General features: G+C 37.4%; 4 protein-coding genes across 9 annotated transcripts in view; 3 read left to right on the forward strand and 1 right to left on the reverse strand.

The window, feature by feature from the left end:
• Positions 1 to 11,188: 11,188 nt before the first annotated feature.
• On the forward strand, positions 11,189 to 33,246 carry gatad2ab (GATA zinc finger domain containing 2Ab). Of its 4 annotated transcripts, none has more exons than XM_060880280.1 (11): positions 11,189 to 11,362; positions 21,108 to 21,333; positions 26,851 to 26,977; positions 27,328 to 27,456; positions 27,557 to 27,628; positions 27,720 to 27,833; positions 27,925 to 28,119; positions 28,312 to 28,585; positions 28,689 to 29,119; positions 29,694 to 29,940; positions 31,332 to 33,246. In XM_060880280.1, the coding sequence occupies exons 1-11, from the start codon at positions 11,272 to 11,274 to the stop codon at positions 31,463 to 31,465; spliced, it is 2,040 nt and encodes a 679-aa protein (XP_060736263.1). In that variant the 5' UTR covers positions 11,189 to 11,271; the 3' UTR covers positions 31,466 to 33,246. The 4 variants fall into 4 exon arrangements, with proteins under 4 accessions (XP_060736263.1, XP_060736254.1, XP_060736273.1 ...); XM_060880271.1 differs by having other exon boundaries at positions 11,190 to 11,362; positions 27,325 to 27,456; XM_060880290.1 differs by having other exon boundaries at positions 11,236 to 11,430; positions 27,325 to 27,456.
• Positions 31,715 to 71,243, forward strand: yjefn3 (YjeF N-terminal domain containing 3). Its single transcript, XM_060880313.1, has 7 exons — positions 31,715 to 31,855; positions 37,337 to 37,683; positions 61,171 to 61,279; positions 67,008 to 67,118; positions 69,264 to 69,377; positions 69,502 to 69,652; positions 70,435 to 71,243. The coding sequence occupies exons 2-7, from the start codon at positions 37,625 to 37,627 to the stop codon at positions 70,629 to 70,631; spliced, it is 741 nt and encodes a 246-aa protein (XP_060736296.1). The 5' UTR covers positions 31,715 to 31,855; positions 37,337 to 37,624; the 3' UTR covers positions 70,632 to 71,243.
• Positions 71,244 to 73,375: 2,132 nt separating this feature from the next.
• On the forward strand, positions 73,376 to 85,836 carry cilp2 (cartilage intermediate layer protein 2). Of its 2 annotated transcripts, XR_009647980.1 has the most exons (11): positions 73,376 to 73,565; positions 77,116 to 77,211; positions 77,642 to 77,911; positions 78,040 to 78,222; positions 78,854 to 79,009; positions 79,109 to 79,426; positions 80,349 to 80,457; positions 80,540 to 80,697; positions 82,210 to 84,638; positions 84,729 to 84,786; positions 84,872 to 85,836. XR_009647980.1 is itself a non-coding variant. In XM_060864632.1 (10 exons), the coding sequence occupies exons 1-9, from the start codon at positions 73,502 to 73,504 to the stop codon at positions 84,624 to 84,626; spliced, it is 3,771 nt and encodes a 1,256-aa protein (XP_060720615.1). In that variant the 5' UTR covers positions 73,376 to 73,501; the 3' UTR covers positions 84,627 to 84,638; positions 84,729 to 85,836. The 2 variants fall into 2 exon arrangements, 1 of the variants encoding a protein (XP_060720615.1); XM_060864632.1 differs by having other exon boundaries at positions 84,729 to 85,836.
• A 26,516-nt stretch (positions 85,837 to 112,352) lies between these two features.
• cirbpb (cold inducible RNA binding protein b) overlaps positions 112,353 to 117,500 on the reverse strand; it is a 5,532-nt gene continuing 384 nt past the window's right edge. Inside the window, exons 2-8 of one of the 2 annotated variants that reach the window (XM_060880216.1) lie at positions 116,407 to 116,506; positions 116,216 to 116,322; positions 116,020 to 116,131; positions 115,719 to 115,938; positions 115,154 to 115,215; positions 113,032 to 113,117; positions 112,353 to 112,813 (exon numbers count right to left, since the gene is read on the reverse strand). In XM_060880216.1, the coding sequence (XP_060736199.1) occupies positions 113,113 to 113,117; positions 115,154 to 115,215; positions 115,719 to 115,938; positions 116,020 to 116,131; positions 116,216 to 116,322; positions 116,407 to 116,506 (606 nt within the window). In that variant the 3' untranslated portion in view covers positions 112,353 to 112,813; positions 113,032 to 113,112. Of the gene's footprint in view, positions 112,814 to 113,031; positions 113,118 to 113,952; positions 114,830 to 115,153; positions 115,216 to 115,718; positions 115,939 to 116,019; positions 116,132 to 116,215; positions 116,323 to 116,406; positions 116,507 to 117,500 lie in introns of those variants that run through there. The other variant, XM_060880206.1, reaches the window with a different exon arrangement.

The raw sequence follows: 117,500 nt of genomic DNA on the forward strand, positions 1-117,500 counted from the left end.
CATTTAAATACATGCAAATGGCTTTTCATACCTCTCTGGCACGATGCCAGGTACCTATGGCAACCGTCCCTCCTCTATCAGCCTCCAGTCACACAGTGACTAAGGATGCAGCCCTAGAAAGCAACATAAGCTTCACGTCACTATTTAGAAAAATGTTGCTTTTAAATAAGTGTAAAATGCATTTCAGAAAAGCCATATATTTGTATCATATATTCATTTGTTATCAACAATACAAAAATGAACACTGTATAAAAAACAGACACAGATTCATCCCATGCTGCAGCAGGAGTGTGTGAAAACGTCGGAGTAAAAACAAAAGATACTTGATATGAATTATTTTAAGATCTTCAAACACACTTCATTATTGCAAGTGTTTATTTTCAGGTAGTCACGGTCAGGTCGAAATAATAATAATAATAATAATAATAATAATAATAATAATAATAATAATAATAATAATAATAACTGGGATTAGTAAGAATTTTACATTTCTACTTAGTAAAATAAATAAATAAAATATATATATATATATATATATATATATATATATATATATATATATATATATATATAAGGTAGTCATACTCGCTATCTTTAAAACACAAGCTCGTGCAGATCCTATTCACTTAAATATTTGCTACACCACACTGAGCCATGGTTACAGTTTCATTCTGGTTTTCCTGTTCAGTCTGGATTAAAAGACGCCAGAACAGAACATTAATAAGGTTTAAAGAACGTTCAAAGGCAAATAATCTCCTTTATGATCTCCTTAAATATGTATACGTGTAATAACAACAACAACAACAATAACAATAATAATAATAATAATAATAATAATAATAATAATAATAATAATAATAATAATATTTTATAATAATGTTTCTATTATTAGGGCAACATAGGCAACATATTTTTTACAAATAAGAACAAATAATTGTGCTGATTTGAAAAACTGTTTCTGAGACACCGTGGAATGATTTCCAGAGTCTTTAACCAAGAGAAAATTCTGGTATTACAGATCACCAAAGGACGATTAGCAGCAGAGACACTGGTTGTGTGTGAGTGTGAGTTAATGTAAATTGTGAGATTTGTGTACATTTTGAAGGGAAGTTTATATGAAGATTAACAAATAATATTTTAATGTGTTACTGGAGATAACACATTAGAATATTTGATACTGATTGGTGTAACACGCAATTCCCATCACACAGCATGGCTGCATTGTTCTTACAAGGTCAAGTTCAGGGCAAAGTGAGATGGGAATGAAGTGGTCATTAAACACACAGCACTGCCCCCTAGCGAAACTAACAACGTATACACTTTATTGTCTGTTATAGTGTATTGTTATAGTGTGATTTAAAAAAAAATCTGGGTTAATTTACTGCCACTGAAATCATTCAACAGCTGAATGAACTTTATGTTTAACAGTTAATACACAATAACAAGCAGGTTAGTCAGATTTGCTATGTTAAATTGCCCCTAGGTGTAAATAAGTGTGTGAATGTGTGTTCAAAGTGTCCTAAGCTTCATCTGAATTTTACTGCCATGTTACCAGTGTTCCCAAATCCACCATAACCCAAACAGTGTATAAGACAATATATGTTAATAAAAATCTCGGTACGAACGAATGATTGAATGAATAAAAGAATGAATGAATGAATGAATGAATGAACACCACCAACTACATAAAAACCGGTGATAGCAGTACAAACACCCTTAAAGTGCCAAATTAAAGAACAACTTTCAAATTCTATTCTTTTTGGGAAAACTAAGAATTAAAATGCCTGTAATATTTATAAATCAATGAAAGAGCACTGACTGCACCAGCATCCACACTAAAACACATTTATCCTGTACCCTACTGCTCTGGAAAAAAGACAAAGTGTAAAGCCATGGGTTGTGCTTCCATAATGGACTGAACACACACACACACACACACACACACACACCTCTCTCTCTCTGCACATTTTATCAGGATTGAGGAAACAGAGGATCTATCTCAAAAGATACACAACTCAAAGTTACAGTACTTGGCCATTTCATCACTGTTCATTTTCCGAACATAGTTTAAATTCAGATTTATGCTAAATTTGCTGCAAAAAAGAAATAAGAGACATAATAATTCTACCTGCAATTCTTAAAGATTTGTTTGTTTGCATGTTTCAGGTAACATATAATTTGTAAATTCACTCATTCATTTATTTTCTATTTTAGAGTATATTTTGTAGGTAATTTCAAATTTTTTAAAAATTTTAAAGTTTTCCTTGTGGGGGCAAGCCAAACATTCCCATTAGTTCAGACTGTCAGAGATCTATGTCACTGGACAGAAATTTCCTCAAAGATATAAAAATATAATCTCTGTTAAAGGACTTATTAGTTTCTAGAGAATCTTTAAGAGAAGACCGTAAGTTACTGTAAGCCTTTTAGTATTCACTGGAAGACAGATATATGTTGTGTATCAGTGCTAAACTAGAGTTACACAAAATAAAAAGTCACATGTCTCAGTTCATGTATAACTATTTAATAAAAATTTGCTCTGTTTAAAAAAACACACCCACTCTAAGCCAAGAGATCCTTCTAAAATAGGCATGGATTGTTGGCATGGCATCCATCTGAGACGGTGGAAGGAAATTGCGTTTACCTAAATTAACCGGCAGATGGCAGCAGAGTCACATATTGTATCGTCACAACCTCAATGTCTGCTTCTGTGCTACATATTGAGTTTTTTGTGAGATACATCAAGTTTGTAGAAGAAGGAAAAATACCAGTGTAACATCATGTCATCTCATCTCATCTCATCTCATCTCATCTCATCTCATCTCATCTCATCTCTCATATGTCTTGACAGTCACCTTTATAATAATTTAAAATGTATTGGAATAGTTTATTGTGTTTTTATATAAATAAATTTCATATATATATATATATATATATATATATATATATATATATATATATATATATATATATATATATATATATATATATATATATATATATATATATATATATATAATACTTTTATATGGGGTAACCAGTTATAAGAAAAAAATAAAAGCATGGTAATGGAGTATAATAACAATAACAATAATAATAATAATAACAATAATAATAATAATAATAATAATAATAATAATAATAATAATGATGATGATGATGATGATGATGATGATGATGATGATGATGATGATGATGATGATGATGATGATGATACAAAGTGACATCGGGGATCTATTTCACTGGGTTTGGGTTTATTATCACACTATGTGGAATTCACCCTAAATGGGACACCAGTCCGTGGCAGGGCAACTCATACCCTTATTCACACCTAGAAGAGATCTACTGTTACCAATCTAGCTATAGACCTGTTTTTAGGAAGATAGGAGTAAACTGGAAAACCTGGAGGAAACCCATGTGAACACAAAGAGAACATGGGAAACTCCAGACAGACAGCAATCCCCTCCGCTCAGGATCAAACCAAGACAAACCAAGAACCCCAACAATGAATTAGGCAATCCAAAAAATATAAACATTAGATGTATAAAGGAAATATCCTGCAGTAATCATGCTGCTATCCTTTAGAAGCACTTTTACTTTTGTGTTGCAATCACATACAGTATAATCAAGGTCTAATTGTTGGAAAGAGAATAAGCGTAAAGTAAAATGCAGTGTTAAAGGGCTCATTCCCTATAACAGCATGCTACATTCAGCACAGGTGTTAAATGACTGCTTTTCTCAAATGCTTACAAGGCACAGCAATGCACAGTCCCAGAAGAGAATGCAATACAATATCCTTTTCTCTTTTTTCACAGTGTATAATGATCAATGTAAGAGGTGTGCTGACATTACAGGAGCAAGACACATCTCAGGCAGAGAGAGTAAAAAAGTTATGACTCACGATTGCGCTGTTGATGGAAGATGTTAATAATCAAAGTGCAGTAATGTGCCAATTTATCAAACATCATCAGACAGGATGGCACTTTGAAAGCAGTGTTTATTGTTGCTGTGCACAGTTTATCAGCTCCCCAGGACCACCTCTGTCCAGATGTTATCATGAGGCATTCTCAGCACAACAGTGACACAGGTATGAAGTCACCTATTTAGGAGAGTTGTACAATATGTCTGTGGATCAACAGCTGAGATTAACAGCTGTTTCAGTTTTACTGGGAGTTCAACACCCACACACATACACACCCACACACATACACACACACACATACACACACACACACAAACGTTAATAAGTGAAGTGAAACAGGTAATTGTTTCTCAGCACAGCAGTGATATTAAAGTGTTTATAAACCCCATGCTATTCACTGGTACTTTTAACTGGTACACTTGGACTCATCTGTGCTTACTATTGCCCATCCACAAGCCCAGCACTGCGGTCTGGCAACTCATCCATATTCAGACACACACATAACTGGGTGCTATGGTTTACTCACTCACTCACTCACTCACTCACTCATTTCTACCGCATATCCGAACTACCTCGGGTCACGGGGAGCCTGTGCCTATCTCAGGCGTCATCGGGCATCAAGGCAGGATACACCCTGTACGGAGTGCCAACCCATCGCAGGGCACACACACACTCTCATTCACTCACGCAATCACACACTACGGACAATTTTCCAGAGATGCCAATCAACCTACCATGCATGTCTTTAGACCGGGGGAGGAAACCGGAGTACCCGGAGGAAACCCCCGAGGCACGGGGAGAACATGCAAACTCCACACACACACAAGGAGGAGGCGGGAATCAAACCCCCAACCCTGGAGATGTGAGGCAAACGTGCTAACCACTAAGCCACCGTGCCCCCCTGCTATTGTTTATTTAACAGGAATTTAAATACATAGGACTTATTTTTCATATATTAAGTAATCCAGAAGCAGCCTTTACATCTATTTGATACTGGTATCCATCCACTATTAAGAAAATAATATGTTTACTATTTGTGATGCACACAGGGACACACAGACAGGGTGTATTTTGAAGCTAATAATCATGGGAGTAATTGGTAAGTGCAAGAGGATGATCTAATCATGATCCTCTCAATCCTGCTCCGGTTCCCTTCTGTACAGTGGACTGAAAACCTCAGCAATACCCCTGATTATCTGAACATACATAAGGCAGCTAATTACATGCTGAATTTTGTCATTGACTGTGAAACAGGGAGAGGTGAAAACATGCACTGCAGCACAGGGTGACTCTGGCAGCAGGTCTGAAAAGCTGCAAGTGTAATATTTAAAAGTGTACATTTTGTGGATGTAGTGGAGCTGTGGATGAACTCTGTACTGCTGGAGAGTTGTGTTTAAAAAAGTATCTATTGCTCCATAGCTCATTTCATCAGCTCAAGTGATCTATTATTGTAATCTTTTTACCTCTAAAGGAAAAATGAAAGATCAGCCAAAAAATCTCAGTTAAACATTTTATGTTTGGTAAAGTTAACTAATTCATTCATTATGCAAACTAAATTGCTAAAATAGATAGGTTTGGTTTTAGATTTAGCATTACGTTATAGATTCGTTTATTCAGTTAGATCAATAGTTAAGTGTTTTGTTTTTGTTAAGTATTTGCATTCATTGTTTTAGCTATTAAACATCAGCTAACCAGAAAGCCAAATTCGAGTGTTTTATCAGTTATTATTTGCCATGTGATTACTTAGCGATTCTTTTTGCTGTCATAAATGTTTACATTTTTTCTCAGGTTAAATTCTCTAGACTGTTAGACATGCACACTAGACACACTAGACATGTCTATTCAAAAATAGGGACACATCAATAACACGTTTTACAGACTGGCTACGAGCACGAGTATGTTTCATCAATAGTGATCTCCATACTTAAACAGAAATATTTAGTATTATGTTTGGTTTATGTCGGTTGGTGTATTGTGCTACTTGTGGTGAGTTTTATGTTTAAGACGTTATGGTGTTTACACAGTATCTTTAATCGGGAGCATGAAGACAGTTGGTCTGAGTGCAGAGAAGTTATCAGTGAGTGTGGTCTGGACCAATGAAAGCTAGGTGCTGTAAATTACACCATAACTCATCTAACTCAGAAGTGTGTGGTCAGTGCTGGCAGAACTGAAGTGCCTTCACTTGTAACAGTGTCTCTCAGTGACTCCTACATGCTCATGAATACCTTTGGGATTGCAATGTATGACACTTTGCACTCATTTTAAGGACCACTATCACCGATTCTGTTCTGTGTGCTGTTGTCCATATCGTGTTCCACTTTGCAAACCATTAACATGTATCTAAGTGTGGTTATTAAATCCAGTTCATTGTGCACACAGATATCACATCCATTGATCTGCCCTGACTTTCTCTACAAACCAATAATGAAAACCATAAGCTTTTCAGATAAATCAAGCAACTGTGAGTACAGGTCATTTTCATACACTGAAATTTTCAATGTGAACATCAGAATAATCTTAAATAAAAAAATAAATAGATGATAGATAGATAGATAGATAGATAGATAGATAGATAGATAGATAGATAGATAGATAGACAGACAGACAGACAGACAGATACATACATACATACATACATACATACATACATACATACATACATACATACATACATACATACATACATACATACATACATAAAATACTTTATTCATCCCAGTGGGAAATTTACAAGTTTTAGGCAATAATGCATACAATAAATTCTAAAAAATCTAAATTTAAAAAGTCTGCAAAAACCTTAGTGTTAAGGTACGTTGTGCACATTGTGTAGAATGATTCATAACAGTAAGGAATGTCAGCAATTAAGCAATTAGAAAATCAGTATATAAAAAAAGGTCAATTAAAAATCTATTTTTAACTTTTCTTATAGGTATATAAGGTATAGGGATATTTTATTGTTATTATGAGTCTTTAATTCAAAGGCATAACCGGTTTAATCTCCAAATGAACTTGCCTTTAATAAATCACACATCATCTTGAATCACATTCGGATCTGAGAGTGGCCACTTAATAAGTTATTTAACACAACAGTATTTAGTGTTTTTCTAATTACTTAGTAACTTTCCATTCTGTATATTTTTGCTAATGTACAAAATGTCTATATTTTGTTTAGGCATTTTTTTTTTTACATCAAAATGTATGTATGATGTTTTCAAGTTTGAAGTTTCTCTGTCTCAGTTTCCAGGTGCTTTGCATGAGTTTCAGTTTGGTCTCAACTCCAAAAAAGAAAAAAAAAACAGTATTGTTAGTAATATTAAGGTATGTGAATTGGCTAAGCTAAATTTCACCTAGGTGTAAATATGCATATGCATGGCGCACTGATCTGGCATCCCATCCGAATAACTGAATGTGCATAACTTTTTATGGATACAAGCTATAAATGCATGAAAGTATAATACACTGAAAGTTTTGCAGTTTCCCCAATTTTCTCCACAATTTGGTCACTTGCTTATTCCCACACACCAGCCAGCTTTTCCCATTACAGGTAAGATGAAGGCTCTCGTGTGTCCTTTGGGACACATTTATTTATGTGAATATATCTTTTCTTTATTTTATATCTGCTTGTTGTCATTAAAGTACTACCTGCCCTCTATCGCATAAATTTACTCACAGACGCTTGTGTTGGTGTTTCCATGATTGTCAGGGGAGAGACTATGACCCTCCCACCCAGAGACCACATCGACTGTGGCATCATCAGCTGCGTCAATTTCCGGATTCAAATCAAGATTTCCAGATGATAATGAATTCATTATAATAATTAAAAATGCATGAGCTCTGTGTAAGTACAAACACTGAAAATTATTTATTCATATTGCAGGTTAGGATTGGGAGTTTGGATTATATGTACAAATTCGGTAAAGCACATGGCTTCAGGTTAAATCTCAGTGAACCTGACCCAAATGAAAAGGCAGAATAACAAAACAATAGGACACTAACTTGTAGTTACAGGGTGTAGAAATACAGTGTCTTGTATCAGCATCTCATGCTGCATTGCCCTATTTCCTCTACTCTGATGCTGGATGTGTATATACTGTGCCATGACAGTGACTTATAGGCTTTCTGCACTGCACTGTAATATTGTATGTCCTTTGATTTTTCAAAGACACAGTAGCAGCAGCCCTAGATGAATGACTCACAAGAGAACAGTGACAGTTATGATGTTATTGCTGCTGGGGTGATGAGCACCTTTCACAATGCTGATGATGATCATGAAAGGTATCATCATCTTTGGTGGCGGCGAAGCGGAGAATGGTATCCAAATTGACACCTATTGTGGACAATGTCTCCCATCCCGTCTATAGCATATGTGTCAAGCCGACGAATAGCTTTAACAGTAAGGTGATCCAAGCACAGGGAAAGAGTGCTTCAGAGTGTTTTAGGAAATCCAGTGAAAGGCTGTGACTTGTGAAATCAATTCATCACACACTACATCGCATTATCATCTTGGAAAAATGTATAGCTTCTGAGTCTGTATGTATAGGATCTTCTACCACTACCACTGAATTACTGCTCAAAGTTAAAGACTTTAAACATCTTTCTATTGTATTTCTAAATTTATAGAATTTTATTATGTCTGGAATGAAATAGGGTGTTGTGTTATGGGGAAACAAATCAACATACAAAGTGTTTTATGCCACTTACACCACAGAATCTTTTTTCTAAAGAACTAAAGAACAAATCATGGTTTAAGCCTCGCAGTGATTAATAAAGTGCATTATTGTACATTACTTCATTACTGGTGGATTTAGAGATTTAGAGTTTAAAGGAGTTTATTCTATAGATAAAATGCCTAATTATAGTGAACAAGATTTTGCAGTTACCTATATATTGTTTCCAATAAAATGCTTTTTTTAGTTAAAATGATACCAAAATCATACCTATTCCTTACTATTTTGTAAAATTATTGTTGTTCTTCTTATTATTGTTTATTCTAAAGGTTTTTCATTCATTCATTCATTCATCTTCTACCGCTTATCCGAACTACCTCGGGTCACGGGGAGCCTGTGCCTATCTCAGGCATCATCGGGCACCAAGGCAGGATACACACTGGACGGAGTGCCAACCCATCACAGGGCACACACACACACACACTCATTCACTCATGCAATCACACACTAGGGACAATTTTCCAGAGATGCCAATCAACCTACCATGCATGTCTTTGGACCGGGGGAGGAAACCGGAGTACCCGGAGGAAACCCCCGAGGCACGGGGAGAACATGCAAACTCCACACACACAAGGTGGAGGCGGAAATCGAACCCCGACCCTGGAGGTGTGAGGCGAACGTGCTAACCACTAAGCCACCGTGCCCCCCATCTAAAGGTTTTTTTTAAAAAGCTAATTTTTTAATCCCACTTGTTTCCAAGGAAACTGGTTCTGAGAAGATCATCATATAGCATGTTTAATATCAGATATATTTCTACAAGGCGAATTATATGTAAAGTGAAATCGATTTTAAATATACAGCTGAATAAGCAAGAGTGATCAGCTTTATTCAAGAGCCCTCTTAAGTTTAGACAGAACTGTTTTCAGGGAGACGCTGCTACCCCTTGCTTTCCACCCTGACCTACTAAATGATCTTGGCTGGCCAAACCTGTTCCAGCAAGATTTAGCTTAAACAAAGCTGAAGTTAATTTTAATGAAAGTGTTGATTAACTGGATCAGGTGTGTTAGAAGGCAGGAACTGGCTCACCATAAGCAGGTTAGGCAAGCTACAGTCTTAAGGAAATACAGGTATATTCATCACAGAGACCATAATGCCATCATCTGCAGTGAGACTGTGATCTAATTGACCTAGTTGACAAATAATGTTTACAAATTGGAAATATGACCATTACCATGTTTCTGAATGCTAGATATTGTGTATTAGCATGAGACTAGCATTAGTATTAACATGAGACTCATCTGACTTGGCCTAGCTCCCAGATACAATCTGTTCAACTGCTATGCTTTTTTTGCAATGTCTGTGGACAGTTAGCTTCTTTTTATTCATATAAGTCATATAGAAGTCATATAACCGAGTAAGGATACTTATTTCCAGGTAAATTGTGGCAGATACAAGAGTGTGAAATAGCTTCTGTAATTGATCAAATTAAGATATTGGCTGACGTTCAGATCAGAAGTCACATTAACAAAAATATTGATAAACACATACTGTATATTTAACACAATCTTCTTCCTCTTGGTTAAGACACTGCTGTAGAAATAGAGGTTTGCTCTGAATACAGAATAATTACATAATATTCAGGCAGATCGCATAGTATTTTCTGACAAAAGTAAATTTGAAGAATGTCATAAAATGAAATCATCAGCACCCTGTGAATCTTCCAGACTTCAAACAAGTTTTCAAATTTTCCATATAAAGGTAATTGTTATATTCCTGTTAAAGGTTAAAGCAAAAGTCCATACTGGAAGACATTAAAAATGTTTATATAGGAATGTTTGGGATGTGCTTACTAATTCTAGTTCTGGTTTGTTAATGCTGTATTTTCTTTATTCCTGTGAGAAGTCAGGGGTTATGTGCCTCTCTGACGTCACAAGGTGTCATTGCTGGCAAAGTCACAATGGAACAAAAAGCTCAGCAATCTCAACCATAAGGAATAAGGAATGAGCTGAGTTTTGACAGAGACCTGGCACTGGTGAGAAGCGATGATAGTGTTGACTGCAGAATTCACATGAGGGTTGAAGCTTTGGATCCTTGTCTGTTTGAGCAGAGTGTGCAGATGAGGAGCTGATAGAGCTAGACACACTAAAGGGTTACAGCTCTGCCTCATTATTGCTTTAGGGAAAGATACATTCCCACTTGCACCACTATGAGCACTTAGTGGAAAGGCATTGTGGGTTTGCACCAAAAAACTTTTCTACCAAAAAAAGTCAACCTGGAATTAGATGATAAAATTGATCTGTAACATATATTGATCTGCAAGTAGGCTGGATTTTTTTCTTTTAAGGTTTTGCTCTTAATAATAAAAAGAAAACAATCCATCAAAGTAATCATATAAGCATGAGATTTATATTTACAGAATCTCATTCAGTCTGATTGTTTTTTTTTCTTCAAACGTCAGGAGTTTATCATTTTCATAACGACCAAAGTTGTCAGTGGTAAGAAATTTAGTGGTTCAATGTTATCCAACACGCATGCTCAGTACCATGACGCCGCTATTCCGTGGCTGAAATTCAAACAGCTTCCTATTGGACATATAGTGCACTAGATGGGGTGCACAATCTATTATCTCGTGCACTTTGTAGTGCTCCTGCATAGAAAGTAAGGAAGCCGTTTGGGATTCAATCTATGTCTAAGCAGCGACCAGCTTATTTGGCAACCGGAGAGGCAGCGGGCAGGGCTGCGAAGGGATCTCCGGGAATCCTTAAAGACTTACAGGGTAAATAAACTAAACCTCAACGTGCGGGGGTTCCAGGAAAGGCGGCTAGTGAGCATCTCTCCTTCTCAGTAAGTTGATGAAATGAGGAATTTAGAGATGAAAGTATGTTTTTCGTGAGTTTCATTATACCGAAGTTGTTCCCAAGTTGGTCATTGAGCTCGCTGGCTAACAAACACCTAGACGGCTAACGAGACTAGAGACTGCAAAGATTAGTTAGCATACTAGCTAACCGGAATAGCTCAGCTAGCTGTGAGTCGGTTTTCTTTAATTAGCCGTGTACCTTAGCATGTTGGTAATTACCGATAAAAAAATGAAGGTAACTTTAGGCACTGTTGTAGAGTAACTAGTTATTTAGTTTTAAGGTGACCCGACTGGGGTAATTTATTCAGTAGTTGTTCAGAGTATTCAGCAGAGGGTTTAATCTGTCTCATTAGAGAACTGCGTGGCTAAGCTGTGTTAGCTAGCCGCTGTCTTTAACGAACATTGTCCGTCCGTCGGTCTGTCCGCTCATTGGTAGCTGATTGCTAAAGCTAACCGTTCAAATGAGTTATTTTAGCCTTTCATTAAGTAATTAAGTTAACCTACACCGGGGTACATGTTATGTTGAAGTATGAGAGTAGAAGATGTGTGTGTGTGTATGTGTGTATATATGTATATGTATGTATATGTATGTATGTATATATATATATATATACATATATATATATATATATATATATATATATATATATATATATATATTAAAAGGTTTAATATTACAGCGAGTGTCTTTTTCTTTTAACAAAAAAGTTGTGTATTCAATACGATGAACAAATTTGAATAGCTAGTATTAGCTATTAGTCAGCTATGCTAGTTAGTTATGTACCTGACTAGTGATTAAGGAAGCAAGGAAGCAGTTTCAGAAGAGCTTTTACTTCATACGTCTATGGAAAAGTTATACTAGATATAGTCAGACATCTAGTAAGATCCAAAGGAACACAGCATTGATCACTAGGACCAAAAAAAGATTTGCTTTAAACCGCATTTTGTTTTTGTCATGTGATTGAGCAAAGGTCCAAGGACTCAGTAACTGAACTAATCACTGTAGTAATGAGTCATTTTAATTTGAATATAGTCATTACATAGTATCCTTGAACACATAACATTGTTTATTACTGTTTGTGTGTGTGTGTGTGTGTAGTTTAGGACGCATTCATGTTTCGAGGTTGAATTAAGGCACTTCTGATTTTATGCCTAAATGTGACCCAGACCAGATTCTTCAGTAGGAGAGCAGCAATAGTGACTATATTCTCTGGAATGATGGGGATAAGCAAAAAATTGTAAAAAAAAAATTGGAAGGTATTAGTATTTCCAAATAACCACTGAAGAAATCAATGTGTGCATGCTGGGAGTTTAAGGGGAAAAGTGTGTGTTCATTAGACATGCATCACTCCAGGTTGTGAACGTGAACCCGAAGACGGATAGTCAATCTGAGTAAAAAGTTAAAATGTTGAACATAAGGATGGAACATAGTATTGGCGTCATTGTAAGACAGATTTTTGATTTGATTTGTCCTTAACTAATGAACCGAATGATCTTTTCCCTTGCATTAGGATAATTTAACTAAGAAGTGAATTTAACATTGTAGGTGTGCTTAAAATGAGAAATCCACAAAGAACCTAACGGCTATCGATTTTTTGAGAGTATTTGATTGACACATGATTTGTTAGGGTTCTGAAAGTTTGGCACATTTGCATTTTAATGATCCACTCAGATTCATTTTGTGGTGTTTATATTGATGATTCATCTCCGTAAGCTTTTAAAAACACAATTTTCAAAGCTTTTTAAAATTGGTATAAGGTGTAGACAAGCTTGAACAGCTTCCACTGTCCTGTTAATGTCATGAGTTGTATTACAACACAGATGTACTTTCTTTTTAGATTAATTACTTCCGTGTGCTTGGGTATCATTGTTTTGTAAGTTTCCTATTTTTGTGATAAATCTAACAGGTGGTGATGATTCCTGGCAGTCCATGTGCTGCCAGTTCAAACACCAGCAGAGTTATATATTAGTCCTTGATGCATAGTAATTATAAGGGGACATGTATGATTGAATCTCATGTCCTGTGTTACCAGTCCTGCTGAGTAGTCTATGAGGGAGCCATCGAGGAATAATGAAGTTAGACAGGCATGACTTTGCTGACTAAAGATGTACTACATGGCAGTAGAGCTAGTGCTGATGTAGGATTCATGTTCGATGCTTGTGGTGTTCTCTTAAATTTTGGTGCACTTTTGCTTGGAGTGCTTAATGTGGAGCTTAACAGTAAAAGTGTTTAAACTGAGGAGATTATAGATGTTCATCTCGCATGTTTTGTTGAAAGTTGGTCTGGTTTTTAGATAGTAGTCAGTATTCACACTTATTCTGACATTCAGAGGGAAGAAAAAACTTAATTTGTATTTGAGCTAGTTAGGAAGCTGCTGCTGCTGCTTTAAATGGCTGCTTTATTATTTGCTTTGGAAAAAGCACAGCTATAATCAGGTGTGAGAGAGTGAATTGAGGCTTTAAAAATGGAGCCCTATAACAAACATGAAATACTATTGGCAAACTTTGTCATCAATTACAACACATAAGTGTTTGCATATGTAGAGAATATTGGGATAAGCTTCCTGTACTGTAGTAGATCCTTAAGCACAATGTGAAATTAAAGATGGACCATTTTTAACCTCTAGTTCATGTCCGTAGTCATATTGGTAACCTCAGTAACAGTCAATTAAAAGGCAAAAAGCTTGTTCACTCTGGGTAATCAGATCTCGTACATAAATAACTGTGCTAGGTATAAAAACAGGAGGAAGTTAATTAGTTTTAAGCACTAATTTCCCAGCCCTAGCAGTCATAGAAAAAAAAACATGTCATGATTCTGTGTCAAGCTACTTGAATTCACTTGACTGTTTTACGCTGTTTTAAGGACTGATCTTTTAAGGAAGGCTGCTCCTGTCACTCAGTGAGAGGCCCTTCATGTGGTCCAAAGTACAATCTGATCAAATGTTAAGTAAATGGTTGAAAGTGGTGAATGAGGCTTCTTCTAATGTGGACTATATGAAGGGATTTATCCGCACATGCTTTTATCCAAGTCCAAATTTAAAAACAGTTAAAGAATAGAGTTAATCATAGGGCTTAAGTGCTCAACAGTGAGCCTTTAGCTGTCTCCTCTTGTGAACTTGCAACAGCTACAAACTGATTGGAAGAAGCTGATGTTTAAAACTTGTTTTAAATTGGTTTGATGTAAAGTTTGGTGAAAACAAAAACCACATATATAAATCAAAAAATAAGTTAAACACAGTTTACCTGGCAGTTTTAGCCAAATTGTACATCTTGATGTAAATTGTGTCATAGAAATGCTTCCGTGTGTGTTGTATAGACTGACTACAACCTTTTATTTGGAAAAAGAGCAGCTGTGGAAGATTCCCATGCCTGAGAAATTCTGGAAAGAACATGACAACAGCTCAGCCCTGTGTCATACAATAGGGTTTTGCTGATGGAGCAACTCTAGAACTCTCCATGTGCTGCACTGAGATGAATGCAGCACCAAGGTATTCATCAGGAGGGAGACAGTTTGAGACAGTCATGTTTATGGGGGCTATACAGAAGGGTGCTTCAGCGCCCATTGGGGTTGAATTATCATGGAAAGCTCTGGCATTGTTTTTGTTGAATAATGGAGGTGATGGCAACCATTTTAGATTTTGATTGGCTATTGGTTAGCCGTGTGCTTCTGATTTGGTTTAATTTGCCTTAACTTGGATAAATCTTTTCTTGCAGTAACCATGATAATCATTAAACTAATATTAATTGCTGTTTTAAGTAGGTAACATCAAAATTAGAGTTGTTACCAATGTTATCCTTCTAGATTGTTGCCAAGCCTCTAGCAGATTGGGTCCAAATTGTTACATCAGTGTTTGTAATAGAACAGTTCAAGTAGCCTCTCAGGAGCCTTTCTGTAACTGTAAAAACCCTAGGTGGGATATGGGAAATGACAACGTTACATCTTGCTAATTGCCTCTTATAAGGCATCATGAGCAAAGTATTAGGATTTCCTTTAGTCATAACTGTAGATTAGCTGCAATTAGCAGCTAGTCAAATAAATCGTCACTGCAGTAAAACAGCTGACCCAAATAATCATCTGATAATCTTCTGTTTGATTCTCAGTTTTTGTGTGTATAGCAGTCACACAGCTGAAGAGACCAGATGTATACAATGTTTTATAGCTAGAAAACCAAATATGGAAGTGCATTTGTTACAGAAAATATTTTCTTCAAATATTACATAAATACTGTGTTTTTCTCAGAAAAATCAATTCGGATTATCACCAATGACTTTTGAGGCAGCAGTACAGGATCTGTGCTGCGAAGGATTTGAAGTGAAATGAATTGATTTGAAATGATTTCAAAATGAGTTGTTAAATATTGCATTTATTCATTTTATGCAAGATTCAAGATTTTTATTGTCATGCACCATGGTACAGTGAAATTGTACCAAGTTTTGTTTTTACCACAGGAATCAAATATTAACACTACAATAAAAAGTAAAAAAAAAAAAAGTGTTTTTTTGTGGGGATCAAACAAAGACGTCATGCCATGGGTGACGTAATCATTTCAAGCATTTCAATTTAGGAATTGCTCTAATCTCTTAAAGGGAAGCCTTAACCATGAGCAGTTGAAATGTGGATCTGTTGCACTCCTGGAATTTGAAGTCGTGACAAAATCACCTTAGCCTATACAAATAATCTAAAAACAAATTCTGAAAGATATTTGCCTATGTCTATGTTCCTTTACAAAGCTCCTGAAATGAACTCTAGGGTTTACATATCTGGTCACTTCTTTATATAGCATGAAACTAATGAATGTAAAGTTTCTGCTTTTTCCACGATTTTACTTGCTCTGAAAAACTTTTTAGACATGTTGATGATCAGAAACTCAGTGATGCAGAGTGCCAGTTAATTTGAAGCGGATTTTTAGTATAATTATGCTTCCTAATCATATCCTTTAAAATCCGCGTCTATACCAAGTGGACGCAAAAAATCAACTGAAAAGTTCTTAAAAGTAGAATCATTAAATTTGACTTGGGTTTTGAGGGTCAACTCTTCCCTTTGTTCAGGATACTGGAGGTTTGGTAAAAACCCTTAGGTACAGAAATCCTTATCTCAATCAATTAGGAGTAGTTTCATGCTCGAAGGCTGCATAGAGTTAAAAAAATTTTCTTATACTGCACAGAGTAACCTTTTGATCTTATCTACAAATTTGCTTGCGGGTCCAAGGGAAGCACTGTTGTGCATGTGTGCGTGCGTACACACGTAGTTTACACTGTAGCCCATTTGAGATCTCTGTGAATGTGGGGGATGGGTAGATGACTTTTCTCTGTGTGTGTGTGTTCTCGTTCGTTTGTTGGGGGGGGAGACTGAGGCTACGTTCTTTGAATGTGAGCATTCTTTTGTGCCCACATGAAGAGGCGTAGGCTTCACTTCCTGCCTCAGCACTCGCTGCCCTGTCGCTAGGGGCAATACCAGGTAGAGCCAGCGGCAGATACAGGGTTAAAGACGTCCATTTTGTTAGGTAACACCCTCGTGGCCTGATCTGTCAGTGGTGTTAAAATGGCAGGGCTTAACCCTTGATGTGCAGGAGTAACTCAGCAAGGGGTGCCCTCACTTACACTGCCAGCTTACTGCAAGACAAGAAGACACATTAAAGATACAACGAGCATGTAAGCATGCCAGATTGTTTCGGTGATTCTCTTTTGTACTTGTCAGGTCTTATTTATATTTAGGGGGAAAAGCCATAAATACTCTTATGACAGATAACAGAGGTTCATTATCTGTCCAGTGTCGAGAGAAAGTGTTGAATGTTCAATGCATGTACTTTATGTACTGTGTATGTACTTTTTCTGTGTGTAAGTCCTGTAAGTTTGTTTTTGTGTAGTTGTGCTGAGTCATACACAGTGCTGTTGTTTAGCCTGTTCCCTATAGACGGTCATTACATCTTCTTCAGGCCTCATGAGGAAATAGTCCCTATGTTCACAGTCCACCTTACTGCAACATGCAGAGACTTGTTTTTTTGTGCATCATGTAGAGTGATGTAACTGAAGCAGATGTTCAGATTGATGTCATTTGAATTCAGATTGTTCTTCAGTAAGTTTATCCTGGTTTAACCTGTTTTTTTTTTTTTTTTTTTTGCTGCTGCTTTCAGTTTTCAAATAAAGAGAAACCTGCATTTCTTATCTGCCCAAACAACATTTGAAAGAGTTCTGTGGCTATGTTTATGTTTAGATTTAGATACAGCATGAAACATGGGTTATGTCTCTTATGTAATTTAGTTGAAAATCCTGTTTCCATTGTGACATTTTTGCAATATAGGCTTTGCCATTGTGTTTTTGGGTATGTACGCAGTAGGGTTAAAAGAAACTGAAAAGCCAATGTTTATAACAGTGGATGTTTTATTAGTGACTGTGTATTGGCTGTAATCTTAATTTGGGTGGAGTTTATTTTTTGTTATTCCGAGATGCTCCCCGGATCACTTCATGTATACTACAGGAGTGATGCTGTAGGTTAAGTATAATGTATTTCTCACTTTGGATGGCACTAAACACTTTACTTTACTCAGATGCTCTTCAGGTTGTTTTTAGTATGTTAAATCAACATCTGTTACATCCGAATGTTGCGCTGTAGTGACATCATCTTAGTGCATACTTACAGTATCGCATTATTTGTTCAAATATTGTTTTTTCACATGCACTTTGCAGCAATGGACAAATCCACTAATTTCGTGGAAATTTTCTTTTTTTGGAATAAGTCACTTCAACTAAAGGTAGGTTGTGATTTCCACCACTGTACCACCATGTACTAGAAAAAAATGGTGGTCCCCACTTTGAGAAGTAGTGTGCTTGCTGGAGTAAGAACAGTGCCTGTAAGGTTGCAGAGCTCCCTAGTCTTTACTGTTTTGCTTATTCTTTTTTAGTGATTATACTGGGTTGAGCAGCATGGTGAGGGAAGTCACCCAATTCCTGCTGTTTGTACTGCAGCAAACATTGCGCCTGCCTGTGTGCGCGCGCCTGCCTGTGTGCGCGCGTGCACCTGCATGTGTGTGAGTGCACGCACACCCTTGTGTGTGTATACATGTGATGCTGTGACCGAACAGTTTGATTATAAATTATTACCATGTCCAGGTGTCAGACAGTAGAGATAAACAGTATTGTGTGTGGATGTTCAGTACGTGTATATTGTTATATGAGTATATTGAATCCATGTGAAATTGTGAAAAAGTGAATCACTGTTTTTGGGAAGTGGAATCTTTAGTGTAATCCATGCAAGTCATAGGGTCACAGTATTTAGACTGGTGTGGGTTGTGTAACCAAGTCCTGTATAGTACAGTCATTTATTGATTGGTGATCACTAGTTATCTGGTATCAGGTGTCAAGAGATCATGTCTGTTGACATACTTTCTCGAGCTTTGTCCTCTGTTCCTTGATAAACGTCAGTTTCACCACATTGAAAATTTACTTTATGCATTTCAAGAATGTTGCATGAACAACCTGTCATAAGTATTGAGATCATCTCTCTCGCTCTCTCTCTCTCTCGCTCTCAACCATTACGTTCCTGTATGTATGTCATCATATATATCATTTATCATATCATGTTACCAGAATGGCTGCCTTTTTGTGTTTTTTCTTTCATAATTTGTGCTTATATAAATGAAATGTGATTGTAGTAGTGCAGTTGTAATGCACATACAGTAAGTAAGTAATGCCCAGTAAGGCATTGCAATATTTTGTGTTTGTATGCAGATGTTCATTAATTTATGACCAGAAGGAAGATGCGATTTAGTCGCTTGCAAACTACTTTGAGTACTAGTTTTGGAATGTTAAAAGCCTCTTCCCCTCTGGCATGTACTTTGCATGTGTGCGTACGTGTGTGTGTGTGTGTGAGAGAGAGAGAGAGAGAGAGAGAGAGAGAGAGAGAGCTGCCAGTCAGCCTCTCAAGGGGTTAAAATTCAGTCTGTTTCTTGGCTGCATCTGCAAACCGGTTTAAACTGGTTTTCAGGGAAGTGCTTTGTGTCCCATGGAATCATGGGAAGGGTCATGTGGAGCCCTAGTGATGTCACAGACGAGATGAGCGAAGGTGTTTAGTCAGCTCATGCTCTGGCTATTACACACGCACAGGTTATGTATAACTCATGCAACCCTAAAGGGAACATTGTTCACAGAAATTATTCTATTAATAATGTTTGGAAGATATGTGTTGTCTGTGTAAAACATTTTTTTTAACTTGTACAAGAGAAGGCCTTGAAGCTGTATGCATGTGCTATAAGGTTTTACTGATACAAACCAATATCCGTTTTTACCATTGGAGGTCTATTAGAGATTGACTACATTGAAATGCGAGCTCTAGTATCAATCTAAATATACCTTGAACTGGTCAATGGTCCGATTCTACAGTTGCAAATTGGTGGGCTGAAGATTTGCTGTTAATTTTATAATTTGTTTAGTATCTTAATCTTTTTAGTAATTAGATTTAGTATTTTAATGTAATCCAAGGCAATAACAATAACTATTGCCCACATCATGGCTAAGGACTTACGACCTTAAATTGTAGTAAAGTGTGATGGTTTTCGTGACATGATAAATACACTGGAGTCGAGGTACAAAATACCAAGTAGACAGCATTTCGAAGATAAATGCCTGTTGGAAATGTAGGTGAAGGTTAAGAACATTCAAGAAGAATTATCTAACGTGGAGAGAGCGGCAAATAACAATCGATGCCTAGACCTCATGTGCAGCAAATTCGTATGTGACTATCACAGTACACTACATGTCTGTGGAACTTTTAATATTAAGATTGTTGCCACTTCTTTAAAAAAATAAATAAATTCTAAAAAATAAATGTAGATGGAAATTTGAGTTGGTGAATCATTGCTCTGTTATATTTGTCAAAATGTGTTCATTAATCAAGTCTTTTTTTTTTTTTTTATCTTATCAAACGAACAATAACAATGACGTCATACGCAGCACGCCGTTGCGCTAAAGTTGGCGAGGTTATGGAGGAAGTAAGCATTTTCGCTTTTCTATCTAGATGTTTGTGTAATGGCAGCACAGAGACGCAGTGTTTTGAAAATTTTCGGATGTCGAGGGCAACTTTTGATTATTTGATCCATTTTGTAGGCGTAGTCACGTTTGTGTGCGTACTCGCTGGCGCATGATTGTGACGAATGTCGATTGACGTAAAAGTTGCATCAAATCCGCCTTGGTTGTTCACACTGCAGCCACATTGGAAAAAATCAGATTTGGGTCGGATTCAGGACCACATATGGAAGTGGTCTGAATCTGATTTGAAAAAATCAGATCTGGGCTAGATTTGAGTGTTCACACTACTCCTGAAGAAGTCTGACCTGCTCACTTGACCCCCCCCCAAAAAATCGTATTTGGAGCACTTTTACCTGCAGTGTGAACAGGGCTTAATTGAATTGCACCTAATCATTTAATTAAAATATATCTTCCATGAACCGTATCGTAGCTCATTTATCAAGATGCATATCACATGGTCTTCTGAAGCATAAATGTATACCTGTAATGTGCTGTTTTATTTGTGGCACTGAAAGATTATCAATAAACTAAAAAAAATTGATTTGAGGAATTTCAAATGTCTGAGATTTAATCAGTTTTTGAAGTAGTGTGATTTTCTTTGCAGTTTGTTGTTTAAACTTAACCCATGTTACTCACACAGGAGCAAAGATGTCTGAGGAGGTGGTGCGCCAGACACGAAGCCAGAAGAGGGCACTGGAGCGGGAAGTGCCAGCCCTCGATGGAGACACGAAACGAGTGAAGCTAGAAAGGGGAGAGCTCGGTTCTAGCAAAGTGGCGAATATCCTAAAGGCCGGTGAGGTGAAAGCTACCATCAAAGTGGAAGTGGAGGCAGATGATGAGCCTGTGGACATGAGGACGCCCCGCAGGTAGGCCATGTAGCAGCATAGACATGACATGAATTGAGAAGACTTTTTGCTACTCACCTGAGGAGCTTCATACACAAAACATGGATAGATAAAATGTTTACTCACTGTAATTAGCTTGGTAAATTAAGGGATACTCTTGGGGTCTTTTTCTGACTTCTGGCTGTTTGTCCTGATGGTTCAGTAAGTTTGGTCAAATATGAAAGCTGTTTCGAGTCCAGGAGTTGTCCAGAGAACCAGTCCTCTGGTACTCTTTTAAACAGTGGTCTTAGGTCACCTAAACCCTGTAATGGACTGCATCGGTTTGTAGTTCTGTTCTGTGCACTGCATTATTAATGGCACAATTAGGTTCAGACTGTTGTATTACTGCCTGATTTAAGTTTTGTGAAAAGGTTGGTAATGGTCATTGGAGCAGACAGAATACCTTAATGAGTTGGTAGGTAGGTAGGTCTATTTTTTTTTTTTTTTTTCCTTCAAGTTTCAAGTGTAAAAAAAAAAAAGTACAATTTTGGTGATGATTACGTAGGTATGGATTTAAACAAATTGGCATATCGTGACGTCACTGACTGGGTCTTCAACCTGTGCCTTCGGTCAAACACACCATTCACATTTCTGTTGTAAAAAGAGCAACATTGTGCAGAAGTATTATTTGCTGTTATGCGTGTGTGTCCGAAGCTGCAGTTGCTGTGTGACGCGTTCCAAAAAAAACTGGACGCGCTCCGAGAGAAGGCCGTTAAAATCAATTTCCTATTTTTGTTTTCGAAACTTGTGTTGGTTGGTCCAATCGATTCGTGCAATAGATTTTCGAACAATAGAATTTGTATTAGTTGTTTGAAGAGTAAAAAAAAAATTGGTCGGTCCTAATGCAAATTTACAACCGGCAAGTTGGTCGGACTTAAAGCAAAAAAAAAAATTTGAGTCGGTCCTAAATTGACAGGGTCGGTCGGGTTACGGCAAACAATTATTTTTAAGGATGGCCTCATGAGCCCAGAATCCGTCCTCAGTCTGACTCAAGTCTTGGGGTCAGGTTTGAGAATGCTCTCGTATACTGTAAGTGCCTCTACATTAAGTTCTGGCCAGTGAGAACAAGTCAGTTTTGTTCAGTTTGGTTAAGAGTTTAAAAGACTGCAGAATTTTAGTAGCTCTGTAATTTAAATTAAAATTGATTTACTCTAGTATTTTAATCTTAAGTCATGAAACTTCAGTGCTGCAGTGAGGTTACTTATAATGTTTACATATCACAGTCTCACCTGTACAATGTCTTCTTGCAGAAACTTTATTTTTTGTTTTCGTTTCTATTGTTTTTTTTCTTAGTTAATCACAAAAAGGTATGGTAAGTCAGAATTTGTCAGATAACAGTTAAATAGCTGGCAAAAGAAAAACGAAGAATGCGTGTGATTGTCTATAGGCATTGTAGTTTTTCTGTTGGGCTCAAACCCTGGTGCATTTGTCCTCAGGGTGCAAATCGTTGGGGCAGGTGTGAAAACAGCAAACACTTAGGGTGTGGACTAAAACAGCCACTCATCAACAGTGCTCACATGTTTTCTTTTTCCATTCGCACTAAATCCACACCGCATTTGTCAGATACAAATTTGCTAAATGAACTAAATATCTCTGAAGAACATGGAGATCTAGACAGCTCTTTGCCTTTCATGAATGTCATGTGAGCTTCACAAGTCCAAGATGACACAACCCATTGTGGTGATGTTTTCAGCTTTGCATAATATACAAGTGATGACATGAAATGCAAGAATGTGTGTATGTTCATTGTTGCAGCTGAACATTACACATAAAAACACCCTAAATGACAGAAAATGGCCCAGTGTACAGGTCTCGCATTATTATTCAGTTGGCAACATCTTGGGAACCTGACTGAAAGCAATAGCATGGTCAAAAACATTACAAAAATAAACAGCTTTCACCCAATTCAGACTAAAAGGGTGTTCTTGGTTTGCTTCCAACAAAAACAGTAATGCAGTTGAGTTGCAGTGAAAACACGGGTCTTATTTGAGCCAGATGCAGGAAGTGAAGCAAGTGGGCCTTTTGTAACATGCATGATGATGATGAGTGTCTGAGGATAGCTGGAATGCTGCAGAGCCCAGATTTTACATACACCTGACAAATCTACAGATGTGTTTAAATTATTTATTCACATCATCTAGTTATCTCAACATTGCAGGATAGAGTTTCTACCTCATTCTATACAAATATTTATTTATTTATTTTTTTCTTTGGGAAAACTTTTTTCAGTGAGACTTCAGACTACGTTAACGGACAGCATGGATGTCATCAACGTTTTAGATGAGGGACTGTAGCAATGCTTAGCAACGTGTTCCCTCAATACTAAACTTCTTTAGATTTTTTGCTGGTTGAAATTTGGTTCATCATAAACGGTTCCTTGCAGTCCATGACACTGACTGAGGGTTTCTCAAAGTATTTAACTGCAAGGTGCACTTCAAACCTCATTTATTTTTATCAACAAAACCAAACCATTAAAATGGCAGGCTCATCATTAAAATGTTTGTTTATTTATTGGAGTCTTGAGGGTTCCTCGGACCCCACTTTGAGACCCACAGGTTTGGGGAACTGAAAATGCCTTTTTAATGCTGTGGCTTTAAAGGAAGAGGACAAAGGGATGACTTACTACTTTTGTATTGTGGGGGGAGGGGTGAAAGGTTAACGGAGATTAAACAACGTGGAGAAACAGTTCCAAAAATTTTGGCGTGCAAACTCTGCCTGTCGATTTTGAGGAAACAAACTCTTACTCATGAACCTTTTAAGTGTTCGGACAGCTCTGTTTTCTGCTGCACCTGATCACTTCCTGCCTTCGCAAAATGAAGCTGACGTGTCACAAACTGGTTCCAGCCAGCTGTTGCTATGGTTTCCATGCAGGAGGGAACCACTGAAGAAAAGGGAGAGTGTGAATCATGTGATCTGAGAGACATTCTCATGTCATGTGATCTTGGGTACTCCTTAATAACGAGGAAGTTGTGATGATGGAGAGAAGGTTATTGTTTGGTTTTGGGCATACTTTGGCAACTGCATCATGAAGTTCCTGTCCTTTTGGGGACTTTTTTTTTTTGACTTTTGTGTGTATTATGAGTCCTGAGTATTGGAAGAAAAGTGACATGATTGTCATGCTATAAACTTGTATTGGCTGAGTGCTGTTCATGAGCATCCACCGTGATTTTATGTGTTGAATCGAGAATATTTTGAAAGAATACCCATGGTGAAAAATGGTGTTGACACAAGCTTCTTGATGTTTACATCAGGGGTTTTTTGAGACTTTTTAGAAATCACCACCTTGGATTTTGAATTGCTTCTTGGATCATGCTTTGAGAAACAGGACTATAAAGTCTATAATATAGATCTATAGATTTTCTCGAACTTTGATTAACAAAAATGCAGAATTTATTTTGCTATTGGGCATAACACACAATTTAGGCTAAACAAATTCACACTTAAGACCTTTGGTCTCTGGCATGTTGCACAGACCTTAGGAAATCAGCAGCTCACTCTTTAGTTAACATTTAAATTTCTTTGGAAGACATTCAGTAGGTGTGCTAATCAACAAATCTGTTTAGTTTTTAAAGTTAGACAGCTATCAGTGTTCTCCCCTTGACTGTCCATGTCCCTCTCGTACGGTCCTCTGACGCCAGGCTGTGTGTCCTTGAAACAAACATCGTGCCGTTATTGATGGCCGAAGATGAAGAGGAAACACAATAGCCTGGACATTGGCCATCCCCCTCCCCCACCTCCTCCACTGACAGTTTGGCTCTGGGAGGAGCCGCAAACCCACACTGAGCCTGGAGAAATGTCCTTACAAAGAGTCAACATGCAAAGCAGCTCCTGCATCCTGCTGTGAAAAGGGAAGGCAGATGGGTTCTGAGCAGATTTTTAAAGAAGGTCTCTTTTGGTGTGAGATTTTATTACAATCAGTTTGGAATTTATGTGGATACAAAATGTCCTTCAACTAAATCCTGTGTTAACTTGTGGATTTACATTTCTTGCTAGTTTCAGGCAATCTTATTTTTAGTTTGTTAAAAAAAACCTTCAAAGCAATTATATTTTGCTGCCCTCTTGTGGACAGTCCATATTCCTTTGTTGTTCTTTAGCCAGACATGCACTTTCAAAAAAATAAATAAATAAATAATTAAAAAAAAAACAAAATATATGTATACATATACACATATACACATATACACATACACACAACTCACCGGCCACTTTATTACACCTTACTAGTACCGGGATGGACCCCCTTTTGCCTTCAGAACTGCCTTAATTCTTCATGGCATAGATTCAACAAGGTACTGGAAACATTCCTCAGAGATTTTGGTCCTATTGGTCCCATGATCATATTGACATGATAGCATCACACAGTTGCTGCAGATTTGTCGGCTGCACATCCATGATGCGAATCTCCCGTTCCACCACATCCCAAAGGTGCTCAATTGGACTGAGATCTGGTGACTGTGGAGGCCATTTGAGTACAGTGAACTCATTGTCATGTTCAAGAAACCAGTCTGAGATGATTCACGCTTTATGACATGGCACATTATCCTGCTGGAAGTAGCCATCAGAAGATGGGTACACTGTGGTCATAAAGGGATGGACATGGTCAGCATCAATACTCAGGTAGGCTGTGGTGTTGACACGATGCTCAATTGGTACTAATGGGCCCAAAGTGTGCCAAGAAAATATCCCCCACACCATTACACCACCACCACCACCAGCCTGAACCGGTGAGAGGCAAGGCAAGATGGATCCATGCTTTCATGTTGTTGACGCCAAATCCTGACCCTACCATCCGAATGTTGCAGCAGAAATCGAGACTCCTCAGACCAGGCAACATTTTTCCAATCTTCTATTGTCCAATTTGGGTGAGCCTGTGCGAATTGTAGCCTCAGTTTCCTGTTCTTAGCTGTCAGGAGTGGCACCCGGTGTCATCTTCTGCTGCTGTAGCCCATCCGCCTCAAGGTTCGACATGTCAGAGATGCTCTTCTGCATACCTCGGTTGTAACGAGTGGTTATTTGAGTTACTGTTGCCTCTCTATAAGTTTGAACCCGTCTGGCCATTCTCCTCTGACCTCTGGCATCAACAAGGCATTTGCGGCCACAGAACTGCTGCTCACTGGATATTTTCTCTTTTTTGGACCATTCTCTGTAAACCCTAGAGATGGTTGTGCGTGAAAATCCCAGTAGATCAGCAGTTTCTGAAATACTCAGACCAGCCCGTCTGGCACCAACAACCATGCCACGTTCAAAGTCACTTAAATCACCTTTCTTCCCCATTCTGACGCTCGGTTTGAACTGCAGCAGATCGTCTTGACCATGTCTACATAATTAAATGCATTGAGTTGCTGCCATGTGATTGGCTGATTAGAAATTAGTGTTAACGAGCACTTGGACAGGTGTACCTAATAAAGTGGCCTGTGTGTGTGTGTGTGTATGTATGTATGTATGCGTGCAGTGGCACATTTATATGCATTTATTCTCTCTTTTCTTTTTCTGTCATAGCGAAATAAAAAAAGAAAGGCCTCCGACACCAGATGACATAATAGTTTTATCGGATAACGAGCCCAGCAGTCCTCAAATAAATGGAATCAGCCACAGCTTGAAGAAAACAGATACAGAGATGCTCATGGTAATCTAGTTTTGTTTCCTCTTCTGCTTTTACTGTTTCTAATGATATTAAACAGACTGTATTAGTTCATCTATCATTGTGTTTTGACCTGCATGACTAATAAATGTATAACATGTATAGAAATTAAAGGTTGCCTTTACAGTTTTATTATAGCAGGGAAAGCAATTTCTGATAAATTAATGTAAACCATTGAATAGCTGTTCTTTTTTCCCCCCATTCGCTTCCCCTTCCAGTTAAATTGCTATCATGCTACAATACTTTAATATTACAAACATGTTTAATTTTTACTCTGGAGCATGGAATTAGAACTTTTTGATGAAGATGATTGATTTTATTTTTGTGTGCAGAATATCAGTCCTGAAGAACGGCAGAGGTTTATCAAACAGCTAAAGGAGGAGCTGCGTCTGCAAGAGGCCAAGCTGGTGCTACTCAAGAAACTCCGCCAGAGCCAGATCCAGAAAGAGAGTGTGGTTCAGAAGGCAAGTCAATGCCTAAGTACACTAAAGCTTGTTGTTCTTAAATGTCTTTACTCTTTGTTTAAAATTAAATCATATTTGGGCTTCCTCTCCTTTTAAATAGACCACCAATTCCACATCCAATCCCCCACCTCTTGTAAGAGGCAGCATTTCATCTAGCAAAGCCCCGCTACAGGTAAGTCCCTTTTACAAGTGCCCTGTCTGCACTGTTAGTGTATGTTGGAAAAGGGTTGTAAATACGATTTCCTGTGTGTCTGTCTGTGTAGGTTTCGTCAAGTAGAAGCTCAGGCACGGTCATTCCTCCTCCTCTGGTCCGCGGTGTTGCACAGGTTTCCAAGCATACATCAATATCGATGCCACCCTTAGTCAGAGGCTCACAGGTACACAGTGGGTCTTTAGCTGGAACACACTCATAGCACACCTGTTTGATGCTACTCCCTTAACTGATTGCTTTGTGTATATGTGCTCTAGCCCATTGCTGTGACTCCTCAGCAAATAGCCACTTTGCGTCAGCAGCAACACTCAGGCTCTGGTCCTCCACCTCTGCTGCTAGGTCCTCGCACCTCTGTGCCCAATGTTCAGGTGCAGGGTCAAAGGATCATCCAGCAGGGCCTGATTCGTGTGGCCAATGTGGCCAACACCAATGTTCTGGTCAACATCCCACAGGTCAGCACTGCTTTTTAGAGCATGAGTTGTTGCTAAAGAGCTCTTTTTTCCATTCCAGATCAGATTTTTTGTTTGTAGATCAAAAACTACTAGGGCGAATGATGGACAGCTTTTCTTTTATATTAGACAAAGTGACACCCAATTTATATTTAGTTAAATAACTGTTTTGTTATTTGTTCAATCTTTAAAAAGGGCTCCCCTACTGGCTTGAAGGGTTCTTCAGTCTCCTCCCAGTCAGGCATTGGCACCAACGCCTCCACAGTCAATGCCAATGACTCCCCTGCCAGCCGACAGGCTGCTGCCAAACTGGCCCTGCGGAAACAGCTGGAAAAAACCCTGCTGGATATCCCTCCTCCAAAACCACCAACACCAGAGCTCAACTTCCTACCCTCAGCTGCCAACAATGAGTTTATCTACCTGGTGGGACTGGAGATGGTGGTGCAGAACCTGCTGGATTTCGCCAAAAGTGAGCATTGCCTTTCACACCTACAAAAAAGTACCGACTCTTCTTCTAAATTAACTCGGATCTTTTCTTAACTTGACCTAAGATTATTTCTTGTTTTATCTAGACAAACAGCAAACTCAACAGGACAGCTCTCCAGAAGCTCCAACAGTAAAGGAGCCATTTACATGTGCACAGTGCCACACAGACTTCACTTCACGTTGGAGGCAGGACAAGAGTAACAGTTCAATCTTGTGTGAGCAGTGTATGAGTTCCAACCAAAAGAAGGTCCTGAAGGCTGAGCACACGACCCGGCTTAAGGCAGCCTTTGTCAAGGCCTTGCAGCAGGAGCAGGAGATTGAGCAGCGCATCCTTCAGCAGTCTTCCTCGTCCTCTCCAAAGAGCTCGGCAGCCTCCTCGTCTTTGTCATCCTCACCTGTGATGAAGTCGGAGCAGCATGTGCTGGTGTCTTCACAGTATAAAACGGGACAATCCTCATTGACTCAGTCAAACAGAGCAACAGCAGTCAATCGCTACCACTCCAGCACCATCAAGCAGGTGTGTTCCCTGTTTCTTTTGTTTTTAGTTGTATTTCAATTTCTTTTTCTTCCTTTTTTTTTTTTATAAATAAAAAGTTCTTTTGTACAGAATTTTTTTTTCCAGTTGAGATGCAAAATCAAAGCCTAAATAGGACCCAAATATGCAATTTGGGTTGCTTTCTGTAGACTGAAGAGATGACTGAAATGGCTACTGCAACGACAGACTAATTACAGTGTGCAGTGGTAGTATTATTGAGTAAGAATTCCTAGCTTTTAATTTTTTTGGTTAACTAGCTCATATTGTCTGATAGTTATTGCAAAAATAGGTTTTTTTCCCAATGGTATGATCTGCACAGTGACAGTGTTGCTAATTTCAACCAGCATTGACAAGACTGAAATAACACAGCATGAAATCGATTATCATGCACAAATTTTTTTGTTAATAGCTTAATATTTGCAACACTATGCGTAACCAGTTCTGCTGAACTATTAGTTCTTTTTGTTTTGCTGTATTATCTTACTTTTAATTTATTTTTGCCTTAAGATCTGTGTTAGAAAGCATGAATCATTCATGTTTTCTCTATTCTGAGCAGAGTCCAGGGCAAGTGGTGCGGAATGTGCCGCAGGCTGTTGTCAGCGTGAATTCACGTGGCATGAGCCGCAACTTCTCCACATCCAGTCAGCTGCAGAATGCAGTCAGGGCCGCCACGCTCGTCAGCAGGCCAGGTAAGCATGCTGGGAGGGCTGGGCCAAATAGCAGCAGCAGCAGCAGAGCCAGCAGCAGCAGCAGCAGTAAGGCCGCCACCAATGTCTGGAGGAGACAGAACAACACTTCCACAGGTAGATAATGCCGTCTGAATCAAGACAGATCCAAAATGTCTGCCCCGTTACACTCTCTCCTCTTCCTATTTGATTCTTTCCCTTGTATGTGTGTGAAGGTGGGTGTTAGAAAAGTGATACTGTGTGTGTCAAATTTCCATGACTTTAACAAACCTTATTTTTCTCTTTTTATTTTCTCATATTCAATTCTAAAAATGTTTGTATTTATGTATTTGTGCAGCACTGTGTTGAGGGTGGGGGATCTTGCTAACTTTTTAGCAGTTAAATAATTATGCATGAAGATATATAGTTCAAACTTAATGTTTTAATTGCATTCTCAGATTTTTTTAAATGTTTTACATCTCCACACTTTATATGCTGATGAACCCAAACATTGGGACCATTCACAGAAGTAACAATGGTTTAGCATTGGGTTGGAACATCTCTAATGTTGAGTCTTGTGGGTTATTTCTGTCAGCTGAGCGTACCTAGAGTGGTCTATGGGTAGGTCAGTGGCGCTCAGTGGTCTGCTGAGCGAGGTCAAAGGCAGCTATCCCAAACGGATTGACGCCTACTGTGGCATAAGTCAAAGTTTTATTGGTGGTTATTGGAGAAATGTCACAACATTGCTATGGGGCTGTGTAAATGATGAGCAATCAGACTAATACTTGTCCGCAATCAAATTGAGCATGTGAGTGTTAGAACTGGACCATGGGGCAACGGAAGATTAACTGGTCCAGTCCTGTACATGTGCTCAGTTTATCTGTGAATATGATGGTTCCAGAACACACTGCAAAAAGATAACGGGTGGTAGGAGAGGGTTTTATGCTCTGGCCAATGTCCTGTTTCAGTTTGGTCATTCATCTTAATGTCAGTTTAACCAAGTTCATGGCAATAATATTCCCTGATGGCAGTGGCATCCTATTAGGATAATGTACCCTGCTATACTGATCACATTGTTCATGAATGGTTTGAGATGCATGACAAGGCATTATAATGTGTTCCCATGGCCTCCAGTTCCATCAGCTTGAGCATCACTAGCCTGGTTGATATGGTATAAGTCAATCCACGGTGTCTCTTAGATGGCATAAAGGCTCTGCTGCTAACATGTTGGTGCCAGATACCACAGGGTACCTTTTGTAGTGTCCAAGCCAGGCCAGACATGTTTTTGTGCATGCAGAGGATCACCACTATGTTGTCGATGTATAAGGCAGGTGGTCATTGTTTTGGCTCATTGGGGTAGACAAGAGAAAACCAATCAATTCCTGTTTAGTTTAGAATATTACAAAGCACTGTAATATGTCTAAATGGCATGTCTCATATGATAGTATTATTTTACTCAGTGCATGTATGGTGGTCATTTTTCATTATTATTCATCCTGTTTTGATTTCTGTGCACTCTCTTCAAACAGGTGTTACTATGGCCTATGTCAACCCAAGTCTGTCCGTGCTCAAGGCGACCTCTCCAGCAGATCGTCAGCGGGAGTACCTCCTTGACATGATCCCGTCCCGCTCCATCTCCCAGACAGCAAATAATTGGAAATAATACCTTCCTCTATCACCAATGCCCCTTCACTGATCTCTTATTACAAAATCCTGGCCACCAGTTGGATAATAATATCAGATAACCAGCTACCAAGCAATAAAAGCATGTCTATGTTTGCTGGAGGACCTCTTGTCCAATCAGGAAAGATCATCTGCGACTGAGAGTGAGTGAGTCCTGAGAGACTGGGTGAAGGATCAGATTTAACAGAGAGGGAGCGAGAGCAGGTCAGAGGTCAGACCTTTGGAACAGGCTTTGTGTGAATCGGGCCTGTTTGTATGCTTCATTGGCTGCAGTGATTCTGCCACATCCACACTGGTGGTGATGCCCGTCACTGGTCTCCATTTTCATGTTTGTGTTTCTGCTGCTGATGGGATGCTTTTGGTATACAAGGTGAATATTAACTTAACTCCTCCATTTTAGCAAACATGTCTACTTCATCTTGACAAACTGGAGGACAAATTAAAAATACCCAATTTTTAACTGTGAGGACCACCTACGATTGCTTCAGCTTTGTAAAACATACATTTTCAGTGTGGTTCACACAAGCCGTCTCAAACTATGGTATGAGAGTCAAAATATGTAATTGGTTTTTTTTTTTTGGACTTACTCTCCCTTCTCCCCCTTTGAGGTGTCCTTTTTTGAGGGCTGACATAAAAGGTATTGTTATACTGTTAAGGTGGTTTTACATCTGCCAGTTTAGTGTGTATTTTTAAATGCTAAAAAGCTTAAAATGAAAAAAAAAATCAAGTTTTTTTGGGGACAGGCATGGTTACTGAACTGCCACAATGGGACTACTATTTGTATTTTGTTTTATTTCGAATATTTGTGTCCCCTTTTCAGCTCTTCTTGAAATTGTGAATACTGTCATGATTTTATAGAGCAAAGGAGAGAAAGGGTTGGGACTTTGAAAGCTTTTGGTTAAGTGTGTGGTGGTGTTTTTTTTTTCTTTCATTATTTCTTTTTAAAGCTTTTAGGTTATGTTTGTAAATGGGGATATTTAATTCTGAACATGGGTGTGCTTCACGTTAAATGAAGGATAATTCAGTGGCCTAGACTGTTTGAACTACTTGATCATTGTATAGTTTTCTGTAAGACGTTTCAAACATTCAGTTGAAGAGTAAATCCAACAACAGGAACGCCTGGAATGTCTGTGTAAACGTGTCGGATTCTAATTTGGCTGTAGTACGGTGTTTAATGCTAGTAGCATTGTGCAGTAAAGCACACATCGTTTTTGGCTTATTAGAGATAATAAGCAATTATCTTATGTAACACTGGTCAAATGTAGGACTGAACGTAAAAAAAAATTATAATATTCAATCCTAAAATTATGGTCATGGGTTTTTTTTGTTTGTTTGTTTGTTTTCCCCCCTCTCCTGTTGCTTTTAAACTGCTTTAGTTGCTGGTAGTGTTTCTGGGATTTCATTTAAGCTGGAGGGATCGGTAGCTCAACCATTTTATCTCCACCCCACTTTTCAAACAAAAGCCTGTAAATAAATACTTACAGCCAAGATCTGGTCAGCTTATAACCCTCATTAGAACATGGAGGTGGAGATCTTATTGTTCCTAAGCTCTTCTCTCAGGGTTTGAGCTGCCTGTGGAGTAAGGAATCCTGGATCAGACTGTTTCTGACTACTGCCTGCTGCTGCTGAGAGCTAACACCATTCCATTGTCCAGGGATGCCATCACTGTATGCATCCCTTTTCTAAATTGTACAAAAAAAATTCCCCATTTTCATTTATTTTTGGTCTGTCAGTTAATGATTATAATAAAACTAAATTTGACGTGTTGTCCTTTTTTTGCATGCAGTACAGAATGGGATGTGCTGATGTCTGAAAACGAACTTGGTGTGAGGCAGCGTATAGTTGCTTGCCCCAAAGCTGATTATTTTAACAGCAGCACAATACAGAGTGTTTAGTTTTTCTCATATGATAGCAATTTGCTGCTAATTGTAATTTATTAATCATAGACACAGTCTCTCTTTGAAAAGGTAGGTCCTGTTATAGATTTACATTGTGACTACAAAGACCCATTTCTTTACCAGCATTTAAATTTTTTTCTCAGTTTGTTGACTGAAAATGCACAGAGCACAACCCAGAAAGATTTACTATAGTGTAAAACCATGTAACAGTGTGAGGTAAAGCGGTAGCAGTGTTGACAATGGAGATTCCTTCCACAAATGTGAAATATCTCCTTACAGAAAGTTACCAGATAAAATAAATAAATAAAAACCAGTATCAACATAACAATTACAGCTTCTTCAATATTATCGGGTGTACTAAATAACATTCCTCCCAGACTAAACATGTTCCTGTTGAACCACAACATGAGTTTTGAATATAGCTATAAATAAGGCACTAAGCACAAGGTGCTATGTATTTCTAAGGATACTTCAATTATTATTTCATATTTTATATTCATATTCACAATTTGTATTATGTACATAAATGCAGTAATTTAGGTGTGGTGATTATCACTGCCTCACCTGAATATAATTGGTACGCCACTAATGGGCAGCTTATTATGGCTGGCTGTCAGGGTTTAGATTGGGCTCTATTATTCCTTTCTCTTTGTATCCAGCTGTAGTAGTCCCACTCTCACTGAAGGGGGCAGTGTTTACTCTGTTACTCTCAGGTTTCATTCTAAGGAAACCCTGCAAACACTGCACGTACACATCATTAAAATTGCAGACCCAGATGACTCCCTGTAGGAGGATTTTATTGTTGTTCTTAAGCAGTGCTAGATTCAATTATTCATGATAAACTCAAGTGTGATTATAGTAGTTTTATGAAGCACTACAATTTTCATCAGTTATTTTGTATTACATGGAATTATACAGAAACTATACATTTAAACTCTATTTTCACCTGCCAGCTACCATTGGCTTTTATCATTAAATTATACTGTTGACCATGATGTTTAAAAAACAAAAAATAGGTGTGACACGTTAATAATAGCACAGAATGTATTCATAAATCTGTATGTTGTATCTGAATAATTAAAAATTCAGCTGTATTCAGATGACGTTGTCTCCTACAAGCTCCAACTTTCTCCAGTCTTCGAGTTTCTTCAACTCTAAAGACCCCGTCATGAATATAAACAATATTTTGAATTTTTTGTACCGTTTTAGGGGGGCACGGTGGCTTAGTGGTTAGCACGTTCGCCTCACACCTCCAGGGTTGGGGGTTCGATTCCCGCCTCCGCCTTGTGTGTGTGGAGTTTGCATGTTCTCCCCGTGCCTCGGGGGTTTTCTCCGGGTACTCCGGTTTCCTCCCCCGGTCCAAAGACATGCATGGTAGGTTGATTGGCATCTCTGGAAAAATTGTCCGTAGTGTGTGATTGCGTGAGTGTGTGAGAGTGTGTGTGTGCCCTGCGATGGGTTGGCACTCCCTCCAGGGTGTATCCTGCCTTGATGCCCGATGATGGCTGAGATAGGCACAGGCTCCCCGTGACCCGAGAATAGTTCGGATAAGCGGTAGAAAATGAATGAATGAATGAATGTACCGTTTTATTTTAACCAGCATTTTTTGTGGTGGTGTTGCTTTTTATGCTTCTGCCATAAGGTAGTGGAGGCTTTATGTTTTCTGTTTGTTCGTGAGTCTGTGTAAGAATCATGATAGCTTAAGAACAAGTGGTTTCATATCATCCAACAAATTAACTGATTTGATTTGAAGCTGCTTCCAATCAGGTCAAAGTAAAAAACATGGTATTTTAGCCATACGGATTATTAGCAGTAAGTAGGACTAGACTTGTTTTAAGTTGACCAGCAGCCCCACAATTAATATATTTTGTTTCACCTTACTTGGGGAAAATAAATTTCTTAAATCTAATGTCTAATGAAATTGACAAAGGATCTTTGTCAGTTGTCAGTAATTGAGATGTCAGTTCTTTATTTATTGCATCTGGATATCCCTTTGCATTCAGACCAGTGTTCAAACCTGAAGCTTTTGTTAAACATGAGTTTTGTGTTGCTTTGGTCTAGGTCTAGTTCTATCCTCTTTGCACAGGCAACCAGATTTTGAGCTGAAATTTCCTGGTGCTTAGCAAAATTCATGACCCCATTAATACTCTCAAAAACCAGTGACAAAAAACTCCATATCTGAGGTTCATGATGTTTTCTGTTTATACAGTCCTCATTTCTGTTCAAGCATACTAATGTTTGACTGTACCTATGATCCATGCATATAACATCTTGTACTGTATTTTTAAACTTGTAAAATTCATCTTTAGGATCCACTTATACATAATGATATTTTATACTGTGCGTGTGTGTGTGTACATACTGTGTAGGCAGCAAGTGAAAATAGAAAAGTTCAAGGATCTGAGAATCTTCTTCATCTCTAAAACAGCAGGTCTTGTGGGATGTTCGTAGTATACAGTGGTTATTATCTAACAAATGTCGTCCAAGGGAGGATACCGATCCCACAGAAGAGCTACTGTAGCTGCTGAAAAAGTTACTTCTGGCTGTGATAGGAAAGACTCAGGACACACAGTGCATTGCAGATGGCTGCGCATGCCACACAATGGTCAGAATCCCTGTGCTGGCCCCTGTCAGCCACCGAAAATGCCTACAATAGGCCATGAGCATCAGTAGTGAACATGGAGGCAGTTATGTTCTGGGCAATGTTCTGCTGGGAAACCTTGGGTCCTGGCATTCATATGGATGCCACTTTCCCTAATAGCAGTGGCCACGTTCAGCAGGGTAATGCTCCCTGACACACTGCAAAAATTATTCAGATTTGAGAAAAATGACAAAGTGTTTGATGTGGACTTGGCCTCCAAATTCGCCAGATCTCATTTTGATTGAACACCTGTTGGATCTATGGAGGCAAAACCTCACAACTTAGAAGACTTAAAGGATCTGCTGCTAATATCTTGGTGCAGAAGACCTTCAGAGGATTCGTGGAATCAGTGTCTTGAAGGGTCAGAGCTCTTTTGCCTGCACAAGTGGGACCTATACAATATTAGGCAGGTGGTTTAAATTGTGTGTGTGTGTGTGTGTGTGTGTGTGTGTGTGTGTGTGTGAAATCACATGGATATTGTTAATGCAACTGATTTTTCTACAGACTGAAAAATAAGGATGGCAGTTTGTTTTGAAATACATTATATGGCCAAAAGTATGTTGACATCTGAACATTACATGATATGTTTTAATAAAAACCTCAACTCTTCTTTGATTGCTTTTAAATTTTCTAATTTAACTAAAAGAGCATATATGACCACAAGGTTGTTTCTTGGTTCCAGTAAAGTGTAATATTTATTATGGCATTCAAAGGCATCCCCGTTGACTCAGGCTTGCTCATTAGGGCTAGATGTAGTAACTTCATTTAAAACTTTCTATACTTCTGTAAAGCTCCTTTAAAACAATGTTCATTGTTAAAAGTGTTATACAAATAATTTCTTAACTTAACTATGGCAACTGTTTGGGGAAGAACCACATATCGGTGTGACTGTTGGGTATCACCACTGTTTAACACCACAACTGTTGCCAATCTTTGCAGTGTTATTGAAGGCAAAATCATTATTTTGGTTTTGAAGACAAACGTGGTTTCTTTATATTTATATTCATTGTATGAAATCATTTTGAAGAGTGTTAATTTAGCATGTGTATCTAACATTACTAATTGGCATGCATTTGAAATTTAGACAGCTGGTGTTTTTACTATTTACTTCAAAAGTGTCATACATCTTGCCATTTTTTTGTAATTTTATTGATTTTTATATCGATATTGATTGCGTCCACAATATTGGAATATTGTTCCTTCTGAAATGCCAAATTTAGATTTCTACTGCTAGTCCCTTGATAAGGTTTTTATGTATATCCAAATGAGTCCGGAAACGTCTGATATTAAAGTGATTTTACGTATTTTCTAGATGCTGCCACACAAAGTGATGCAGCCTCCCCCCGAGTGAGCGAGCAGCACTGGCTACTTCAGCCAATCAGATGCCTCTCTCTGGCACTCTCTGCTTCTTAATTGGCCAACAGCGACTGAAAGAACAGCTGATCCAAGTGTGGAGGCTGATTTATCGTCCACCCAGCCAGCACAGGAGAGGCAGAGACAGAGGACGGGCTTGCATAGAGAGATAGAAAGAGAAAGAAAGGCTTGTGAGTGCGAAAGAATCTGCTGCTGAATCTCATCACCTGTATCTAGCCTGGCAAAGATGAACCACAACTCTGGAGAAAAAGAGCCTGAGACCACAGAGCCACTGCGCTACCTCAGGTAAGCTCAGACTCATGTTTTGTCTGATGTTGTGGTCTGAAACTACAGTGCCGGATCTCTAATTTGAAAAGATCTGCATTCAGTGTGGTACAAAACAGTGTGGCTGAGAGATTTGTGATTTGTGACCTGTATCTGTTCCGCTGTGAAGTAATTCATCTTTAAGGAAGGGATGCTCTAAAAAGGTTTTCTATATATATACATATGCATATATATTCTGTGTGTTTATGCAAAAGTACACAACATATGTACACACACCATATTAGTGTCCTTAAGATTTGATTTCTTTTCCTCAAACTGAAATCAATAAGAAGAATAATTATCTCATATTTTCATATCCACTTTTATGGCCAGCACATTAGAATTTCACTGAGCATTTCAAATGATATCGACTCAGGTCACTGTTCCACTTATCAAAACAGGGATCGTACTCACGTTTACATGCTCATTTATTGATCTAATAGTCTTTTATCCATTAAATCTGCGCAGTTGAGTATTCTGGTAATTTAGCGCTTCAAACCCAGTAATTAGCACTGACTCTCAACCACTGAGCTCAAAAGTGAAGTGACATTTTGCACGCTCTTGTTATGGCAACATCACTGCCAGCAATTTGCCTGGGTAAACAGTATAGACACATTTCAAGCAGTACTCAGGTGTATATTTTCTCCTAAGCTGCTCCATGAAATGCATCTGTAGCCTGTGTGATGATCTCAGACATGAATATGGACACGTTTCCCAGTACTCAGAAAATAACAAGTTTATTCAACATTTAAAATATGCAACTCTGACACAAATAAAAAAACAAAGGAGACGGACAAGCGAGAAACTCGTTACAAAATTGACTTCCTGTAAAAGGTACTCATGCTATTTTAAGGACCATCTCACACACATTTGGGATGTAATACAACACTGCTATCTGTATCTGTTAAGTGCTCCAAATATTCCTATTTAAACCTGAAGTGGGTGTGGCCTAAAATTTACCCCTGGAAAATTTAGAAAATACAAAACATTGGAAAGGAACCCAGTGGCAGAAATGGAAGCCCTGCCGACGTGATCTGTGAATTTTGGATCTGACAGTTCCTCAACCTCAGCTACTTCACTTAATTTCATAATTAGTCTTAACTACACGTGTTGCACTATTATACCTTTGTCACTCACATGCTTTTTGTTTTGTACCTGCCTGCAATTTTAACCAATCAAATAGATTTTATTGGCTCCCCCCTCAACATATTAAGTAGTAGTACAGTATATTAGTAATCTAACGTAAACCAGGCAGCATCTTGATCAGGCAGTTACTAAGGATGGATGTATAAAACTTATATTGTCATTTTGATGAACATGGTCTCAGACTGCTCACTTGTGCCGGAATGAATGTAAATAAAAAACAGTTACACGACACTCTATCCATGACATTTCTCGAATCCTAACCTCATGCTCTGTGAATTTTTCTGTCAAGCTTTTTTTTAAACAAAAAAAAACAACAAACCTGGAATAATGTACCTACTATTTGTTAAACACTATCTCTTCAAAAATGGGGAAAAATAGGGTTACATCCCTAATATGCATGAACTGAGGCCTAAACTTAAAAAGGTTTCCTTTATCCTGTTTTGTTTGTGCTGTTAAAATTGATATTAACATTTTCTATTCTTTCTATCTGTGCCTTTTTCGACATAAATAATTATAAATTATACATTTGCTTTAAATAAATAATTCTTTATGGTTGGTTTGTTTGCAGTATGTTTGCCTTGCAAGCAGAAACAAATAAAATGTGACAGTAGAGAACGAGGCCAAAGGAGAATCTGTGAATCTTTAAATAGAAAGCTCTGAAAAGTCATCATGTGTAGCACATCTGACCCAGGGAGAATTTCTCCCCGCAAATGCCTATCTGCCTTCTTTCCTGTAAATACAGTCAGGATTGTACAACAGTGACAAAGAGAGTTAATTTTTTATAATGACAGCTTTGTTGGGTGAAGATGTCCTCATCCTGTCAGACCACAGATGTTTAAATGCAAGGCAGTCAGTGAGAGTCTTGACAAATTATACGCTTCTTTGAGACCAAAAAGATAGCATTTAAGGGTTTCAGCAGCAGTGTGTTGACATTCAGCCATGTCTTTTTAGCTATTAGTGTGTATCTTTTATACTTGAGTAGCATTTCTGAAATGTAAGAAAACATTTCATTTATTTAAGAAGGAATCCATCAGTTTGTTTTATTTATTTATTTATTTATTTCTTTTTTAAACACTATCTCTTTGTTACATCACATGTCTGTACTGCACGCTTGATTGACACTAATAAGACTTTCAACACATTTCCATGTACAAGAAATGTGTGTACTCAATAACATGATGGTAGCTTAAAGGTGACCACTGCGTCACTTGTTGGCCTTTTTTTATCATTTACTTTAAAAATGTAATGTGTCATAATGTAATCCTCTATTAATTATTGAAATTCAAGGAAATTTTATGTAATCGTTTGCCAGTAACTGTAGCAACAGTGCTGTAGAAATATTTTGCGATGTCTGAAAAATGCACCTTTCTTTAAACTGAACTGAATAATGAGGCACTATTATTGAAGCCAACACTCAAATGCTTAGTTTCCTTGATCTGTCATTATGTCATTATGAGGTTTTATAGGAAAATAACCAGGTGACAGGGTAATGTGATAATGTCCAGCATCAGAGTTACTGTTACCATCCTGAAGACTATTTTTCTCACAGCACATCCCAAAACATTTATTTCCTTTTTAACCACTGCAATTTATCTGTGATTTCTTACAATTAACAGTTATTCTTTTAGAACTATATGCAAAGTATGTATGCAAAGCTAGTATGCAAAACAAATGTGCAACACGAAGCAAAGCATACCTTTTTAAATACATGCTTTTACAACAGAACAGAGGTCAGACAATAATCAGTCCCTGTCCTTTGATTCTTTTTTAAACTCCTTTTTTTATTTCATCTTGTATAGATTAACAATAGTAGCACTTCACTGACTTACGGCTGTGTGTTTTTGTTCAGCTCTGCTGAGTCACCTCTCTAGAGGGCTGTGTTTCTATCAGGTTTTATAGTGTTATAAAGAGAATAAGTTAGCACATTTTTAGATAAGGCTAGTCTCCAATGGCCCAATTGCTGACAGTTTCCTTGGACATTGTTGCTAAGGTTCAGTGCTCAAGAGTACACTAAATAAAATGTGCGTGATTACTGTGCACTAAAGGAAATACACGTGGATTTTAACAGTCTGCAATCTGTGAAAAGTTAATTACAGTTTCATCTAGCAAACCAGATAACCTTCTTATTTCTTTGCTGTGAATTAAAAAACAAGTGGCTTTTATATGCAAAAACATTCTAAAACGGTTTCATTTAAAATAAGAAGGATAGAAAAAAAATTAGCAACTATGTGATTCCTGGTTGGTATTCATGCGTTTTCTGAATCATATATGGATGCACAGAAACCTCACACAATGTACACAAATTATGAGTCAATGCAAATTTTAGTTATCACTTTATCCTATTCAGGGGCACTGGGGATCCAGAGCCTATCTTAGGAAGACTGGGCAGGAGATGAGATTATAACCTAGATGAGGCACTAGTCCATTGCATGGTATCGTACATACACACATTCACAGGGACAATTTAGTGTAACTAGTCAATCTCCCTAGTAGTGGACTGGGAGGTGGGAGGAAACCTAAGAAATCCAATGCAGACCAGGCGAGAACTCAAAATGGACCTGTGAGGCCATATATTTATACCAAGGTGAAGACTAGCTCATGTTTCCTCTGAGACATGTGAAGACAACACCATTTCTCTAACTGATGCTCATGTTATATCATACTTGGAGGAAATCTTTACTTTTCCACATAAAAGGTTTCACAAACATCATTCACAAATGACTAGAGTCACTGTGATTGACAGCGAGGAGATGATGATCGATAAATGGCATTTTGCCGTTTTTTTTTTTGTTTTTTTTTGTTTTTTTTACCAACTAACAAACAGAACAGTGTGTATGTTATCTGTGATGTGTCCTGCTATGCGTAGGAGTTGGAGCCTTTTAAGGAAACGCAACCAAACCAAGCTGCTGGAGCTATTTTCAGGATCAGAAATATATAACTGGAAACCTTAAAATTGAGAAATGCATTACCTCACAAATTGCAGTTGATGTTATTACAGTTATACACAATTAAAATTAAAAACTACACCTTCAATTTAACTTGATCGTGTATTGTATTGTAGTCACAGCCATGTAGTCATTGTTTAACATGTTGAGGGTTTGAAACTGTACAGTAAATGAGTATAAGAGTTCAGATGCCTTTTTTGTGCAGTGTGTACTGTATATGCATCACCATGAAAAACAACACATGCTCTTCTAATGCAAGCTCACTAATTACATTTTCCATCTTCCATGGGTTGAGAGGCTTAAGATGGTAAGAGATGCTGTTTCATTATGATGGCGTTATCTCCTGATGTGTCTAATGTTATTAAGTAGCAGGACTCACAAAGGACTCACAAAAGATGACGTCTGCTTCCAGGGAGACTAGGTGGAAAAGAAGACGGTTCTCGTTTAACAATACGGAATTATTTTTCCTTCACGGAGGCGTTTATTTTTGTAAAATGAGCTTTTTTGTTTCCATATGCTGAACAATCTGGTTTTTTTTTTTCTGTATTTGTATTTTTGAACCCTGCCTTCATTCATCAACCTGCTACCAGATTTATCCATCTAATTACATAAATGTTATTAGGGAAATATTACATACCCACTTGCAAATAAGCCCATGAGCTGTAATGAGCAATGTGTCTGAGTGTTAATGTCTTTAGCATGAATAATATAGTTCTTCCAGTGCTAAATTAAATTTTATTGCTTATTATTGTTCATTAGCATTATGTTATCAATCCATTAAAAATTGTATGTTGTCTTGTATGTGGATTATACCATCTTATTACTGAAACACTCATTTTGTATCATTACAGTTTAAAAACTTAAATACATTAATTCAAATTCAAATTTAATTGTATAGCGCTTTTAACAAGGGGGCACGGTGGCTTAGTGGTTAGCACGTTCGCCTCACACCTCCAGGGTTAGGGGTTCGATTCCCGCCTCCGCCTTGTGTGTGTGGAGTTTGCATGTTCTCCCCGTGCCTCGGGGGTTTCCTCGGGTACTCCGGTTTCCTCCCCTGGTCCAAAGACATGATTGGTAGGTTGATTGGCATCTCTGGAAAATTGTCCGTAGTGTGTGATTGCGTGAGTGAATGAGAGTGTGTGTGTACCCTGCGATGGGTTGGCACTCCGTCCAGGGTGTATCCTGCCTTGATGCCCGATGACGCCTGAGATAGGCACAGGCTCCCCGTGACCCGAGGTAGTTCGGATAAGCGGTAGAAAATGAGAGAGAGAGAGAGAGAGAGAGAGAGAGCGCTTTTAACAATTGACATTGTCTCAAAGCAGCTTTACAGAACATAACCATTAAACAAAAGGTTAATATAAAGATTAATATAATACAAAAATGCATTAATATTAGATATATTTAAATGTGTTTGTATTTATATATTCTCAATTACCTTGAATAGTAAATGAAGAAACCTAGATTGAAGCCAGACTTAACATTAGTGACCATTCTGATAACCTTCTGAACAGGGTAAAGGCTTGTTTTGGCATGTGGACATGTACGCCCAGGCTAAGACGTGTCGTCCTTGCTATCAGTGGTAGTTATGCACAAACTTTAACCGATCCACTCAGCCAAATTTTTTTTTACAAATTACATTACTGATCTTTCTTTTGTAGCTTCAGTAATACTTTAGAAAACATTTATCTCCACAACTTAATATAAATCCATATGCATTTAGAGAAATCCTCAATGCATCAGTGCAGCAGAGAGCAAGCCATTAAGTAAAGAATATAACACGAGGGGCATCCTGTTACAGAAAATAATTCATGCTGGGCCGGTGTATTACCACTCTGGAGTGGACCATATTTCTCTAACTACATGTCACAGATATTAATAATTTATGAATAACACCTCATGATTTTTAATCCATGAGACTTTATTTCACATTATAACCTAGTCATTTCTTCCCATAGCCTATTTTTTCTTTCTTTCTTGAAGTTACTAAAAACATAATTTCATGTCATGTTTTCTTAAGAAAAAACACTTATTACTCTTTGATTATGTGGAGCATCTTATAAATAGATCCCTGTGAAGGAGATGCTTATATAGAAATGGTACCATAATAGAACGACTGTGCCATCATAAACCTATATACATTTTAGCTCTCAGTTTAAAATGAATTATTATTCAGAGAGTTATAATGAATTAACACCTTCTGCCTAAACAGATCTGAGAATTCAACAAAGCTGTTATATAACATTCAAAGTGGTTTGCAGCTAGCGCTGGTATCTGAAGTGAACACAAGTGGTTCTTAAACTCTACCCCTGGTCTCTCCACATTTCTGCTCTGCTGCAGTGTTGTGTGAGCTGGGAAAGAGCAAGAACATAGACTGCCTTAAACTGGCTTGAGAACCACTGATAATAATAGGATAACAGGAGAAATAGAGACAAGGACAGAGCAGTTTTAATCAGAGGGATTGGAAAAACGGTCCTCCTGTACTTTCTCCATCGCCATGACAACAGCCGAGCTACATTCCAGTGGGGGTTGGAGATGCATCGGGGCAGCCTAAGGGTTATTTTAGGATCCTAGAGCGAAGCTCAAACATCTGACACGTTCATTATGTTATTCTAATCCCCTTTTGGATTTATTTGTGACTTTAATTGGATTTTTAAGGTTTATGAATGGATTTGATTGAGGAGCTTTAAAATTTGCACTCAAATCAGTGTGATCAAGGATTAGCATCAGAACTTGGATTAAAAATATTTTATCTTGTTTTTATTTTATGTATATTTCCTTGATTGTTCATTCATTTAATTTTTTTACACAGATTATATTTCTAATCACGTTTCTATTGCCAGGGAAGCCGTATGAACACACATCCATAATCCTCACTGTGCTGTGTGAAGTTGTGTGTATGTATGGAGAAAGGTGTAAGGTCCAGATGGAGGTGGAAACCTTTAATGTGACCTTCTGTGCCCATGAATGTTTTATGTTTAGTGAAAAGATGCTGTCAACACTTAATAAGATCAGGAAGGATTGATGCATAAGTGTGTGTGCTTCAGAGCGTGTGTTAAACGAGGACAGCATCCGTGCACGGCTACGTCACCATAGAAACAGTGGGAGCAAATCCAGCAAAGTCTGTGAGATCACACGTACATTATAGCAAAATCGACATCACTATATATATATATGTTTCTGTATACAATCATGAAATGAGATACCCAAGTGAACTTCCAAGTAATTTTAAAATCACTATAATCATCATTCATATACATTTCACCTGTAGTCATAAGGTTTTAACATGTGCTTGTGAATAATAATTTAAGTTGAATTTAAGTTGAAAGTTGATTTTTTTTTGGATACTGATCTGTTTGAGTATTGGTGAGGACATGGACAGACCAATGGAATAAAGTACTGCTGCACTGATCTCTGTGATGAAGATAAAGATCAAGTGAGGGCTTATAATAGCATTGTGGGTAACATTTAACTACAGTGAAGATAGAGCAGCATGTCATTAAAAACTAAAAGAAATCAAATAAAAAATTGACTGAAGTACACATTTTATTACTTAAGTTTAATATTTAAGTCATTCAGAGTAGATTATTCCATTAACTGCATTTGGTCTGAATTTTTAGCGATTGATTGTGAACTTTTCTTTCTTGCAGCCATGTCGTTTTGTGATGCAGCAGAGAGACAGAATGTAATTGGGTTTTTATTCTGTTACATATTTAAGAAGCTGCCTCTGTGTGATATTTAGTTGTCTCTCACACCTAATGAAACATTTTTTAGATTGGGGACGACAAAGTCTGGGATGGTGATGTTGGTGATTCTTTGTCTCAGAGTGAAATCACAACCACAGAGAGTGCATTTCCCTGTGGCAGTGCCCTCAACTAGGTTTCTGTTATTGCTTTATGCTTTAGATTACCTTTTCAAATTATCTGGTTTTCTCATAATGAAATTGAGAAGCACTGTTTTGTTCTGTGGCTTCAATTTCATGTCTTTATCCCAGGTTTTGTCAGGGAAGTCCAAGGTGTTGGAACTTTTTGATTGTGTGACTGTAATGAATGCTGTTTCTATGCATAGAGTGTAATTTTCTGGTGCTTCTTCACCTCTTTTCTGGGTTAATTATCACATTCTTGTAGTGGCGATTCTCCATTGTCGTGTCTCCTAATTCTGACTGCCAACATTGAAGAGCGCTATCTTTTTCCATGCTTTCCCTTTCTTTCCTTCATCACACTTTCCTTTGAATACCAGGAACAGACAGCGGTGTTTATCAGAACTGGTTTGTTTGCGTGCCTCCTGGAGCATTAAGTGAATGCCTCCAGAGTCATCTGAAGTGAACAGACAAACAGTTTATATAGAAAATAGGCGAACTTTGAAAGGCATTCAGAGCTTGTGTTCACAAATAGTCGGCTAATATCGGCTAAGATCACAGTCTTATGATTTGAAGTGTTGTGTCTCATAGTTCCTTCTGGGTGGAGGGGAAGAGTTGGATAATTAGCTTTCCTGATTATCAAAGTCAGTAGAAATCATGTGATTAAGCAGATTATCCAGTCTTCAAAATCTTTTATCCAAGGTTTCTTTTGTGTACATCTAGTACTTGGTCAGGATTCCCCAGCTTTATTCAAACAACACTGGCTTCATGTTACACTCATATGCCCCTTTTCCACCAAGGCAGTTTGAGTGCTGGTTCAGAGCCAGAACCTAATTTAAATCAGTTCTTTCTTTTTCGACACCCTAAGCACCGGCTCTGAACCAGGAAAAGTGGTTCTTAAGCAGCACCAAAACATTGCTGGTCTAGACTTAAGAACCGTTTGCATCAGCAGCTAGGGGCAGGGTTACTGTGACCAACAAGACAAAAGAGAACGTCGTTGGCACCATTTTTAAATCATTTTAAATGGATTCGCTGTGCTTGGATGCCAATGTAGGTTTGCAAAGCCATGAGTATTAACAGCAAAGCAACATCCACTATTGTTGATGTGTTTGTGTTTGCCGCTGCCTCGCTAATGTTGCTGTATAACGTTGTATACAGTGACGTAAGACGGCCTTGTGATGCTTCTCTAGCCCATGGAAAGGCAAACCGGTTCTTAGAAGGCTCGCCAGTGGATCCAACTTCAAACCAGCACCAGTACTAGCTCTGAACCAGCACCCAGTTCTTTCTGGTGGAAAAGGGGCATTAAATTGTGTTTTTTCTTTTGAAGGTTTGTTAGGTTTTTTGTTGTATACCTTCTTTTTTGTTGTTTTTGTCTTCTTGTCTTCCTAAAAGGGTTCTAGTTTGGAGATTTCTCTTAAAGGGACCCCTAAAAAAAGTAGCCAAAAAAAGTGTGTGTCTGTTCTCTTAAAGTGAAATCTTTACCTTCTAAAGGTAGAACTCCTTTATGAGGCTATAAACCAGATACTTAGAAAAAAGGTTCCTCAGGAGATCTTTGGATGGTTAATGTAAGTTCTTTGCTTTGTCGAGGAATAAGACAGAACCTTTAAGAGTTGCCGTAGGGGGACTGAACAAACCCCTGACTTTTTCCTAGTCATGTGCTTATTCATTCTGGATGTTTCTGTTCTGTAGTTTTGTTATCTAACATTTTTCATAGATTTCTAGTTCTTTCTTTTGGATTCTTTTATCTGCTTTATTAAAAGCTGCTTCGATAATGCTTTTATTTTCCTCATTAAAACACCTGATGTTATTAACACATTCATTTTCAGTAAGCTGTTCTCTGCTTTACAATAGAGCCTCTTGCAGTATCTCTGAGAGATTAAGCTGATGTTAGTTAATTTGCTTGCAATTTAGTGGTAAAGAGCCCACATTGCATTTAGCTCCAATTATAGAGGCTTTTGGACAGCGACAATGTGACACCTGGCACTGTCCACCCACGCAGAGATACACAGTGCACCAGCACACTGACTTCATGGTAATGAGCCAATGATGGTGACTAATAAAATAAAGCATTCAAGAGGTGATGGCGTTCAGCGTTCATGCAGTGGAAATTTGTTTACAATAATTTCATCATAGAACTTTGTAATACATCATAGAATGTATTAAATATTTTGAGAATGAATGTTTGTAAGCAAACATACAGTACAATCTGTATTTACTAACCCAGCACTGTGGCTATGATTCAAACAACGATTAAAAGGTCAAACATGTTTAAGTATTTAATTGTACATATTAACATTATATTGAATTAAGTGTCTTGTTTTGCGTATCCTTTACAGCTGAACACTGCCTGCTGCAGGGTGAAACATCACCCAATGAATCTTTGTTTGATTCTAACAGATGCTTTTGTTCGCTTTAGCCTTCATCCTGCTGCTCACTTTACTGCAGAAGCATGATCAGAGCCTAGTGAGTCAGTCCCACTGGCAGCCACTTGTGCCCATGCCACCACGCTTCACAAATCAGCGTCTATGCTTGCTATAATGAGCTTTTTATTCTGTCCATATTGCGTCTTCCATCATTCTGTTACAGGTTTGGTTTTGTGTATCACCTTGTTCTGGTAGCTACATGTTTTAAATACTTTTGGAAAATAACAAAAAAAAATCAGGGCCTGTATTCATAAAGATTTAGCTTACTAAATAGGAATCTAACTAGGAATCTTGGCTTAAGAGTTATACAGGATCAATCTCAGAGAAACTCTAAGCAAGGAAAATACAACAACTTTTATCTTACAAAGGAGGCGGGGCTTACCCCATTGCTAGGTATGAAAATTTTTTGAAGACTTTGTGATTGGTTGTCCAATTAGAAAAAAAATAGAAGCGCTTTTAAAATATTGGCTATTATGATTTATAAGACTTCACTTTGTCTCTATGTTAAGATATTTTTCATGAATACGGGCCCTGAACTTTTTCTTCTTCATAAGTGACAGTCAATTGAATCTTTTTAGGGATGTGATTTCCTTCCTTTCCTTCCCCGAGACACTGTTTCAGGAAAACGTCTAAAAACTAAAGCATTCCCCTTAAAAGTATACAAAATGTCACTATTTTTTTTACTGAATATTGAACACATTTGGGTTTTGCGATCAAAAGATGAATTGGAGAAAATTGATCAGAATTTCTGGTACATTTTCTGATACTTTAAGTTGGAGACTCATTTACAGGGACCTTGGACAGACTCCCATGAACAAAAGGGGAAGTCTATGATGACTGTATAACACTGATTTTACTTCTGAAAACCATTTATCTATTGATTTGGACGTGCTGCCTTGATTTTGCCTAAAGGTCTATGGCCAATTTGCAAGCTTCTGGCAAAGGCAACCAGGTTTTAGGCTGAAATATTATAGTACTTAGCAAAATTCATGATTTCACTGGTCTGAACAAGATCTTCTGAACCGTCTGACACAAAAGAGTTTCAAAGTGACTGAATGGCATATTTTCCAGTGGACTCTCAGGTGCATTTCCTTGTATTTTTGGGAGTTTTTTTGCTGCCAAACATGCTGATTGAGTACAAAGATTGATTTCAAACTCAACTGACCATAACGCATGATGCTAATTTCAGTTCTAATCACACTAACAGTCATTCATTAAAACTCAGTGCTAATGAAGTCTAATTATCAATGCTAGAGCTAATTTAATTTGACTATAATTTCATTTATTTTGATTTTATTCATATTGAGAATGGTAAATGATTTTACTTGGAGGATGCAACAGCAGGGGGCATCAGAATGTCAGTCTGTGAGAGACTGACAGAAGCCACAGCTTGCCCTCACATCATCTCCCAAAAAAGAGAAGCAAAAAAGAAAAAAAAAAACAACATTTTCATGGAAGAATTTGGATGCATTTTTGTCAGCTTTTCCAGAAATATTCAAAATACATATATTTATATATGAAAAATATACTATATATATATATATATATATATATATATATATATATATATATATATATATATATATATATATATATATATGTGTGTGTGACTGTCTTAATGTAGCTTGTTGGTCAAATAAGCCGTTTCAGTAAATTTTTTTCATTCATTTGGGAAAGTTCTGATCTCATGCTCCTGTTTTGACTTATCACCCATAATGCACAAACCAAGTACAGAAACAATTGTATAATCTTTTGCATACAACCTGATTTAACTCACATTATTTTCCTGACTCAGTAGCTGTACTGTGATGTTCCAGCCTTGTTTTCCTCTCTTTTGGGCAAAATGAGCACTGAACTGGAAAAAATTGTGACAGATGCTTCCAGAGGCCAAAATATTCCCTTTGATTTTTCAGACTTTTGCAACAGGGAACAATTTTGCTGCCTTTGTACATCTGTTATTGTCAGACTTGATAAGGCTTCTTTCATATTTCTGTTGAAGATGTTTAATCGAAGAATAAATTAGAAACCATTTCCGAGCTCCAATAACAGCATCATCTATAACAGTACTGGTAGAAATGCAATGAATTACATTAATTAAACTATTAAAGATCCAACCTGGGGACACATACATTCATTATATTATGTATTATGCAACTAGAGGAGATTTAAGTTATAATGAAATATTGGCTTAGCTTTTTATAATTTGAGAATTATTTCCCAAAAAGGCACTTAAGGAACATAAAGCACATAAGGTTATAAGTTATACCATCAGTCTAACAGTCTTATTGTTCTTGCACAGTCAAATATTATTTTTCTGTCTTTTCTTGGCAGCTGAGATTTATCAGTTTATTCATCTCATGCAAGCTGTCTTTACATTCTGAGCAATTTTCAAAGGATTTTAAGTGTGAAAACTCAATCTTCAGTTTCTTTAACAGTATACCATCATTTACTGCCTGCATCTAAAGATAGCGAGGGGCATCTTATTGGTGACATTAGCATTATACAAATAGCAGTCCACTCTAAAACTAATACAATATTTATTTGGTTATTATGAAGAACATATTTATTAAGATTTAGAATCAAATGACAGGTGTAGAGGACATTAGTGAGAACAGCTACAGTATGCTCTATAGGTAAGAGACTGTAGCATTGAGGAAAAGAAATGAGGCAGAGATGATTGAGGTTCTCTTTAGGAGTGATAAGGATGGACAGGATTATGAACAAACACATCAGAGGGACAGCTCAGGTTGGCTGTTTTTGGGACGAGGTCAGAGATGCTAGATTGAGAAGGTTTGGACATGTACAGAGGAAGGAGATGGTTATATTGGTAGAAGGATGTTTGGAGATGGAGCTGCCAGGTAAGAGGTCAAGAGGAAGGACAAAGAGGAGATACATGGATGTGTTAAAAGAGGACATGAAGGTAGTTGGTACGAGAGTAGAGGATGCTGAGGATAGAGTTATGTGGAAACTCCTAACGGGTAAAGCCGAAAGAAGAAGATGAAGAACACAATTATTCGTAGCTGAGATTTGTTTTTCTTTGCTGCTTGAGAAGATGCAAAAATATTACCACTTTAGCTGCTTGTCACAGGAATCTATACTACCTGCCAAATAAAGTCACCACCTGGATTTAACTGAGCAAATACGTAAGAGCCTTCTATTGGGTAATTACTGCAGTGATTAATATGATTCAGCTGGCAACAAGATATTTAGCCCTAACTGATGCAGTGAGTAGCTTCTCATTTCTTCAACAACCATGTTGGAAAACATATCCTGTGGTAATGGAAAAGATGGTACTCCATTTCAGAAGGTCCGATTATTGGCCTGCATCAGGGAAAGAATACAGATTAATAAAACAACTAAAATTGGGTTATGAACTGTCCAATGCATTATTCAAACCTGGAAGGATAGTGTTGAACCATCATCTTTTGTGGAAGTAATGTCAGAATTCATGCCATAATCAAAGCAATAGTCCAACAAAAAATACCGGTGTTTTTTTGTGTACCTTGTCTATGGACAATTCTGCAATTTTTCCATTTTAGTTAATCAGTACTGGCTAAAGAATTTAGAAAATGTAAATAAATGATGTGCATGTAATTAATTTAATATCAAACATTAATACAAATCTAAAATGAATGAATAAGTATATGTAAAGAAAACATATGCCATCTGGAACCTATTTATGTTTTGTTTAATGTTCTCATTCTCTGAACTTACTGCTTTTTTATTTATGGAAGTGTACATAATAAATATAATACATGAAATCCTACCTGAATATTATTGTATACACACTTTATTTTTTTTCTACCTTTCTTATAAATTTATTTAATTTTTACATCATTATGGCCGTCTTGGTAAAATATTTAAATACTTTTTTCCTGACACAACTAGCAAGTACTTGTTATGTTAATGTTTGCACTGTAATCTCATTGATCTCTGTGAGTTTATTATATTTGTCTGGTCCAATGAATTGACAACCCGGTTAGAGTAAAAAATAAATAAATAAATAAAAAATCAGAATAAAATCTCACAAAATAAAGCATAAATGAGAAGTTAATGTTGCCAAATAAAGGCTGTTTTCACAATTTATACTCTAATTTATATGATAATTTTAAATTTATAAATTTATCACCATCGAACAAGGCGGAGGCAGTGGTGGTGGCGACGCAAATCTCAGTCCAAGATGATTTGAGGAAGAAACTGTTGATAGCATATGAGAAAGACTTAGCAGACTGATTTTATTGTCTTATTCCTTTCAAGATCTGTGAGGCTGCTGAGGGAACAATTGTTTATAGCTGCTATAATAAAAATCATAACAGGAAGTAACCTGATGTTTTAAAAATGTCAGCCTTGCAGTAGTATACAGGGAATAAAACCCTTGAGGAGATCCTGTTATAAGAAACTAATGCTTCAGGCCATAAAGCAGATTATTTTTTCTGGAACAGCATGCTCCGTCATGTTTTATTCTTTACTTTTGCTCCCCCTGTACTGACGTATTATCCTGTCTTTTTCATAACTTTAAACGTTAACATTAAAACAGTTCTTGGTAGTGAATTCAGACTTTTTGGACCATATTATTGGGCTTCATGGTGTGTTTCTGATATTTTCTGTATTCTGGATACTAAAATGCACAATTATACGTTCCATTGGATTTGCACTGGAACATGCTGAAGTAATTACATGCTCAACAAAACAGTGCTGTTGTCCACAGACAGACATATTTTTAAATGCATGAAGCCATTGTCTACACTTACATTACTTAATATTCTGTTATTTCCCTTTCTGAATCTCTTGCTTTCACCTGGAGTTTTTAACTGGACCTGAGGGAATTGTACCTTTCCCCCTTCTATTTTTATCTGTCTCTCTGCAGACAATGTGTGCATCTCTGCTGAAATGCTGTCAGTTACTATGGTTTCCTCTGTTTTCCAGCATGGACTCCTAGTTCTCCAGTCCTCTGTATTACTCCTGTAGTCTCTTGAATCCACACATTAGGCAGGATTTAATTACAGAGTACAGGGCAATTGAAAGGTTGTGTCCCAAATTACTGTGTAATGCAGTCGCACTGAAGTGGGCCTAGCCTATAAAATAAGGCTGTTAATCGCATTTCATGGCCACGCTTTCCTGTTGCTGGCGTGCCGTGACTACTGCAGACACATTTAAAACCAGTCCACTGTCTGGTCTGTTGAAAATCAGTGGACTGTCTAACAATTGGACAGCCCCCTGTGGAACTTTTTTAGAATATACGAGAAGCAGCTCATATTTTATGGCTCTTGGATATGACTGGGCCTGTGGAGTTTGAGGTCTAGATGAAGTCCTTGTGAAGCCCTTCTCCAGAGTCAAGCACAGTTCATCTGCTCACAACCCCACTGTCAAGCAAGTGGGCAGTCGGCCCAGAGCAATGCCTGATCTATGCAGCCAGAGCACAGAGCATCTCTTCGAAAAATTAACATTGATGTATTCCTGTTCCAGTTAACAGAGACGGAGCGAAGGCTGCTTTATCAGCATTTGCTCTGGCCAACCTAGTGAATTTCCAAATTGAGTTAACAAACCTGCTGTGAGGTGTGACTGAGATGGCTTCCTTGGGTCAGAGAGCCTGAAAAATGACCCTTGCATGTATGTCTCTGGTGCTCTCAACAAGCATCTCTAGTCACTATAAAGGGAGAAAAATTATTTACACCCTAATGTAGCTTGCTCTTGTTTACTGTGCTCATCTGTCCAGTTGAAAGTCATTGTCTGGCAAGCAACCTGTTGGCACACTGCCTGATGACATTTACAGGTGCAGTGGGTGGACACAGTTGCACCCAACACTCTACAGCCCTCCAATGAGGCCTCATCATGTCCAGCTCACAGGATTAATCATTCATCAGTAGACAGCTGAGCCACAGTGCCTGCACTTCTGTCTTCCAGCTTGACGTAAATCTTTGATTTGGTCATATGTTTATCATTCTGTTATTTTTCAGATGTTTGATCCATCTGAATTGCATGGATTATCTCTGGACTCTGTTTATGATATCACATTTGGAGGGTTAAGTGAGAGCACCTGTGACATTAAGTGATCAGATATTAAGGGTGATGAGTTTAAGATAAAGGTCAAGAGGTTGAAGGAAATGGAAAAAGTACAGGACATTCATTCAGTACAGAAACATTTTTAATGAATATCTATCTATCGATCGATCGAGTTTTATTTCAAACTGTTTAGAACTATATACTGTATAAAGAGCACATGGAACGCTTCAATTTGCGCAACTCTTCTTGAACTGAAATCTGGAATAAAACCTAACCTATCCGAAGTGATTAATGTCGAAAAGGAAAATGCTAAAATAAGTGAAATACATTCCATGAATGCTTAATTTCTAATATAAACACAAATTACCCAAAGTCAGGTTTTCACTGGTCATTCAGTTCCAGTTCTACCCTTCACCTCTGATACAATTACATCAGCTCTGTCATGAACCTCTGACTCTGGCAACTAATTAGCACTCGTGTCCATTACTCCTTGTTCTCACTATCACTTCTATCACTTATCACTTACTGACATCTCCAGAGTGAGAGCCAAAGGATGTGTCCTCAAAAGACATACAGAGAGCATCACAGGCAAAGTATGCCAAGTTCTCTGTGTTCTTTGAGCTGAGTTTCTCAGTGCTGTAAGTCAACTTGATGGTATCTGGACAAGGATGGTTTTCATGAAATGCTACTAAAAGTACTGATGTTTACAAACCTTTCAAGTCTGTGGAAAAATAGGTCAACTCGCATAAGGCTGAATTTTGCCCCGACATAAAACATTATAGTTGAGACATCTGTGATGTGTTGAGAACTTGTCTACCTTTCTCAGCAAAGAAAAATGTTACAAACAAAAACTGATATTTAAATGTGAATTATATGATATTAGGTTTCTGTATAATTCACCATGAGTTCTGAAAGCCCTGAGCATTTCTGAACAAGGGGTTATAGATGGCACTATTATGTCTTATGCGCTGTAACATGAACCAGCCTGTAATGGTTCAATGCACCAGGGTAATTAATCTACTCTTCATGATTGCACTCACTTTGGGCATTTATTTTTTACTAAGGCTGCTTCTCAGTTTCCCTCCACCTCCACTTAGTCTATTCAGCACTTTTCTTCCAGAAACAGCCGACCATTTCCACTGACTCCGATACCGTTTGCATTTATTTAGCAGATGATTTTTTTTTTAAAAGCAGCTCACTTCTATGAAAATGTTTATCTTGTGGATATCTAGTGATTATGCCTATAATTACCAAATAATTACCAATTATTTGGTAATGTATTAGTGAGCATAACTGGCAAAGAGCTGATCATTTAAACAAGATAGACTTCATGTTTAAAGAAGAATGAATTTCCTGGTTACATAATTGTACTTTTTGACCATGTAATATACAGTTATACAATCGAAATATCCGGTCTCACCCAGATGAGGATGGGTTTGTGTTTGACTTTGTATTTCTGGGAAGCTGCTTCATGGCAATGTCCATTGTTAAAGGCGCAATACAAATTCAAATTGAAAGAGTTGACTCTTATCAGTGACTTGAGCCACTTGATTCTCTGACTTATTAGACTTTCAACAACACTGTTGAAAGTCTAATGTGGATAATAAGTAGCAAGCTTATATCTACATTAGCATGTGCAAATTGTGCCTTATTTCATACACTCATACAAGCAGAGGTACTTGAGTGTGCTGGAAGTGTGGGCTAACAAATCTAAACACACTGCTTGTTTTTTAATGATCTATTCTAGGTATAAAACAGTGATGCAACTAAAGTGGCAAAAAACGAGTTAAAAAAAGTAAGCTTCATGTGTTTTCTCTCTTGTTATAAAATAGGCCAAGTTCAAGTACTCCTCTCTAATGGATCAGAAATCGAAGGCAAAATTACTGTCTTTCATGCCTGTTTTTGGCCCTTTTGACCCTGACATTGTGCTCCTGTAAGAAGAGAGCTGTTTTGAATTCATGTGGAGCTTCACTTTAGGGGGTTGGTGTGAGTGCATGTGTTATTGATGCTGCACTGGTGGGGGTTCTGCAGACGTGCTGGCTGCATGTTGGACTTAATCAACCTCATACATGTGATTACACATCTGTATGATCTGCATGGGGCATGAAGGGCTTCTGGAAAACTTGCAGCTTGATACAGTTGCTCTTAATGGAAAAATCCACACGGAACATCTTGCATATTAATTTCAATAGTTACTACATATACACTGAATGTTCCTTATCATTGGAAAATTATGGTGAAAAGATAGACTACCTTTTTTGTTATTAGGAGCCAATAGTGAAACATGACATTTATCACTAATGTTTAATATTGCACTATAAACATATTTAATTTTTTTCAGGTAGGAGTTTCAACAGAGAAATAACAAAAACGCTTACACGGGTAGATGAGATCACACAAAGCCAGCTCTGAAGTCACTTGTAAGAGATTTTTAAGTCTGTGGCATATTTCTTCTGATATTGGGCGGGAATGAGTTGTGACTCCCCCTGGTGGTGAGATCTGATCAGTGCAGCTTGGTCGTTTTAAACAAAGCTATAACAATTTAGTTTGTGCTAAGATGGGTGACAACATGCTGGATAGTGTGCAGTGTATATGAATCATATAATCATAAAATATAAATAAATTATATATAAATAAAAATACTAGATTATATAAATTTACCTTGGGAAAGCCTTTTGGACAGAGGACCTTTGAATGTGTTCAATACATGACACTACAGTACATTTTTGACTTATTAACATCATGGCTGATATAAGGGACGGCAGTCAGTGTTTTTATACTGTCTTCTCTGTAATGATCATTTCAAGTGAAAAAATGGCCAGGTATGCCCTTTTAGATGATCTTAACTGGAATTAATACTGCTGAATATCTCACCTGTGAAGACTGCATTTGTTAATGATAAACTAACATGAAAACCAGAGAACTTTTTATGGGGAAAAAGCAAGCCATTTGGAGGCTGAGAAAATAAAGATCTTTCAGTGCCACTGCAGAAAATCGCTGGACATAGCTACTTGAAAAATCTGGTATGTCCTTAAAAATAAAAACAACTGGTGTACTAACAACCAGACATTCATGTGGTAGCTAAGGAAAACATCAGCAGTTGATGACAAGCATACAGTATAGTCCGTGGCATCACCAACAACATCCACAGGGCTGGGTTAAAGGAATCACAATCCACCATTTGAAGATTTTGAGAGCAGAAATATCGTGGTCCAACCACTTTGTTCTGAAACCAAGATTAACCTCTATTAAAGTGGTGTGGAAGAAAGGATCTGCTCATGATCCATAACATATGAGCTCACTGATCATACGAAATAGAGGTGGTGTTATGACTTGGGCTTGCATGGCTGTTTCTGGAACAGGCTCAGTAAACTTTATTGATGATATAACTCATGATAATGGAGAATGGAATGCATGCAGTAGAATGAATTCAGACTATTTATACATACTTTCTGCCAGTTTAGAGAGAATTTCATACTGACTCAATGAAAGAAACTTCATCAAGCAGCAAAATAATAACTCAAAACACAATGACATCAAGACAAAGGCCTTCATCCGTAAAAGTGTAAGGTTATAAACTGGCCATGTCAATCACTATACTTTAACTGAAGTGAGCAGCTCTTCATCTCTTAAAGAAGAGACTGAAGGGAAAACCCACTAAAACAAACCAAAGCTGCAGTACAACCTGAAATAAAGCATCACAAAGGTTTGGTGATGCAGTGGGTCATATGGAATGTTATTTAATTAACTGTAAGACTTTCTGTTCCTATACTTTATTGGATGTTGAATGAATAATACCGATTTGGATGGTCTGACAAAAATATGCCATGTTTAAGTTGTTTGTTTATCATATCTAGATGTATACAAAAGCTGAATTTCTGTTCTGTCACCTAATATTTGTCATTTGATCACATACTATTGTCTATAGCAGAAACAACAAATCCTGGCTGTCCCTGTATTTTCAGATAGGACTGTACATATCTCAGCTCTATTTAAGTAATCATTTCATGGAAGTCTACAGGGAGTGCAGAATTATTAGGCAAATGAGTATTTTGACCACATCATCCTCTTTATGCATGTTGTCTTACTCCAAGCTGTATAGGCTCGAAAGCCTACAACCAATTAAGCATATTAGGTGATGTGCATCTCTGTAATGAGAAGGGGTGTGGTCTAATGACATCTACACCCTATATCAGGTGTGCATAATTATTAGGCAACTTCCTTTCCTTTGGCAAAATGGGTCAAAAGAAGGACTTGACAGGCTCCGAAAAGTCAAAAATAGTGAGATATCTTGCAGAGGGATGCAGCACTCTTAAAATTGCCAAGCTTCTGAAGCGTGATCATCGAACAATCAAGCGTTTCATTCAAAATAGTCAACAGGGTCGCAAGAAGCGTGTGGAAAAACCAAGGCGCAAAATAACTGCCCATGAACTGAGAAAAGTCAAGCGTGCAGCTGCCAAGATGCCACTTGCCACCAGTTTTGCCATATTTCAGAGCTGCAACATCACTGGAGTGCCCAAAAGCACAAGGTGTGCAATACTCAGAGACATGGCCAAGGTAAGAAAGGCTGAAAAACGACCACCACTGAACAAGACACACAAGCTGAAACGTCAAGACTGGGCCAAGAAATATCTGAAGACTGATTTTTCTAAGGTTTTATGGACTGATGAAATGAGAGTGAGTCTTGATGGGCCAGATGGATGGGCTCGTGGCTGGATCGGTAAAGGGCAGAGAGCTCCAGTCCGACTGAGACGCCAGCAAGGTGGAGGTGGAGTACTGGTTTGGGCTGGTATCATCAAAGATGAGCTTGTGGGGCCTTTTCGGGTTGAGGATGGGGTCAAGCTCAACTCCCAGTCCTACTGCCAGTTTCTGGAAGACACCTTCTTCAAGCAGTGGTACAGGAAGAAGTCTGCATCCTTCAAGAAAAACATGATTTTCATGCAGGACAATGCTCCATCACACGCGTCCAAGTTCTCCACAGCGTGGCTGGCAAGAAAGGGTCTAAAAGAAGAAAAACTAATGACATGGCCTCCTTGTTCACCTGATCTGAACCCCATAGAGAACCTGTGGTCCATCATCAAATGTGAGATTTACAAGGAGGGAAAACAGTACACCTCTCTGAAGAGTGTCTGGGAGGCTGTGGTTGCTGCTGCACGCAATGTTGACGGTGAACAGATCAAAACACTGACAGAATCCATGGATGGCAGGCTTTTGAGTGTCCTTGCAAAGAAAGGTGGCTATATTGGTCACTGATTTGTTTTTGTTTTGTTTTTGAATGTCAGAAATGTATATTTGTGAATGTTGAGATGTAATATTGGTTTCACTGGTGAAAATAAATAATTGAAATGGGTATATATTTGTTTTTTGTTAAGTTGCCTAATAATTATGCACAGTAATAGTCACCTGCACACACAGATATCCTCCTAAAATAGCTAAAACTACAAACAAACTAAAAACTACTTCCAAAAATATTCAGCTTTGCTATTAATGAGTTTTTTGGGTTCATTGAGAACATGGTTGTTGTTCAATAATAAAATTAATCCTCAAAAATACAACTTCCCTAATAATTCTGCACTCCCTGTATATAGGTGGCATATTTTTCATAGATATTTTTTGAAGGACACAAAAATGACAAGCATGCGTTTAAATTTGGAGGCCAACTATCAGAAAAGTCTAAATACCAGGGTAAATATACAAAATAACCCCACTGCACTGTGTTGAACTTTGCAAATATCATTGTATCACAGTCACCCTCATGACTGTAAGACAGGAAGCAATCACCCTCATGACTGTAAATGCCACGAGGCTGAAACGTCCTCATGCAGTGGGCTAGCACAATGATCAAAGCATCTAACTGATTCAGATAAATGCCTGCTGACCTTTAGCATTTCAGTGATCACAACCTACAGTAAATATGATGGTGTGCTTTATAAAGGGGGTGCCAACGATACTGCTATTGGACTAAATCTTATATTTTGGATTTGTTTTATTTCTTTTTTATTTTCATGTTGAATTTTAATGTTCAACTAGAACAATCTTGAACATTCTGATGGCAAATACTCTGTAATTACACCATATAAACTAATAAACAGAGATACTGGATATAAACCCATGGAACTAGTTGCTCATTCACAGTGGAAAAGTACAGAGATAAATGGCTCTAATTATTGCTGGGTCCATTTGAGACTGCAGGTTCATACAGGCAGATTGTAAACAAACCACTCAATCTGTAATGAGAGAGAGAGATAGAGAGGGAGAGAGCAAAATATGAATGAAGTCACTAATGACATGATAAATAAAGGAGATAATCAGCTCAAAAGCAGTGCAGCATTCTTCTTTGTATGTTGTTGCTCACTTCTTTTTGCTGCTGACTGGTTAAATTTAAAACAAGCAACTCACTGAACCCGTTGTCTTGGAAACTGCGAAAATGTAACTTTGAGAACCAAATAAAGAGCCAAAAATGATTTTCTGCTGTGTTTATATGTTATACATTGAAGGGCAGAAAATGACAAATTAAGTTGTAGTGCTTTAAATGGACATAATTAAAAATACTGGTACCGATGAACTGGGATCAGTAGTCACTCATGTCTATATGAGTCCTGAATGGGGTTGTCAGTATTACTGAAACCTTCCAGCAGGGGTCTTTAATGGAATAAACATTCATTCATTCTCTCTCTCTCTCTCTCTCTCTCTCTCTCTCTCTCTCTAGTTTCTGTCAGTGAGAGTGAGCTGCATCTTGTATATGACTCAAATGGTTATAGTTTGCTGTCTCAATCTATATTCTGATATTAAGCTCCTTGTCAAAGCCTATCAGTTGCAAGATCTCAGGCTAATCAGTTCCAGTCTGTAGAATAAATACACGTTCTGGCTGTATTAGTACACTGGAGCACTTCAATCATGACGTCATGCTGCATGATGCACATAATACACATTATTGCCTTTCAATATGACTTGAATAAAAATTTCTGTTTTATATACATATAAAAGAGAATATATATATATATATATATATATATATATATATATATATATATATATATATATATATATATACACACACACATTTTGATAACTCTCTCCCTCTCTCTCTCTCCAGTAAAACAGAGATGGCTGCCATTGAGACAGAGCTCCTCACAGACTATCGTTTTGGACAACAGCAGCTGATTGAGATTTGGGGACATGCCTGTGCCATTGCCATCACCAAGGTATCAAGAGAGTAAATAAAAAAAATATACACACATAATAAATATTTAATAGTGCATCCTAGTTTAAACATCTAAAGTATTTCTGCAAGAACAACTATGGTGGATAGTGGACTCTCATAAAATATATTAATAGGCATTGATCTATTTTTTTTTCTAAGTTCATATAATGTTATATCTTTACATTTTTTTGATGATAATGGCAGTGCAACCTGAGACACACACAAGCTGAGTTCTGTTAGTTAAGTTGACGACTAGCTATGTTAGCTAGAGTACAGTTATGCAGTTATTTTCTGTGTGAGGAAAGTGCAGGTCCAAAAGTACTTATCAATCTTATGCATCAGTAATTCATGATATAATTCAGAGGGCAAACAGTAGACCTTTTGGACTGAGGATCATTCTGAACTTCATTTGTGACCTCTTGCCTCTTTGTAATATTGTAGCTAATCCCCAAGTCTAACCATGTGTAGAGGTCAGGGCAGCAGGAAGACATATTCATACGCCCTGACGTTTTTATGAGCGTAAAGGTGAAGCGTTGTCTCTGGGTCATTTGCAGTACTTTCTAGGCATTAAAATAGCTAATCAGTATTATTCGACATATTTAGATTTAAATAATATGTTCTTGTGGACTGCTGAGAAAACTGATTTGTCTTTGTTTCATAGTGAAGTGTTGTTACTCACAGAGCCAGAACAGTGCAGAAACCTTTATATGTCCAACAGCAATGGGAATAAATGAAGTAAGTGTTAGATGGCGATGAGGAAGAACCCTCCATTTACTTAAAGCATGTAGTGAATTCAACCATGACCCACTCTGATGCAGTGACCTTCTGACTGCACTCTATTGCTTCAAAGGCTATATATCTTAAAGACCACACACCTACATGGTTTTCTTCCTGTGCTGCAGCCATTTCTGTTTTCATAATCTCCACACAATGGCTTAAAACCTGCTCCCAAAAGAGTGCCATGGTCTGGCCAAGCAGGCATGGAAAGAACTTGTAACTTGTTAGACTCAACAGCTCCGGGGTTCACTTTTAACACTCCTACAGAGAATGGCTGTGTTTTCGAGAGTGTCTCCTCACCCAGGAGAAAATTTGCTTAAACAAAGTTTTTTCATATCTCAGGAGACCTAATCAGGATTCTCACTTGTGCTCCAATTAACTGTATCAACTGTTTTTCCGAAAACTGGGGAAAATAGGACACAAATAGACAAAAAATAATAGACATGGCTTTTTTTTTTTAAAAAAGAGAACACACTTAACACTATCATGATTTGAACACACAACCTCCTAGTAACCAGGTCAATGCTTCAACACTGAACCACCTGGGAAATTGCTAAAGACTAAAAAAAAATATGTTTATTGTTCACTAGTTTGTTTAATCCATTATTATTTTTATGTGTTTGCTAAAGTGCTGTATATTAATATAAAGTGATATTTGGGTAAAACTGAACTGGAATATCTTCTCTAGTTGCAAATTTAAATGCTTTACAAAAAGTAATAGCATATTAGTATATTGATGTGAGAAGTCAGAGGAGCCTGATGGACTGGTTCAAGATGACAGGAAGGCTACAGTAATTCAAATAATCACTCTTTACCACTGTGGTGAGCAGAATACACAACACATACAGTAACATGCTGAAATCTGAGCTGGATGTGCTACAGCAGCAGCAGACCTCATCAGATTCTACTCATGTCAGCCAAAAAAACAGGAATGTGAAGCACAAACTCTCTGAAACTGGACAGCTGTTGATTGGAAAAAGACCAGGTGATGTTTTTCCAAGTTTCAACAGTCCAGCCTTCCTATTAAAGCCTTAATAAGGTAAGATAATTTGCAGATCTCCTTTTAGATTTTGTTTTCCTTATAGGTGGTCAACAGCCAGACTACAGTAAGCAGGGAATATAGTCTTAAATAAGACCAGACAGGAGGTAGACAGAATTATTCCAGTTTGGCCCAAACAGACCACTGTGTGCCCTGTAGCTCCATCTGGATTGAGTCAGGTTCCTCGTGACTTACCTGAGAGCAATGCGAATCCTGTGATTGTTTCCTGATGGATGTTCTCTGTGGGTAAATTTTCTTCCCTCAGTCAGGAGTTTTACTTGCTGCCCATTTTTGCTTCCTCTGAGTGTTTCGACCACAAGCTCCCTGTCACAATTAGCATCAACAAAACCCCTTGCTGGCTTCCATAAATCTTAACCTAGAAAAACATGCTGGTCAGTAGCTCAGAACCTGGAATGACATCAATAATGTTGTTCAAAGAAAAAAACAGTCGTTTGTTTTTACTGCTCTCTGATTTCATAACCCAGCTATTCACCCGGAGAGCAAGCTTCCAAAGCAAACTTCAACCGTCCTGCACCTAACCTACACCCCCCCTCCTCCACCCTTAGAAATAAGCACTTTATGTTCTGAAGTTTTCCAAGACTGGTGTCTGAGGTCAATCCTCATTCCGGGTATCAGGATATTGTTGTCATCATCAGACTGACGGAACATTGTGTGTGTTTTGACTGTGTGAGATCAGGTCTCAGTACTCACAGCAGCCAGGGAAGAACATCAGGTTTTTACATGTTGTAATATTAGTGCATGTGGAGAAATGAGCAACTAACTGAGTTCTCCTGTAGAACAAAGATAAAAAAGCAAGTATTATGAAATCCCAGTGTGCATCTCAGTCCATCAGCAGAATGGGAAAATACAGCCACTGGCTTTTGGTCCAAGGACACCAAACCTTCTTTTTCCTTTGCTTCCAAAACAGAGGATCAGAGCTGTAGTGAAAGACTGTTTTAAATAAACCCACCAATGGACCAATGAGTTTTATACTCCATTACAGAAACACACCCATCACAGAGCTGCGTTTAAATTGAAGGATTGTTCATTTCTGGAAGTAAGAACCTTCAGAGGAACCAGAGAGAAAACATACTGCCAAATTAGAGCTAGCTGTGATTTGCACTGTGTCTCAGACACCTGCCAATGGAGCATCTATACAAGCTGATTAGCCCTAATGGGGCATTTAGTTCAGGTGATTATACTGTTTCCAAGTGCCGTTAGCTTCATTATTGCCTTGGTTCTGCATCTACTTGGAAATGAGCAGCTACACACATTAAAATGCAGGATTGAAAATGATGCTTCACATGCTGTGAGTCATACCCCAGAGGTGATCAGCTGAAAAATTCCTTAATGAAAAAAATTCTAATAACTAACGAAATTAGCTCCTCAAATGAATATACCAGTGCTTTCTAAGCTAATCGGAATTCACCACATCTGTATTGTAGGTGCTGTAGAATGGAAGAACCATTTTTTATACTGTGAAAAGAAATAATGCCCACTTAAAACCTCACTTAAAACTCACTGATTATGAGCTCTAAGAGAAATATACATAAACACAAAATATTGTAAAAGGTGCTGCCCATTCCTATGTTTTTTGTTGCTGTCAGAAACAGATTAGGTTTAAAAGGTTGTAAATAACAATATAACAACATATGTTGAGTTTATGCTAAGTAAGTGCATTTGTTACACACTGTTTGTGTAAAATAATGTTGTTCAAATTATATTCTCTTCATTGGGTTTGGGTTTTTGTGACTTGAACATGACATCAGTAAGTCATTGGCCAAAGATACAGCTAGGAGATTAGGTGTTTAGACCTCACATAGCAAATAAATAAACAAATAAACAACAAACAAACAAACAAATAAATAAATGTGCTACTCAACTTAGTTTGTTCTGTGGCGATAAAGAATGTGAATCCCAGTGATGCTGCAGCCGTCAGTGACTGTGTTAGAACTAGTAATGCTAACTGGATGATGGTGTCTATAAGCTCAAGTATGTGGATGTGTGGCTAGCGCTGTCCTCCAAGTGTTTTATCCAGAGCCGATCAGCCCTATACTGTACACTCACTACGCAAGTTGCGTAGGGCCTCACAAATTACGCAAGGCCCCGCCTCCCCCTGCCTCGTTTTACAGCGCATGTTAATATTTACTGTGTAGATGACAATATGAAGCGGAGCTATCTATCTGGCCATGAAAAGAGAAAAAAGAAACCAAATGAGAGTGAAATGCAAGAACAGCAATCAGGTAAACTTGTGTTCTCTTCAAGTTTGATGTCAGCAAGAGCAAATAACAGTAAAGTTAAGTTGATTGTCTCTAGTCTCTATCTGACTAGCTAAATTAGCTGTGCAGTGCTGCCAGTGCATCTCTTGGCCTGTCTGTCACACAACAATTTATCGCGTGAACATTCGCGTGAATAAACGCCCAAGGGCAACGGTGTTTATAAACGGCACCTCGATAACCGCGCAGCGCGTGAACAAGCGTTCATATGGGTGTGCAATCGTGCACGAAATGACACGCGTGCTTTCCAGCAGCAACATCTGTGCGGGGACCTGTTCGAAAAGTAGCTTGATAGCACTCCTAAATGACAATGTTTATAGTCTCTCAATCAAGGTTACAACAACGTTAATGCAATATGGAAACCAATGGATTTACATTGGAATGGGCATAATGCCAGGTCAATATGAATGCACATCCCTCAGTAAATAATAACCATCAGGGATCAAGGGCCCCTTAGCAGAATTTTGCTTAGGGCCCCAGGGAGGTCAGGATCGGCTCTGGTTTTATCCCATGCCATGACACTACATGAGCAACAGTTGAAACGATGTAGTTCACTGGCTTTACAGAGGTCAGAGGAAACAACCACAGAGCTGTCTTATGACACAGGAGAACTGACCGGTGGGTCGGAATTGGCCAAGGAAGGAAATCAGCAGGGGTTTAAAAATAAATCCTTCACTGACCTCCAGATTGTGCTTGGGCCAATGTGTGTGTTGCAGCAGGTGGTGGGATTCAGAAACATGTGCTACCATAAAGTGAATTGATTGAATTAATGCATTTCTACATACTAAATTAGTCAAGAAGGTGTTTTTTTGGTTGATAAACCTACACGTTTGGGCAACCGTGAATTTAAACAAATAACCAGGACATGAAATCTGCAAGTCCCTCTGGTGGATTACTCATCGGTCCACCCCTGACTCACATAATAGCAAATTCTTACCTCTAAAAAAAGTATTCCCATTCATGAAAGAACCATTTTTAATGTATATAAATAGAGTTTTATGTATAAATATTTTCATGCAGGCAATCTACAGAGTGTTCCATACAGTCTTTCTTATTGACAGTCCAATAAGTGCCCCTGTATTTATATTTATATTTGGGTTTTGAGGAAGCTGATTTCCTTATTTTTCTTCACTACAGTGAAATGTGAAAATTTCTGTCCATAGAAACTTACTATAAATGTGGTGGATAGAGATTGGGTTTAACAAAAAAAAAAACCTTTTCCCTTTAATTGGGTTATTGTTCATGTCAGGCACACTCAGATCCTCGTGTGTTCTGAATAGATGGCAAACCTTGTTTGGTTCCAGCAAATGCGACACAAGAGATTTCAGGATGACGTTTCGGCTGAAGGAACTGCTGTGAGCCAACCAGGAAAATATGAACAGCTCTGAATGCTTGGCTCAGTTTAGGCACCCAATGGAAAGGGCGATATTTAAAGTCTGTATCCTGTTGTCTAAACATTGTTTTTCACATGCTACAACTGCTGTGAGGTTGTTATGGGTTTAACTATGGATACCATCATTCCCTTTTGTTCCACATCTGCTATAGATAGAACTTCTGACAGTGATAAAGTACTTGGCTTATTTGATTTCAAAATGGAGATGTCTCACTGGTGTCTCTCTCTCTTTTTCTCCCTGCAGGCCTATCCTCTGAGCTCTCTGACCAAGAAACAGCCTACAGTCTTGGTTATTTGTGGGCCAGAGCAAAACGGTGCCATTGGCTTGGTTTGTGCTCGTCACCTGCGCATATTTGTGAGTATGAATAATAACCACACGTGGAATTGTAGAAGATACTATCTTTCTACACCAGTATTCCTTTTCTTGGAATTTCTCTACAAGAGAAAAACATACTTAAACTAAGATAATCTGCTTTAGGATATTATGCTCTTATATAACTTCACCATATGTGTTAGAGATGACAAATTTATGGCATATCAGTGTTCAGCCACTGGAAAATATCGATAAAATCTGCTAAAGCAATTTTACAGCTATCAGTGAAGTGCTGTGGTTTGGCTTGAGAACCAAGAGAGTGCTCATTCTTACATTACAGCATTCCTGGAAGGCATAAAGCACATTGACATGGTCTCATCCATAGGACAGAAAAGTTAGTTTCAGGCAATTCCTAGCTGCTGTTGTAGATTTACAGGAAGACTGTACATGTACATGAACAAAAAACAAAACAGATTAGAAGAAATAGCAAGAAAAATATCACCCAAGCACAAAAGGGCATGAATTTGAGTATATTTAATTTAGCAGTAAAACAAAGTTAACAGACAAGGAACTACCGAAGGAACATAGGTTAATAAGGTACAGATTTTCTTTTAGATTTTTTTACAGATAATGAAAACCTGTATGTAAAAATGTAGACATATAAATTTCTGTGTCTATTGCCATGTCTCTTCTCTAATCTAATGTGGTATGCCTATTGTAAAAAAAAAAATAGGCTACCAAATTGAACTGAACTGAAAAGAAAAGTGAATTAAATTGGTCTGTTGCTTATGTATGTGAACCTCTGGGCCAGGCAACATTAATATTATAGCACTGAAACTACATTAGTTCCCATAACTTGTACAAATTGTTATTGTGACTAAAAATATCCTTATTACAGAATGTAAGATGTGAGCCCAATTTTGTCGTCTGTTTTTTCTTCTTGAGACTTCTTGCTCCATCTCTCAACTGCACTCTTAAGTGTTTGATGCTGATTGGGTGTTAATTAATTTTATATATCAGTGGCTCTCAACGAGTGATTTCACTGGTTCTTAATTAATTTGGTTAATTTAATGTTATTGTTTCTATTTGCACAGTGACCAGTATTGTAGACAAAAATAAATTGATTGAAAACACAGATTTATTTAGTCTCCAATGTCAGCACTTTTGGAACAATTTTAGTTTTGCATTGCATTTTAATTCATGCCAATTATTCATTCATTCATTTTCTACCGCTTATCCGAACTACCTCGGGTCACGGGGAGCCTGTGCCTATCTCAGGCGTCATCGGGCATCAAGGCAGGATACACCCTGGACAGAGTGCCAACCCATCGCAGGGCACACACACACACACTCTCATTCACTCACGCAATCACACACTAGGGACAATTTTCCAGAGATGCCAATCAACCTACCATGCATGTCTTTGGACCAGGGGGAGGAAACCGGAGTACCCGGAGGAAACCCCCGAGGCACGGGGAGAACATGCAAACTCCACACACACAAGGCGGAGGCGGGAATCGAACCCCGACCCTGGAGGTGTGAGGCGAACGTGCTAACCACTAAGCCACCGTGCCCCCCTTCATGCCAATTAATTTTATTTATTTATATATACAGTAGCACATGTTCTGTTACAGTGAGCTCATCTGTGATTTTTTTTAAATTAATATTCTTACTGCTATTTTTAAGTGGATTGTTATTGCACACATGTTGTGAAGGCAATTACCATAATCAGATTTGGACATAAATTTGAACAGCACCCATACTTAGAGTAGGATATATTGTGTGTTTTAGATCTTGTTTGTGTTAACTGAATGATGATATTTAGTCCCTTTGAATGCACTTTGAAACATCACTTTATACTACATTTTAAAATTTGTATAAAAAACTTTCACTTGTATAAAACAGTGTGTAAATAATATGATGTATTTATTGACTCATGTTCCTCTTAGCATGTTGGCAGGAGAAACCAAAGAAAGCTGTAAACACTAACTGTGTTTATGGAGGTAGAGCGTTTACTCCACATGTGGTCAAATCTGTCTTCTTTTCCGTTTTTCACTAGTTTCTACAGTATCTAAGCAGCCAGTGCGGTCCAGAGGAGTCTGATCACGTAACTACTAAAAACCATGAATCTCATCATGGTTGTGTTTTGCTGATCAACTCAATATTGTTCTATTTCTGTCCTTCTAGGAGTATGAGCCCACAATTTTTTATCCCAAACGCTCTCCTGATAACTTGCATCAGGACTTTACCATTCAGTGTGAGAAGATGGACATTCCTTTCCTTTCTTATCTTCCAACTGAGGTACAGTAGGTGTTTTTCAAACCACTTGTAACAAATTTTGACCTAGCGAATAGTCTTTAGCAGCTGGAGAGAGATGGAGCTGTCAGCATTCAGTGCAAAGCCTCATTTTGTCTTGTCTGTGCAGGTCCAGCTCATAAACGATGCCTATAATCTGGTGATTGATGCTATTGTGGGGCCAGAAATAGACCTTAAAGATGTAAAAGAGCCCTATTCTGGAATATTGGTCACCCTCAAACAGGTGAAAATCCCCATCGCCAGTTTGGATGTGCCCTCAGGTATCTTCTCTCTAACACTCACTAACACAACATTATTCAGCTCATTTCTAAATCAGAATATGAATGAATTTAATCGGAGTTTGTTCACAGGAACAAAGAAATTCATGAAAATTCCAGTTTGTCTGTTTGTATTCTGCAAGCACTCATGAGTTTGCGTACAAATGTAAATATATCATTTAAAACGAGGTCACGCTAAAATGAAACTTAACTAACCATCTTCAAATTGTATAAGTGCTGTGAGTTACTGCAGAATTTTATAAAAAGTTGTTTGTTTATTTCATTTTCACAAACAAATTTAATTAAACTACATTTTGTCAAATTCAATTATTCCATGTAAACTTACCTGGGGGAAATATCTTAATAGGGTTAATATTGTTTTATTGTTGTTTACTGTTATTTTATTATTGATTAGTTTGAATTTGTATAGTGACCCCAATAAATAAAATATATTATCATAATTATTATTATTATTATTGTTATTAGTGAGACCGATAAGACTAGTCCATGACTTCAAAGAAACGGCACACTATTTGTATAGGGAGAGTTGGTAGTGTGGTTCTGTGGTATCTAACGCAATGCAGTGGCTGAACTACATTACCGGGACATGCAGGAGCCACTCTTTTGCCTTTGTTCATTTTCTAGTTTTCAGCTTTCTTTACCTTTAGTTATGTGGCCATAACTAACTGTAAATTAGTGGTGGGAACATGCTTGGTAATTTACCACCATAAATAAAGTGTTATCAGTGTTACCTTTAGTAAAATATTCTTATTTTGTCTCTAAAGGGTGGGACGTTGATGAAGCAAGTAAAGATGGAATCAATCCAGAGGTTCTCATCTCACTGACAGTCCCCAAAATGTGTGCCTCAAGTTTCTCGGGGAAGCATTTTCTAGCCGGACGTTTCCTTCCGTATGACATGCAGAAAAAATATGAACTCAATCTGCCTGAATTTCCAGGGACTGACTGTTTTATAGAACTGTAACACTGGCAACAATAAAAACATATTTTGCATATGTATTAATTATATAAACACATTCAGATTTTGTACTTTATAGGTGGTTACTGTGTTTAATCGTCTAGAAGTTTGTGCACAGAGACTGTTGTGGTGGCTGGATATGATGTGGGTATGTACTTAGGTAAAAGTGCTTAGCTTAAGTTATTATTATTTGTGTTTGCTTGGGAAAAAAAAGGCAAAACGATTCAATTCTGTATTTTTGTTCATATATTTATGCAATTTCACAAGATACAATTGACAATTGGTAAAGCTTTTTTCCTTGCATTAAAATTTCATTGAATTTTATGGTTAAAAAAACCCTGCAATATTCATTACTAGTGATAGTTTTAGACAGTAACACTGGAGAATGTATTAAATTATTCTATATAATACATACAATTGAACTGTATTTCTGCTGCCATTTTTTTAATCTTATATTTATATGTATTTTTTTTTAAGAACCTTTTTAAATAGCACAGGGTTGACCAAAACACGAACCTGTCATACGGTTAAACAGTGAATAGATTGGTAGTTTCTTAGTTTTAAAAAGGATGTGTTTAACACCAGATCTCGAACTCAAATAAATTCTCTTTGAACCTGTTAATGTCCCATATGTTTTTACATGCTTCTAAGCCACAATGCTGTCTGTAGTTAAGATTAATGGTAATTCTTAGCCACCGCTGAACAGAGTAACAACTGGATGTTACAGACATATAGCCAAGACTTTGGTAAAACTTTAATGTTTTAGGCCATTGAGTATATTATCTTTACTCCACGATTTACTCAAAGTTAGGAAAATGGCATGAGTGCAAGAATGATGGTTTGTTCCCTAACAACAGTTCCAGTATAAATGATCCAGAAAGGAGAAACACACAGGTTGGGACAAAGGTCATTTCAGGACATCCATGTATTACTCTTTTTAAGACATATTTAGAATTAGGTTCACTGAGGTTATCAAAAAGCATACATTGCATACAATATTTGTAAAAGTCTGGTGTGTATATCGGAGTATTTGATTAGAAGTAACATCATAAAAATTCAGACAATAAAAGAAACTTCTTTAATCTCCAAACACCCAAAGAACATGCTGATGATTAATGACTTGAAGTCATGTGCGCTCAATATGTCAACTAAGGAAAATCTGAAAATCTGTTTAGACTGAGGACAGAGGTTAAGAACATATTTTGGTCTGTGCTTTCACAGGAAATTTGGCTGTTTGGTATTGAACAGACTCTTTTCATTCACATCCAGATTACAGCCGCTATCATTTTTTGCGACACCAGTAAATTTGAGTCATCAGTCCAAACTGTGGTGTGGTGTTTTGATTGATTGCCTTTCTGACTTAAATCGCTCCACAACTTCAAACAGACCTTAAAATAATTTTATCTCAGGAAATTATAAATGCTCTGAAATCATCTTGATAAACTACGAAGGCAAGCGGCACTCAGTTTTCCAAACATCATTACCGTTCCTGATGAGGCATGAGATACGAGTCAGTATCTCTACCTGTGAATGTCAGGCTTCAATGCACAATGTTTTCAGACCCGCATGAAACAGGATGCTGTTTGCTCGTTTGGCTGTGGAGAATCATGTGATAGGTGATTATTAAGGTTAAAGAAGACAGACAAAAAAGGACCATCTGCTGCTGATTTACTGTTGAGGAACGTTTCAACAATGCTGCGTGGTTATTGTCAGTCAAAGGCCTTGACAGGGGAAGTCCGCACGTAAGATTCATGAGAGAGATTTCTTACAGTCTGAACAGCTGAGCACCTTATAAAAGAATAGTAATGTTTCTTGCCAGAACACTGACAAATTATTGTAATCCACTGAGTCACTCTTCAGGATAAAACTGTTTAAGCATACAGATTAGTGTCACATCACCAACAGGGTAAATAAAAAGAACTTAACATGAAAAATTAGATCATTCGCAAAAAGTGAAATATATTATACACTATATGTGGTTTTCAGGTACTATACATTCTAGGGCTCATATGATTTTCATATATACAATTTTGTTTTTCACTCAGTCAATTTTCCTCAAATAATTTTTTTTACTTCCACCTTTGCAAAATAATGACAAATGTTCACAATGTTCCTCTAATGCAATTTTCTCACAGCCGAGTTTCTGCATGTTAATTTTGTGTTACACATGAATGAACAAGCTAATGTATTCATTTCACATGGAATTTGTGTGATTTCATTGTTCACATTTCCTCATTCTCCATTTTTGCACATGAAGGGTATTGTTCATGTGATGTCTCTTTTGTTTACTCAAATTCAAACTTGTAGTATTATGACATAATGGTGAAATGCACATGCATATATATGAATATATTTATTTACATATCAAATGTGTATGATAAGTACAAACACACTTCTTGGATGGCAGTGAAATTAGAAATATGAAGCTGTAGTAATAATGCAGTAATATTTACTTGTCCAGCTAATATCTAATGGCACACATATGAAATGAAAGCAATCCACGTCACATAACTGCTGCAAATATACATTCTGAAAAATGGCACACATGACATTCCTAATAAGCAAACAGCTGTTTTAGTGAGGGACCCCACTCTGTTCTCTCTTCCAGTTATCTTCTTTTTTAAACATGGGTTCAGACGTGCTCTGGCCAATGGCAGGCAGGAGGGGGCTGGATTGGACTGCTTTAGCACAGTGCCTGTCTTTTAAAACTCTGTTCTCTGAGAAATGTGCAACAGTCATCAGACTTATTTTGAAGGTCAGAGAAAAGGCACCTGTGTAATTTTCTTGTCAAGTCATTCCGAGGACTTGAGACAAACAACGTTTTCTGGTTTGCAGTGATTTCAGCCGGACAGGCTGCTGAACATAAGATTGGCACAATGAGGAAGTGGACGTGGGTGTCACTGGTACTGTGCACCCTCTTTACTCTGGCCCTGGCACAAGGTACGTTCCCAGTGAAGATTTAATTTAAGCTAATTAAAGTCCTTAAGTGAAACTCAAGTCCTTAAGTCTGTAGAACTGGATTTGTTGATTGCGTATGCTTTATATTCTGATGCTTAAGGCGCATTTACAGGTGAGTGCTTTCAGTGGATACTCTAAGGCATGATGTGAATTTCAAGTCACGCCTGAGATTAATACTAGCATTGCAATAATTGATCAATTTTAACTAATACACAAATACTTTTGTCCTCATGACACTAGTTCAAAGGGTTTTTAAATGTATTTGTACAGTGGAATTGATTATAAGGATGGTGCTATGCAAAATATAATAATAATAATAATAATAATAATAATAATAATAATAATAATAATTGTGTCCTCAAATAACCTCTCACCTCTCTTGCTTAAAGAAATAAAATTAAAATCTGACATTTTGGAAAATCTGTGAGCATCCCAGGTAACTAAGTTATTCTCCAGCTTTCCTCTTGCCTGTCCGCTGCCACTCCTTTTCGTCTCTGCTACACCTCAGCCTCACCAAATTTATTACCTGCTTCCTAAATTGAGGAGACAGCTGCTCTCTCTTGCTCTGCTAGTACAATGGAAAATGGTGGATGACATTGGCACAGGGCTTAAATCAGCTGGGTTTTAAATATCCAGATGTCAATCAGTCTTTCATTAATGAGCTGTTAGCTGCTTTGCCTGTGCCAAGCTTGTCCATGCTGAGATGAGGCCATTTTCTGCACTCCAAAGTAAATATTGCCACTTGATCATCTGCTTCATTTAAATGATTTATTCTCCAGACGCTTGCCTCACGCTTCAGTTTAGCTGCCCAGATTCCCCTGAGAAAGACATATGTCTTAGTCACTTTGATGTTGGAGAAGAAGTGAAGAGCAGGGAGAAAAAGTGAAATCAATGTAAATTCATGACAGGTTAAGTGTTGTGATTTCATGTCAGATACAGAGCCAGTGCCATCTGAATGAACATCTGAAATGTTCTTCAGCAGAAGACAAGATGCATGTATTCCACTGAGGGATGAGAAAACCAGAAACAGCTGCCAAACCGCAGTAGCATTGTGTCTGGATTACTGTCATTATTCAGTAATGCAAGACAGTTTAATTTGAAATAACGTTTCACAGATGCTAAGGAAAAAATATCTCAAGAGACAGTCACTTCTAATCTGATCCTGAACCTAATCCGACAGATGGGACAGACCTCAAGGTCTGAGACCTTAGCCAAGTCACATGCCCAAAAGGCAAAACTACATCCACATGTGGATTGACTATGATTATACACATGCATACACACATGATTTTTGGCCATTTGGAGTGCAATTGCACTCAATCCAGTCTGGAGCCCAGTAGCTGCCTACTGTATACTCCCTGTCTGAAAGGGATGATTATGAACAAATATGTGCTTGTTACTAGGCTCTCATTATATGAAAGACAGGTTTTAAAGAACTTTTCAGTGTCCTCACACCAATTAAATGCCATGGCATAACTTCATCTTCACACCACTCCTAGTTTATGCAGGTGCTTACATAACACATTGGCTGAAATGATTTTTACCCTTCCTTCTTGTAAGCGTCTGGAATATTTTAACAACTTCCAGACCTGTAGAAAAAGGCTGCCAGGTTAATTTTTTGGCACAGATATTTGTCTAATCTTCAGAGCAAAAGAATGCAATATATATATATATTGTTCCTGGCTAATAAAATGCTCCAAAGTAGCCTGAATAATATTCATGAATAGATTATTTGTAATTTGCTTGCAAGTGGGTGTACACTAGACTTTTGTAGTGACGTGAGAAATCTGGAAGGACATTGAATTATTAACTTGGTCCAATAAATCTTGGAAAAGTGCTACAGTGTGACAATGATCATAGGAACAGTTAACTGAACTCATACTGACTCTGTTAAGTGAGCACTGTTTCCCAGAATAAACATCTCTGTTATGAGGGATCAGCATGCAAAACTACATTAGGAAGATTCAGTTGTGCCATTAAAAGATGCTCACATACGTTGGGCTCCACCTAAGCTATTGTTTCCACTACAACATAAATTTTGCCATGCTAAATCCCTCAACACACACCCACACTGAAAAAGCAGTGTCCTATTACATGGCCAGTAAGTTATTACAGAAGGAATGGTGGATCTTAAATGAATTATTGAATGTTGATTCTGGCTCTTCTTTGAGTGTTGACAGGTTTCAGGTTGTCAGGTTATATTAAAGCAAGTAATTGTAAGAACAATGTTTTAAATTATACAGTAATTACAAAAACAGTCAAGCAAGCTATTCAACTACAAGGTGTTCTGAACAACAGCCCAATAGACTCACTGTCACTCCTTTGAAGCAGTAATTTCTCAAGGACTTGACTTCTGTGTGTATATAAGGGATATTCTAAGACTAACCTTGTGAGAAAACTGTCAGCTAACTAATAACCTATGAGGACCATACTCATTTAGAAAGGAGTGTAATCACAGCAAATGACTTCAGGTAGTGCATCACTCCAGCAGAGCTTAAACAGAGACTGACACGTCTCCTGTAGATAAGCACTTCAGCATATGTGCTGAGAATAGAGCCAGTAACAATGAGTTGTCACGGCATCACTCTATTTCTAGTAGGGGGAAGTACAGCTTGGCTAGACAGGTTGCTGCTGAAAGAAAGGCCTGTCTGTACAGATCTTCTCATTACATCCCACCATAACACTAATTATTCATCTTATGTAGCCTATGTTTATATAAACAGATTTGGCTTTAATGACTTTTAATGCCAGTCTTTTACCTGCAGACGACTCATTTAGGTACCTCATTTGAACTATTACTTGGCAATTCCATTTCTTTTCCAAGAAAAAAAACCTGCCTTTTAAGTTTATCCAACTCAGTTAAAGACTTCTAGTTCATTTTCCAGACTTTGCAGAGTAACTCTGCAGATGTAGGAACAGCTTCTTTCTGGCCAAATTCATTTGGATGTGTAAAGCAAACACTAGTTCTACTTCAACACCTTAACCTGAGAAATCTCATTATGTTTGCATTGCTTTTGGGAACAGAAGCCATGAAGGATGGAACATGTGTCATATCCAATTAAGATCCAGTGCTTTTCCATATGTGTGCATGAGTTCCTCGACCATTTTTATGTTCTATTAAAGGCCTGAAGTGCAGAGAGTTAAAAACATCCCTTCTGCTGACCATTATGGAATCATGTATCATGGGCTCATACTGTATATATCTGGCTGGAGATCATCCAGATGGTCAAGTCTGGATCTCAAAGTAGTAGAAATAGGGCAGGACTCTGACTGTTCCAAGAGAAAGAAAACTATAAAATCAGACACCCAAGGGACACAGACTGAAGGTCAGGTATCTTCTATAGATTTCCCTTTGACACTGAAACTTCCTCTTGCATATGCAGACACTAGTGCAATCGTAGGAATGTGCTGTAAAGCGATGGTTTTAATACAGAACTGCAAGGTACTATGTGTCATTGAAAATGAACATACAGGAATGTAGGGTTGAATGTGGCTGGACTGGTAATATCATTTTCTCTTCTATTGCCTGCAGGTTCTAGCTGGAACAGCTCACAGCTACGAAAGTTGAGCCATAGGAACAGGAACACGAAGCTAACATACAACAACATCCTTGAACCTCAGACCACAGGTGTTTATTACTAAAATAAAATGTTTGTTTTGTGGTTAGTTCCTCTTTGTTTCGAATATCTTCAGGATGATGATGAACTGGAGCTAATAAGTGTGCCCCTGTGGATTTGGTGGCCAGCACATAAAAATACATTAAAGTATCAGGCGTGATTTCCTGAAACACTACTAGTCCATGAATGTGAGCTCATATAATACAAGCACAGGGCAATGACAGGGAAACCATTAACAAGAGCTTTAATTTAAAAAACAGGTGCACAAGGTCTAACCAAAAAATATTACAGTCGTTTACAGTTTTCAGTGGTGAAACAAAAAACCTTATGAGAATAAGATACATGTTAAAAAAAACAGACATTCAAAGCTAATGGTTTTTGAAGCATGATGCTTCAATGTATTTGTAACTTAAGTTTTTATATATACACTTTGAAATATAGGAGTGACAGAGTGGACATCCTGGTTCAACATTGACCATCCTGGTGGTAATGGGGACTATGAGAGGCTAGAGGCTATTCGATTTTATTACCGAGAGAGAGTGTGTGTCCGGCCTGTTGCCATGGAGGTCCGTACCACTGACTGGGTATCTGCGTCAGACACCGGGGAGGTGGTACATTCCAGTCTAGAGAAAGGTTTCTGGTGCATTAATAAAGAACAACCATATGGACGCATCTGCTCCAACTACCACGTGCGATTCCAGTGTCCACCAGGTACCATATGCAAGCAAGTCAGTCATGGTAGATTACCACTTGCTATGAGCTGGATAATGAACATAAGAGATGGATCAGTGAATGTTTTTGAAAATGATCTATTGTCTGATATTCTTTCAATTCTTCAGTTCAAACATACTGGACAAACTGGAGTGAGTGGGGTCCTTGTTCAACCACTGCTTGTAATGACGTAGGCATTCAAGTTCGTAGACGGAAATGCATGAGCACACAGCCTCTGTCCAAGCTGGCCACACCAACCTGCCCAGGCCCTCATACTGAGCGGAGAGAGTGCTCTACTCCAGCATGTCAAGGTAACTGAATTTAAATGAGAATGTGCTTCTGCAATGCTGTGTCATAGTTCTAGGGTCCCAGGTTGAGCTTAGGGTTACTGTCTGTGTGGAGTTTGCATGTTCTCCCAGAGACTGGTTTACTGGTTTCATCCCACCTACCTAAACATGTCAGTAGGTTGATTGGATACCGTTAATTGCCTCGGTGTGAACAAGTGGGTGAATGTGTTTGTGTATGGTGTCATGTTATATGCCTAATGTTCCACCAGTGGTGTGTCCCCACCTTGTACCCAGTGTTCCAAGAGAGGAAATTCCCTGCCCTGTCCATCAGTGTGTCAATAACTAATCAGGGTCATATGTGTGTGAGCTCATGTCATGTCTGTGATGAGCAACATGTTGGCTGGTTTCACATGTCTCAGAGGAAACATGTGTGCTAGTCTGAGCTGTCTAATGGGTGGGAATTGGTTAATGACCAAATGTGGAAAAAAAAAACTAAACCCACAGAATTTGTCACACCTCAGGAATTTATCATTAAATAGAATTATTCAAATCATTTAGTCTTCAAAGAGGCTTTCTGAATCCTGTTTAGCTGATTTTATGTCAGAAGGACAGACCTTTAGTATAAATACAAAACTTTTATCTCTTTTCCAACCAGCCAAGTGGAATGAGTGGGGGAAGTGGAGCACTTGCTCAGTGACCTGTGGGAAAGGGCGGAGAACCAGACGGAGAACATGTAACAAATCATCTGACACAATCCGCTGCAAAGGACGACCAGTGGAAGTCCAGAAGTGTGGAAATACCCCATGTCCAGGTGTGGAATAACTTATAACCTATTCTATCCTTCAAAGTATTAAAAAGCAAAATGTGCAATGTTAGATTTTAATGTGCTTTATATTTGTGTAAATTGTAGCGGTGTGTCAACTCGTGTGTCCTGTGGGACACCCAAATAAGGAGTGCAGCCACTGTGTTTGTGAGGGACAGACATTACGGGGGGAAATCCTGAGTGTGACTGGAGTTCCGGTGTCTGGAGCTAGTGTGGCTGTGGCGGACCAGCCAAATGTTACCCGTGCCCAGACAGATGATAACGGTTTGCTCAAGATCTATGGCATGTGCTCAAGCCCCGAGACTCGGCTTCTCATCAGCAAGGAAAAATTTGCTCCAGCCACTGTCCCTGTTTTCAGGAATAGCAGTAGAAACCTCTGGGTACGAGCTTTTCTCAGGTCCTCAGGTAAGCTCTTTGCAGCAGCAACTACTGACCATGACATAGGAAGATGACATTTATAAGACATAAGTTGAGAGGTGTAAAAGAACATTGCACCAGGTCGACAACATACAGTACAGTCATCAACATACAGTGTAACAGATGTTTTGAATGGTTTAAGACATTACCTTTATTCAAAACGTTGTTTGCAAAAGAACTAATAAGGTTTCAATATATTATCCAAATAAGTCAAAAATCACACTAGAGACCTAAAACTAGCCTAAACAACGAGATACATAAGATTTTCTGATGTACAAAGTTACAGTATGCATTATGCTTTGATTTGGACATGATTTTTTTAAACAATCTGAATTTAATGAAGATTTAAAACAAGATCTTCAACCAACCCAATTTGGCAATTCTGCCATTAACTGTCCTATCCAACTTTTCCCCTGAGCATGGGGCAGCACAATTCCTCCCCAGTAGGCCTCACTTACCATTTGTTGCAGTTCTCATTTTTGACCACTATGTGGAAATAATAACTCTATGAATCTAAGTGAGCAGTGAGTAATGTATGATTGTGCATCATCTTGAAAGGTGAGCAAATCAATGGCACTTTGGCTTATATCTGTTATATTGCAACAATTTTTAAATCATTGGTTATTCAAAAGAGTTCATTAGTATTTCAACAGTCTTTAGAATGTATGGAGTTGTGAATAAAGGTTAACATTCAACTGTCATCTGGACAAAGGATCCATGCTCACTCAATATGTCTGGAGAAATCCAGTAACAGAAATATATAAATGGATGTATATATCAATAAATTGATTTATGTGGGTACTCCCAACAATATTTCACTTGTGTTTCTTAACTGTATTAAATGTATTGTTCCTTCTCTAGCATCTGGAAGTTGTTTTCCCTAAAGTTTTTTCCATAAATTTCCTTATAGAGAAGCCATACATTGTTAAACATCCCGAAGACAAAGCACGATATGAAGGACAACGTGTGACTCTTTGCTGCAAAGCAGCAGGAACCCCTATACCTGATAAATATTACTGGTAGGATAATTTGAATTCTTATCTATAATCTTAATATAAATTATAGCATTGGCATATTAAATCACTTTATTTGGTCCCCCAGGTATCACAATGGAACTTTGCTGGACCAGAAACTATACAAGAATGAATTAGACTTGGTTTTGCGTGATCTGAAACCAGAACACACTGGGATGTATTATTGCAAAGCCAACAGCCTTACAGGAACTATTAAGTCCAGTCCTGCATTTCTGACTGTTTTAGGTAAGTGCATAATCAATTAATCTGTCAGAGTTAAAGGTAGGGTCTCTGATTTTTGAGAAATGCTTCAGAAAACTGTTTTCTGAGTTTTCCAAAAACTAAACAAAAATCAAAACAAATGCGTAGCCAATGAGCACAAAGGGGCGTGTCTTGTCAATATGCGGTGGAGAGAGTGTTCAGTGCGCATGTTCTTCCCTTCAGCTATGATAAAGACGCATTTCTTTCCATTAGTTGCCTGGGTTACGTATGTATGTGTGGGCGGAGCTATCAATACAGGGGTGGGACCCATTTGTGTTAGGGACGTGTTTGTTTTGGTGATTTTATATGTGAACATTGGCTTTAAAAAACCGGAGACCCTACCTTTACTCACTGAATAGTATATGAAGCTCTTTACAATATTAATTCACAATGAATTCTAGCAGATGTTTGTGTTGGTACTGATCAGTCATCTCTATGCACTTAACTGATGGTAAAGGAATGGTCATGTCTAAGTGTAAAGCACTGGGCATTTTAATGAAATCACCTCCATGTACATAACCACTCATTGCACATCATTTCCCTTGATGCTAGTCAAAGTGTAGATTTACAGAAACCATCCTGCTATGTGTTTAATTAATCATAATTTTTTTACTACTAATAATAATACTATAATTTTCAAATCATTATTTTAATGCTGCCATTTATTTGGAGACACTAATCTATTGAGTCTGCCATGCATTCATACGCTTTAATCAATATGTGAATATTTTGGCAACTAATTTATTTTTTCATTATTTAATATTTAAGGCTGGCAAAATTACTGTAATTGTGCAATTTAAACATTTGTAATAATATAAATGATATTGCATTTGCATACTTTATTGTGAAACTTTAAAATTACATTTTCAAACAAGATATCAAACAGAAAATACTTAAAAAAACCATACTTAATATAATTATAAACTTTATACTTAAAACAAGGCAATAGGAAATCCTGAAAACTAAACAATCATGGACATATGTTAGCTCAAGTATGTGAAAGATGGCAGTTAGTACTTTTCACTGAGTGTGTTCAGATTTCTTGTGATGTAGCATAAGTAGCACATGCCACATAGCCCTCAACCTCTTTGGTTAGTGAGGGGGAAACTAGCTAAAATCCATTAGCTAATTTATTAAGATATTTGTCCTACATTTGTTCCAGTGAAACCTTTCTACATTTAGTTCATAATAATAAACATTATGGCTCACTTCACCATTTTGTTTCTACATAAACACTTAAACAATTTGTTTTGTTTTTTTAACACATATTCATAGTTTTACTATGGCATTATATAACAACATTTACTCTGGTCTATTGAGAAGATCATTATAAACAAATTATACATGAAACTCGATGATGCCAATATTTTTTATTTGCATGTAGTTTTACAGTGTGAATTTTTGTTATTTCTTTTCTTGGAATGCTGTGCTTGTCAGATGTAGTAGTGTATGTGTTTAACTAAAGAGGTTCATTTTATCCCCTTTCATAATTTACAGCCAAAGGAACTCCAGCATGTAATTCTACACCTGAAAGTCACCTGATTAAACTGCCTGTAGACTGCAAACAGTCAGGCACAAAATCCAAGTGGTATAATGCTGGTCGCTGTGCAAACAACAAATGTCCTGGGTCACTGGACTTTGACCTACGATGCAAAGATTCATCTAGTTTCTGCTGTGGGGTTAAGGAAATGGAAACAAAGGACATTGACTGTGGCAGCTACATTCTTCCAATAAAGGTTGTGACTGAATGCGGCTGTCAAAAATGTGTCCAACCCAAAATTCTGGTACGGGGTAGAGTGGTTGCTGCAGATAATAGTGAGCCCTTAAGATTTGGACATATTTTCATTGGAAAGGAACGAATAGGAATCACTGGTTATCAAGGTGGGTTCACAATTCAGGTATCCAGTGACACTCAGCGGCTGGTAGTGAACTTTGTGGACCCATCCCAAAAGTTCTTAGATACTCTCAAAGTGTTTGTTTTTGATAAGAAGGGTGGTTCAGTTTACCATGATGTAAAAGTAATGCGAAAGCAGGAACCAATTGACATCAACGCGGCAGAAAGCAATACTATTTATCTGGGTGAAATAAAAGGGGAGGATCCCATCGGTCAGCTGGTTATACCTCCAAACTCATTCCACAAAGACACTGGGGAAATGTATGAAGGCACAGTTAAAGCAAGTGTCACTTTCTTTGATCCGCGCAATGTCACAACAGCTGCAGCTATTCCAGGAGACTTGAACTTTGTGGGTGATGAAGGTGATGTGCTTCCTTTGAGGACATATGGGATGTTTTCTCTTGATTTTAGAGATGAGGCAAATCAGGAGATCCTTGGAGCTGGTGAAGTCCAGGTTCTTCTTGACACTGAACATGTCAAAATGCCAGAGCATATACCTACTATGAAACTGTGGTCTCTCAATCCAGTCACAGGTATCTGGGAGGAAGAGAGTAATTTTCAACCTACTCAGGTTACCACTGAAGGAAATGGGAGGAAAAAAAGAGAGGAGCGCACATTCCTGATAGGAAACATGGAAATCAGAGAGCGCAGACTGTTCAACTTAGATGTACCAGAAAATCGCCGCTGCTATGTCAAGGTTCGGGCATACATGAGTGAAAAATTCTTGCCTACTGAGCAACTTGAAGGCGTGGTGATCAATCTTATAAACCTGGAGCCCAGGCCTGGATACTCATCAAATCCTAGAGCTTGGGGACGTTTTGACAGTGTGATAACAGGACCGAATGGAGCTTGTCTTCCAGCCTTCTGTGATGCCCAGAGAACTGATGCATACACAGCCTATGTCACAGCCACAATGGGAGGTGAAGAGCTTGAAGCAGCCCCATCGACACCAAAAATGAATCCTAACATCATTGGCGTATTACAACCGTACTTAGACAAATTAGATTATCAGCGATCAGATCATGATGATCCAGCACTCAAAAAAACTGCTTTTAGAATAAATTTAGCCAAGCCAAATCCAAATAATCTGGATGAAACCAATGGACCAATATATCCTTATCAAAGTCTAATTTCGTGTGAAAACGCACCCATTGATGCAAATCATTTCCGATTCTTCCGTGTGGAGAAAGACAAATATGAGTATAATGTGGTACCTTTTCAGGAGAATGATCTCACAACTTGGACTGGGGACTACCTGTCATGGTGGCCAAACCCACAGGAGTTCAGGGCTTGCTATGTCAAAGTTAAGATACACGGGGAAACAGAAGTAATGGTTAGGTCAAAAAACTTTGGTGGCACACATCCTCAGACCAGGGGTCAGTTGTATGGAATTAGGGACATACGCAGCACTCGTGACTTGAACCATCCTAACACCTCTGCTGCTTGCTTGGAGTTCAAATGCAGTGGAATGCTTTTTGACCAAGGTGCTGTTGACCGGTCTCTAATTACTGTCCTTCCACAAGGGAACTGTCGGCGAATAGGTATTAACAGTCTTCTGCAAGAGTACCTTACAAAGCACCCACCTCTTCTACAAAACAATGAATCTCATGCATTTACCATGTTAGCTCCTGTGGACCCGCTAGGCCATAACTATGGAATATACACTGTTACAGACCAGAACCCCCGCATTGCAAAAGAGATTGCCATAGGACGCTGCTTTGATGGTACCTCGGATGGTTTCTCAAGGGAGATGAAATCAGATTCTGGAGTGGCTCTAACCTTCAGTTGCCCAAAAAGAACTGTAAACCGTGAGAGCCTGTTTCAGCGCTTGCAAACAAATCCTGGACAAACGTTGGCACAAATGGCTCGGGGCATGAGGGAATCACAAGGAACACAGGTCAGAAGAGGGTCAGCACAGGTGGTGGCGTATCCATCTGAGCAACAGGGCAGGATGCAGAGCCGCAGAGTTAGCAGCAGCAGCAGGAGAAGGACTGCTACACGGACTCAACAGAGGCAGTAGACCTGCCTAAATGTAAGTATACGTCAGATAGATAGATAGATAGATAGAGTTATTTTCAATATAAACAGGAATTAACATCTTTTTCCTCTCATCTGTGTATAGTTTTTTGGGAAGATACTGGCTGAAGACACTCACAGAGATGATGGAAATGCCAAACTCGGTCAGTCTGGATATTAGATACTCAGTGTTTTCTGAGCCAAATTCCATTATTTGTTATAAACTCACTCTGGACATGTTCTATCCAGGTTTCTGAAGGGAACCATCATTACCATGCTTCATCATTCCCCCAAAAGTACTTGATATAATAAGAAATGTCTCTAATGTTCAGGCTGTACACTTTTATTTATTACAGTTCTCAAACATTAAAAATGCACGTGCATTGTTTAAAACTTTTTGGATCTTACATATCCAAAAAGTAAATTTCAATCATTTAAGTTTAAGATCAACATAATCATAACTACTTTATGATCTTATATGTACATAAAGAAGGCTCCTGCTATTCTGTTACAGGTATTCACTGTAGGAGTGGTGCATGTGGTTTAGTGGACGAGAGCCTTAATGAAGTAGAGTCAATGCTAGTCTGGCTGCCCCTTTTTCCAAATTAGCAAAATAATACCTCAAATGTAACTCAAGCATACTTCAGTTTGACCAAAGAATGAATAAACTAAGCCAAAGAAAGCAAATCGCACTGGCAGCCTAAACAGAACCTGTGTTGATACTTTGGACAGCATAACTGAATAATACAATAGCCCTTGGTTTGAAATTATGATATTTCCATTTTTAGACTCCAAACTACCTCCTGAATATTTTCAACAGAATTTGAGTCAAAGCAATAAAATTTTAAGTATTGTTTAAAATTCTACATTGCTTTAATCATAACAGTACAGTGTAGCATGGTCAATCCAATAGTTTGTATATAAGTTATAGTATATTATTTCTTATGGGTGTCTGTCTGTCTGTCTGTCTGTCTCTTGACGTGCAATAATTCTGACAATGACTTGAGAGCCCTAACCAAATAAAATCTGCCATGTGTGTTAGGACTGTTAAAAGTTGGGCTGATCTCTATGCAAGTTTAAGTTCTGTTTTACAAAATATGTATTGCCAGCTTTCTAACTATTTCTAAGGAATCTTAACATCCTACAAGACCTAAGCAACTTTTCTTAAGTGTGTTCTTTTGATGGACATTTTGCAAAATCTCAGCTTTGCTCAATTAGAGACTTCACAGTTTATAATGGAAATAAAAACATTTTACCTGAAGTGAGTATCTCATTATGTGTATCTATACTTTTAGTTCAACCTATAAAAAAATCCTGAATCTAGATAATCTATAGAAATTGAGTTATTTTTATCTAAAATAGTTTGCACCACTGATATATAGACCAGTGGACTATTTCCCAACCCATTCCAACTGCAATTCCAAACCATTACTGGCTCTTGGATTTCTGTTACAGAAAAAATAAAGAAAATTGTTTGAAATATTTGCAGGATAACAAGAACTGATATAATGATGATGAAATGATAATCTCTTCTTTCAGCATTAACTTATAATAACACTACAGTTTAAAATCACCCCACTACCTGAAACCAAAGCCCTTGATAGCATTCAATTCCCAGGGACAGTTTAATAAAAAGCATACTAATTGGATATTTTACTTGCAAGTCACATAGCACTTAATGAGGTGAATGTTGTTTGTGTTGACAATTGGTCTGCCTGAACCCCAAGAGTCCAAAGGAACAATAACGAATCAGATTTGAAAAAGCACCGAGAAAAAAAATGGTTCAAATTGTACATGAAATGCAATTAATATATGTTAGTATTACATTCCTGTAATTATTTATAATATAAACATTGATTGTGTGCCTATTAGACTTTCAAATTCTACTTTCAAATTGGGCTAAAAGATCTATATATTGTTCTAAAATCTACATTTCCTGAAAACAAACGTCTAGCATTGTAAAATCTGGTTTCTCCCAAAATTAAATTTCAACTCCACAATAGGACATAAGTTATCACTATGTTTATCAGCAACACTCACAGACTTTGTCTCATCCTCTGAAGTTCAAGGTTATCGTTGAATGTCCCAACATTAAGCTCATCTTTGCGAACCTCTTACCTAGCTAGCTAACCCTTCTTGCTACAGTGGATAACCAAGGAAGTGTAATTCCACAGTAAATTATTTAGTTATCTGGGGCTTAAGGAGTTTGGTACTGTGCCTACCATGAAGTTAATTGATTGTGTCTGGAAAAAATACTAAAATACTGCAGAGTCAAGAGTGTTGACAAGCTGAGCTGTTAATGTGTCCCACTGGCTCAAGTGTTTTCATGGACATTGGGAATTATAGGAAAAATATTCAAGGCATTTGTTAATTTGTACAGATTTTAACAAGGATAGGCAATGCCTGTTTTTAAGTTTAAAATTTGCATCATATGTTTTTCACTATAATATTTAGGATTTATAATATTGCAGCAGTAACATTTTGGTGGTATTATGGCAGTGATGGCTCAAGTGGTTAAACCTCTAGTTTGTTGCTTGGAAGGTCAGGTTTCAAGTCCCAGCACTACCAGGTTGCCACTGTTGGGCAAATAAGCAAGGCCCTTGTCCATCCCTGCTCCTCTGGCACTGCATCATAGCTGCCCCTGTGCTCTGACCCCAACCTCCTCAGATGGGATACGCAAAGAAATGGTTTGCCCCAAAAAGCAAACCGCAAGCTTTAAACAATTTTTCAAGCATTATTTAAAAAAACAAAGGTAACAGCTGAGATTATTTTGTAATGGCCTGGCCAAGCTGCCTAATGTAATATTCTCCATTATATGCATTAGATTTACAGCCTATTGGAATATCAAGATAATAACCAATTACACTGATACAATACAGAAATGGTAACTTGGCCTCCTCTTAACTCTCAAAATCTCCTGTGACATGAGTGCAAGCACATGTCTTTTCTCAAGTGTCTGGCTGGTTTTAGAGAGACTATAACTTATTCAGGAATATCCTTTGGCCAAATGTGCTTCGGGTAATTTCACCGCTGCCAAGTTATATGGCTGCCACTTTAGTCTGGATAGAAATCTCTGGTTGTAATTAAAGCATTTTATAAATCATTCTCTGGAATTTCCTATAAATCTTTGGTAATATATCGCATGGCAATCCCTATCTTTTGATCACATAGTAATGTTTGTTAAGTGATTTGTTAAAGTGTCTGTTAACATTAACTGTAAATAAAGGTTTCTTGTGATCATCATACTTTGAGTTGCAGTACAGACATATAATTAAAATTAGGTGTCAATATATGCAATTTTACAAGTCATACATTATCCTTAAAATAAGAGATTCTGGTGTAAAACCCTGTGTCCTGAAAACTTTCCCATGACGTAAGTTACAGCTTTACCTTCTGACGTTTACAAAAAAACAACACTGAAGGCCAGAAATGCTAAATACACATCACATCTCAACATTCATGAAACCTTTTGATACAAGACCATGTGTTAGATATTACTATAGAAATATAAACATATTAAAACATGCATTAATAAATTATAAAATTCCTTCATATTTCTTGATATTTATTAAGACTTGCACACCACTGCACAATCACATGTATTTTCACTAAATTTCATACCATATAAAATGTGTGGTGTGTAGATGCTTTTCCCTTTTTCTTTTACAGGAAATGAATCTATTATTCAAGTCTAAAACTTGAGGCAATGTTCACAAGTGAAAAATTGTTGCAATAAAACACATTATGTCAGCAGCAATGGCTAAACAGAAGGGTCACGCCTACCCCTTTCTGGGCCTAATATCCAAACTGTAAAATATGTACAAGATTTTGCACCTCTTCTACAGTGTTTGTCTTCATGTTTTACTGATTAATACCACTGGCTTTTACATGGTCAGAATAGGAAGCGACTCCAAAACATGAGCCATAGAGAGATGTACAGAGATACTGTGTGGCCTAAATATTTTTCATTACTTATTTTTGTCTTCATAGTTGTACACTTATCACAACACTTGGGATATTTTTTTTTAGGTTGCTAAGAGTTAAAGAGATAAAAATGAGTACATGGCCAAATTGAAGAGGCAAAATATTTGCCTTAAGACCCAACTAGAGCTTTTGAATCAATGGTTCCCAAAGTTTATTTATTTATATGTAGTCCAAGTAGAATATAATAATAATAATAATAATAATAATAATAATAATAATAATATAAATATATAATAATTTTTATATAATATAATATAATATAATATAATAATAATATAATAATACATATAATAATAAATATATACTTCTATAAATGGATAAACACTACTTATATAAATGGAAACTCAAATAATTAAACGCTCAAATAAACTGGCAAACATTAATTTACATATCTGGAAACTGAACAAAAAATATTAATATATTAATAATTTTCACAATTCTGTCAGATTAATTTTTAAAATAGTTGGTTATAAAACCTAATAAGACGAACATTTATACAAATTGAGCAAGCATTCATGATTGAATTCACTCTTAATCTCTGATTTTAGAAATCCAACTCTTAACCCTAATTTTGTAGTAGAGATAAGTGAATTTTATAAGAGCAAGTTTATGATATTGGTAAGAGATTGGTGGTCTGTGTTTCTCCCCTGGGAGATGTTGAATGCCCTCTGAGATGTTGTAATTAAGATAATCATACTGAGAGCAGTGATTAGAGCCCAGGAGAGAAATGGTTTACATCTTTGCAGAGTAGGTTATGTAATCCTCATTAGTCTAACATTTTCTAATTAGCTTAGCACAATCAGTGCACGGCTGAATTAAAGCAGGTGATTGTAATCAGGTCTGTCAGCTATGTTTTCGAATAAATTGGTGTTTTCTTGTTGTGTATTCTCAATCACTGAGATAATATGCCGAGATACAAAGATACAAGTTAGAGATATTTAACTAGATTTGTCCTGTTGTTGCCATTTTGCAGTTAATTCAGTTTAGTGTATTCGACAAACAAAAGTATCTGTCTAACTCAGGGGTGTCAAACTCAAATTCACAGTGGGCCAAAATATAAAACTGAGATAAAGTCACAGGCCAAACTGAATATTTACTGAAAAATTAACTGCAACTGATGTGCAATGTTCAACTTTTTTCATATGGAAACAAACTTGAACACCAAGCAAATATTAATATCAGCTTGATATTACAAACACATAAGAAATTAAATTTGAAATAAAAGACACATCAGTGGTGTTCATTTCTTATTAAAATAAATAAAATAAATGATGCCTCTCACTGTATCATTTTCAGTTTCTTTTTGAAGTGGATCTTTTTCAAAACCAACAACAAAACAAAAAAAAATAATAATTTCATTCAATGAAAATCCAGCTTTTCGACTAGTGTCTTCTTATGTTATAGTCTTTCGTTACAGACACGTTAGCTCCGTTAGCACACAAGACAAACAGGTCTGTCCTTTATATTCGTGAACAGATAATCTGCCTCCCACCTGTCTTGAAAGCTCCTATTGTCCATCTTTCGTTTGGCCATTTTTGTGGAGGGTGGATTTAACTTGCCCGATGTGACTGTAGCATGGTTGTTAACGCATGTCAACAGAGAATGAGTGGCGCTTGCTGTTCGTGACTACAGTGGCAAGGCATTCTGGGATTTGTAGTATTAGCGGAGCATGCGGCTAGCCAGCTTTAATGCATATATATATATTCAATATAATTACACCGAGTTTGGGTAATTACGGGCCTGAGTTTGACATCCCTGGTCTAACAAATGACTCCAGAATTGGTGGTGCAATTTGGGGCAATTTTACAAATATGGAAAAATGTGGAAAATCTTTTAAACATAAGGTGTGAATATTTCAGAAAAATGCCTTAAGAAGTTAATAAAATCTATATACACAACAGTCTCACAGCTCCAAGGTCAGTGGTTCATTCCTTGGAATGGTTTACCGTCTTTGTGGAGTTTTGTTTGTTTCACCAATAGAGTTCCAGGCTCTCTGGTTTCCTTCTACCTCTCAAAAAACACACTGGTGGGTGGATTAGCAAGACTAAACTGCATATATTAGAGTAAATGAGTGAGTGTTAGTACATGGAGCCCTGAGAGATACTGGAATCCTATCCAGAGTAGTTTCCTGCCTTGCACAAGGTTACACTTTAACCCTGGTTACTGAAGGTGATGAGTGTATCTAATACTATACACGGTGTCCCATTACCGAGCATAACTGGAGATTAAAAACAAAAAAGTCAGTAAACACCTGGTTAATAATTTTCATCTCAACATTATTCAACATTCCTAATTTTCTCAGTATATATACCTCTACATTTAAATTGGCTTTGCATTCCTATGAGTAGATGCATTAGTTGGTGCTCAGATACCTCATATCAATATAAAAATTACAAAATATTCATTAACCTTATGGAGCTGCATTTATAGATCACCCTGTACTTAATATTCCATAACAGGTGTTCTGAAAATAAATATATTAATTAATAAATTAACTTCAGGGGGCACGGTGGTGTTCGCACGTTCGCCTCACACCTCCAGGGTTGGGGGTTTGATTCCCGCCTCTGCCTTGTGTGTGGAGTTTGCATGTTCTCCCCGTGCCTCGGGGGTTTCCTCCGGGTACTCCGGTTTCCTCCCCCGGTCCAAAGACATGCATGGTAGGTTGATTGGCATCTCTGGAAAATTGTCCGTAGTGTGTGATTGCGTGAGTGAATGAGAGTGTGTGTGTGCCTTGCGATGGGTTGGCACTCCGTCCAGGGTGTATCCTGCCTTGATGCCCGATGACCCCTGAGATAGGCACAGGCTCCCCGTGACCCGAGGTACTTCGGATAAGCGGTAGAAAATGAGTGAGAGTGAGAGAATAAATTAACTTCCACAATGCAAATTTCATTTATGACCATGATCATGCTAACCAACTATTCAAATGTATATAATAATATTTAATATTGAAAAATGTTTTTTTAAGCTGTAACAAAAATAATAATGTAAAAAAAATATACCCCTGGATAATATTTACATACTTGACTTTGAGATCTATTGTGCTATTATATTATGACTTGTGTTTCCAGAAGCAGTGACATGTAGACATGCTGACAAATCACTGTACGTTCTCTGCTTGTCGCCTGCATCCATGATTTAACCCACTCAATAGGGCTTCTGTAGTAAGAAAATAAACCGGCTGTGAATTAGCAGTCATGTGTGGCTTGGAATAAGGAAGCGTGTCCCGCCAAGAGCACTTACTCAAGGCAAGACTTCAATATATAACTCCCGGCTAGGAAGCTTGGTGAGGTGAACCACAAGGGTGCCATTTTAGTATAACTCCTTCATTGTTGCTCCTCTTCGTAATGTTTTTTACATGCCAATGGTCTTGATGTAGCCACACAAATTTCTTCCAATTCCATGATTCTTCCATGGTTTTGATTTTGAGAGAAATATTTGTTCTACTAAAAAAACAAAGACATTTACTCAGACCGAGTTGAAATATAAGATGTCTATCTTTTCAGCATTAAAAGATAGTGTGTAATAAAAATAAAATAGTACTACCACTGTTCCGTATTTGTGCTGACCTATCATGACAGTATGTATTATTAAAATAATATTTGCCTTATATAGAAACATTTATTCCAAAAGCAATGGGAGACAGAATTACAGTCCAATACCAAAACTTCCTACAAGCCTGATTGCATGTGAAAAGTTTTATTTATACTGCACACAGATAAGCCGTTATAAATACTGTGACTAATACTTTCACAATTGTAGGTGAGAATTTTACATTTGTTTCCGGGTTCTTGCCCTAAGCCCAATATACAGTATCTGTGAACTCTGACCCATTCCAAAATAACATGTAAAAACATGTAAATAATAAAATGTGCAATAGAACTGAAAATTGGTAAATGTGAAATTACTGAATGTAAGTTAAAACTGTAACGCTCAACATGTGTAAAAATGTTTGTCATTCCCATGTTTGTACTCATGAAATTGGTTGAGAGAATGACAAAAGAGTGTAAAGCTGTAATCAAGCCAATTGACTTAGACTTTGAAGAATCTAAAATATGTTTTTTTTTTCACCGCATAATTTTACTAAATAAAAAAGCCAGTGTATCCAAACTGGTAATTGGTATTTTATAGCTGAACATGAGAGTCGCTCAAGGTCCATCATTGTTTACACTACGCTATATCGCTGTATGCTAGCTTACTTTTAATCATAGTCCTGTGTTGTTTTTTTATAGCACTATTGTCCTGGAGGAGCACTGTTTCATTTCACTATGTACTGCATCATATATATATATATATATATATATATATATATATATATATATATATATATATATATATATATATATATTCTTAAAGAATATAGAGTCTGAGCTAAAGGACAGAGTCTGAGCTGTAACTTTATGCTTTCCTCCATGGAAATGTCTTCAGGACAAAGGGGTTTGTGGCTTTTAGTAACAAGCAACATTGATTCTGTATTTTTAGCTTCAGTAGACCGCTAAAGAATGACTTAGTGACTGTTAAAATGTAATCAATAACCTTTCACAGATGTTTCACAACATTTAAGGTAACTATAAACAGAAAAAAATGACATATAATTCCCAACAACCAACTATCACTGATTATTTTCTATATAGTCAAATATTTTCCATTTATCACCATGTCCAAGTTTTTCTCAACACAAGCCATATTTCTGTAAAATATTTTCATTTTCCTCTATCTTTATAATTGTAAGACTATTACAATACGATATGTTCAGACATCCTGATAATTTTTTAATTATCAAAGCCAAAATCAATTATCTGTCTTTTTCACCACAACAGATGATAGAAATGCAGTAAATCGGGCCTAATTACATGCTTTGAACTTAATTATAGTTCACCATAATTTTCCATCAGACTGTTTGAAATGAACCAGACATAAACTTACATCAGCTTATTGGCAGGGGAACAGTCAAAGACTGATTAAAACACTAACCCGTAATCTTACATAATAAAACTTCCGACATATAACCATGAGATCAGGTAGAAAAGCAAGCAGGAGTGATGGATACGTTTATTAATTGACGACAAAAAGTAAATGGTGCTGTGCCACAATTCAGTATTGTTTAAGGTCTGCAAAACCTAACAATACATCTGACATCTTACCAAGACATAATAAACCAATTAAAAAAGACAACTCAGAAATCACAATATCAAAACATCAATATCAATAGAAAAACAACTGCAAACAAAAAAGACAGCAAAGGCTAAAAAATAATAATAAAAAACAGAAAATAAAAAAAAAATCTAATAAGTGTAAATTGACTGGAATGCAAAACAAGAAGTCTTGATTTGGACATGTAACAAAGTTACATGTCCAAATCAAGACTTCTTGTTTTGCATTCCAGTCAATTTACACTCCAGCAAATTTGTACCTCACCACTATGAGAAAGACTGGACACAATATTTTTCCACCAGTCTCCAGGGAAGCTCATCTATCAAAAACATCCCTTCTCAAAGAAATATGCATCTTTCTGGCAATCACCCTCAAAGACCCCTAACTCACAAGGCAGGAATTAACAATCACACTTTCCAAAAATATGGTTCTTGTTAATTTATCTGTAAGACTGAGACTGAGACTACATTAAACCAAGAAACTCACTCAAGAAAAGGTTTAACTTGTAATTAGCATGCAGTCCAGCTGCTGACAAATGACTGAGAAAGACTAAAACACCTGTTCCGTGTTTGACAAGTTCTCCAAAGCAACTCTGAAGCTTGAGATTTATAGCCACGTCCATTGTCCGCCCACTGCCTCTCATCCAGATACAATCAAGTTGTGGAGGGAATTGAACAGGAAATAAATTCCAGCTTTGAATTCTGTCTCACACTGCATTAAAAACAACAGTTGGCCCTTTGAGAGCTGCCTGATTAGAGTTCAACTTAAGTACATGCATCTTTTTTGTCCAAAAGCTAGCTGTGAGATGAAGGAATGGTCCATCTCAAGGTATCACATCATGATAACGTTATCTATCTGACCTGAATGTTTGCTTATAACACAATCAAAACACGAATGTTTACGTCACTTCACCCGCAACCTTGTCTGAAAACAGACATTTTACTTTAAAGAAGTAAATGTAGTCACAGGAAAGTTTATCAAATGTGCTTTTCTTCATTAGCTTTATTACCACAGGTCACTAACTTAGCTTGCAGCCTCACAAGTGATATTGCCGTATTTTTGTTGCCATACGTTTGGTAGATCAATTTACTAGCACAGCTATCACTATGTAAGCAAACTAAGATGCCAGCAAGTCTTATACAGTATTAGCGTTGTTAGTAACAATAATCTGGTTAGTTAGCAAGTTTGTTTGCTAACTTTGTATTTACAGCTTTTTACAGAATAACCTGCTCTTATTTTAACTGACATATAACTTATCAAGAGTGGTTTTATCTATGTCTTGATAATTTTTTATTTATTTCTATGAACATATCTATAACAATATGAAATACCCCACATTTAAGCCTTAATTTTAAGGATATGCATATTGAATTTTTTGAAATCATGAAAATCCTTGATTAATTACAGAATCTGTTTGGACTATGAGACTGAATTCCTATTTGGCAAATTATTTCATATTAATATTTTTTTCTAACCTGTAGACATCTTGACGAAAGAAAAAACTATTATTTTTGGATTTTGGGAAAATGTAAGCATTTCTGAGACAGAAGTGTATTTTTCTCTGGAGGTTCTGGCTGAGCTCATTCTTCTGAGACTGATGTAAAACCAATCCTCTCTCTCCTACAGAGAGCCTCCTAAAATTTCCGTGCATGTCAGAATGTCCCTGCACCTGCCACTCCATTCAGGTTAATTCTGAAGTTGCATGCCATCACAGGAATGATGTGCTCAGCCCAAATTACACCACAGCATGTGCTGGGCTTCTAAAAGTGGAAGCGCAGCTGACAAATGCCTACAGTCATTTACAAAGATGGATTAAGTAACAGGACAATGTATACTTCGTTTTAATGATTTCCCACAATTAAGTACTAAAGGTGAAAATGCAACCAGCCTTTTTCAGTTCATCTGGTTGGTATGATTTGTAATTAGGTGTAATTTATCCTTTTATAGATGCAAGAAAAAAAACAAAAACATTGTGAGTCTTTTGATATTACCAGCATATATGCACTAATTACAAATGAATGATGTTCTGCTAAACTCAATGACAAACTCATACAATCACATTTTACAGTTATTTGTTTTGTTAATACTTAATATACCATCTGAACATTCACAGTCTAGAACATTTACAAAATGTATATGAACTGATATATCAGTATGTTTGATTCTAGTCCATTATTATGACTTTAAAATCAGACTGCAGAAATTTAGGTCATTTTAAATGTTTGTTTAATCTTGATTCATTTTTTGATTGCTGTTTATATCTTGGATTTTTTTTCATATCTTGCATGAATGACAAATACTATTATTAAAGTCAATTCATTAAATGAAATATTCCCAGTAGAAACAAATGTGAATTTTTCAAGGATTTCTTTCAAAGACAGTGAATAAAACCACATTTGGATTTGCCTTAAAAAAATCACATACTTCACATAAGGTCACTTCCTTTTGAGAATTCAAAATACTTCATGCTTCTGTCACGGTTGCAGCAAAAAAAATGATCTGGATATTTGCCTGGACATATGCTGCTTCTGACATTGTCAATTCAAGGCAAATCTGAGGCCTTCTGACAATTAGTGGCAACATACTATCTGAAGGTTGACTTTAATAAAAAAAATAAGTTACTAAATTATCAATTTTAATTTTAGCCTGGACAAATGCTCAACCATAGTCATGACCTCAGATTTTTATCTGGTTTATGACCTTCAGCAGAACCTGTGTGCATAATGACTTTTACAAATGCATGTGTGAAATTTCCATTTCCTTTTGGGGTTGTCTAATTTCACTCACATTTTCTGGGCTCCTTTTACTGGACTGTGGTTGTCATAAATAATGTCTATCACTGCTCTCATGCAGGGAAGAGGCCATTATATTAAATGCACATCATGCAAGTCAAACTCTTTCTGAATTTGTTTACACTCACTCTGTTGAGAGTGTGAGTAAATACTATTCGTATCCATTATATTAATAAAATAGAATTACATAAATGTGTCTAAATGGATGCATTTATATAAATATTAAGAAATGAAGAATTAAGAATTATGAAGTCTCTGATCCACAGACATTACCAGATGTTGGAAATCATCCCCTGGGATGCTCTGCCAGGCCTGTTTCTCCTTCAGTTTTCACTTCAGTAAGTGAAATGCATGCTCACTGGGAGTGAGGTTAGGGTGATTTACTTTATTGTCAAGAATCTTCACTATTTTGCACAGAAAAACACCATATTTGATCTGTAGCAGGAGCAATGTTATAGACATTGTCCTCCTTCAAATTCCATTGTGTTTTGAGGCATTTTTTGGAGTATAGCAAACTACTAGTAAAAATGACATGCTCAAAATTAGGGTTTGAGGATCCAAGTTTAATCGTTGCATCAGTTGAAAAAGCATAGACTAAATATAATCATGGAAATAATCTTTAAAAATTTTTAAATATGGTATCAAGGTGATTTGTTTCCAATGACTTCTCCATCTCATTGTCATTTACAAATTATTAGTAGGCCTACCCCAAATTTTAAACAATGTTGGTCACATTGTGACATCCTATGACTTCAGATTCTTTCTTCCGTAGCATTTTGTTCAATATAACACCAACCCAGGATCAATAATGTACACTGAATAAAGGATTGTCCTCAATGGTTCAGTGTTTAAATGCAGTACCGTCTTCGCAATATACAGTAGCTATAATACATGATGCCTCATATATTTTTCATTACAGAAACTATATCTTTCCCTGAAAACCTGATTAAGTCCTGATGTCATATGGGTGCAGAATAGTGGATAATATATCACACTGCAACCTTTAAGGGTTTGTGGCCTGGAAAGTGTTCAGTAAGCATCAGACACTTTGTGGTGAAGTGTATGAGGCTGAGACTAAAAAGTATGAGGCTGTAACCTTAAATGATATGGCTGCATAAAAAGGACTTTGATTATGCTATGCACAAATCCAATATACACTGGATATAAAAAGTTTTCACAGACCTTTAAAAACGGCATGTTTTCATGATGAAAATAATGAAACCTAGATAAATCATGTCAAAACCTTTAGCACCCTCAATATGAAATTACATATAAACTTTACCATATAAAGTATATAAAATTTAAGTGAAAAATCTCTAAATCATTTTAGAGACGAACAGGATGTCCGACCAAAATTTATATAAAAGGACAAGACAAACATTTACATGGAGGCTGCCAAGAGACATTAAATTAGCTGCAGGAATCTACTGATTACAGTATGTCTCATATTCTTCACATGTCTGGGCTATGGGGTAGGACGGATCAATGGAAGCCCTTTGTCACAACAAACATCCAATTGAATCACTCCAAACAATATACAAAGGTATAATAATTCCATAATTCCATAAGATATGATTGGTGAAAACAAACAGCAAAAAAGAACAGCATGGTGCAGCATGGTGGTGACAGCATCATGCTTTAGGACTGTTTTTTGTTCCAAATCAACAAAGAAATGACTTAAGCAAAGGAAGATGAGATGTTACTGAATGTCCTAGCCAGAGCCTAGACCTAAATCTAATAAAAAATCTATGGGGCAATATGAAGCAGGCTGCTCAAATGGATAAATAGGTAAATAATATATCCCTCTCTTTAATGTTGTTCTTTAATAAATACAAACATATATTTGTTGATATATTGCTGAAGTTCAAGACGAATAAACGCTTCTGGACATTCTGTTATAGGAACCAACTTCAGTAACTTACCTCATCTTTTACTTCAGGCTACATCATCATTGGATATTTTTTTTCTAAAACAGAGCACCATATTGTGTTTTATGCCTTTCATTTCATATATTGAGTCTCTCCTGCAGCAGTATTCCATCACAGGTGCCATGTGCAGTGAGTGTTCATACCACTGCTGTGTCATTATCCAGGTATCATCACTTGAATTAACAAACAGGGGACTGTTCCTAATGTCAGACAGCATTGCAGTCAGAATGAGTCAGTACTCATTCAGCAGTACTTAAAGATCCAACACATCACTTTTACTACAATGCCAGTCCATTTCTGCTGGGAATTAGTCTCCTGTAAATCGCAAATGGTTCCCACATTAAGGTCTGATTTGAATTACCTCTGTCTGTGATCAGCATATCATATTTAAGAACATTGTAGAATTCCAAAATATCTGTGGTATGAATCATCATAAGGAGAAAACAGTAAGAAGGTATTATTTCTTGCCAGTAACACCAATGGAATTAGTGAGAGAAAAAAACATATTCCCACTTTTGTAGAGTTTGCTTTCTTGAGGTTTAAAAACCTTTTCAGCCATGGGGTAGTCTCTATCTCAAGAGCCATATAAAATAATGGATTCTCCACCGTCCACCTATTTGGATAATAGTTGTGATTTTGGTCAGAGGTTTGGGGTTCTCTGGGAGGGAACCCATAAAAGAGGACCAACTCATCGAAACTCAATACTGAGACTCTTAAACCTGCTGACATATTGTCAGACCAGTGTCTAGCCACAACATTACCTCACTGCAGTAATCCTCCACAAACTATACCTGACCATGAGGTTCATGTCTTCATTACAAACCTAGATATTATTTCACCATTTAAATATTTATCTTGAATTGTCATAAAGGGTTGTGTCTTCAGGCCAGCTGGCATTAAAATAGACATGTAGACACAAGATGCACAAAGTCTGTCAAATGTAAAACACTTTAAGAGGTCACAGGAAGTGACACTGAGGAAGTTAAGCCATGTCTGTACATTTTGGGACAAATATCTTACTGTAGGTTTGTGAGTTTGTCACCTTCTCCAGCATCCATGCTATACTTTATCCCACTGTCATGACTGCTTTAACTGAGCAGCCGTTCTTATCCTTGACCATGTCATTTTTAAACATTTAATTTAATTTAATTTAATTTCATTTTTTTAATGATGATTATTAATGGTTACACTGGGTTGCCCATTTATGAATGAAATATAATGGACAGGAAAAAAAACAAAATAGCAAGAATGTGTCTTTTTTTTATGAAAGAAGAAAAAGAAGCGAGTTGATTTCTCTGGAACATAGTATTCTTCCCATCACTAGACTCTACTACGACTCTCAATAAGGTTTCACCATCGTCTTCATCCTTTAATGACAAATACAGACTGTCTGCTTCACTTAACCCCCCCAACAGGAGTCTTCTGCAAATTCATTCTCCTTTGTTGCACTCATTCTTTATTCCTTAATGTCTTTTCTTTCAGCTCTGCTCACAAGCAGCTGCTCATCCTCTCTGAATACCTTAAATACCTTTTCACAGAGCACCTTACCAGACTTCTACAGAAGAAAATATTCTAATCTAATGTTTGCTGTAAAACTCCCAAAAGATCATACTACATTAGAGTGAAGTCTCCATAATAAATGAACACTAAAGAGATGTGTGTTTGATGAACTTGTATTATTATATACTGATATTCAATCCCTGTATCTATATCTGTATTCAGATTTAAGTCTAAATTGGTCATGGCCTATCACAGAAAAAACAAAAAAAACTAGAGAAATGCAGTCACTCTGAGTTCCTCAACCTCAGTTACATTTTTTAAAGGACTTTGTAACAGTCAACGTTAAATCTGTCATTTTAAGTTTTCTGAAACAGGATGTTTTCAGGACATACGGCTTTGTACTGTAACATGACAAGCAGTTTTTCTTATTAAATTCACAAGAAAAAAAATGAAGAGTGTAATGAATCAACTTTGGGGTAACAGTAATTTCAGACTTTGTTTATTATTATTTTCTTATTACAGCACATCCTCATCATGTTTTCCATATTCACTTTTTTTTATACTCAGTCGTGTATATAATTACTCTGGTTTCATTGGTGTGTTCAGGCAAGTGCTTCTGTAGACTCGACTTTTTCTAAATACCGCTACAACTGTTTTGGACACCAACAGTAGTGCTATCTTTGTGTATCTGTCTTGTAGTATATTGTATTAACCGTTTGCACAAGGTTAATGTACTTTATGTGAATAGGTTCATAATTTTTGTTGTGTTATGTAGCTCTGTGTTTTATGTAGAACCCTAGGTCCTGGAGGAACGTTGTTTCATTTCACTGTGTACTGATTTATCTATATTTAGTTAAAATGACAATTAAAGCCTGTTGACTTGACTTGAATAGTCTGTTGGCTAAAATGGAGAGGCTCAGGAGGAGCTTTTCCCTCAGGCCATCAGATTCCTCTACAGACACCTCCATCTTTTAGTTCCTTTAGTAAGACTCGTTTACTCCACTATCATTCTGCAAACTGCACTTTACTACTGCATGTAACTACATGTAAATTAGCTATATGTTTATGTTACATTTTACATATTGAACATCATATTCTATTAATTATTACTATTTCTGTTCATTTCTATCCTTCTATTTTTAACTGAATTTTTATTTATAAGCAGAGTTTATAAAAGAAGGCATAGGACGGTTTTTCAATTCCCAACAAGTTTTATACTGTATATAACAGTATAAGATGTTAAGATTTGCTAAGATTTCAAATACAATCTTGAATCTTATTCTATACAGTTTACTACATTGTCAGCTTCTTTGGTGGTATTGTATAGCAACTGCGAACATGATGTTAGCATATCTGTACCGTAGTAGCTCTGATATCTGACATTCTAGCAATAGTATAACGATGATCAACAAATCACAATAATGATAGTAGATTGCAGAGATTTAGCATAGCATTTGGAGGAAAATCAGTGCGCGGTTCCACAAGCTTTTATGTATCATCAATTGTGTCATGCATCATAATTTCATAACATTCAGACCAGTGAAAAAGACAGTAATCTGAATACAGATATTTAAACACACAGGAAGAATGTTCAGTGGCACCTTAGGACAATTTGGGAAAAAAATAAAATCTGAAAAAGTTTAAAACATAGCCCTTATATGATGAGCATAGCAGAAACTCATCCAAATATGTTTCTGAGGTTTTGTGTAATCACTGCTCATATGATTAAATAAGCAGTAATCTAATAGATTTTTAATGTAACTTTCCATGGCTCTCATGTCTAAGAGAAGCATGTGTCAGTGTCACTGGCAGTTCCTCAATAAGTCATACAGCCATTTGGCCTCTACGGTTCAATCTCCACATCCCCCCATTTATGACTCCTACCTATAAATCCTTTTCCAATTAAATCCATCTCGACTAGACCACATCTGCATAAGCAATTACCCTTCTTCTTCAAACAAAGATGACCTAGCTGTCTAAAAATACGTTTAGTCTTACATTACCAGATAATTACTGGTGACTGTTTTTCCTTGCAGACATGCTAAAAATACTATACTTGCTTCTCATGATTCTACTTACAAGCCCAGAGCTACAGTCTGTCTCAGCTAAAGAACCCTACATGAACCCAGTCCAAACTTCCACTTTGCTTCCACAGTGGTTATACGTCTAGCTCAGTCTTGATGAGACACCCCAAAGATCTGCTGATTCTCTCTGTTTCATGAGAGTCTGATATTTCCTTGGGTCCACACTTGGTTGATGTGGTCTGAGTTTAAAGCAAGCTTTATTTCTGCCTAAAGTATTTCTGGAACAGCATGCTGTTTTAGGTGCTCATACTTCATTTTTATTTTGTAACTAGCAAAAAGTGCTGCCCAGTGCAGTTTAGCAGGTCAGATATTTATCTCATTTCTCACAGTGTGTATGTCTTCTCTACTGAAAATGTCATCAAGCAGAAAAACAGAAATTTGGTATTTCCAACTCAGTGTCTTTGGGGCATTTCTTACTTCTGTAGAGCTTGAGGAGAATGAGATGAACATTGAGATGTTCTTTGGACTTTGAATGTTGCTGATTCAGCCCTGACTTGTTGTTCAAGAAATTTGCATTACAAATTTCCTACCACTATATTATTATTATGGCCACTGTTTGAGCCACTTGAATATGAAACCCTCATTTGAAGTAAGCAGAGAACATATGGTTTGTCGATCAAAATAGAACGCCAAAATATCCAATACTTTAACACTGCCTAATTTATGCCTCTTAAGCCTCAGACATGTCAGGAGCTTGCTGGTCTTTGTCTAAAGGATGCTTTGGCAGTTTTTGGCAAGTGATAATCTTATTGGCTTTGTTATTTCCATAGATTTTAATCTTTTTGTCCTTCATCAGTTACCCTGAGAAGATCTTAGTAATTTAGCATCTGCACTATTTATTATGATTCTCCACTCAGTTCTGTGACATGCCAAAAATTAGATTAGATTGCAAATACAGCTCTTTTATTATTGGCCTAAGAGCAGAGCCGCACAGACTGTAGAGCAAAGATTTGCAGCAGAATTTCAATAACTAACAGCAGTTTTTAAAAAACTATAAAGAAGTTCTATAAAAGAACTATACCATTGTTAGCATAGTGTTTCTATTAAAGCATGCAATGTAAATACAGTATATGCTGCATATATAGGCTTGCCTTTTCAATTTAATTACAAATTATATTATCAGCTACAATTTAATATCATATATTCATTTTTATGGGAGGTATAAAGAGAAGATATACAGAGGTATACAGAGAAAATCTGATCTTTTGTACAATTGAGTTAATATCTTATATTGAAAATACTGAAAAATTTGTGAAGGTTTAAATGGCGCAGCACTCATTTTTGGTATGGTGAAGACCATGCACGAGCTTCGGTTCTTCCTAGGATTAGGTCTAGTCTTGGGTGTAGTATAGTCTGTTGTTTAGTGTAGTATTGTCTGGCTGATCTGTGATATATATATATATATACGTATATATATATATATATATTACCAGATCAGAGTATGACAACATGGAACACAGTAAAAATAAAAATAATGAATTTTTGCTTGACAAAATATAAAAATTGTAGACAGTATATCAAAAAATGTTATTAAATATATACTAAAAATTCCATAAATCTATTTTATAACATCTGACCATTAACTGGTTCAAGGTTTAATTCTCTATTGTGTATCAGAGATATTAGAGAGAGGTTTTGGTACTCCTGTGCCAAGCAGGCACATGTTGGCACACCTCTGTATATGAGTTTTCTCAGCTACCGATCTATAAAACTTCATTTAATTGATTTATTTCATTGAAAATCGTACGCCATCTTGCCCCGATATTGGGACCACCAGGGCTTGAGAGGTAGTACTGCTCATGCATCTTCTGTTCATCTAAGCCACTTTGTTAGAGCATTGTTGTACTCTGAGTTAGAGCTCTATTGTACTTATTTATCTCTAAAATGTGTATTCTTATGAACACAGTAACATGTCCTTGCTGTGTCTGTAATTTAAATTAAACAAAGATTACTTCATGTGGCATTCATACTATTTTTTTTTTAAGTTGTCATCTCCCTAGCTTTATTTTTCTTTTTTTTCCAACAAAGATATTTGCCCACTAAATGATGTATTTTTTTTGGCACGCCTCCTGTTTCTATCATGACGTTCAATTGCAAAACCATCCCATGGGCAACCCCATGGTTCCAATAAAGCTACCCGTCTGGAGGTAAATGCTCCAATAGCTCCCCTGCTTTCAAATGCTGCCTGTGCAAGTCTGCTCTGTGATTTCCATTAATGTTCAAACTGTAGCCTCCAAATTCACTCAGTCTCTCAAAAAACTCTCTGTGGATCTGTATTCAAAATAAAGTCTTGTGGTTCAGGTATGAGAGAAACATACTTTTGTCTAGACGCAGGAAGGTAGGCTAGTTAGTGGGCATCACTGCATTGGAGCTCACTGTATTAACACACCAGGAACAGATACATACCATTGCATCTCAAAGGCTAAAACAAACCCCACTGCTAATTTGAGTGCTTTATATATATATGCAGTTTTATTGTATCCAAGTCTTTTCAGGCAACATAAGATTCATGGAAGAGTAACTCTGGGCCTCACGGTGGCTTAGTGGTTAGCATGTTCGCCTCACACCTTCAGGGTTGGGGGTTCGATTCCCGCCTCCGCCTTGTGTGTGTGGAGTTTGCATGTTCTCCCCGTGCCTCGGGGGTTTCCTCCGGGTACTCCGGTTTCCGGTCCAAAGACATGCATGGTAGGTTGATTGGCATCTCTGGAAAATTGTCCGTAGTGTGTGATTGTGTGAGTGAATGAGAGTGTGTGTGTGCCCTGTGATGGGTTGGCACTCCGTCCAGGGTGTATCCTGCCTTGATGCCCAATGATGCCTGAGATAGGCACAGGCTCCCCGTGACCCGAGAATAGTTCGGATAAGCGGTAGAAAATGAATGAATGAATGAATTTATAATATGTAATCAGACAAAGTTACTATTTCAAAGCAACTTTACATCTCAACCACAGTAGAATCCAAAAGAATGAAATCCTATCATCAGTTACACGCCCCTGTAAATAAATAAATAAATAAATCCAATATAAATAAAAACTCCTTTACCTAAAACACTGTGACAACTATGACCTAATTAGTTTATAAAAATAGAAGCAAATAAAGTTTACTTTATTTCATATGGTTAAAGTATAAGATTCTATTCTTATCAAACAATGATGATGGAAATAAAGTCAGCAGCTTTTATGTCTCTGTGCAAAATTTGGATAAGAAAATGTAGCTGCTTTCATGTTTCTTCTCACAGTGGAACAGAAGAAAAACTCTTTATTGACCCTAAAATAAAGAATGTGCTTTTAAATATCCCTATTCCTCCTATCTTTTAGCAACAATACCTACTAGATCAGACCTCGGAATTTTACGACCCTTTGGCTGTCAATCAGTCAAATGTAAATAAGTTTGCAGTACAACAGCATTGCTTTTATTTTTATTTTAAAATTTTAGATATATGCATGTATGTGCACATTCACTCTAATGTGTTGGACATAATGAGTTAGTTGTTAGCCCTCAAAAGTGTCAGCTTATCTAAAACCCCCTAAGTATTTATTTACTGAAGTCAGACATAAAGCTGTGTGCTTTGTTTGTGAAGTAGATAACTGTGTTTATGTTCAGACCAAGTCAGACTAGATTTCAAAAGCACTTTGTTTCGTATAAATTAATTACTGTTCTTAACACACTTCATAACATACATATTTTCAGTATTGTTTTAAGTAATAACTAATAGATATGTTTTAATTAATGATTATTACTTACCTAACCTCGTACTAGATGCTAGATCTAGATACTAAGGACCTTTTTATATACCTGTTTTTGATTAAAGATGATTGAATTTGGGATGCCATTGGCAGGTTTATTGTGAAATACATGAGTTAAGTTTCCACAGTAGATAAGTGAGAGCACAAGGATACACAGGTGCCCTAATTTGCTTATTGCAATTCATGGAAACTTGTAAGCATGTTTCAAAGAAAGATATTTTTAAAGGTTCACATACTTAAAATTAACCTTGTGTGGTGCATGATGCACTGCAAGACTGGTGTCCCATTTGGGGTTTGCTCGTGCATGGTATGGAGGATGGGGAAGGATTCTGCAACAATTTTCCAGGTCTTGAGAGAAATCTAAAAACTGCACAGAATTCTGTCTGCCACAGAATGTTCTCCAAGGATTTCTTCACATATGGTCCAAATTATCAGCAGCTTTGCAGAATAAAGAAAATTGTTTGATTTCCTATACAGAACACTGTTTTGAGGCAATGTTACAAAAGCCTTTATCCAACAATGTTTAATAGTAAGAATGGCTATGGCTAAGATACACATATATCCTACTACCTCACATACATCTATTTGGTCATGAACAAGATAGTAGAAAGTAGAAAGTAGAAAGTTGAGAAGGAAGTCATATTGCCTGTGGAAAAAATGCTGCAGGCTTGCTTGTTGCAAAATAATATAGCTTGAGCAAGTGAGTATTGCTGCCTCACAGCTCCAGAATAACAGGTTTAGTCCTGAGATTGTGGTACGATGGTGTCTGCTCAGGTTTCTTCTCGGTACAGCCAGAGAATGAAAGCACATGCGTGTGTGCTGGTGTCCCATTTTGGGTGAACCCCTGCCTCATGTCTAGCATCCTATATTCAATTCAATTCAATTCAAGTTTATTTGTATAGCGCTTTTTACAATGGACATTGTCTCAAAGCAGCTTTACAGAACATAAACATAGAGCAGAAGGTAAACATAAGGAGAAGTATAAAGAATTAATATAATAAAAATTCAAGATATATATAGTTCACAGTATGTATGTATGTATGTATGTATGTATGTATGTATGTATGTATGTATGTATGTATGTATGTATGTACTGTATGAATGTATATGTGTTTATCCCCAATGAGCAAGTCTGAGGTGACTCATGCAGCAGTGGCAAGGAAAAACTCCCTTAAATTGGTAAGGAAGAAACCTTGAGAGGAACCAGACTCAAAGGGACGTCCATCCTCATATGGGTGACACTAGAGGGTGTGATTACAAATATACAGTCAAATAAATGCTGTATTGGTGTAAGGATCACATGGAGTTCAGATCTCCTCTTAGTATCACAGAGTCCAACTGGAGCTGGTAGATCTGTAGATGTCTCAGGATTCTCACAGAGTCGGCCTCATCTCAGTGGAGGTCCGAGAACTTCATCGCACGGAAGACGATCGGAGCTGGTACCATGTCTGGATGCCTCGGGATGGGTAGAAAGAGAGAAGCAGTGGAGAGGGATTAACATGTCTGCTGTTCAAAAAAATGTGCAAGTCTAATGTAATAGTGCACAAGATTATGGAATGTATTATGTGTATGCCTGACTAAAGAGATGAGTTATATATCCACTTCAACCCTGTGACTGACAATGCATGAAGTAATGCATGAAGTAATGCATGAAGTAATAAACAGAAATGAGAGCAACACTCATGACAAAATCAGACACAACAATGGCCTGCCACATTAATGACATCTAATCAGTCAGGGTACTATGATGGTACTACAGGGTACTAGGGTACTACATTTACACCAAGGGTGTCTTATGGAAGCTTTACTTGATTATTTGGCAACCCAGTGTGTTTACTGCATGGAGAAGTTTTACAAAGGACACCACTGCCCCCACGTGGCCACTGCCTTAATCCTGCACCTACAGGCACAGAATCCGTTGTAATTTAAAGACCCCATGATCAGTGGGGCCACAGCAAATCTTGGGGTGGCACCAAAAATAAAAAATAAAAAAAAAAATCAGTGTAGTATGTGTGTTAAACTATCTATCTATCTATCTATCTATCTATCTATCTAGAAAGATAGATAGAAATGGTCATAGATAGATAGATAGATAGATAGATAGATAGATAGATAGATAGATAGAAATGGTCATAGATAGATAGATAGATAGATAGATAGATAGATAGATATATAATCTATCTATCTATCTATCTATCTAGAAAGATAGATAGATAGATATGGTCATAGATAGAAAGATCTTTTTGGTGTAAAAGGGGTAAAAAGAGGGCGTTGAATTAATGAGCATTTGATACATTCATTCAAGTGCACTACATATCAAGTGCACTTCAAATCAAGTGGACTTCATATCAAGTGCACTTCAAATCAAGTGGACTTCAAATCAAGTGGACTTCAAATCAGGACTTCAAATCAAGTGGACTTCATATCAAGTGCACTTCAAATCAAGTGGACTTCAAATCAAGTGCACTTCCCATTAAGTGCACTTCAAATCAAGTGGACTTCATATCAAGTGGACTTCAAATCAAGTGGACTTCCCATCAAGTGGACTTCATATGAAGTGGACTTTTGAAGTGCACTTGATATGAAGTCCACTTGATTTGAAGTGCACTTGATATGAAGTCCACTTGATATGAAGCCCACTTGATTTGAAGTCCACTTGATTTGAAGTGCACTTGATATGAAGTCTACTTGGTTTGAAGTGCACTTGATTTGACGTGCACTTGATATGAAGTCCAGAGGAGGCCACAGCAAATCCTGGGGTGGCACCACAAAAGAAATCTATCTATGACCATTTCTATCTATCTATCTTTGACATCTCTCTATCTAGATAGATAGATAGATAGATAGATAGAAATGGTCATAGATAGATAGATAGATAGATAGATAGATAGATAGATAGATAGAAATGGTCATATATAGATACAATGGTCATATATAGATGGCCACCCCTGTATAAACTCTGGCCACCCCTAGTATGAGTTTGAATTTGAATGCATAATAAAAATTCACAATAGTTCATGAGGTGACCATTTCTATCAATCTATCTATCTATCTATCTATCTATCTATCTATCTATCTATCTATGACCATTTCTTTCTATCTATCTATCTGTCTGTCTATCTATGGCAATTTCTATCTATCTATCTATCTATCTATCTATCTATCTATCTATCTATCTATGACCATTTCTATCTATCTATCTATCTATCTATCTATCTATCTATCTATGACTATTTATTTATTTATTTATTTTTCACTTTTCCTGGTTCAGAGCCGGTGCTTTGGCTGTCGAAAAAAAAAGAACTGGTTGTAAATTAGGCTCTGGCTCTGAACCAGCACTCAAGCTATTGTTATGTGGTGCACTTGATTTGAAGTGCACTTGATATGAAGTCCACTTGATTTGAAGTGCACTTAATTTGAAGTGCACTTGATATGAAGTCCACTTGATTTGAAGTGCACTTAATGGGAAGTGCACTTGATTTGAAGTGCACCCCTGTGGCCACCCCAGTATGAGTTTGAATTTGAATACATAATGAAAATTCACAATAGTTCATAAAGTGAAAAATAAATAAATAAATAAATTGTCATAGATAGATAGATAGATAGATAGATAGATAGATAGAAAGAAATGGTCATAGATATAAAGATAGTCATACGAAAGATAGAAAGAATTGATTTTGGATAAAAGTTTCTGGGGCGCCACTGTCCAGTTCACTAAAAAGAACCGGTTCAAAAGAACGATTCGTTCACGAACCGGCCATCACCAGAGCCTAATTTAGAACCACTTCTTTCTTTTTCGACAGCCAAAGCACCGGCTCTGAACCAGGAAAAGTTAAGAACCACTTGCATTAGGGGCTCTGGGCGGGGCTACTGTTAGCGCCTTTGATAATGTACCTTAGGTATACTGTTTAATACACTTCAGGCCAGCCTATTGAAAGGGGGGGCTTCTTTTTTTTTTTTTTAAAGTGTACCTTTTTGCAGTTTTTCTCCTCCTTTTGTATTTAATTATGAGGTTCAAATACTTCATTTTGTTGACCTTTTATGCACTAATTTGTGCTGGATTAGCTTGTCTGCTGGTATCTTAACGAGCACGCTTTTTGATGCACCTAAATTATTTACTGCATTGTTGTCAAATTGCTTCCTCATGTACCACCTTTGTCAGTCCATACACAGTTCATAAGTTTAAAGACCACACTAACAACAGAATAGATTTAATGAACTTTACTGAAGTATTAATAATAATTATTTTCATCATCATTTCTTGACTCTCTGTCAATGATGCCTCTTTGCCTGTTGCTGTATTTGTCTTGACACTTATGGATTTAGTTCACTGGTCAGTACCAATCTTCTTGGGTGAAATTATTACGTAACTAGTAGGTCGTGTGTTATCTGTGTAGGCATTGTAAATCAATTAATATACTAATCATTCCAGATCATTTACCTCAAGCGGTCTGCTTTGAAGTTCTCAGAGGAATAAAGACGCGCACCGGAGAGAAGCATTTCCATTGGCTCCAGTCTGCCGGTATTGGCCAATCACAAAAGTCGATATTGCACAGCCAATATCACTGAATATCCCACAATGTTTTATTATTATAATTACGCTACGTTTATATGGATATTATATTGTAGACTATTGAGTGGATAAAATATAGAAATCATTTTAATTAAAAAAAATATATATACATATAGGGGGGCACGGTGGCTTAGTGGTTAGCACGTTCGCCTCACACCTCCAGGGTTGGGGGTTCGATTCCCGCCTCCGCCTTGTGTGTGTGGAGTTTGCATGTTCTCCCCGTGCCTCGGGGGTTTCCTCCGGGTACTCCGGTTTCCTCCCCCGGTCCAAAGACATGCATGGTAGGTTGATTGGCATCTCTGGAAAATTGTCCGTAGTGTGTGATTGCGTGAGTGAATGAGAGTGTGTGTACCCATCACAGGGTACACACAACGTTGAAGCATTGCCTCTGAATGATGGGGGAGAGGTTATATGTATATATAACCTCTCCCCCATCATTCAGAGGCAATGCTTCAACGTTGCTTTGAAAAGTATTATTCTCTCTGAACTGCACGCGCGGCACACACACGTCCAGCTACAATAATGTATCATATTAATTTGAAACAGCAACCCAGAATATTTGTCACAAGCATTAATTAAAACAATGATGATAATAATCACATGAAAAAAACCCGACTTAAATTCTGGACCTTTGGCAGTGAGGGGGGAACCCCCCCCCCTGCCTACGGGCTTGCACTTTTACTTTACCGCGATATGATTCATTATCAGCACACATGATAGTAGGTAGCTACATGCTAAGGCTAACTTTTTTCTGTGTTAATGATAAAATAACGTTATGTACAACCTCCGTTTATACAGACTACATGGAGCTGCATGTACACGTTGGATTCACCGTGTTTGGATGCTAATGTAGGTTCGCAAAGCCATGAGCATTAACAGTAAAGTAACATCCGCCATTGTTGTTGTGTTTGTGTTTGCCGCTGCTGCGATAAAGTTGCTGGGACACGTGACACGTATACAGTGACGTCAGACTCGGCTCTGTGTGATGGCTCTCTAGCCGGTGGAAAGACAAACCGGTTCTTAGAAGGTTCGCCAGTGGAACCAACTTTGAACCAGCACTAGCTCTGAACCAGCACTCGGTTCTTTTTGGGGGAAAAGGGGTATTTTAGATCAAAGTCAAAGAGAACCCCCTCCCTGATCATGATAATGATTTCCCTGAATCAAGATGAACAGCCAATGCAGGGCTTAACATTATAGAATAATTATTGCCCACATGGCGGCAGCTATTCTGAGCTTGCCTCATTTCCACAGGATTGATTTTTCATAAACTATTTGAGTAAGCAGCCCAAATATTGACTACATGAAAACTGAGGAAAACTCAGGTATTGTTCTAGGTAAAAGCTGTGGTTCCTTGTGTCATGTATTTACAGGGAACTGTACAGGAAATTCTCTACCTAATCCAAGCCTAGTAAACAGGCTCTTTAAACATTATGTCGGTGTTTAAAGATGTTTACTTAGACCATAGAGAAGGTATTTATGTCAGCACTTTGTAACAGGTAGGATTGCCACACTGGGAAAGGCTTCAGGCCAGAGGACTGGTTTCTTAGCAACATGACTGGGGAAAAAAAAAGGAGCTTAATCACTACAGCACTCCAAGACCAATGCAAACACCACACAAGGTATCAGAGTTGCATTGATTATGTTATGCAAAGTATAATATAAATAGAACTACACAATTTACTTCAGAAAATAAAGGTAGAAAATAGGGAATAACTGCTTCTATTAAAAGTAGCCTGCTTGGCAATCACCACCACTGCAACTAGAAGTGTGTCTCACACCCAGGCTAATGAATAAAGCACATCAGGACATTAGATGTTATTGAGCTACACATCATGTTGCCAGTTTTTTTCCCCCCCTCTCTACTAATGTTGGTATCCTTACTTAACATCCTTTAACCCCAGGTTTGTATGCAAGTTTATCAGAATTCTTCCACACTGTACATCTCAGCCTTTTAATAAGCAGATTAGGCATTGCATCAGTTTAAAACAGTGCAGCAACTTTATTTGCTACCCACTCCTTTGACTATTTTGTACACTCAAGATCCCAAACATTTTAATGCCATACTACTTTCAATAATGGTACTTGAGTTTAGCAACCAAAGTCATGCAAGTGTATTTTCTTAAATCTCTTCAAATTAAAGCGAAGCTGCAAAAAAAAAAGAAAAAAAAAAAAAAAAGGATTTCAATAAAGGAGACAACCATGTTTCCAGTTTCACTAGTTTACAGCAGAAGAGAAAAGAAAAATGTTTAACTGTAAATTTATTGCCTTTTTTCTACACAATCATTCATTGCCACATCAACAAACCAATCTACTACCACAGCAGAGAAATTATCCAGATTCTGAAACCATAGCTTGGTGGATGGTTTGCTTCTCCATTCTGTGCACTTTGTATTGCGTGCTGTCCAGCACTGCAGGGAACTCAACCCCATCCAGCCACTGAAAGAGATTTTCTGATTAATTTCATACCATTTAAAAAAAAAATGTTCACTGTGCCAGTTTAATGTTTAGGAGCTTGACACTACATTCAGACTTTATGTACAAGATTCTTAAATTACAATAATTTAAATTAATAAATTTACACAAAACTGTTTACAACAGCAATTGTGCTTTAATCAAATGATGGTAGCTCACGATGCAACTGAACCAGTACTTGCCTTTCAAAGGGAGCACGTCAAATAGGTCCCAGACACTAATCTGGCAAACACAGTCTCCACTTGACCACCACATCATGTGCCTCAATCTGAAATAAGAGAGATGTGTAAAATATACAGAATTCAGCAGTAGTAAATTATTAACATGCATTAGCAACTGTCAATATTTTAGCTAAAGTATAATAGGCCAAGAAAGGAACCATAGAAAAAATGTGATTCTTAGGAAAAAGAGGAAAGGGATTTTAGGCTGCTTTACCAAGGCATGCATCAGTGCCTTAAAAAAGGGCAATGAAGCAATATGAAGTCATTTTGGTAGTGCTATTGGAAGACTGAATTTATAAAATATGGAACTTTTAAAAAGAAGTTGAAGATTCCAAATGGGACAAAACTGTATTCCCTTCAGTTTAGCATAAAGCACATCGTTGATGAAAAGGCACAATATTGATGAGTTAGCTTGACTTTAGAAGAAACACGGCTTAACTTTGTAGAAAATGTGATGGACAATAAAACTGTTGGAAGGATGCGTACAGGAGATCAAAAGTGGTTACCTCACATTACAGGACTATTTCCACAATTGCCCTAGTCAAGAGAGCAGCTTTCATCTCAGAGGACTCGAGTTGGTAGGCACAACACTTCATTCTCCAAGGACATTGATGATTTTCCAAAATTGCTAGCAGAGAATGCTTGGATGCAATGAAGCATTACACAGTACTGACTGTAGCACAAAAAACAAAACTACCCATCCCAAACAAACTCATGTAATCCTAGATTTGTAAAACTGTAAATCTTCACCTTGTTGAGCACCAAAAACCCGCTAAACGACTTCCCAACTTAACCCCATTCACTTTTAGCCATTGCCAGTTCCCCATAACAGTCAGTGCATGGTTAATAAAATCTTTTGAGGGTCAATGAATTCAAAGCATGTTCAGAAATTCGTTTAATGGGCTTCATGAAGCCAATTTAACAAAATGAAAAATAGGTGTTGGTACACAAAACAGCACATTTCTCTCCCCAAAGGAACAAAATCTTGACATGGATATAAAAATGATCTCCAAGCAGTACTTTTTTTTTTATTCAAAAGTCACAAAGAGCAAAGTACCTTGGGCCACCTTGAGCTCAATGAACTCCTAATCTGAGGCAGCAATCACTGTAGTTCACTCTTTGGGAACTGAAAACTTTACAAATCTTTAGCAACACCAAGGTGGCTTGCTAGAGCGGTGGGCTCAAACTTAGCATGCCTACCCTGCTTTACTAAAGGAATGCATTACACAAGGACTTCAAGCCACTAAAAGCACATCACAGCGTGGCAAGCTTCTTTTGAGGGTCTGATGTAGTTCAATTTTTGAAGCAGGTAATTCCAAGTAAGTCACTGCTTCTATAGCAGTCTTTTTCACAGCAATCCATTCGTAACTGTATGTTGGTCCAAAGTTTCACTTCAAATCAGTTTTAGAAGCTATCAGGCTGTGCTGAACTGGTTAGAGAATTCACGCATGGTTCAATAAACAGATTTCAGAAGAGAAACAAGAGCAAACAAGTGGTAAATGAAGGTACAGGCAATTTAAAAAATGGGCTTAAATGTTTACAGCAAACGCCCAAAATAATGACACCATCTCAGGACAGCTTGAACACGAAAATAACTGTTTAAAAACTGATAGCATCTTGTAATTTTTGTAGGAGAGTGTTACAACTAGTAAAACTGAAATTAAACAAAGTGAAAAATCAAAAGTCTTCGAAGAGCACATCTAACACAGCCAGCGAAGGGATGATCTTGGAATCAGGACTTTTTTTTACTCGTGTGTAGCTGAGGACAAGAAGCAGGCAAGAGTAAAGGCACTGGTGTATTGACATCCTTCCCAAATAAAGAACTGATACCACTAGTCATTCTCTATTTCAAGCATCTTCAGGATAAACTACTGGCCATCTGCACACTTCACTGTTCGTAGATTTTGAAATGATCTTGGGAAAACAGATTCTTCTGCAATGCTGTATTAAACAAGCATTGGTTCTACATTTTAACATGAATCCAAAGTCTCAATAGGACTGCTAGTAAGTGGATAGGTATATTGACCAGGACAGAAGTCAGTCAACAAATTTATGTCAAGTTCAATTCAGTTTTAATACATACCATAGCTGTCATAGCCGTCTCTATAGGAGCCGAAAGACGACCGCTCATAACCACCCTGGTTCCTATAACAAGAACGTAATTACATTAGCAAACAGCAAGACATTCAGAGCAAGATAAGACTGATGATCAGACAAATATGGGTAATAAACCAGTCAGAAATAGGCCCATACAATTCAATTACTGAAGAAATTAGATCACAAAACACTTTCATGGGCATCAGTGATTCTCAGAACATTTATTTAAAATAAAAATAAATAAAAAGGGGGTAGCACCACTTGCAAATAGAGCAACATTAACAAGTTCTAGAACGCTTGAGACACCACCCAAAAAATGTCAAGTTAGTGTCAGCACAAGTTTTCTGAACCAAGAAGGAAAATTCTTTATTAGGTAGGCCCATTTCTCGTGCCCATGACAAGCTAAACTGATTTCAAATATCAATATCGAATCTACCAAACAGTGCCATAAGGTGGTACAAAAGCAGCATTTAACACCAATGGACAAACATCTATACAAACGCAGCTACAATACATGTAATAATAATAGTAAATTAAACAAAAGGACCAACCTGTTGTCTCTGTATCCTCCTCCTCCACCTGAATAGCCTCCACTCCTGTTGGAGTAGCCGCCACCGCCGCCGCCACCACCACCATAGCTCCTTTCCCCACTGCCATAACTCCGATCTCTGCCTCCATAACCACGGTCACTACTGCCATAACCACTACTACCACCACGGCCATAGCTCCTTTCACCACCATAGCTCCTCTCCCCTCCATATCCACCACCCCCTGGTAAGAGAATGATCAAGAACATAAGATCATAAAAAGTATATTAAGGAAACATCAAGACAATCTGCTAACAATACTCACCTCTTCCTCTACCACCTCTGAAAAAACCCCTGCCACCAGAACCTCTGAAGCCACCAGATCTCCCACCAGATTTACCAGCTTCATCAACACGAATTGTTCTGCCATCAACGGTCTGTGGGGAAGATTCGTGTTACATAAATTGGTTGCATATAAACAGGTTGAACACAAATGTCCCCCCAGTGTGCAACGAGATTACCTTTCCGTTCATGGCAGCCATTGCGTCCTTTGCATCATCTGGATTTTCAAATGTAACAAAGCCGAAGCCTCTGGATCGGTCAGTCTCACGATCTCGGATCACGTCAACTAAAGGGGTTCAGAATAAAAATGTTATAGATTTATTCAATTGTTTTTCAAAAAAAAAAACTTGGACAAGAGACAGAAAATTACCTTTAGCAATGGTGCCGTACTTGGAAAATGCCTCCTCCAGGGAATGCTCTGTGGTCTCATAGCTGAGTCCACCAATAAAGAGTTTCCCTTCGTCAGACATCTGTAATGACCAAGAAAAAAAAAAGGGTTAAATTTCACATTTGTAAGTCAGGGAACATTTCCATAAAGTTTAGTGGCATCAGATACAAGGAGTTAGTTTGTGATGCCATTACCAAATACTACTACTTATTAGAAATAAGTTCAGATGAAACTAATCCCTAAAAAGGTATTACAAAAAAAAATAATTACAAATTACATATATTATACATACACACATACATACACACACAGGACGTTTTAATGAGCAAATGAACCTGAAGCTAGTATTGTGGGAATTAGACAACGGCGCCATCCTGTGAGTAGCATTAGCTCTTGACCTCGGGCTTTTGTGCTCGCATCATATCCAAATAAACCATCTGTTCGACATAACTCACCACATGTAGTGTGCCAACCGTACACAAGCTTACAAATATATATAAATACTACACAAGACTTGATCGTAATTCTCGAAAGATGTTTTCCTGTGTACATAAAGAATCGTGTAACGCCTCAAGTAAGCGTTATAGAAAATGGCTGCACGCTACATAGATATTTTAACACGTTCACGTGTATGTATGCACGAAAAAAATTAGTAATAATAATAATAAAAAAAATAATACATATAAAAAAGGTCGCTAATTTCCTTTCATACAATCGGTGTAACCAAACACAGAAACCCAGTAAGGCCTCATTAGCCGTTTGCTAATCACGCGCTTCATTTCTTCACTGCAGAACAAAAGCGAGGCTACAAAGCTAACTAGCATTAAGGCTAAATAGCGCCTAGCTGCTAGCGGCCTTGCCACCGTTTCCTCCCCCATTTCCACGAGCTAACCGCGATTAAGTGTAGCTGCTGTTCGGCAAAACAATACAAGCGGTTTAAAATAAAAAATAACCGAATCAAGCCAAAACCTCGATGTTTTACGTTTCGGAAAAACGGCACTTTGCTTTGCTCTAAATGGGCAGGTATCTGCGTCACGTTTACTAACTAGCCATTCTGAATGGAACACGCTAAGTGA

The sequence above is a fragment of the Tachysurus vachellii genome, chromosome 1, assembly GCF_030014155.1.
Source record: "Tachysurus vachellii isolate PV-2020 chromosome 1, HZAU_Pvac_v1, whole genome shotgun sequence".
NCBI lineage: Eukaryota > Metazoa > Chordata > Actinopteri > Siluriformes > Bagridae > Tachysurus > Tachysurus vachellii.

Coding starts and splice junctions, on each gene's coding strand:
- gatad2ab (XM_060880271.1), top strand. CDS start 11,272: ATGTCTAAGCAGCGACCAGCTTATTTGGCAACCGGAGAGGCAGCGGGC. Junction 29,120..29,693: donor ACTCCAGCACCATCAAGCAG/GTGTGTTCCCTG, acceptor TATTCTGAGCAG/AGTCCAGGGCAAGTGGTGCG. Junction 29,941..31,331: donor ACAGAACAACACTTCCACAG/GTAGATAATGCC, acceptor CTCTTCAAACAG/GTGTTACTATGGCCTATGTC.
- yjefn3 (XM_060880313.1), top strand. CDS start 37,625: ATGAACCACAACTCTGGAGAAAAAGAGCCTGAGACCACAGAGCCACTG. Junction 37,684..61,170: donor GAGCCACTGCGCTACCTCAG/GTAAGCTCAGAC, acceptor CTCTCTCTCCAG/TAAAACAGAGATGGCTGCCA. Junction 69,653..70,434: donor CAGTTTGGATGTGCCCTCAG/GTATCTTCTCTC, acceptor TTGTCTCTAAAG/GGTGGGACGTTGATGAAGCA.
- cilp2 (XM_060864632.1), top strand. CDS start 73,502: ATGAGGAAGTGGACGTGGGTGTCACTGGTACTGTGCACCCTCTTTACT. Junction 79,427..80,348: donor AGCTTTTCTCAGGTCCTCAG/GTAAGCTCTTTG, acceptor ATTTCCTTATAG/AGAAGCCATACATTGTTAAA. Junction 80,698..82,209: donor TGCATTTCTGACTGTTTTAG/GTAAGTGCATAA, acceptor CATAATTTACAG/CCAAAGGAACTCCAGCATGT.